This window comes from Narcine bancroftii, chromosome 2, assembly GCF_036971445.1.
Source record: "Narcine bancroftii isolate sNarBan1 chromosome 2, sNarBan1.hap1, whole genome shotgun sequence".
In the NCBI taxonomy this organism is placed as follows: Eukaryota; Metazoa; Chordata; class Chondrichthyes; order Torpediniformes; family Narcinidae; genus Narcine; species Narcine bancroftii.
In genome coordinates this window covers 57,599,029-57,725,825 of record NC_091470.1, presented here as the reverse complement: position 1 = coordinate 57,725,825, position 126,797 = coordinate 57,599,029, and the positions used below count along the sequence as shown (strand labels likewise).

Here is a 126,797-nt window from a genome sequence, read left to right as displayed (position 1 = left end):
TTGTCTAGAAACTCCACTTTGCCTGGGAGATGGCTTTCCAAAGGTCACACCTGCTCCTTCTGTAGTGATCTGGCTCTCATCAGGTTCATTGTTCAACCAGGGCTTCTGGCTGGGGAAAACCCTATGTGACCTTTCAATTTCGCTCAATAGCAAGAATTATCAAATGAACTAATTCTGGAGATTTCATATACAAGGATGATCATGTGCTCAACAAATATTCATGCCTTTCCATTTTTCAGCAGGGATCCTTATTTAGTAAGGCTGCCATTGAAGAAATTCATTCTGTAGACTAGACATCAAGGAATAAAGACTTTTATTAAAAACATGATATCATGGAGAGTCTGCAATGATGTACAGAACTCTCTCCTAAAACAACAGTCATCATATATTTATACCCAGCAGTGAACAGGTATACGTGACCAAACTCGCATAAGAACATTAGTTACACAAAAGCTTGTGACAGATAAGAAGTGGCAGACCCTCAAACTTAAAATCACCCATCTAGCACCTGTATCCTATTTAAAAAAGGTTATCTATTAACAGCAGAGAGGCAGCTAATGCTTCAAGCTGACCAATTAGTCTACAAGCTGAGAAAGACAAATACAGACCAAACAATTAATTAACCCTTTGGATATTTTTTCTTCCACAACTGCTGAGTAAGAACCCTCCTTCCCTCGACCAAATTGTTTACACCAATGCTGGTATGAGATCATATAAGTATAAAACTATTAAATAACAATTAAAATGGAACTGTGCTTATTTTTACAGTTTATTAGTAAAATTGATGCCCCAATTATCTAAAGAACTATTGGGAAGCTGTCATTAAAATATTTATCCAACCACAGAATTTTATCTCTAAAGTAGCAATCTAATCAAATTGGACTTGTAGATGAGATACTGCAGGATCTGGAACTCCCTATTTAGCATCCTTTTGAAATACAAATTATCTTTGCAATACTGTTCCTAACATTGTTGTTCTGTATTTTTTTCTATATATTTGTGTTGTACACCTATGACAGATCTTGTTGGGTGTTTTATATAATTTGAAGATGCAGAAAAGGTGGTTCTGGTGGAGGCAGTGTTGGTGTTGATGGTAGTCAATTGTTGTTCTTATGCAATTCACAAGATTGCAAGGTTGGCTGGCTTTAAAGTAAATTGGGCAGGGGATAGGATAGTTAGAGTGCTCACAGAGGATAAGGATTCTTTGTAGTAGAGCACATTTCCAAGGCAACAAAAATAATGTTTGATTTTTTCGTGTCTCTGGACGTGGCCATGCAAATAGCCTAGGTAGATGTAGGTTGGAAGAGTTCTCTGTGAGGATTGATTAAAAGGATGATTTTGAGCTAAAAACAAAAGAAAGATGGGTAAGAAATGTAAGACCCCCCCCAAAAAATCAAAGAAGCTCAAAAGTCGGCAAGATCATTGGCACAAGAGAGTGGTGAAGAAGGTGTCACCATGATGTCAGAAGAAACTCAGAGACTGGGGGTTGACACAAGATCTTCAAAAAGTGCTGGAAAATATGGAGATTTTGAGTGGATGATTCTCTAGTGGAAAATGTACTGAGAGAGAAAAAAATAGTTATGAAGTCGACAGCAATCTAACACCTAATAAGTTGGGTAGACCAGGTCGAAAATGACCTGATAACAACCCATGACAAACTAAAGACCCTGGAGGAAAATGCAAAGAAATGGAGATTGGATAAACAACTGCTGCTAGACAAAATCGACCATATGGAAAACTTCAGTAGAAGAAATAATGCCTGAATCATCAGATTCATTGGAAAGCCAATGAGGCTGTCTGGTGGTGGGGGGGCAGACTTGCAGCCAGGTCACGCGGGCAGGAATACTAGCAGGTGCGTGGGACCAAACAGAAGGGACTGAAGAAAATGATCCAGTTAGCTTCTTTAAGGAATGGCTCCCACGAATGCTGGGAGCAGGAAGATTCAAAGAAAGCCTGCTTGTGGAGAGATCTCACTGGGCCCTCAGCCCCAGAAGACAGGAGGATCAAAGACCACGAATGGTCCTGGTAAGATTTTTAAGTTACTGAGATCAGTACGCAACATTAAAAGTAGTAGCAGAATATGCCAGGGAAAATAATGGCCCAATCGATTCGGAATGCGAAAAAGTACTACTCTTTCAAGATTTAAGTGCAAACATGATTAAACAAAGAAAATAATTTGATTGCATTAAAAGACAATTGAGAATGCAGTATATAAAGAACTCGATGCTAAACCCAGTGATGCTGAGGATTGATGTGTCAGAGGGACCCCAAAGATTTTAGAAAAACCAAAGGAAGTAGAGAAGTTTCCATAAGAACTATAAGGGGGACCCAAGAATGGACTCCAGAAAGAAGAACAGGAAAAAGTCAAAGTGAACTGTAAATGTTGAAGTCTGGATAAAAGTAGTTATATTTTTAATTGTTTTGAGTGGTTAACTAAAGTAATATGGAAATTTATACTGGCAAGCTGAAAAGAGGATTAATATTTAGGAAAATAATAGTAAGGCAGATACTCCGATTTAATAATAGTAAGGCACCAGAGAAGGAGAGTTTTTACAAAATGGCATTGAAGTTAACAGGAATGGTTCTTTCTCAGATGGCACCACAGGCTTTATTTGCAAGTTTATATCAGCATGATGCTGAACCAAGCCATGAAAGACCCCAACAATGAAGACGCTGTTTACATCCGGTACCGCACGGATGGCAGTCTCTTCAATCTGAGGCGCCTGCAAGCTCACACCAAGACACAAGAGAAACTTGTCCGTGAACTACTCTTTGCAGACGATGCCGCTTTAGTTGCCCATTCAGAGCCAGCTCTTCAGCGCTTGACGTCCTGTTTTGCGGAAACTGCCAAAATGTTTGGCCTGGAAGTCAGCCTGAAGATAACTGAGGTCCTCCATCAGCCAGCTCCCCACCATGACTACCAGCCCCCCCACATCTCCATCGGGCACACAAAACTCAAAACGGTCAACCAGTTTACCTATCTCGGCTGCACCATTTCATCAGATGCAAGGATCGACAATGAGATAGACAACAGACTCGCCAAGGCAAATAGCGCCTTTGGAAGACTACACAAAAGTGTCTGGAAAAACAACCAACTGAAAAACCTCACAAAGATAAGCGTATACAGAACCGTTGTCATACCCACACTCCTGTTCGGCTCCGAATCATGGGTCCTCTACCGGCATCACCTACGGCTCCTAGAACGCTTCCACCAGCGTTGTCTCCGCTCCATCCTCAACATCCATTGGAGCGCTTTCATCCCTAACGTCGAAGTACTCGTGATGGCAGAGGTCGACAGCATCAAGTCCACGCTGCTGAAGATCCAGCTGCGCTGGGTGGGTCACGTCTCCAGAATGGAGGACCATCGCCTTCCCAAGATCGTGTTATATGGCGAGCTCTCCACTGGCCACCGTGACAGAGGTGCACCAAAGAAAAGGTACAAGGACTGCCTAAAGAAATCTCTTGGTGCCTGCCACATTGACCACCGCCAGTGGGCTGATATCGCCTCAAACCGTGCATCTTGGCGCCTCACAGTTTGGCGGGCAGCAACCTCCTTTGAAGAAGACCGCAGAGCCCACCTCACTGACAAAAGGCAAAGGAGGAAAAACCCAACACCCAACCCCAACCAACCAATTTTCCCCTGCAACCGCTGCAACCGTCTCTGCCTGTCCCGCATCGGACTTGTCAGCCACAAACGAGCCTGCAGCTGACGTGGACTTTTACCCCCTCCATAAATCTTCGTCCGCGAAGCCAAGCCAAAGAGAGAGAAGAAAGAAAAAGATGATATATGTCACTGTCAGAGCAGGGGCATTGCACATTGTTTTTTAAAAGAGAAAACCAATATACTATATGGATAATCAAAAGGGTCATATTAAAGAGCTGGATATATGTAAATATGAATATGGGTAAAATGTAAATATTTATTAGCTATAATATTAACAGTTTAAATAGGGCCATAAAAAGGAAAAGTCTTGGAATACTTAAAAAAATTAAAGGCAGATATAGTTTTCCTACCGGAAACTCATCTTACAAAACTGGAACATAATAAATTACAAAGGGATTGGATGGGTCAAGTATTAATTTCAAAGTGAGGGGATAGTATTTTTAATTAATAAAAATATACCGGAGTTCATTGAAGATACTTCCATTGATCCAGCTGGAAGGTTTGTAATGGTACATTGTCAAATATATGCAGAATCTGCATACTTATGAATATTTATGCTCTGAATTTTTGATGATGAATCCTTTATACAAAATGCCTTTTTAAAAACAGTCGCAGGAAGACAAAATGAACTGGTTAGGGGAGATCCCATCCATGATAAAACAGCAAAGATAGTGATAATGGCAAAAGCTGCAAAAGTTACCTTATCTTTTATGAAGGATTTAAACCTGATAGCTGTATGAAGACAGTCACACCCCAGGGCAAGAGATTATTCATTCAACTCAAAAGTTCATGATTCTTATAAGAGTATTAATCTTTTTCTAGCGAATGCATAATTGAAAAACAGAGTGGTTGAAACAGAATACCTAGGCAGCCTATTATCTGACCATAGTCCGCTGACTTTAATGACAACGATGTCAGAAAGGCAAGAAAGTGTTTTATAGGTGGCCTCTGCTGAGAAGGTAATATTAATGTAATTTTATTAGGGACAAATAGAATTCTTTGGTGAAATGAATCGACCCTCTACAAATGATATTTTATTTAATATGGGATGCTCTCAAGATTTATTTAAGAGGTCAATTAATTTCATATACCAAAAAACTAAAAAAGGAACATATATATGAGGTCAATGGTCTGGAGAATGATATCACAGAGTTGGAAAAAGAATACCAGAGAACAGATTTGAAAGATAAATACAAACTTTCTGAAAATAAAAAATAGGAATATAATACAAAATAGAAAAAAATCAAAGCAGAAGGATTATTAATTGAGAGATATAGCACATAAAGTTTTGTCATGGCAATTAAAGGTGGAGGAGACATCAATGATGATCAATGCAATTCAACAGTGACTGACAAATTAACATACAATCAGAACAAAATCAATGAAACATAAAAAAATTATACAAAACTGTATAAATCAGAATTTCTGGGGGATTCTAAAGAGATAGATGTATTTCTCTCGGCAATTGAGCTGCCAAAATTGGAAAATAAGAGATCAGATGGAATTGGATGCCCCCTTTACTAGAGAGGAGATTGAAAAAAAAAACCTGAATATATTGCAGGTAAATAAATCATTGAGAGAAGATGGTTTCCCGCCCAAATTTTACAGACAATTTAAATATCTTTTGATTCCTCTTATGAAAGTGTTAGTCTGGGCAGCAGAGACTCAGACTCTCCCAGAATCCTTCTCAACAACTATTATTACGGTGATACCGAAAAAGAATAGAGACCCATTAAAATTATCCTCTTATAGACCTCTTATAGACTTCCTTGTTAAATGTGAATTACAAGGTTTTGGCCAAAGCACTAGCTAATAGACTAGGGAGTTACCTACCTAAATTGATAAATCCAGATCAGGTAGACTTTGATTATAAAAGACACTCTGCAGACAATTTGGGTAAACTACTTAATATAATTTATTTGGGTAAGTCCAAAGTGAACCCAGGTATAACTGTATCTCTAGATGCAGAAAAGGCATTTGACTAGCTAAAGTGGCTGTTCTTTTGTAAAGGATTAGAAAAGTTTAGAATAGGCCAAGTATTTATTGATGGATAAAAACTCTTTACCATAAGCCACAGGCCAAAATTATAACTAATGGACAGATGTCATCAATATTTCCTTTGAGTAGATCTAGCAGGCAGGGGTGCTCACTGTCTCCAGGTCTCTTTTTTTTTCTGGCGATTGAACCACAAGCAGAAATTATAAGAGGGACTCAGACATAAAGGGATTCAGAGTTGGCCAGGAAGAGCATAAAATTAATTTATTTGCAGATGATGTGCTGTTATATTTATCTGACCCAGTCGAGTCTTTGGCCAAACTACAGGCCACACTGGAGAAATGTGGGAGATTTTCAGGTTACAAAATTAATTTGGAAACATTAACAAATTTTGGTCATGAAAGATATCAAAAAAGATGCTGGTTGAAATGGAAACTGGAAGGAATTAAATATTTAGGAATAACGGTTGATAATAATCTACAAAACATATAATCTTAGCTATCTCCCTTTGCTTGGAAAGATTGAGGAGGATTTACAAAGATGAAAAGATCTGCCTATCACTTTTAATTGGGAGGGTTAACTGTGTGAAAATGAAAGTGATGCCGAGACTGCAATACCTTTTCCAGTTGTTGCCTATTTCTTTGCCTAAGAATTTTTAAAAGATACTTAATGGTCATATAAGACAATTTCTTTGGAAAAATAATGTATCTAGGATCTCCATGGAAAAATTGATGTGGGAATATAAATTGAGAGGATTAAGATAGACTCAAAGCACCAGCACCATCTTGCATCCCTGAACACTAGGAAGGCATTGGTGTAATACTCAACTTGCTCTGTAGGATCCTCTGCTGCTTCAGATTATCTCCAATCGACTTCCGAGGATCTTTCTGGAAAGTAGGCCTTCATTCTTCTGCACTTTCTGCACGTTTAAAAGTCAGTTTCTTCACTAGTTGACCTTTTGTTTACTTCACTCGCCTCCATGCATCGGGTGAGCTGGGCATGTGCGAAGACTCACGCATGCAAACTACCCTCAACCGGGTCTGGGCTGCGGGTGGGATCAGCCTCCGCTGAGCCAATGAGGCCGTCTGGTGTGGGGTGGTGGGCAGACTTGCAGCCAGGTCATTTGGGCAGGAATACTAGCAGGTGAAGAGGAGGAAGAAAATCCTGCAATGTTGGAAGAAGAAGAAGAGGCAATCCTTATGGAAGCAGCTAGAATTATGGAAGGTAGGCCTCAAACGTTTAAAACTATGCCTTTACAAACTTTTAAAATTACTTATGCTGGAGCTGAAGCTGTTAACCTTTTATTGGAAGATATTGCTAAGCAAATGGAAAATATGGTTTTTCAAATGAATCAAGGGTTTCTTTTGGTGACAATGCCCAATTTGATGATATTAAAGAAAAAATGAACAAGATATGTGAAGAAATTTCAACTGTAAAGATGGTTGTTTCCACAGTAAAAATTGATATCAGTAAATGTTCGAAAGCAGTTGACACTGTACAAGATAAGTTTAAGAAGATTGAACAGGCTTTTACTGACTGTAATGATAAAGTGGAGCGATATACAAAAATGATGGATTATATTGAGCATTCTATTTATTTTTTGAAGAAAATTGATTCGTTGGAAAATCAAAGTCAATGTAATAATATTAAGATAGTAGGTCTTCCAGAAAATATTGAAGGAACGGATCTGGTAAACTTTTTTGGAAATGGATTCTGGAAATGTTGGGCGAAGAGTCTTTCCCAGATGGATTGGAATTAGATTGAGTGCATAGAGCGATAAGGAAAAAAAACCTTTTCCAGTCAACTTCCATGGGCAATTCTTGTTCGTTGTTTGCGGTACCAGGATCGAGAGATGATCTTGTGTCTTGTGGTATAAAATGCTCATCAAAATCAGAGCACTTTGGGAGGAGTCACGCGATGGAGTAGTGGCCGGACGGTGAACTCCAGCCCTCTCCAGAAAAGTCGGGAAAAACAAGAGAAAACACAAAGGCACAGAAATAAAAGTTACAGAAAAGTGAGTATAAAGGTGGAAAGAAGATGGCGACAAAAAAAGAAAAGTCGAAAGCAACGGTAAGAAGAGAGGAAGAGAAGACAAAGGAGGAAAAAGGTGAAGGCCTTACCTGTCCGAAGAGGCCCGCTGCGGAGAGAGAAACCCGCTCCCTCAGGTCGGTAAATAATGGACTACAAAAATGGCTCGCAGAGCCGAACAAAAGTGCGCAACCGCGCATGCGCGAAGTTTCGCGCATGCGCGATGCGAATGAAAAAAAACACACCGACGGGAGGGGGGACCAGCTGGGGAGTCGATCTCCACAGCCGGCAACGACAGCTGCAGAACACCTGCAGCAAGAAGAGACCACAGAAGACAATAGAAACAAGATAGAAGAGGAGGAAAGGGCAGCAAAGAAACAACAGATGGCCAACCCAGAGGAAGAAGAAGAGGAAGAGTATGGTGAAATAGAAGAAGAAAAGAGAGGCAAGGTAAAGGATATACTTGCTCTTATTAGAGGATACATGGAATCATTTAGAGAATGGCAAACACAGGAATTTAAGGATTTAAGAAAAAGAATAAACAACACAGAAGAGAAAATAAATAAAATGGAGATGACCTTAACAGAAATGGGAAAGAAAATGGACAAGATGGAAGAGCGGGCAGTAGCAGCAGAAATGGAGGTAGAAGACTTAAAAAAGAAATTGGAGGAATCTAATAAAAAAACTAAAGAGACACAAGAACTACTAGCTCAAAAAATAGATACAATGGAAAACCATAACAGAAGAAATAACATAAAGATAGTGGGCCTTAAGGAAGATGAAGAAGGCAAGAATATGAGGGAGTTTATAAAAGAGTGGATCCCTAAGACCCTAGGATGTCCAGAACTACAGCATGAAATGGAAATAGAAAGGGCACATAGAGTATTGGCCTCTAAACCACAACCACAACAAAAACCAAGATCTATTGTAGTAAAATTCCTAAGATATACTACAAGAGAAAAGGTACTGGAGAAGACAATGGAAAAAGTAAGAGAGGGCAACAAACCACTGGAGTATAAAGGGCAAAAAATCTTCATTTATCCAGATATAAGTTTTGAACTCCTAAAGAAGAGAAAAGAGTTCAATACAGCAAAGGCGATTTTATGGAAGAAAGGGTATAAATTTATACTAAAGCATCCAGCGGTATTGAAAATATTTATTCCAGGACAACAAAACAGACTATTCGCGGATCCAGAAGAAGCACGAAAATTTGCAGAACAATTACAAAAATAGACTGAGGGAGGAAGACGGGTAATGAGAGTTAAAATGATCACGACTGATATGTATGTGGGTAAAGACAAAAATAGACTGAGGGATGAAGACGGGTAATGAGAGTAAAAATGATCACGATTGATATGTATGCAGGTAAAGAGGTATAAGAGTGAATAGAGACAATGAGCATACATGAATGTATCTGTACTTAGAGGAAAATATGGATAGTATAGACAAGAATTAATAAGGGAAGGTAATGGAATAGAGAGAATAAGGAGGGAATTAAAAGAGGGACCTTTGTGACATATGAAAAGTGAAATCTTTTCTGGGGGAGGCGGGGTGGGGGGAAATAGCGGTCACTGCAAAATCAGTTGACGCTTGCGAGTGGATTCGCAAATCCAAATGGAGAGGGGAGATGTGGTTGTCCGACAAGGGATAAAGGACAACTCAGGAGGTGAAGGGGAGATTGGGGATAAATAAGATAGAAATAGGAGAATAAGGAAAATGTTAGATGTTGTAGGAATGTTGTCTTATAAAGAGTTGAAAATAAGAAAACAGAAATGGAAAAGGAGGAAAGGTAATGATGGAAAAACGGAAAGAGAAGATAAACAAAATATAAAAGGGCTACGCTGAACTATATGTCTTTAAATATTAATGGAATACATAACCAAATTAAAAGGAAGAAACTACCAAATTTAAATGAATAAATGTATTCCATTAGAAAAAATAACATATAGGTTAAGAAATAACATTGAAATATTCGAACAAGTATAGGAGCCTTACATTAAATACAATAGCAAAAACCTACCGGGGACAAACATTACCTAAGTTGATGGAAGGAGAAGGAAAGAAAAGAATGGACTCAGTAGAATTTCTGGTGTAATTTGGTTGAATGACAACATTGTCTGACTGGCTTAATGCAACCTAGATTGTATACCTAAAATGGATGAGAGGGGGGGGTGGGGGGGTGGTTTGGGAGGAAAGGGGGGGGGGGAGAAAAAGTCACTGTATATGTGTGAAAAGAAATAGTGTATATCATGGCTAATGTGATTTATGGTGTGAAAAATAAAAAAATTTATTAAAAAAAAAAAAAAAAAAAAAAAAAAAATCAGAGCACTTTAATGATTCAGGGGAATAGGGTTTTCTTCTATGCTGATTTAAGCCAAGATATTATTAGGAGGCGTAAAGAATTTAATCCTGCAAAAGCAGTACTGTGGAAGAAGGGGTATAGATTTGCTTTTCAATATTGCCCGGCAATATTGAAGGTGTTCTATGGGAATTTTCAGGCTCAATTTTTTGAGAATGATTGTGATGCTTTAACTTTTGCCAATTCTCTGCCAGATAATGTCAAGTTATGAATTGCAGAAGCAATCAATGGTGAAGGTTTTTCAAAAGAATGAAATGGGAATGGGAAGAAGGTGCCAAAAACTCAACGATTGATTGACATAGAAGGAGAGGACCAAGTTGATCGTGGACTGGAATCTGTGGGCTAAATGTCACAAATTGCATATTTTTCATGGAGATCAGTTGGCGGGGGGGGGGGGGGGGGGTGGGGGGTGCAGGTGGATGACTCTGAAACTTCCAAAGTCATCCGCCACTAGTGGTATTGACCACACCTGGAGGGGGGCACCACTAAGGTGGTAGTGTTTTTAATTTTTTTTCCTTTTTTAATTTGTTGAGTTTAATTTTTTGATGATTATTTTAGTTGTTAGTGTTTTAAAGGGGTTTTTTTGAAGGAGTTGTTTTATTTATATTAGGCTTGACTGTGCAAGGTGCCATTCTTAGGGGATAAAATGAATAATATGAATTTTGCAACTTTTAATGTTAAAGGCCTTAACCACCTGATTAAAATGAAATGAGTATTGAATTACATCAAAAAGATGAAAGCTGATATTGTTTTTTTACAAGAGACACATTTGACTGAGAAAGAAAATTCAAAGTTGAAGAGAGATTGGGTAGGACATGTTATTGCATCGTCTTTCAATTCTAAGGCTAGAGGGGTAGTTATTTTAGTACATAAAAAGTTACCTTTTATGTTGGAATCATTCTATGCTAATGCTGGTAGAGTATTTATTGTTAATTGTAAAAATATTTTAGAAGTTTGGACTTTGATGAATGTGTATGCTCCAAATGTAGATGATGAAGAATTTGTAGTGGAAACATTTTTGAAATTGAATCAGGCAAATGAAAATATATTAGAAGATGGAGATTTCAATTGTTTGGATCCTTTATTGAATAAATCTTCAAAAACTTTGAAGAAAATAAAAATGGCTAAACGATTGACTGTATTAATGAAAGATTTGAATTTGGTTGAAATTTGGAGATGATTGAATCCGACTGAGAAAGATTTTTCATTTCATTCCTCAAGACTTGATTCCTTTTCTAGAATTGATTTATTTCTAGTATCGGCACAATTACAAGATAGAATTATGCATATGAATATAAGAGTAGGATTTTGTCCAATCATTCTTTATTATTAATTTCTTGCACGGGTTATGAGGTGGTAGAAACTCCTTATCATTGGAGATTTAATGAGATGCTACTATAAAAACCTGAGTTAATTGACTATGTTAGGGACCATATTACATTCTTTTTACAATCAAATTAGGGATTAGTACAAAGTAAGTTTATTTTATGGGATGCATTGAAAACGTATTTATTCATTGAAAGTTAAGAAGCAATATTTGGCAGAGAGTCAAAATTTGGAAAAGGAGATAGAGGTTTTAGAGAAGAGATTACAAAGGAATTTGACAGAAGATAAGAAGGCACAGTTATCTAGATTGAAATTACGTTATAATACTTTGCAAACCTATAAATATGAGAAAATGATATAAAGATCTAAACAATGTTATTATTAGGAGAAAGAGCCCCATAAAGTTTTTGCCTGGCAGTTAAAGACTGAACAAACATCTAGGACAATAAATGCAGTAAGGAGAAATTTGACAGTTACCTATAAGCCCCAGGAGATTAATGATGAATTTCATTCATTTTATCAAGAATTATACACCTAGGTTGTTTCAGGATAATGATCGAATTGAATCCTTTTTAGCTAATTTAGATTTACCTTTTTTGTATGATAAAGATGTAAATGAATTAGATAGTTTTATTTTACCAATCTAAAGCTTAAGGAGGTATTACAAACTATGCCTAGTGGGAAATCTCCAGGAGAAGATGGATTTACAATAGAGTTTTATAAAGAATTTTATGATTTATTACTTCCGGTATTCATGGATGTGTTGAAGTAAACTACAGAAACAAGTTTGTTCTCAGAGTCTTTTTCTAGTGTGTTAATTACAGTTATTCCAAAGAAAGACCGAGATCCTTTGAAAATGGCCTCATATAGACTGATTTCTTTATTGAGTGTGGACTACAAAATTGAAGCTAAGGTATTAGCCAATAGACTTGCCAAATATTTACCACAATTAGTACATGTAGAACAAGCGGGTTTTATTAAGAATAGATATTCAGCCAATAATATTGCTAAATTGATTACAATAATTAATGCATCAAGAAAGCAACTCAACCAACCAATGATAGTAACACTAGATGCTGAAAAGGCTTTTGATCATGTTGAGTGGATTTTTTAATTTATTTAATACTTAATAGATGGTATAATGAGATGAAAACTTGTTTGGTAATGGAAAAAATTATGTATGTTTTACATGATAATTATTCATTTTTTCTTAATAAGTGGTCTTTATATTTAGAATATTTACACTTAGATTTACCTTGATGAGATTTTAGTTAATATATTTCGGTTTTCTTTTCTCTTTCTTTGGCTCTCCTAAAGAGAGCTGGCTGAGAGAGGGGAGGGGGGGGGGGTTCTTTTCTTTTTTTTTCTTCTCTTTTTTTATTGTTCATAATATGTATTTTTCTTATTGTATGTAATAACTTTGTTGAATGAATAAATAAAGTTATTAAAAAAAAGGAAAAGTAAATTATCGAGAGTTTACAAAAATTGACATGGAGATTTGAGGACTTCAATTATCAAATTTTCAGAATTATTACGAAGCAGCACAATTAAAATTTATTAATAGGATGTTTGATATTGACCAACCTCCAATATGGGCTAAAGTGGAATTAGTTCAGATTTCTGAAACTAACGTACATCAATTCATATGTATATATGGAATCCTTATCTTTTACAAAAGTATAAATTGCCAGTATTGAGACACTTAATGGAGATCTAGTATAAAAGGGATCAAAATATAGGAACCAAAGGTAAAATTTCAGCTAAGACACCATTATATCAGAATAAAATAATTCCTTTTACAATGAATAACCCCTATTTGAAAGTTTGGGAACTGAAGGTATTAAATTGGTAGAGGATTGTTTTGAACCTGCTATGTTTCTTTCTTTCACTAGATTTAGAGAAAAATTTGCGATATTACCAAGTTCTTCATTTGCTTATTATCAAATTCGTGCATAATTTTATTTATTTATTTTTCACACTATGAACCACATCAATCAAAATACATACAAACATTTCCCTCTTAAATATACACAGTGGCATTTTCTCCTCTTTTTATCCCCCCTATCTTCCCTCCCTCCTTCCCACCCCCCTCCAAACCCATTAAACGTTCAACATATACAATACAATAAAACCATTAAACAATGTCATCACACAATGAAAATAAACAAGAAAATTGTGTCATCTACTTTTACACTCTGGATCAGGTCATTTCGTCTTCTTCTCATTTTATCATTTTAGGGGGTGGAGGTCCACGGTAAGTCCTTTCTGTTGTGTTCCACGTACAGTTCCCAAATTTGTTCAAATAATGTGACTTTATTTTTTAAATTATATGTTATTTTTTCCAATGGAATACATTTATTCATTTCCAGGTACCATTGCTGTACTCTCAGGCTCTCTTCCGATTTCCAGGTTGACATTATACATTTTTTTGCTACAGCTAAGGCTATCATAATAAATATTTTTTGTGCTTCATCCAGTTTGAGGCCTAATTCTTTACTTCTTGTATTACTTAGAAGAAAGATCTCTGGATTTTTTGGTATGTTGCTTTTTTGTGAATTTATTTAATACCTGATTTAGATCTTCCCAAAACTTTTCACTTTCTCACATGCCCAAATTGCATGTCCTGTTGTTCCTGTTTCCTTCTTACAGCAAAAACATCTATCTGATAATGTTGGATCCCATTTATTTAACTTTTGGGGCATGATATATAGCCTGTGTAACCAATTATATTGTACCATGCGTAACCTCATGTTTATTATATTTCTCATAGTTCCAGAGCATAACTTTTCCCATGTTTCATTTTTTATCCTTATGTTTAAATCTTTTTCTAATCTTTTTCCAACCTTTGTTTGGGTTTATAGGTTATTTCATCATTTTCCTTCTCTTGCAGCTATAAATCTTTTTATTATCGTTGTTTTTGTAATCACATATTCAAAGCTACTTCCTTCTGGTAATCTCAGTCTGCTTCCCAATTTGTCCTTTAAGTAGATTTTCAGTTGGTGGTATGCAAACATTGTACCATGAGTTATTCCATATTTGTACTTCATTTGTTCAAATGTTAATAAATTATTTTCCAAAAAACAATTTTCTATTCTTTTAATTCCTTTTCTCTCCCATTCTCTAAAGGAAAGGTTATCTATTGTGAAAGGGAACAGTTGATTTTGTGTCAATAATAATTTTGGTAGTTGGTAATTTGTTTTTTTCCTTTCCACATGAATCTTCTTCCATATGTTGAGTAAATGGTGCAGTACTGGTGAACTTCTATAATGCACCAGTTTTTCGTCCAACTTATAAAGTATATGTTCTGGTACCTTCTCCCCTATTTTATCTAGCTCTATTTTGGTTCAATCTGGTTTTCCCCTTGTTTGATAAAAATCTGATAGATATCTTAATTGTGCTGCTCTATAATAATTCTTAAAGTTTGGTAGCTGTAAGCCCCCTTGTTTGTACCATTCTGTTAATTTATCTAGCACTATCCTCCGTTTTCCCCCCTTTTCATAAAAATTTCCTTATTATTCTCTTTAGTTCATTGAAGAATTTCTCTGTTAAGGGAACGATTGAAATAGGTATTGTATTCTTGGGAAGATATTCATTTTAATGCAATTTACCCTTCCTATCAATGTTAGTGGCAATTCTTTCCAATGTTCTAAGTCATCCTGTAATTTCTTCATTAATGACTGATAATTTAATTTGTATAGGTAGCCTAAATTATTATCTAATCTAATACCTAGGTATCGGATTGCTTATGTTTGCCATTTAAATGGTGATTCTCTTTTAAACTCTGTGTAATCCACATTATTCATTGGCATCGCTTCACTTTTATTTGCTTTGATCTTGTACCCCGATATTTCTCCATATTCCTTCAATTTCTTATGTAGTTCTTTTATTGATATTTCTGGTTCTGTTAAGTATACTATGATGTCATCTGCAAAAAGACTGATTTTATATTCCTTCTCCTTTATTTTTATCCCTTTTATTTTATTTTCTGTTCTTATCAGTTCTGCCAATAGTTCTATTGCTAAAATGAACTGTGAGGGAGATAGTGGACATTCCTGCCTAGTTTTTTTAAAAACTTTATTTATTCGTTCAAAATACAGATAATAAGTTACATACATAACAATAAACTTAAACATGAATGATATATTTTATATATATATAAAAGAAAAAAGAAAGAACAAAAAAGAAAAAAAAATAAGAAAAAAAAGAGAACCCCCTCTTTCAGCCAACTCTCCTAAGGAGAGCCATAAAAAGAGAAGAAAAAAATAAAGAAAAATTAAGCATACATATTAAGATCTAATCAATGTAAATCAAAATGTAAATATTCTGAATATAACAACCACTTATTAATAAAAAAACTATAATTATCACATAAAACATATGTGATTTTTTTTCATTATTAAATAATATTTCATCTCATTATGCCATCTATTAATATCAATCATATTCGTATCTTTCCATGTACTAGCAATACATTTTTTTGCTACAGATAATGCTAAATATACAAAACCAAGTTGAAATTTATATCCTGTAATATTTAATACATAACTGAAATATAACCCTTCAGGTAAAATCATATCTCTACAAAACACATGCTTTACCAAAGATCAAATTTGATAATAAAGAAACAAAGAATTCTTTTCAATACCATAACTGTCCCTCATCTGATCAAAAGATAAAAAAATTACCTTCTTTAACACAATCTCCCAAATTTTCCACATCTTTAAATCTCCAATGTAATAAACTTTGATTATGTATTGAGAAAGAAATAAGTTGATTATTATACAATGGAGTCAAGGCTGACAATTCACCACTAATATCTATCATTTTCTTTTTCTTTGTCCATAACTTCATTAAATGTTTTAATATAGGCACATTATATTGCTGTAACAAATTTACATTCCATCTAAACAAAAATTGATGTATTTAAACCTCGAACTTTGACATAACTACTAATATTACTAAGAACTAATAATATATATATATATATATATATATAAACTCAAAACAACATAAATAGGCCCTCCAATAGGAGAAAAAGAAAACACAAATTAAAGGCTAAATAAAATAAAAATGAAAAAAAAATAGAAAAAAAGATAAAGTAAAAAAAAAAACCCAAAAAAACTAGGCAGAGGCCTTCTTCTTAAGGCTCTATGAGCTCTTTCCAATATCAAGCTTCCAGAGAAAAATTCTTGCCCCAATATTTGTGGGATCCATTCTGTAAAAAAACGAAGAGGATCTTGTTCTTCCATACCTTCCGGCAAACCAATAATCTTCACATTGTTCCTTCTACTTTGATTCTCCAAATAATCTATTTTCCTCTCTAACTCCTTCTCACGTTCTCGCAATTCTTTAACAGATTTTTCCACTTCCATCACTTTTTTGGTTTTAGAGGCCACTTGCTGTTTACATTCCAAAAAACAGACTGAAATTTTTTAAAATCTTCAGAAAATACTTCTACATGTGAATTAATCGTATTGAATTCTGACCTCATACTCTCTTTCATTTGAGTCAATTCTTGCATAATCAGCTGAGTAACAGTTCTTAACAGGTTAAGTTGTAATTCAGAAAGACTCAACCCTGTTTTCTTTAACGTAGTGTCAGAACCAGATAACTGTAGCTCCTGCTGTAGCTCAACAGCAGGCATTCCAACAGATTTTTTAACAGATTTACTGCGAGTTTGAACTCCGAGCAATGGCACCCCGGCCTCCTCAGGAGGTTGATGCTGATCTCCCCTCACAAATCGCTGTTGTTTCAAGAACTCACGGACAAATTTAAGGTCTTCAGGTTGGAGTACTGCCTGAGTGGTTTCAAACAATGGAGTTATTTTCCTATGAGTTCTCTCTATTAAAGTTGACAGGCTGCCAGAATCAGAATCCACTTCTTGGGAACACGCACCTGCCTCTTGAGAACGAGTAATTCCAGCGATATCCTTCTCCTGGTGAGTAGTAGTCATTTTTTTTCCAAGTCCCATAGGCAATAAATCTGAAGCTGTAGCAGATTTTTTAGGCTTTAAATTTTCAACACTCCGAAAATGTAATTTCTTCTGCACTTGAAGTTTAATCTTTTTACCATTAATGGCCATAACAGTTCCTTGATACTTTAAACTAAGTTTTAAAAAAGTTTAAACTTAAAAACAAATAGTTAAAAACGGGTTCTTAAAAGTCTGGCCAGAGAGGACGAGATTACACGTCTAGACTCTATGCCATCTTGCCACGCCCCTCGACATCCCTGCCTAGTTGACCTGCTTAATTTAAATTGGTTCGATATATATCCATTTACTGTCACCTTTGCCACTGGTCCCTTATATAATGCTTTAGTCCAATTAATATATTTTTTCTGGTAGGTTGAACCTCTGTAATACTTTGAATAAATAATTCCATTCTACCCTGTCAAAGGCTTTCTCTGCATCTAAAGCAACAGCCACTGTTGGTATCTTATTTTGTTGTACTGCATGGATTAAATTAATGAACTTACAAACATTGTCCGTTGTTCGTCTTTTCTTAATAAATCCAGTTTGATCTTGCTTTACTATTTTTGGTACACAGTTGGCCAATCTGTTTGCTAATAGTTTATCTATTATCTTATAATCTGAGTTAAGTAGAGATATTGGTCTATACGATGCTGGTGTTAGTGGATCTTTCCCTGTCTTTGGTATTTCTGTAATTATTGCTGTTTTACATGAATTTGGCATGTTTTGTGTTTCTTCAATCTGGTTCATTACTTCCAAGAGAGGAGGAATTAATAAGTCTTTAAATGTTTTATAGAATTCTATTGGGAGTCCATCCTCTCCAGGCGTTTTATTCTTCAGCAGCTTTTTTAATATATCCTGTATTTCCTCTATTTCAAATGGTTTTATCAATTTGTTTTGCTCCTCTTCTTGCAATTTCGGTAGTTCAATTTTAGCTAAAAACTCATCTATTTTGTCTTCTTTTCCTTCATTCTCAATTTGGTATAATTGATCATAGAATTCCTTAAAGTTTTCGTTGATCTCTGTTGGGTTATATGTAATTTGTTTTCCTTTTTCCATGATGCCAATACAGTTCTTTTAACTTGTTCCGTTTTAAGTTGCCAGGCTAACATTTGTGTGTTTTTTTTTCTCCTAGCTCATAGTACTTCTGCTTTATTTTCATTATATTCTTCTCCATCTTATACATTTGTAATGTTTCATATTTTATTTTTTTGTCTGCCAATTTGGGTGTTGCCTCCTCCATATATCCAAAAGTTGCATTTCCTGCATTGATTTAACCATAAATTTGGCCACTTTATTCATTTTGCTAGTCTTTTGTCCAGTTTTATTCCCTACTATCAATATATTCCCCTGCATATCTACAATCTTCAAAAAAATATCTTTCATAAACTTTTAATCCTCTTCATTAGGTGCATATATATTTACCAAATTCCAGAATTCTTAATATATCTGACACTTTATCATTACATATCTCCCTGCTGGATCTATTATTTCCTCCTCTATTTTGATTGGTACAATTTTATTGATTAATATAGCTACACCTCTGGCTTTTGAATTATATGATGCTGCCGTTACGTGCCCTATCCAGTCTCTCCTTAATTTATTATGTTCCACTTCAGTTAGATGCATTTCCTGCACGAATGCTATATCTATTTTTTCTTTTTTCAATAAATTTAATAGCCTCTTCCCTTTGATTTGGTTATGTATTGCATTAATATTTATAGTCATATAGTTCAACATGGCCATCTCATACTCAGTTTACACCTCATTTCTTCTTCCTCACCACCACCTTTCCCCTTTTCCCCATTTTCATCTCTCAGTTTTCCCTTTTTGAACTCAATGTATGACAACACTTCTAAAACATAAAATATTTCAAGAACTCCCACATCTAAAATTCCCTTAACCCCAAGTGTTCTCCCCCCTCTCTGAACTGCCCCTTGTCCCTTGCCGGGCAACCACAACTCCCCTCTCCATTCGGATTGTGAACCCGCTCGCAAGCGTCAACTGATTTCGCAGTGACTGTTATTCTCTCCCACCCAACCCCCTCCAGAAAAGACTTTTATCATCACATTTAACAAAGCTCACCCTTCTTTAGTTCTTACTTATACATTATTTTTACATCTTTATATGTAGTTTGTCATCATTCTTCTTTCTTGTTACATCTCTTCATCTCTCTTTCTGTCCTGCAGGCATTCTGCAAATTCTCGTGCTTTCTCTGGAACCGAGAACAGTCTGTTTTGCTCCCCCGGGATAACTATTTTAAGCACAGCTGGATATCTTAACATAAATTTATAGCCTTTTTTCCATAAGATCGATTTTGCTGTGTTAAACTCCTTCCTCTTCTTTAGGAGCTCAAAACTTATGTCTGGGTAAAATATATTTTTTGACCCTTGTATTCCAATGGTTTTTTGTCTTCTCTAATTTTCTTCCTTGCCTTCTCCAATATATTTTCTCTTGTCGTGTATCCCATAAATTCTACTAAAATGGATCTTGGTTTTTGTTGTGACTGTGGTTTCGGGGCTAGTGTTCTGTGTGCCCTTTCTATTTCCATTCCTTCTTGTATTTCTGGCATTCCCAGGACCTTTGTGATCCATTCCTTTATAAATTCTTTCATATTTTTGCCTTCATCTTCCTTTAGGCCCACTATCTTTATATTGTTTTGCCTACTATACTTTTCCATTATATCCATCTTCTGAGCTAACAACTCTTGTGACTCTAACTTTTTTGTCACTGTCTTCCAATTTTCTTCTTGAGTCATTCACTTCCATTTCTATAGCCATTTCTCATTCTTCCACATTTTCTAATCTTTTCCCTATTTCTGTCATGACCAGCTCTATTCTACTCACTTTTTCTTCTGTACTTTTCATTTTTCTTTTCATTTCACTAAATTCTAATGAAATGTTTTCATTTGTTCTTGAAATTTTTAAAAAATCAATATACTGTCCATCTATTTTACCTTCTATTCCTCTGTGCAGAGCTTGGTCTTCTTCTTCTGTGTCTGCACCTGTGTTTGTGTCTTCTACTTCTCTTCCTTGTATCTGTGTCTCTTCTGACTTTCTTGTTGAGCTGCTTGCCTCAGTTTGTTGGGTGTTTTTTTGCATAGCTTCTTGTTGTTGGTCCTCTTCTTCTGGGCTAGTTATCTGTTGGGCTTCCTGTTGCTGTTTTTCTTTCTTATCACTCCCTTTCCCGTTGCTTTCCTTTTCTTCCAGCTGAGAGCCCTGCTGTTGGGCATCTCTCAGCTGGTCATGTTGTGTAAGTTCATTCCACAGCTGGGCCCCCCACACATTGGTGTTATCCTTTTCCTTGGTGTGCGCATTGCGCACTTCTGTTTGGGTCAGAGAGCCATTTTTGCAGTCCCGTGGTCAGGAGGTCGCGTCCCTGCGGGGTCGCCACTAACTTTGGGGAGCAGGCTCCTCTCTCCACAGTGTCTCCCTGCCTCTTCATGCAGGTAAGGCCTTCTCCTTTCTCTTCCGGTAACTTTCCTTCTTTTTTCCCCATTGTTTTTGCTTTTTCTTTTTGGGTGCCATTTTCTTTCTTTTCTCCAACTTTTATCTTTTATTTGTTGTGTTTTGTGTTTCTTGAGCTTTATGTTTTCTTCACTTTATTTCTTCTTTTCTGAAGGGCTGGTATTCTCCTATCGGCCACTACTCCATCACGTGACACCCCACCCCCCAAATTCGTGCATTATTGATGGAAAATTTTGGATGGGATTTGGTATTACCTGGACAATCTAAGGTTGAGATTTTAATTGTTGATAGTGGGAAAAAGTGTTTATTTCTGAAATGTATGCTTTGTTACAAGAGAAGACGGTTAAGGTTGATTTATATAAAATGAAGAATAAGTGGGAGAAGGATTTATCTATTTTACTATCTCAGGAGGAATGGATGACTATGTGTGCAGATAGTGTTATGAAATTAATTAATGTGAGATATAGTTTAGTTAATTATAACTTTTTACATCAGTTGTATTTAACTCCTGAGAAGTTGAAAAAATACAGTTTTAGTTCTTCAGATTTGTGTTTTCATTGTGGAACACAGGTACTTTCTTACACTCAGTATGAAATTGTGAAAAAGTTAAACCTTTTTGGGAAAAATTTATGAAGTTTTTGGAAGATTTATTTAAGATCAAATTAACACTGGATCCATTAATTTTTTTAAGGGTTATACTGTAACATTAACAACTGGTTTATGGTTGGATAAATTTCAAATTGCATTCGTTTGGCATTAGCTGTAGCTAGAAATGTATTGCTGTTATGTGGAAGAATCATGTTGAATTGAATATACAAAGATGGCATAATGAACTAAAATCGTGTCTTTATTTAGAGAAGATAACATATAATTTACAGAATAACTATTCTTTTTTGTTAAAATCTGGACTCATATTTAAAATATATGTGTTTGGATATATTTTAAGTGTTTTTTTTTAAGATGTAAAAGGTTGGCACACTCCACAGCAACTGATAACTACCCGAAATATGTATTTGGCTCCTGCATGGGGGGGAGGGATGTAGGGGGAGGGGTGGGAGGGGAGGGGGGGTTATAAGGGGTATAGTTTTTTGTATGTATTTTAAAAATCTATAAATAAAGATTAAAAAAACATTAAAAGTAGCACAATTTAAACTAGCCATAAAATATCTCTATAACCATCCCACCATAAATGGCGAAGCCCCTCCCTAAGGGATCAATACAAAAAAAAACTAAAGATCTCATTCAAGAAAAGAAAGAAACAAAAAGAATCCGCATTAAAAAAACACACCAAAAAAAAACTCAATAGTATTACCTCCTTCAATTATACGGGAGTGACAAATGCCACAAAATGGCTGATGACTTCGGAAGAATCAGCAGTTGAACTACACCCCCTGAACAGAACAATCAAAATTAAAACAGAAGATCATCTCAAGTATGAAACGCCTCTTCCAAATCTCGGTTAACTTGATCATCATCAATCCCAATATCAATCAACTATTGAGATTCCATCTCTCATTTACCATTCTTCCCTTTCTGAATTACAACAAGCTGCTGAGGAAGCTTATCTGGATTTTGACCCCTCTTATTATCGGGAAAAGAATGAGCAAAAACGAGCTTCAGCATCATCAGAAAAAAATTGAGACTTTCCATAAAAAACTAAGTACATCAGGGTAATGAAAGGCAAATTTATAACTCTTTTTCCACAGGAAAGCTTTAAATGAATTAAATTCTTTACAATGTTTAATCACTGCTTGACTCAAATCAGCATTAAAAAATACCCTGTTATTATTAACAAGCAATGGACCCTGATTATTTCTCACATTCTGTACCACAAGTCTCAAAATCAGTTCTCTGTCCTGATAATGCAAACAATGGATCAAGATAGAACGTGTGCTTGACCAGGAAGTGGCTTCCTTCATATTGCTCAATGAGCCCTGTCCAACTCCAGACTGTTCAGAAAATGCATTATTCCCAAAACCTTGGGAATCCACTTTTGAAAAAACTGGATTGGGTCTGGACCTTCAAAATCTTCCAGAAGGCCAACTATCTTAACACTATTCCTCCAACTTTGGTTCTTCAAAGCATCAATTTTCTTCAACAAATCAGTCTCTGAATTTCCCAACTGCTAAATGAATCCTCCATCTGTCCCACCTTCACTTTGCAATGATCAACATAATCTTTACAGCCAATAAATTCTTCTTAAATTTGTCCTGAACCTCATCCACAGCCTTCAAACATTTGGCCACATCCATTTTAAATGAAGCTATTTCCCCCTTCACAGTTTGAGTCTTAGTTTTTCTCAAAGTTGCTAGTAAAATACTTCAGCAATACAATCAACAGTTCTTAAGATAATTTTAAAATGTTTATATGGGTTTTAAAAGTTCTGCCAGGGGGAGGTATTTTCCCATGTCTTATTCCTATGCCATCACGCCTCGCCCACCCCCCCCCCCCAATTGATGGGGTTAAGGAAATTTTTAAACCATTTGTGACCGAAGGATCAGTGTCAATCTGAGAAGGGTCAAAGCCAGTGCCTATGAAGATCTTAAGGGATACGATGGCAGCTCAGTCACTCGTGCTATATAGCATCTTAGATTTTGATAAGGAAACTGACACAGGGGAGATCAACTTAATTTGAGGTATCAGAAGCTATATGGAACCTATTCCTTTACACCGAATAGTGCAAAGATCGGACTTAGTCAATTATCATAAGGGAAAGAACAACCTCGGAGTGGCCTTCTCCTATGCAGGTTTCTTACTCGGGCTGGAGGGGTCTGCCTCCCCTCCTAGGTCGGTCCATACTGCCCGGACAGTGGCCGAGGCCGCCTCTGCCCGGACCGGGGCCGCCGCTGCTTTCCCTGTGCCCAGACTGGGGCCGCCGCCTCCTACTTTCTTCCCGGACCGGGGCCTCCGCCAGCCTCACTCGACCGAGGCCAGGACCACCGCCTCCCCATAGCTCTTGCCCGGATCGGGGCCGCCGCCGTCTACCCTCTGCCCGGACCGGGGCTGGGGCCGCCGCTGCTTTCCCTGTGCCCGGACTGGGGCCGCCGCCTCCTACTTTCTGCCCAGACCGGGGCCTCCACCAGCCTCACTCGACCGAGGCCGGGGCCGCCGCCTCCCCTTTGCTCTTGCCTGGATCGGGGCTGCCGCCGCCTATCCTCTGCCCGGACCGGGGCCGGGGCCGCCGCCGCTTTCCCTGTGCCCGGACCGGGGCCGCCGCCTCCTACGACCTCGCTGCCACGTCCCAGCTTGCTTGGCCACGGCACATGAACCATGGGTGTAAAGGGTGGGGTCAGTACTGCGCGCACTGCACTCCACCTAAAAGCTCCTTTGCACAGGCCCGAGGACAGGTCCACATCCTCCCCCTCCACGTCCTCCCCCTCCACGTCCTCCCCCACCACGTCCTCCCCCACCACGTCCTCCCCCGCCACGTCCTCCCCCTCAAAAGTTGCTCACAAACTCAAACTAGCATGCTGGAACATCAGAACCATGCTAGACAAGGCTGACCGACCTGAACGTTGGTCTGCCCTCATTGCACATGAACTCCTCAGACTTGACATCGACATAGCCGCTCTCAGTGAAGTCCGCCTTGCAAATGTAGGCAGCCTCCAAGAACGCGGCACAGGCTACACACTCTACTGGTCTGGCAAGCCTATGGATGAACGACGCCTATCTGGTGTAGGCTTCATGGTCAAGAACTCCATTGCCTCCAAATTCGAAAACCTCCCGACAGGCCACTCAGACCGGATCATGTCCATGCGACTCCCCCTTCAAAACAAGCGTCGCATTACCCTCATCAGTGTCTATGCTCCAACCCTCCAGGCGGAACCAGCAGAAAAGGACAAGTTCTACACTGACCTGCGCAACCTCATTCAACGCACCCCTACAGCCGACAAGGTTGTCATCCTTGGCGACTTCAACGCTCGCGTCGGCAAAGACTCAGAAACCTGGCCAGGAATCCTGGGCAAGCATGGTGTCGGCAAGTGCAACGACAATGGGTGCCTCCTGTTGGAGCTCTGCGCAGAACAGTGGTTTGTCATTACAAACACCCTTTTTCAGCAGAGGGCCAGCCTGAAGACTACCTGGATGCATCCCTGATCCAAACACTGGCACCTCCTGGACTACGTCCTGGTGCGAGAAAGAGACAAACGAGATGTGCTCCACACCAGGGTCATGCCCAGCGCGGAATGCCACACTGACCACCGGCTGGTTCGCTGCAAGCTCAACCTTCACTTCAAGCCAAAGCCCAGGAACAGTAAAGCCCCCAGAAAGAGGTTCAATGTTGGAAACCTGCAGTCAGACGAAGTGAGAGGAAACTTCCAGGCAAACCTCAAAGCAAAGCTCGACGATGCAATCCGCCTCACGGACTCGTCCCCTGAAACCCATTGGGATCAGCTGAAGACTACCATACTGCAATCCACTGAAGAGGTACTGGGCTTATCCTCCAGGAAAAACAAGGACTGGTTCGACGAAAACAGCCAGGAAATCCAGGAGCTGCTGGCAAAGAAGCGAGCTGCCCACCAGGCTCACCTTACAAAGCCGTCCTGGCCAGAGAAGAAACAAGCCTTCCGTTGCGCATGCAGCCATCTTCAGCGCAAACTCCGGGAGATCCAAAATGAGTGGTGGACTAGCCTTGCCAAGCGAACCCAGCTCAGCGCGGACAGTGGCTACTTCAGGGGTTTTTACGAGGCTCTAAAGGATGTGTACGGCCCCTCATCCCAAGTCCAAAGCCCACTGCGCAGCTCAGACGGCAAAGTCCTCCTCAGCGACAAGATCTCCATCCTCAACCGATGGTCAGAACACTTCCAATCTCTTTTCAGTGCCAACCGCTCAGTCCAAGATTCCGCCCTGCTCCAGCTCCCTCAACAGCCCCTAAGGATAGAGCTGGATGAGGTCCTCACCCAGGAAGAGACATATAAGGCAATTGAACAACTGAAAAGTGGCAAAGCAGCAGGTATGGATGGAATCCCCCCAGAGGTCTGGAAGGCTGGCGGAAAAACTCTGCATGTCAAACTGCATGAGTTTTTCAAGCTTTGTTGGGACCAAGGAAAACTGCCTCAGGACCTTCGTGATCCATCATCATCACCCTGTACAAAAACAAAGGCGAGAAATCAGACTGCTCAAACTACAGGGGAATCACGCTGCTCTCCATTGCAGGTAAAATCTTCGCTAAGATTCTCCTAAATAGAATAATACCTAGTGTCGCCGAGAATGTTCTCCCAGAATCTCAGTGCGGCTTTCGCGCAAACAGAGGAACTACTGACATGGTCTTTGCCCTCAGACAGCTCCAAGAAAAGTGCAGGGAACAAAACAAAGGACTCTACATCACCTTTGTTGACCTCACCAAAGCCTTCGACACCATGAGCAGGAAAGGGCTTTGGCAAATACTAGAGCGCATCGGATGCCCCCAAAGTTCCTCAACATGGTTATCCAACTGCACGAAAACCAACAAGGTCGGGTCAGATACAGCAATGAGCTCTCTGAACCCTTCTCCATTAACAATGGCGTGAAGCAAGGCTGCGTTCTCGCACCAACCCTCTTTTCAATCTTCTTCAGCATGATGCTGAACCAAGCCATGAAAGACCTCAACAATGAAGACGCTGTTTACATCCGGTACCGCACGGATGGCAGTCTCTTCAATCTGAGGCGCCTGCAAGCTCACACCAAGACACAAGAGCAACTTGTCCGTGAACTACTCTTTGCAGACAATGCTGCTTTAGTTGCCCATTCAGAGCCAGCTCTTCAGCGCTTGACGTCCTGTTTTGCGTAAACTGCCAAAATGTTTGGCCTGGAAGTCAGCCTGAAGAAAACTGAGGTCCTCCATCAGCCAGCCCCCCTCCATGACTACCAGCCCCCCCACATCTCCATCGGGCACACAAAACTCAAAACAGTCAACCAGTTTACCTATCTCGGCTGCACCATTTTATCGGATGCAAGGATCGACAACGAGATAGACAACAGACTCGCCAAGGCAAATAGCACCTTTGGAAGACTACACAAAAGAGTCTGGAAAAACAACCAACTGAAAAACCTCAGAAAGATAAGCGTTTACAGAGCCGTTGTCATACCCACACTCCTGTTCGGCTCCGAATCATGGGTCCTCTACCGGCTCCTAGAACGCTTCCACCAGCGTTGTCTCCGCTCCATCCTCAACATTCATTGGAGCGACTTCATCCCTAACATTGAAGTACTCGAGATGGCAGAGGCCGACAGCATCGAATCCACGCTGCTGAAGATTCAACTGCGCTGGGTAGGTCACATCTCCAGAATGGAGGACCATCGCCTTCCCAAGATCGTGTTATATGGCGAGCTCTACACTGGCCACCATGACGGAGGTGCACCAAAGAAGAGGTACAAGAACTGCCTAAAGAAATCTCTTGGTGCCTGCCACATTGACCACCGCCAGTAGGCTGATATCGCCTCAAACCGTGCATCTTGGCGCCTCACAGTTCGGCGGGCAGCAACCTCCTTTGAAGAAGTCTGCAGAGCCCACCTCACTGACAAAAGACAAAGGAGGAAAAATCCAACACCCAACCCCAACCAACCAATTTTCCCCTGCAACCGCTGCAACCGTGTCTGCCTGTCCCGCATCGGACTTGTTAGCCACAAACGAGCCTGCAGCTGACGTGGACATTTTACCTCCTCCATAAATCTTCCTCCGCGAAGCCAAGCCAAAGAAAGAAAGAACAACCTTAACAGTGGACAGACTTTCACTATTACTGGGGAATAACTTGGTGGAAGGAAAGGTTGTTTCTGCAGTACAATTGCTAGCTAAGCCAGTAAATAAGGTGTCCAATAAGGATTTAGATATTTACCCCACCTGGGTGATATCTAGGAAGATAGTGAACCTAGAAAAGGCAGTGGAAAAGAATGTGGACCAAAACAAAAAAGGTAATGGGTTAGAACTAGTTTTGAGTAAAATAGACCTGGTTCAAACTGAGAAATCATCATTAGCCAATCCCAGTCCTGATAGTGGTGTGAAGGATCTGGAACTGTCATTATCTACACAAGAATTGATCATATAACAAAAGGAGGATCCAGAACTTGCAGAGGTAAGGGGGAAGGCCTTCTCCGAGGAAGAACTGAAAAATGTGCTATTAGGATGATGTGCTCATGAGAAAATGGAGATCACCTGATATTCCTGCCAGTGAAGACTGGGCAGTGGTGCAGCAGGTCATGGTACCTAGAGCTTACAGAAACAAAATCATGACTTTCGCTCATAACACCCCTTTTGGAGGTCATCTTGGGGTAAATAAAACTGTCAATATGATCACCAAACAATTTTATTGGATGACTATAAGGAAAGATGTTGTGCATTTTTATAGAGTCTGTCACATCTGTCAGATGGGTGGTAAATCCAACCAAGGCCCTCTAGTGGCACCATAACAGCCAATCCCAGCTTTTAGAGAACCATTTTCCAAGGTAATTGTGGACTCTGTGGGCCCATTACCTAGAACAAAGGCAGGAAATCAATACTTACTGACAATTATGTGAGCTGCTACAAGGTTTCCAGAGGCCATTGCTCTGAGGAATATTAAAGCCAAGAGTGGAAAAAGCTTTGTTAAGGGTTTTCACTCTAGTGGGCCAGCCCAAGGAGATACAGTCAAACCAGGGGAGCAATTTCATTTCAGGCTTATTTCAACAAGTAATTTATGAGTTGAGGGTTAAACAGATCGTGCCATCTGCCTACAACCCAGAGAGCAGGGAGCATCAGAAAAGTTCCATTTAACCTTAAAGAATATTATGAGAACTTACTGCTTCGAACGTGATAAGATTGGGGTGAAGGAGTTCATTTACTTTTATTTGCCGTAAGATAATCAGTCCAGGAATCACAGTTTTAGTCCATTAGGGCTAGTTTTCAGACATGAGGTGAGAGGTCCTTTAATGTTACTAAAAGAGCTACGGACTAATCAGGATATACAGTTGAACTTATTGGATTATGTCTCTAAATTTAAAGAAAGATTACAGAAAGCCTGTGAAATGGCAAAAGAAAATCTGAAAGCCACTCAACAGAGAATTAAAGTCTGGTATGATCGTAAGGCAAAGGTAAGGAGTTTCAAGCCTGGTAACAGGGTATTAGTATTGTTCCCTACCCAATCGAATCCCCTTATGGCTAAGTTTTCTGGACCATATGAGATTCAATCTAAAATAAATGAGGTTACATGTGTAATTAAAACACCTGATCACAGACAGGAGAGTCAAGTCTGCCATGTAAATATGATCAAGTCACATTTCAAACAGGTGCCTCCTAATGAGATTAAGGCCTCACTATAGGTGTGTAGAGCTCGTCGAAAGAATCAAAGACTTGTTGATCCAAACCAAGGCTTTTATTAGCAAAAGACAGGAGCTCTTCACAGGTGGCCGACCAGTCCGGAATGATCTGACCTGGCTAGGGACACAACCCTTTAAGGCCCAGATAGTAGGCGTGGCTTAGCTCTCAGCCAATCGCTGTAAGCACAGTTTAGATACTGTAACTATATACACTATATACATTGGTGATAGATCTGTACTATCACATTCACCCCTTCTTGGAGAACTGACCCTGGAAAAAAAAACAAAAAAAAAACGAGGGAGAGAATGAAAGGAAGGGGTAGGTTAAGGACTGTAGCGGTCAGGGGGTCTGACCATCCAGCGTGACCGCCGTGGTGCCGGGATTGGGGTCGCTGGAGTGGTGTTGCCAGTGGGCTCATCAGGTGCGACTGCTCCTTCGCTTAATTCCCCAGTCATGTTGTCGGCAGGGTGGCCCGGGTCGTTGGGGTGCTGTTGGTACTTCTGTTGCGGCACGGGGCCTGGGGAATAAAGAGTTGGGGAAGGTTGGGTTGGGGGGTTTGCTGGGTCTACCGCGTCCTGAGCTAAGTCCCGCACCGAAACAGCCAGGGGTGAGGTTTGCGAAGAGTGCTGGCGGGGCAATCCGGAGTGTGGAAAGGCCGCAGGATTGGCCTCGGGGCACGAGGGTGGGTTGCTCGGGTGCTTCGGGGGTGGCAGACCGAGAGGGGGGCATGGGGTCCCCCAAAGTGTAGGGACACCGTTCGGAACCGACACTGAAAGTCTAATCCCAGCAACACAAGGGCGCACAATTGGGGAAGGACGAATAATTTGAAGTGGGTGACCTTTACGCCCTGTACTTCCAGCGTGGCGATGCAATACCCCTTTATCCTGGTTGAGTGCAACCTCATCGCTAATAAGATCCTCTGGGTAGTGGGGATAATGTCAAGTCCCCAACGGAGGGCCAGATCTGGCTGGATAAAACTGTCAGTTGACCCAGAGTCAAATAAGCAATTGGTGTAGTGTCCATGCACTTTAATCAGTTCCATTGCTCTGGTGAGAGGATGAGAGCATTGCTGGTTTAGTGTTATTAAAGCAGCCACTGATCCAGTTGACAGGGGAGTTCCGCAACGGGATGTCGTCACGCATCGGGATGACGTAATAGACTTAGTCAATGCTGGAGGAGCAGGTTGGAGGACCTCCCGGAAATGCTGTTGTGGCAGCGTCGGCGGATGAAAGGTAAATAGTGGGGTTTGTAGTTGCTCGCGGTTGGTGGTGGGTAGGTCGTCGGTCGCGGTGGTCGGACCCTGACGGTCGTCAGCGATGGACGCTAGGGTGAGTACCTGGTTAGCCGTGGCGGATCCCAAGTCGGTCATGGTGGCCGCATCGGCGGCGGCGTAGGCAGCGGCAGAGGGGGAGCGGGCAGCAGCAGCAGTAGTGTTGGCCACGGGGGCGGTTGTGGCGGCGGCAGCAGCAGCGGTAGCGTCGGCCCCCGGGGTGGCTGTGGCGGCGGCAGCAGCAGCGGTAGCGTCGGCCCTGTGGGTGGCTGTGGCGGCGGCAGCAGCAGCGGTAGCGTCGGCCCCGGGGGTGTCTGTGGCGGCGGCAGCAGCAGCGGTAGCGTCGGCCCTGTGGGTGGCTGTGGCGGCGGCAGCAGCAGCGGTAGCGTCGGCCCCGGGGGTGTCTGTGGTGGCGGCAGCAGCAGCGGTAGCGTCGGCCCCGGGGGTGGCTGTGGTGGCGGCAGCAGCAGCGGTTGCCACAGTCAGGACCAAGGCTGGGTCAAGTGTTCCGCACGGGGGTGAGAGGCGGGCCAACACCATGGTTGCAAGGGTGGGCTGCCCCTTCCGGGTTCGGCGTCTCCGTGACGTCAGGCGTTGCCGTGCAGGGGAGCCCTCGCTCTCAATGGACGAGAGCTCTGGGGAAGAAGAGTTTGAATGGGATAGTTGCGGTTGGGCTTCACACGAGGCACTGTGTTTGCCGGTGGCCATTTTAGACCTACAGACTGCAGCAAAGTGGCCGTTTTTAAGGCACTTCTGGCACCTGGTTTTTCTTGCTGGGCACTGGGACCTGCTGTGCTTGTCCCTCCCGCAGAAATAACATTTTGGGTTTGCAGGGGGCAGTGTAGCAGCAGCCGACAGGCCGTCAGTATCTCGGGGGGTGGTAGGGTAGAAGGGCACTTTACTCACATCAGAACGAGGGGTCCAGTCCCTAGAGAACTCGTTGGACTTTAAGGCTGCATCCTCCATTGTGATCGCAATCCGGGCCACGTCCTCTAGTTTTTCTACCCCTTGTTCGAGCAAGCGCAGCCTCACTTCGTTCGATCGGAGCCCGGCCACATAGGCATCCCGGACGAGATCGTTTGTGATCTCGGCAGCAGTTTTGTCCACACAGTTACAGTCCTTGCCCAATGCCTTTAATACTTGTAAATGTGCCCTGCTGGATTCGCCGGGCTGTTGCTTCCTCGACGCAAGCACGTGCCGGGCATGAACTCTGTTCATATAGTTCTTTCAGTACCTTTATGGCTGCGGTGTAAGTGGTCTCATCCTGGATGTTCTCGTAGACTCTCAAGGACACCATAGACAGCAATGCTGTTAGACGCTGGTTATCCTCCTCTACCTGAATGAATCTCAGGAAGTTTTCAAAGTTCAGCAGCCAGAACTTAAAGGCTTTGAAGGCTGTAGCTGACTGTGGGTCGATATCAAGTTTTTCTGGCCGAGTTAAACGCTCCATCCCTTTCAAAAAATTTCTTTTTTCTTTTTGCTAATAAAATTGTAGAGCTCGTCGAAAGAATCAAAGACTTGTTGATCCAAACCAAGGCTTTTATTAGCAAAAGACAGGAGCTCTTCACAGGTGGCCGACCAGTCCGGAATGATCTGACCTGGCTAGGGACACAACCCTTTAAGGCCCAGACAGTAGGCGTGGCTTAGCTCTCAGCCAATCGCTGTAAGCACAGTCTAGATACTGTAACTATATACATTGGTGATAGATCTGTACTATCACAAGGTGTCAGTGATTAACCCGGAAGAAGCAGATAAATTTAATTTCAAGGAAGATCGCGGGACACTGAAAATGATAAGTCTGAGATTGGACAATTCTCTGGTTTTACGGAACCTGGAAATAAAATTGGTTCATCTTGAAATTGTGGAAATTGAAGAAATGAAACAATTGTTTCTAAAATTCAAGAATTTGTTTCCAGGTGTAATTCAACTAACTTCCACAGCATGCCATGATACTAAGCCCATTAAGGAATATCCTTACCAGATGAATGTGGAAAAGAGTAAGTTAATGAATTATAAACTTGATTATTTGCTAAAAAATGAAATCATCTGTAAATCAACTTCAGATTGGAGTTCACCTTGTGTGTTTGTACCTAAGGCAGATGGCGCAGTTAGATTTTATACTGATTACGGAAAGGTTAATGCGATGACAAAAACAGATGCCTATCCGATTCCTAGAATCAATGACTGTATTGACAAAGTTGGAGGACCTAAGTTTGTGAGAAGATATTTGCTAAAGGGATATTGGTGTGTGCCATTAAGAGAAAGAGGCAGAGAGGTTTCAGCATTTGTAACCCCAACAAGTATAATGTGATGCCCTATGGGGTGAAAAATTGTCCAGGGACTTTCCAGAGAATGATGAATTTGGTAATTCAGGCATTGAGGTACACGGATGTTTTCCTTGATGATTTGATTATAGGAACTCACACCTGGAAGGAGCATATGGTGGATTGAAAGAATTATTTACTTGTTTGTCAGAAGCTAATCTCACTGTTAATTTGAGCAAGAGCAAGTTTGGGCATGTGACAGTCATGTACCTGGGTTATATCGTAGGACAGGGACAATTCGCGCCAGTGGAGGTGAAAGTTGCAATAATTTCTAAGTTCTCTGCCCAAACTAATAGGAAAAGCCTGCGAAGAATTTTAGGAATGATAGGCTATTATTGAAAATTTTGTAAAAATTGGAGCTATTGCACTTCCTCTCATAAAATTGTTAAGGGAGAGTAATATATTTGGTCGGAGGATTGCCAAGAGGCATTTATAAAATTAAAAGCCATCTTATGCCACTTAAGTCCCCAGACTTGGGGAAACCTTTTTCTCTAGCTGTGGATGCCAGTGACAAAGCTGTGGGTGCCGTGTTGCTGCAGAAGAAGGAAGGTGACGAGGTTGACCATCTTGTGGCATACTTTTCAAAGTTCAATGAACACTAGAAGAACAACTTGGCAGTTGAAAAAGAACTGTTGGCTCTTGTGTTGGTTTTGCAACATTTTGATGTCTAAATTGGTACAGCACAATGACCAATGATTGTATATATGGATCACAATCCTTTAGTTTTTCTATGTAGAAGGAAGAATAAGATTGGACGGTTATTGAATTGGAGTTTGATTTTACAGGAAATATGACCTAATGATAACCCATATTAAGGGAAAAGATAATGTAGTTGCTGATTGTCTCTCGTTATTAAATTTTGTAAATGAAGAAATTCTTGTGTGTGCTTAGAATGGAAAATTGTACTTGCCTTGTATTATAGCTTTGTAGTTTCACTAACTGTTAAAATTTTGTTCCTGCAGACCAAAGCTTTTTTTATTGGTGGGAGGTGTTATGGACCTTGGACAATTTTATTTTTGACTGAGGACAGGATAAACCTACAGTGGGCCATTTGACAGCTGCTAGGAGCTATAATAGCACTGGGCTGCCACTAGGGAACTTTGACAGCTGTCAAAAGCATGGAAACCAAGTGATGGATGTCCGTGGGCTCACAGGAGAGTGAGCCTGCAGCTGTTAACCTCTCTCCACCAATGGGGAGAGCTGGAGGCACACACTAGGTGGTTTAAAATGCCCAGAGCACTTGTTTTCAATAGGTTAGTCAGTGGATTGGACTGCAGGCAGTCAGCCTGACTGTGTGTGCTCACCCAGGAGCTTCAGCAAGCCACATGCTGAGTTGCTTTGTTCACAGGTGCTAGCACTGCTGTCTGGAGCTGTATGTCAGTGTGCTCACCCAGTAGTTTCAGTGGAAAAAGGAAGACTGAGCTACTTTGTCCATGAGTGCCAGCACTGTTCTGACAGCAGTTTTGCGAACTCTGATACTCTGAGTGCGTGTGGGACTGACCAGTGCCTCTCCTGTCCCCTTTCAAGAGGAGGACTTCAAGTGGCAGGAGTCACTCAAACCAGGGTGTCCAAAGGAGACGGCTCGCTTGACAGAAGATCACTTGTTAACCCTAAAGAGGGCTTTGAAAGACTCGTGTGACAGAAGGTAATTTGATATCCCTAATGAAGGCTTTGGAAGCTCATGGTGGCCAGGATATCACTGTGAAAATTTGCTGGGTGAAAGAAGTAAAGGTAGTTGTTGCCACATTTGAAAATCAAGCAAGTTTTGTGTTCCCCTACAGCCTCAAACTAAAAAGGCAGTGGGCAAGGAAACAAATAATCCCAACCCTGGAGGCTAGGTCAGACTTGATGTGACTGACCTGGGGGTTTTGTTTTGTGAATTTTATAGATTTTTTTCGGACTATTTGAGCTTGGACTGTAATGGTCTGGATTTTTCCCACATATGCCATATAATAATCTGTTGTTCGTATAGAGTTGCCATTAAGGCTGGTGTTCGGATGCTAAGTTTAGCGTGTTATTTCTATTATTGTTAGTTTGTTAATAAATATTGTGTTAAAATTAACCCATTTTCTTTTTATGTCTCTTAATTGCTGCTGGGGAGTGTAACAGTATGTAAAGATGTGATATCCCAGAAAGAGAGTTCTGATGGTGTGTGAAGTTATATTTTTGTATTTGTGGGAGGGGAGGGGGAGGAAAAAGGGGTGATTTTTTGTTTTGCTTTGAAAACATTTAATATATTTGATGTGTATAAAAGTTTAAAGATTGTATGTATATATTTATGGAAAATGGAAAAATAAAATATTTTAAAGTAGGAGCACCTCCAGAGGTGATTCTTCAAGTTGTTTATTGTCACCTGATTGTATAAGTACAAGCTGATGAAACAGCGTTCTCAGATCCTTGGTGCAAAAACATGGACACACAAAACAGACATACAGAGAAATAATACATGTGCAGGACAAGTATTGTATCTATAAAGATAAATAAATAAATAAATTCTGTTTTGTACAAATTAGCGCCTCAGATGTTTAGTGTGGGCATTCAGCATTCTCACTGCCTGTGGGAAGAAACTGTTCCTCAGCCTGGTGGAGCTGGCTCTGATACTCCTGTATCTCTTCCCGATGGGAGCAGCTGAAATATGCTATGTGCAGGGAGGAAGAGGTCCTTGATGATTTTGCGGCCTTCTTCAGACAACAATCCCAGTAGATCACGTCGATGGATAGGGGAGGGAAACTCCAGTGATCCTCTCTGTCACTCTTATGGTCCTGTGGATTGACCTCCGATCCATTTCTCTGCAGCATCCGTACCACATGCAGTCAGCCAGAACGCTCTCAATAGAGCTCCTATAGAAAGTTGACGTTCTAGTAGTTGGTAGCCTTATCCACATCAGTCTTCTCAAGGAGTGCAGTTGCTGTTGTGTACAGTTGACCCACGCTGCAATTAAAAAATAAACAGCAGAACCAATGAATATACAACTAACTTTATTGTATTACGCTAGCGGGAGTAAAGGGTACAAAGAATGAGTAGACAGTGCCACTCGTTCTCTGCACTTACAGCATTTTATTTAATCTTATATTGTCCTTTATATGAGTGCTATGTGCAATTTTACATATTTCTTTTAGCTGATTTGTTCCTGTTTATATTACCATCAATCCTTGTGGTGTCTTGAGACATACAATCTCAACAATTTTAGATAGGATAATCTTGCACAGCTCCAGTTATACTATAATTGTCCTCGTGGATTTGTTTTCAGACTTAACATGAGACCTTGGGTTTATGCAACCTTGCTTGTATATGACCTAATTGTGTTCTTTATCTGCAAGGCTATTAAGTCTTCACTAGCCTACACACACATTCTTTTACAGTTGTGCCTTCCTGACAAGTGAATTCACCTATGGTGAATGACCACCATAGGTCACTAGTTGTGAACTCCAAAGAACTTTGTACTTCCACTCTCTCCACTACAGAGTTGTTGTTGTGTAGTGGAGGGTGGTCATTCCTGGCCCTCCTGACATCCACAATCATCTCCTTCATCTTGTCCACGTTGAGACACAGGTTGTTATTCTCGCAACATTTTACAAAGTTTTTCACCTCTTCTCTGTAGTGCAACTCAATGTTGTTGCTGATGAGGCCAACTTCTGTTATGTCATCTGCAAACTTGATGACACAGTTGGAGCTGGATCTGGCGAAGTAGTCATGGACCAGTAGCATGAACAGGAGCAAAATGAGCACACAGCCCTGAGGTGTGCCAGTCCTCAGTGCGACAGTGCTCGATATTCTGCTATTGACCTGGACAGACTGTGGTCTTTCTGTTAGGAAGTCCTGGATCCAGTTCCAGAGAGGGGTATTAATTCCCAGCGAGGTCAGCTTCTTTACCTGCTCTGGGGAATGATCGTATTAAATGCTGAGCTGAAGTCAATGAGGCATAGTTATCCAGGTGAGCTAGGATGAAATGGTTTCTTCTATAGGCAAATTGATATGGATCCAGTGTCCCTAGGAGGTGTGCTTTGATGGGTTCCATCACCAGATGCTCAAAGCATTTCATAATGGTGGAGGTCAGTGCCACAGGTTGGTAGTCATTGAGGATGTTATTGTTGCCCTCTTGGGTACTGGGATGATGGTGGCTGACTTGAATCCTACAGGAGTGATGGACTGCTGCTGTGAGGTGTTGAAGGTGTCTGTGAAGACCTCTGCCAATTGGTCTGCACCATCCTTCAGTTCCTGACCAGGTATGTTGTCTGGTCCCATCACCTTCTCCTCACCTCGGCTGCGGCTATTTGGGGCTGGGGGCCCGGTTCATCATGGTGACGTGGAGTTTTCTTTGGCATTATCCTGTTCTTCTCATCAAACCATGCGTAGAAGGTGTTCAGTCTGTCCAGAAGGGAGGTGTCATTGTCCTTAATTCATAAGGTTGATTTGTGATCCAAAATAGACTTGATCCCTTGCCACATGTGCCTCATGTCGCTGGTGTCACACAGCTGTCTGTGAATCTTCTGTGCGTACCCTCACTTTGCCTTCTGTATTGCATGGGAGTATTCAGCCCTGGCTGATCTTAGTGCCATCCTATCCCTTGAAGGCAGCTCTGAGAAGGGCCTGGACCTCTGCATCCAACCATGGTTTCTAGTTAACACTAGTTGTGAAGCATTTGATCTCAGTGACATCTTCAATGCACTTACTAATGTAGCCAGTCACTGAGCTCCTTCACTCCTCTATGCTTACAGGACTACTGTAGGTGGCCGCCTCCCTGAAACAGCTCCAGTCTATGGTCTCAAAGCAGTCTTGATGTGCTGCTATGGCCCCCTACACACCCCCCTCCCCGTCATATCCTGATCTTCCTGCGAACTGATCTAGTTTGCTTTGCCAGTGGTCTGTACGCTGGGGTTAGCAGGACAGATATGTGATACAAGTAACCAAGATGGGGGTGAGTTACAGCTTTGTACGCACCAGGGATGTGGGTGTACACCCGATCCAGGTATTCTCTCCTCTGATGTGATGTTCACATGCTGTTAAAATTGTGGTAAGACCGTTTTCAGGGTTGGCATGATTGAAGTTACCACAAAAAATCATGGTACCATCAGGGTGGGAAGTCTGGGCTTCGCAGATGGCACCATAAAGCTCCATTGTGGCTTCCCCCTCATTAACCGAAGGCAGAACGAAGACTGCAGCAATCAGAGTGGCCATGAATTTCCTGGGCAGGTAGAAGGGTCTGCATTTCACCAGGAGGTACTCAATCTCTGCTGAGTAGAAGGTTTTCAAACAGCAACATTGGTGCACCAGTTCTCATTGATGTAAAAGCACAGAACCCCTCCTCGAATCTTTTCAGAAGCAGCAATGTGTGCCCTGAAGGAGATAAGGCCATTGTACAAACTTTGATTGTAGCAATGTCAAAGTTGAGGTTCTATTTATACCTTATAATCCAAAACATTGCATTACCAGTATTAGTGGGACAGTCTATCAGCCAACTTCTATTTTAAGGCTAGTGTAGTCACATTAATAACAGTAAAATACAACAAAAATCAACCTAAATTAATCCCAAGAAAAATATTTATAAAACAAATAAGATGCAATTGCCAAAATATTTGACTTGGGATTAATTTAGGTTGATTTTTGTTGTATTTTACTGTTGTTAATGTGACTACACTGGCCTTAAAATAGAAGTTGGGGAATGATCGTATTAAATGCTGAGCTGAAGTCAATGAGGCATAGTTATCCAGGTGAGCTAGGATGAAATGGTTTCTTCTATAGGCAAATTGATATGGATCCAGTGTCCCTAGGAGGTGTGCTTTGATGGGCTCCATCATCAGATGCTCAAAGCATTTCATAATATATCTGCTTTCAAAATATTCTACTTATTTTTACTTATGTTACTTATTTCCTAAAATTCACCTTCATAGTCATTATTTAATGGCAGAGATTATATTAATGGAATGAAGTTTGAAACCAAATACGAATTCTGTTTATAATTCCAAAAAATATTGGTATTTGCATATTTTTAATATGCAGATTATACTTTCATTTTTGTATTTTAAATGTGCCCTCTAATTATTAATCCTCTTCCATATTAATTGATAGTTCAACCTGAAACCTAGAACTGAATGTGTAACAAGCTATCCTTCTATTTCCTTGCTTCTTAGTTTTCTCCTGCTTACTCAGATTATGTTTCAAAGTAAAAATGGACCAACTTAAAGTTGGAACAACCAGTACTTCAAATTTTAATTCTTTGTAAATGCCAACATTCAAATTAATCACCAGTCAGAAGGTATTCCAGGTTAGAAATATAAAGGAATTGCAAAGGAATATTATGGATGAATTCCATGCAAACTATTTGGCTATAATTAATATGAAGGCACAGAGAGATGGAGTTATTTATTAACCTAATATTGACAAGGAAGTAGACGATATAGCCAGTAGATTTAGTGATTAAGAGTGAAGAACACAAACTCCTAAACCATTACCTTAAAAGTTGAAGTGATCTACAGGACAGTTCTAGTGCTCTATACTGAGTGTAGTAAAAAGGGAGTTAGCAATCTCTTGTCAGAAAATATTCAGAGTAACAAATAGTAAAGCATGTGGGATGTTGTACTTCTGCGAAACCCATGATAGGGGAGTAGTGATCTATTTTTTCCATATGTGTCTTTACAAAGAAGTCATATCAAACAAAATTCTACCTATATTTATAATATAGACGTTTTTCAGAATAAGAAACTGATTTTATTATATAAAAATTGTCAATCTTGTAACTTTTTCTGACTTCCCAGTTATCTATAGTTTAAAAGAAGAAAATAGATCAATATAATAGGGAAATGTTTGTGTGTATTTTGGTTAATATGGTTCATAGTGTGAAAAATAAAAATTTTTAAAAAAAGTAGTATGTCATCCTGATTGTACAAAGCCATATCCCTTGCAAATCTTTTCTATTGTTGCTTGGTGTGATGATTTTCCCCCATATGGCAGCCTGCTATCAGGTTAAGCCTTTGTTCATTTCAATTGTCAAAAATCATTGAGTTTTTTCTTCAACATCTCGTTGGGAATAAGTGTGCAATGGAATCAGTTTAGTGAAGCCTTTTGATCTCACTAAACCAGTAAATTTTAATACTTAGCAAAGCATATTGCTCATTGGTACAACCGTACTAAAGGTAATTATACAATCCATACAGAGCCAGTTTTATTGTCCTTAGATACTATGCATATCAATTACTCATTCTGTTCCACTATCATCAATATTTTTTGTCAATTATGTTTAGTTCTTTTCCAGAATCTGAATTTATTGTCGTGATCAAGTCATGAAATTCTGTGTTTTGCCACAGCATCTTTGTGCAAACATTAATATTATAACCATCTTACAACATTACAATAAATTAAAGGGGGCGTGGCAAGATGGCGTAGAGTCTAGACGTGTAATCTCGACCTCTCTGGCCAGATACATTTTCGAAGTGCTGAAGATTTGGGCCTAGACAACTTGATACAGCCCCAGGCTTAATCTCTTCAGTGTCTAAACCTCAAAGATTGCCTGTGGGAGCTGAATAAAAAAGTCTATTACTCACCAAGTGCTGGAATTACCCGTTCTCTGGAAGAAGGTGCGTGTTCCCAAGAAGTGGATCCCGATTTGGAAAGTCTTTCGATTTCAATGGAGGGAGCACGCAGGAAGACGACTCCATTGTTGGAAATGCATCAGGAAGCACTTCAACCTGAAGAAATTGCTTTTCTTCGTGATTTCATGAAAAAACGAGATGTGGGGGGAGATTAGCGGCGACCCCCTGAGGAAGTCGGGGTGCCGTCGCTGGGAGTCCAGACCCACAGTAAAACTTTTAAAATGCCTTCTGTTGAGTTGCAGCAGGAGCTGCAGTTACCTTGTTCTGCCACTATGTCAGAGAGAGCAGGGCTGAGCTTTTCTGATCTACAGTGTATGCAACTAAATGATATTGTTCAAGCTGTTATAAAACCTTTGACATATCAAATGAATGAAATGGCTCAAATGAATGCTGGTATAAGTTCAGAATTAAATATGGTTAAGACACATGTGGATGCATCTTACGAAGAATTTAAAAAAATTCAGACTGCTTTTTTGGACTGTAAACAACAAGTGGATTCTATCACAGAAAAAGTGTTGAAGGTTGAAAAATCAGTAATAGAATTGGGAGAACACGAGAAGGAGCTAGAGAGGAAAATAGACTACTTGGAGAATCAAAGCAGAAGGAATAATGTGAAAATTGTTGGTTTGCCAGAAGGTATAGGACAAGATCCTCTTCGTTTCTTTAAAGACTGGATCCCGCAAGTATTAGGGTAAGATTTTTTTTTCTGGGGGATTGGTACTGGAAAGAGCCCATAGAGCTCTAAGAAGAACACCCTCAGCTGGTCAACCACCGAGACCGGTAATAATTCGATGTTTGAATTATTTGGACAGAGAAGCAATACTTCGACTAGCAGTGCAGTATGTGAGACAACGACAAACTCCGTTATTGATTCAGAATAGCAGAGTTCTTTTTTACCCTGATTTGAGTAAAAAAGGTCATTCAACATCGACATTGATTTAATCCAGTTAAAGAAGTCTTGTGGCGTAAAGGATACAAGTCTACTTTTCGCTACCCTGCAGTGTTGAAGGTGTTTTATGGAGACTATCAATTTTGGTTTTTTGAAAATGATCGCGAAGCAATGATTTTTGCTGATTCATTGCCAGATATAAGAGGACAAAGACGTAGTCCACCATTATCTCCTAAAGAAAAATCTGGTTGTTCTGGAAACGGAAGAAATGGCAGAAATGGGAAAAACGGGAATGGAAAGACTCCAACTTCTTCTGAAATGCGATCTTCGAGATTGGAATCTCTTGGATGAAAAGAAGAATTTTCTTATTTTAATTCTTTTTTTTGTTATTATGATATTTTGATGTCATTGATTGTTTGGCTGGGGAGGGAGAGATTTGCTCTAAGTTCTTCACTAGTCATCAGCCACTGGTGGGTGACCCACACCCAATTTTTGCTTAGGGGATTACTACCTTTTGGTAGTTTTTTTGGGGGGGTTTTCTTTTTTTCCTTTATTTTTTTATTTTCATTTGTTAATTTTTAATTTGTGATTTTTTTTCCTATTGGAGGGCCTATATACGTTGATTTGAGTTTTTATATAAAGATATTATTGGTATTTAGTAATAATAGTAGATATGTCAAAAGTTGAGGTTTGCTACTTTTAATGTTCGAGGATTAAACAGTACGATTAAGTGTAAGCGAGTTTTGGCGTATATTAAGAAAATGAAAATTCATATTGCTTTTTTACAAGAAACACATTTGAATGTGAAGGAAAGTATGAAATTAAAGAGGGACTGGGTTGGGCATGTATATTCTTCATTTAATTCTAGGGCTAAAGGTGTAGCAATTTGATACATAAAAATTTATCCTTTGAATTACAATCAATGGAGGAAAAGGCAGGATGTATTCTTAAATTGAATTGTAAGATTTTTAGTGAATTTTGGACTTTACTTAACATTTATGCCCCAAATGCAGATGATGAAATATTTATTTCAGATGCATTTTTATGTTTGGGTCAGGCTAATGATAATATTTTAGTTGGTGGTGATTTTAATTGTGTTTTGGAACCTTTATTAGATAAATCTCTGAAGAAAGTTAAGAAATCCAAGATGGCAGGTCAGGTTCAAGCGTTAATGAAAGATCTTAGTTTAGTAGATATTTAGAGACGTCTTAATCTGACAGAGAAAGATTTCTCCTTTTATTCATCTAGACATGAATCGTTTTCAAGGATTGACTTCTTTTTAGTATCGGCACATTTGCAAGGGAAAATACAGCAAGCGGAATGTAAAAGTAGGGTGATTTCAGATCATTCTTTGTTATATTTTACATATGCAACTTCTGAGAAAATCCAAGTGGCCTATCGTTGGAGGTTTAATACAATGTTGTTAAAAATATGGAATTTATTCATTTTTTGAAAAAACAAATTAATTTTTTTGAAAGAAAATTCTAATTCTGTTCAAAGTAAGTTTGTATTATGGGATGCTATGAAAGCCTATTTGAGCCTAATTAGTTATACTTCTAAAATAAAAAAAAGATTCGATTAAATCAGAGTTTTGAATTAGAGAAACAGATTGATGAGTTAGAAAAGGAATTTCAGAAAGATGCTACAGAAGATCAGAAAATAGAATTATCTAGGTTGAAATTGGAATACAATACTTTGCAATCAATGTTTTAGTCATGTATATCAGGTCCAATTTGGTGAAAGACACTAAATCTTTTTAAGATCTTTCGGATACATAAATTGCACTCCAGCAACTTACCAATTTATTTGCAGTTCATGGACTCAAATTTTCTATCACCTACAAAGATAAAGATAGTATATGCATTGAAATACTACCAGAGTCACAAGGCCCCAACTCAAAACGTTAACTGTGTATTTCTCTCCATGGATGCTGACCTGCTGAGATCCTCCAGCTTTTTATTGTTTGCATTTCATTATTGTTTTTGTTTCCTGTCAACAGCCATTTTTCTATCATGCTACTAAATTATATTGCATATTATTACTGTAAATGCCTTTTAAGAATCCATATATATATATATATATATTATATCAACCTCCATGTTACCTCATTAAACTCAAATTTCCTTTTAACAAATTCATGCTGCAGTCCCCTATAATCAGTCAATTGATTGATCAATCTAATCTTGAATTTAATTTCTAAAAGTTAAATTGACACTCATTTGAGTTGGATTTATCCTTAGCACTTTGTCATCTGTGCAATTTTCATGACTTCAAGCTCCAATCTCCCCTCCCTCTTTTAACAGATGTTTACGAAATGATGGCCAATTTCACTACAATTTCAATCCTTTTTGCTCTCACCAACCTTGGATGCATCCCATCTGGGCAGGGCAATTTAGAACCTCCATTTTATTAATCGATATATTTTCATAAACTATTTGCTTAATATATTTTCCATTCTCTTCCTACTGCTTATACATCTATGGAAGAAAATGGCAGAGAGACAGAGAAAAGTGAAAACAAAAATCTTCCATAGCAGGAGGAAAGGATGAGCTGATTAGTCCTCAGTAAGCAGGAGGAAAGGATGAGCTGATTAGTCCTCAGTAATACTTTCAGTACCCTTTCTTTCTACCCTCCTAATGTTTCTGGAACATTTGTATTCTAGAACATTTAGAATCACTATTTTTAGCCTGGTGTCTATTATTGTCATGTCATCATGTCTTCTGACTAATTGCACAATTGGTTAACATTGTTTTGTACTGTTTGTATGTTTACATGCACGCATAATAACCCAATCATGGCCTAGACTGAAACAGGATACAAGGTCTTATCTGAAACATAATCATCTTTGTTCTCCTTTTGGTTCCCAATCCTATTTGCATCATTTTTCTCCTACAGTTGATAACCATCCAGTTCCAACTGCACCGGTGAACCTCTGCAAGAGAACTATGGTCCCAGCTCAGTTAACGAAGTACAAACAAGACCTCTCTCCAACTTCAGTGAATTCCCTTGTTGACCCAAGTTGGTACACAAGCTATGACACTTGGTAGAAACTATAATCTGTGATTTTCTCCAAGTCATATGCCATCCAGACATGTCAATACCTATCACCAGGCTCTGATGGTCTAAATTCAGGAGATCTCACCCTAATAACACTTGGGGAGTAGCTGGATCCTACAATTTTGATTGCTCCTCACCTTTTCAAGAGAGTCAGATATGGAGGTGGGGGTGGGCGTGGGGGGGGGGGGGGGTCCTGATAGGTGACGCTCATACCCAGTACACCTCTTTCAAAAAGTGAACGATTCATTTCGCCAAGGAGAAAAAGTTGGTCCAAACCCGGCCAATAATGCATGTCTTTCCGCAGTCAGTTGGAGAACTTCGTGAACTCGTTTCCTATCGTTCGGGCAATGGGAAACGGAGAGAAAGTGTTTCAGGAGGCGAAGGTTGGGTCAGCTAATCGGCGGAACTTTCCAGCCGGTGCCGGGGAAGAGCTGAACACGATGACACGGTGCGGGCGGGGTGTGGACAAAGCAACACAGCCGCGGCTGGGACCCGAACGGCACCTCGGTTGCTCCGCGCCAGAGACGGCTGCGTGCACGCGCACCAGGTTCGAGGAAGAGAAAGCAGCGCAGGATCGCGAGGGATTGAAGAGCAGCGCCAATACACTTCACTTTGGTGGCTCGAACTCGACCAGGGAAACGGAACGACACAATGCAAACAAGGGAGGGCGAGCAAGTTTATCCGCGACTTGTTAACATGCTCCAGAATTGAAAGCGGAGAGAGAGAGAGAAAACGCACCATGGAAAACGTATCCGAGCCCGGAGTTCACGAAGCTGGCACCACGCGCCGACGGAGGCAGGTCGCGGCAGGACCCGCCAGCGGGGCGACTGGGCTTCCACAGCGTGGGCAAAGTGACAGCGCAGCCGGCCTGGGTCGGGAAGCTGAGCGCGCGGCTGGGCTCGAACGGCCGTTGGTGCGACCTGACAGCTCGAGCGGGCCGGGGGCTCCTGGCAGCTCGTGCGCGAAAGCGTCGGGGGAGCAGGACCAATGCGAAGGTTGGCGCGCACCCCCGGCGAACTGGGACTGCGCGGAACCACCCCGCAAACGCCTCTGTTCCCAAGCAGTCAAGAAACACGCGGACATGTCGTTCGACACGTACAACACGAGCTCGCAACATGCCAGCACGGTTCGCAGTGTTCCACTGGTGCCAAGCCAAATGCCAGCACTGCACGGAGATCCTTCTTTGGACCCCTTGAACCAAGGGGTCGCACAGTATTCAAATAGTTTCGAAAGCGACAAACCGAGAAGAGATTCCGAGGATGAATCGCCAAAAAGCTCCAAGGAAATGGCTAATAATCAAGGAAAATATGATTCGTGGATGGTATCTGATACTCGCAATAAACATCGTTGTCCCAAAACTACAAACAATAAGAGAATCAATTTATCGAGGCTGGTGTTAGAGCATATAGCACCTTGCATGAATCAATACGGCTTATGTTTTGTGGATGACTTCTTGGGGCATAAAATCGGGGACAAAATATTGCAAGAAGTCGTTGCCCTTCATGAAAGTGGCATTTTTGAGGATGGAGCACTGGCAGGTCAGAGTACCAACTCAGATAAAGAATTAACGGTTTCAACCAATAAAACTATTCGTGGAGACAAAATAATGTGGGTGCAGGGGACCGAGCCCGGCTGTGTATCTATCGGGCAACTTCTGCAGAGAATGGATAAACTCATATTGCATGCAGATGGGAAACTTGGCCACTACAAAATTAGAGGAAGACACAAGGTTAGTAGTTAAAATCATGTCATTCATTGTGAAAACATTTTTAGTTTCAATTATGCTGCGAAAAATTCTTTTGCTCTTTTGATTGCATTAGAACGCTTCAAGTCCATGTCTGCTTATTCAAAGGCCCAATTGAATTGAATAAAACTATTTATTTGGGCCAAAAGAGAGTAAGTGTTAAAAACAGGATGTAAGCTATTAAGTTATGAAATAAGTAGACCCAAATCAGACATAGCAGAAGAACACTTGTTCTTCTCATCATGCAGAAGGTCAAACTGATATTGACAGGTGCTCATTTGGTTTGAGCTCCTACAACATTTATGATGTTTCCATGTGCATGGCCCTATGTGCATTAAAAAGGATGACAATCTGTATGCTCATTTTATCTCTTATATTTTGATCAAGGGGAAAAAAAAACATGGTGGGAATTCCACAATAATAATTAAAGAAAAAGAAATCCCAGCACAGCAAAATTATTGTATGAATCCCACATATGCAGAGTTTCAAGAATCAAGAGCAGAATTATGAGGGTAAAAGTGGAAGAGTTCCGTATTGAACAGTAACCATGCAAAAACAAAATACTGTGAATACTGGAAATCTGAAATAAAATCAACAAACAATGGAAGTACTCAGAGACGTTGGAGAGAGAAATCAAATCAAGGTTTCAATCATCCTTCATTAGATGAAAAGTGATGAAAGATTTTAGTGAAGACTAAAAGAAACAGGGTGAAAAGTCTTAGTAGGAACAGAAATTGAGGATGTAAACTCCCACCATGAACTCAAGAAAGAATAAATAAGTAGATGGGATCCACCATGAGATGGTGAGGGAAGAGTGCAATCATAAATTCAACGAGAGGAAAATTAGAGGAATACTTTTTTATCTTGCTAGCCATCACAGGAACATAACACTGGACAACATTTTTTCAAAAGGTTTATTTCCTGAAAAAAATGGGAATTATGATAAACAACTTCAAGTTTAACACAAAGATAATTTCAGATTTTTTACTATGTCACGTAGGAAGTTGGAGAAACATTAAATTAACTGTTCTTGAATTTAGTATGTTTTATCACATAATGATAACTGACATATTGTGTTAGTTCAACGGACCTAAAAATTTTTGTTTGTACTCAGCATCTGATGCCTCTTGTGACAGTGTCCAACAATAATGGTCAGCATTAATGGATTCCAGTTACCTTGATACTGCTTTCCCATGGTCACAATGTCCTGGTGAAACCTTTCACCATGTGCATCACTGACTGCACCAAGGTCAGCAAGGAAGATGTACAAGGGTGAATGTAGAAAATTAATTTTCAATCCACTTCATGGTTTTTAAAGCTTGAAATAGACAGAATATGACAGGAAATAACAAAAATATGTTATATCTAAAAAACAGTAAGCGATAGGAAAAAGTTAAGGTGATTTTCATGATAATCAGCCCAAAATCCATAAAGTAAACTCAAAAGTGGTTCAGGAAGCAAAATTTTCATTGTCCAATGTAATCAGTGCAAGTTTGATATTGGGTTGTGCACTGGTCAAACTTTTCAAGGAGTGTTGTAAAAGAAGAGATAAAGATGAGAGAGAAAGTGGTTAAGGAAAAAGGAATAACAGAGTTTAGGTAGTTGAAGGTAAGTTTTGAATAGTGGGTGAAGCAAATCAAAGACACAAGAAGCTATGTCATGGAGGAACCATAATTCTCAGAGCATTATCTGAGTTGAAGATACTACACAATTTTTACAGCACAGAAAGAGGTTATTCAGAATGTTTGGTCCATGTCGGCTGCTAGAGGAGCAATCCCATCATAACCCCTATGTGTAAATCTGTGTCTGATGCTCTCCCATCAAGGATCCTTATATTTATTTGCCTTTAAGCTGTATCAAAGGGTAAATTACTATGGCTAATTTACCCAACAACCCACAGATCTTTTGGTCATAGGAGAAAACCAGAAATAACACCTGCTCACAGGAAGAACGTAAAAATGACACATAGGTAGTACCTGAGGTTGAAATCAAACCCAAGTCACTGAAGCTGTGCGGCAGTAGTGCTAATATTTGTGGCACAGCATTCCCCAAATGCAAGCTTGGGGGAGTGATGTGGATGTAACACATTAGCCACTTTCAGGTGGCCAGAATATCCCAACGTAAAGCTGCCTAAAATACCTGAATGCGGCTGTTGGGAGGCCACCTGAAAGTGGAGAACCCTGAACCAAGGAGTACTTACCCAACCCTCCTTGGGTAGGTGTATTCTCCGCTTCTGAGCGCTCCTCCTAGGCACCTGAAAGCGTGCAGGACTACAGCCACCGTCGACAGGAGCTGGCATTTACTCTGCAGCACCTCTTCCCGCTGCGGACCTTTCAGGTGCCAGAAGAGCACCTCGCTGCCACCTGAATGTCGCTTCGCACACACCCGCAGCCGGCTCCAGAGCCTCATTCTCCTAGCTATTCCACCTGAAAGCAGCTCTAAGGAAAAGATTTAAATATAAAAGTGAAAGATGAAATGTGAGGTCCTGCTGAATGGGAACCAATGTAAGTAAAGCAAAGAAGAATGGATAAGCAACAATGTCAGAGGAGCTTTGGATGAGCTGATGTTTTATGGAAATTTTAAGATGAGAAGGGTAAGGAGCTATTAGAGGCATAGGTGAAGATGGCGAGATTAGAGGGTAGGAGTTATGTGTTCTTATAGTGGAGGAGTCAAACAACTATGTATCTATCTTCACAGAAGACACAAAAATTCTGTCTGAAATATTGAAAAACCAAGTATGTATCAAGAATATCAGGGCAGAGGTATGCAGGATGTTATCCTATAACTAAGGGTTGTGTCACAGAATAAGGATTAGACAATTTAGGATTGTAATGAAGAAAAAGTTCTTCACTCAAAAAGGGTAGTGAATATTTGAAAAAAATTCTCCCATGGAGCAATGTTGTTCAGTTCATTTTCAAAATAGAGATTGATAGATTTCTGTATTTGAGGGAATCAAGGGATATGGAAATTGGCAGTCTGATCCTGATGAAGAGTGAAATAGGTTTGAAGGACCAGATGGAGAACTCCTCCTCTTCCTATGTTCTCATGTGAGTGTAACATAAGAATGTGGTTTCCTCTATATTTGGGGAGACTGGACAAGGATTGGGAGATAGCCTGTCTGCTGCAACAGCAAGCTCATCCTAATGGCCAACTACTTCAATTCTACACCCTACTGCCACACTGACATGTCCATCCATTGCCTCATGTTCTGCCAAGTTCTTCCCAAATTGGAGGAACAACACCTTGTATTGCCAGTCTCCAACAATAAAGCATCAATATCAACTTCTCCAATTTCTGTTAACCCCCTCCCTTGGTCTATCCCTCTGTCTCCCTTCCTCCAGTTTCACACCACCTTCTCCTACCAGATAATTATTTTTCTTAGCCTCCTGCAGCTCCCCCTATCACTTCTCAGCTTCTTTCTCTACTACCCTCCCACCTGTATCTCTTTGGCTTGGCTTTGCGGACGAAGATTTATGGAGGGGGTAAAAGTCCACGTCAGCTTCAGGCTCGTTTGTGGCTGACAAGTCCGATGCGGGACAGGCAGACACGGTTGCAGCGGCTGCAGGGGAAAATTGGTTGGTTGGGGTTGGGTGTTGGGTTTTTCCTCCTTTGCCTTTTGTCAGTGAGGTGGGCTTTGCGGTCTTCTTCAAAGGAGGTTGCTGCCCGCCAAACTGTGAGGCGCCAAGATGCACGGTTTGAGGCGATATCAGCCCACTGGCGGTGGTCAATGTGGCAGGCACCAAGAGATTTCTTTAGGCAGTCCTTGTACCTCTTCTTTGGTGCACCTCTGTCACGGTGGCCAGTGGAGAGCTCGCCATATAACACGATCTTGGGAAGGCGATGGTCCTCCACTCTGGAGACGTGACCCACCCAGCGCAGCTGGATCTTCAGCAGCGTGGACTCAATGCTGTCGACCTCTGCCATCTCGAGTACTTCGACGTTAGGGATGAAAGCGCTCCAATGGATGTTGAGGATGGAGCGGAGACAACGCTGGTGGAAGCGTTCTAGGAGCCGTAGGTGATGCCGGTAGAGGACCCATGATTCGGAGCCGAACAGGAGTGTGGGTATGACAACGGCTCTGTATACGCTTATCTTTGTGAGGTTTTTCAGTTGGTTGTTTTTCCAGACTCTTTTGTGTAGTCTTCCAAAGGCGCTATTTGCCTTGGCGAGTCTGTTGTCTATCTCATTGTCGATCCTTGCATCTGATGAAATGGTGCAGCCGAGATAGGTAAACTGGTTGACCGTTTTGAGTTTTGTGTGCCTGATGGAGATGTGGGGGGGCTGGTAGTCATGGTGGGGAGCTGGCTGATGGAATTGTTAGTCTATGTTCCTTCCCCTCACATTTTTCTTCAGGAATCTACTTGATTTTCAACATTGCAGAAGAAGGGCTCAGTTTCTATGGATGCTGTGTAACCTTCTGAATTTCTCCAGCACTTTTGTGCACTGCACTGCTCCACAATGCAATTATCTTGGGAGCTTTGTACTTTATTTACACCAAACAAAAACTGGAGCAACAAATGATATGATATGTTAAGGAGTTCCATAGGAATATCTTCTTTCTTCTTTGGCTTGGCTTCGCGGAGAAGATTTATGGAGGGGTAATGTCCACGTCAGCTGCAGGCTCGTTTGTGGCTCACAACTCCGATGCGGGACAGGCAGACACGGTTGCAGTGGTTGCAAGGGAAAATTGGTTGGTTGGGGTTGGGTGTTGGGTTTTTCCTCCTTTGTCTTTTGACAGTGAGGAATATAATTAAATAGAGATATGATGCCCAAGCCAAAGATAGCTGACTAAAAGCATAGACTTCTGGATTATTTGAAGGAAGCTAGATGGATAAGAAGTGAGGCATAAACATGGACGAGTTAATGCTGGTGCTAAAAATAGGGCTTAAAAGCACAGCCAAATAATGATAATGTACCTATAATATTGTGCCTATATTGTTGCACCACACAGACTTTGAAAAACATGAAAGGACTCCTTTGACACATAAGCACCTAATTTTACCAAAAAAATGCACATTACTGTTCATAAAGTAAGGTGATCTTTGACTAATATTCTACACATTGCTACTTTTTAAGTCAATGATAGCCATTGTTTTCCAGATGTTCCATATTTGTTGCTTGTTACCTTATTGCCCAAAAGTCTGTTACTTTTTGAATGCCATTTTATAGAAGAAAACTTGGTCCCATAAGCCTGCACTGTAATATAAAGGCTGTTTTTTTAAATCTCAAAATTAATTTTCCTGTGCTATCCCACTATCTAATAACTTGCTTATGTTCAAAAAACTATCATTCGCTATTCGGAATGCAGTCAATGAATTAACCTTTAAAGTTCTCCACAGTAGTCATTCACCAATCTGAGTGAAGAAATTTCTCCTTACTTCAACCACGCATGGCCTACCGCTTACTTTGAGACTTGTGAGGCTGGTGGAGAAGCTGTTCTCATTGAGACACAATACCCCTCTCTATAACTGCATTCTGGACTACCTAATGGAAAGACCACAGACTGTCCGCAGAATGTTGAGCACTGCCTCAGCTCAGTGCTGAGTGCTTAGCCTACTCCTGTTCACACTACTGACCCACAACTGCATCCCAGATCCAGCTCAAACGATGTCATCAAGTTTGCAGATGACACACCTCATCAGCAACTTCGATGAGTCACACTACAGAGAAGAAGTGGAAAATTTCGTGAGATGGTATGAGAGTAACAACCTGAGTCTCAACTTGGACAAGATAAAGGAGATGATTGTGAACTTCAGGAGGACCAGGATCAACCCTCCACTACACATCAGCAACTCTAGTGGAGACAGTGGAGAGAACTAAGTTCCTTGGAATTCACTTAACTAATGACCTATCGTGGATGGCTGCATCACAGTGTTGTATGGTTGCTGCAGAGAAGTGGCTCAGAGGTCAATCCACAGGATCATAAGTGGCAAAATCACCCCGCACACAGCATCTTTCAGCTGTTTCCAACTGGAAAGAGATACAAGAGTATCAGAGCCAGCATCACCAGGCTTCTTCCCATGGGCAGTGAGAATGCTGAATGACCAAAGGAACTGCTCACACTAACCATATGAGTCTCAGATAGAGATGGGAGGGGGAAGAAATAGAAAAAATTGAGTCAGGAGGTGATAGGAGGAAGAGGCTGAGGAAGATGTATTCTGATAGAAGGATAGGAAAGGGTGTGGGGAGCTGGAGGTAGGAACATGTGAATGACAGGCGGGCAGGGGAAAGAGGAAAAGAGAAGGTGAAATTGGGCCACAGAGATGAGGGGAAGCAAAAGTGGGGGGTGTCAGAATGGGAGAGGTTACCAAAAATTAGAGAATTCCATGATGATGCTGTCTAGTTGGAAACTGCCAAGATGGAATATAACGTGCTGTTCCAAATATTTGCGTGTCCTATCCATGTCTCTTCATCCTATCACCTCCTAAATTCTTAATTTTTCTCCCATTTCTTCCCCCCTATCTGTACTCACATATCACCTGCCTGCCTATGCTCCTCCCCCTCACCCCACCATTTTATTCAGGCTTCTGCTCCTTTCTTGCTATTCCCAATGAAGGATAATGGCTCGAAACATTGACCATCTATTGCCTTCCATGGATGCTGCCTTATCCACTGAGTTCTTCCAGCATTTTGTGTGTTGCTCCAGTTTTCTTGAATTTATGCATCTCCATTCTGATGTTTAATTCTATTACATCAAATTATAATTTGCTTTCACTATACACCAAGACCTAGTTTATCATTTAATTTCTTTTGCTTTGCACAGCATCATGAAACTTTCCTTTTATATTTTCCTCCCTTCATAGAAACATAGGAAGTAGGAACAGGAGTAGGCCAAAAATGGCCCATCGACCCTGCTCCACCATTCAATACGATCATGACCTAACTCCACCTACCTGCCTTCTCCCATATCCCCTAATTCCTCTATCATGCAAAAATTTATCTAACCGAATTTTAAATATGTTTAATGAGGCAGCCTCAACCACTTCCCTGGTTAGAGAATTCCAAACATTCACTACTCTCTGGGAAAAACTATTTTTCCTCATCTCTATCCTAAATCTACTCCCCCGAATCTTGAGACTGTGTCCTCTCGTTTTATTTTCTCCGGCCAGCTCAAAAAACCTTCCTATATCTATCCTATCCATACCCTTCATAATCCTATATGTTCCTATAAGATCTCCTCTCATTCTTCTGAACTCGAGTGAATACAATCCAGGAAAGTTTCATGATACCTTTGATCTATATGTGAATTTAATTTATTATTTAAAGTTCCATAGACTTTCAAATCTGACCTCTTGAATATGAATAAGCTTGATTATCAAATTATTTTATTACTTCATGCTATTTAACCTATCATTCAATCTGTTATATTTTAAATGGTACTAAATGCAGATTTGTTTTACACCTTACTGTAGCAGCAGCTACACTGCTACAGAAAGAACACATAACCAGACAGGTTGAGCTCAGTGAGCAGAAAACTGGTTTATTGCTGGCTGCTGGGCTGGACTTATACTCCCAGCACAGAAATGGTTGAGAACCGCGCTGGGGGGCGCCGACGTCACTCAGGCGTCACCTAGTCCCCCAGCGCGGGCTTCTGAGCCCGGTGCTGAGAAGAAGGGGAAACCCCCAATGACACCATTTTGGCCGTCTGCCCCGCCGCGTGGATTACAAGTGGGGCCGGTTCGCCTGCCTACTGGCATGCCGCCATACAGCACCACCCCCCCCCCCCCAGAACTGGTGCCAATGTCCTTTTTAGCTGGGCGACCTCGCTTCTTGGGCTGGGCCACAATCACTGATTCGGTGGGGACTAGGTGAGCTGGCTTCAGCCTGTCCACAGTAAACAGCTCCTGCCTGCCGCCAATGTCCAGCGTGAACGTAGACCCTGAACGCTGGACAACCCTGTACGGCCCCTCGTAAGGTCTCTGTGGAGTGCAGCTCGCTGGGGATGTAAGATGGCTGTGTGCCGTGTCTGGATGGCGGAGGGGGTGCTAAGGAGTCCAAGTGGGCCCGGGCCCAGAGCGCAGAGGTGAACTGGGTGCCCTGATCGCTGGAGAGGTGATTCGGAACGCCGAACCGGGCGACCCAACCGTGCAACAGCCCTCGGGAGCAGGAGTCCATGGAGGCGTCCTGCATCGGGATCGCCTCGGGCCAAGTGGTGGTGCGGTCTACCACCATGAACAGGTAACGGTTGCCCTGGGAAACTGGTAAGGGCCTGACTATTTCCACGTGAATGTGGCTGAACTGTTACCGGATGTGCTCAAACTCTTGCACGGGCGCCCTGGTTTGCCTATGTACCTTGGACATCTGGCAATGGATGCATGTTCTGGCCCAGCCCGTGATCTGCTTCCGCAGCTCATGCCAGACGAACCACTCTGCCACCATACGGACCGTGGACCTGATCGATGGGTACGAAAGATTGTGGATGTGATGGAAGACTTGCCTGCGCCACTGCTGGGGAACCACTGGCCGTGGGGTGCCCATGGAGACATCACACAGGACGGAGCCTTTGCCACTAGGAATCGGGAGGTCTCGGAACCACAGGCCCATGATGGCAGTCCTGAAGGCTCGCGTCTCCTCGTCGGACTTCTGGTCCCAGGCAAGCTGGTTGAAGTTGAGGCCGGTGTCAGCGCGCAGATGGCCGGTCATGAGAATGCATCGGCGACCATGTTGTCCTTCCCCGCCTTGTGCTGAATGTCGGTGGTAAACTCCGACACGAAGGAGAGGTGACGCTGCTGGCGGGCCGACCAGGGATCCTTTGATATCGCGAGCACCTGAGTAAGGGGTTTATGGTCAGTGAAGATGGTAAAAGTCCTCCCCTGAAAGAAAGAGCGGAAATGCCGCACCGCCAGGTACATGCCCAGTAACTCACGGTCGAAGGCGCTATACTTGCACTCTGGTAGGCTGAGAAGCTGGCTGAAGAATGCCAGCGGCTTCCATTGTCCATTCATCTGATGCTCCAGGACGGCGCCGACGGCTGTGGCAGAGGCATCGATAGAGAGTGCCATATGCAGGTCGGTGTGCGGGTGGGCAAGCATGGTAGCCTTCGCGAGGGCATCCTTGGTGGCCTCAAATGCACTGCAGGCCTCTGGGGTCCAGGTGAGTGTTTTGTGTTTGGCTGTGATGAGGGCGAATAGCGACTGCATGATGCGCGCAGCTCCTGGGATGAATCAGTTATAGAAGTTGACCATACCTGCGAACTCCTGCAGCCCCTTGAGGTTGTCCGGGGTGGGAACTCCTTGATAGCGGCGACCTTCGTAGCAACGGGTGTGGCTCCTTCGGCTGTGATGGTATGGTCCAGGAACTGCATGGACTCTTTCCCGAACTGGCCCTTGGCTGGGTTGATGGTGAGGCCGAAGTCGGCCAGCCGGTAGAAGAGGGTGCGCAGGTGGGCCTTGTGTTGCGCCCGATACCTGCTGTCAACGAGGATGTTGTCCAAGTAACTGAAGACGAAATCCAGGTCCATGCCCACTGAGTCCATGAGGTTCTGGAAGGTCTGCGCGGCGTTCTTTAGCCCGAACGGCATGCAAAGAAATTCGAACAAGCCAAAAGGGGTGATAATGGCCATCTTGGGTATGTCCTCAGGGTGCACCGGGATTTGGTGATACCTGCTCACCACGTCAATCTTGGAGAAAACCCTTGTACCATGCAGGTTATCCGTAAAGTCCTGGATGTGAGGGATGGGGTAATGGTCAGGAACTGTAGCCTCGTTAAGCCATCGATAGTCTCCGCAGGGGCGCCAGCCACTGGAGGCTTTCGGGACCATGTGGAGCGGCAAGGCCCATGGGCTGTCGGATCGCCGAATGATTCCCCAGCTCCAGTAGATGCGAAAACTCTTCCTTCACCACCTGGAGCTTGTCAGGCAGGAGCCGGCGTGCCTTGGCGTGAACTGGCGGACCCTGGGTGGGGATGTGGTGGAACACCCAGTGGCACGGTGAGGCAGCAGAGAAATGTGGCCTGAGGAGGGCCGGGAACTCGTCCAGGATTCACTGGAACTCATCTCTGGGTGTGCTGATCGTGGCCATCTGAAGCTGCTCTGTGCGTGAGGCGTCAAGGCGAATGGCCTGGAAAGTCTGGGCGTCTACCAGGCGCCTACCTCGAATGTCCACCAGAAGGCCGTGGGTGAGGAGGAAGTTGGCACCCAGGATGGCGTTTGGAAGGGATGAGACGGTGAACCTCCACGAGAACTTTTGCCGGCCGATCTGGAAATGGAATGTCTTGTTCCCATACATCCAGATCTCTGTTGCGTTGGCCGCATGGAGGGGAGGTTCTCGAGGTCGGTTCCTGGACTCGATGGCTGTGGCCGGGATGACACTGATCTGGGCACCAGTGTTGACGAGGAAGCGCCGGTCGAAGACTGAGTCCTTGGCCAGCCGCCACAGCCGGTAACAGCGGCCAGCCTGCTCATTTCCCTGGAACGAGCAGGGCTGACGACACTTCCGAACCTTGGCTCCCCAGCGCTGGTGATAGAAGCAGAGGCCTAGAGCGGATGCCGTGACCCTGATTATGCTCTTGGTGGCCCCTGCAGGGGCCGGGTGTTCTACCGCAGTGCTAGGGGCAGGCTTGGCATGGTCATGCCCGTGCCGCATGACCTGTTGGACCGCCGAGCCCTCCGGGAATCACTCGAGGCATAGCACTTGGCCCTTCTAAGCAACCTTCCTCGGGTCAGTAAAGCTCTCTTGGGCCAGTAACAGCCGGATGTCGTCGGGCAGATGGTCAAGGAAAATTCGCTCAAAGAGTGGGAAGTTGGTTGATTACTCATGAACGCGTGCATCTCGTCCATCAGCTCCACCAGGGACCTGTCCCTCAAGGGTTCGAGGTGCAGCATCTGAGCGGCTCACTGATGCCTGGATAGTTCAAGGGATCCGGTGAGCACTTGCTTGATGATCCCGTATTTGTCTTCAGCGGGTGGGTACCGAACAAGGTGCAGCACACGTTTGGCAGTGGCCTGGTCCAAGGCGGCGACCACATGGTAGAATTTGGTTGTGTCGGACGAAGTCTGGCGGAGGTGAAACTGGACCTCTGCGTGGCCAAACCAGGTCTCCAGCTCCTGAACCCAGAAGTCAGGCAGCTTGACGGCTATAGCACTGATCCCAGGTTCGCTCATGTTGGGTTCAAAGATGTTTGAACCAGCCAGGGTCACCAATTGTAGTGGCAGCTGCGCTGCTACTGAAAGAACACACACCCAGATGGGTTGAGCTCAGTGAGCAGAAAACTGATTTATTGCTGGCTGCCAGGCTGGACTTATACTCCCAGGCCGGACCTGGCTGAGAACCGCACTAGGGTGTGCTGACGTCACTCGAACATCATGTGGTCCCCCAACGCGGCCTTCTGAGCCCGGTGCTGAGAAGAAGGGGAAACCCCTGATGGCGCCACTTTGGCCGGCTGCCCCGCCACGTGGATTACAAACGGGGCCGGTTTGCCTACCTAGTGGGATGCTGCCACATTACATTGTTTTACTCTTACCTAAATTTTTTCTCATTAGCAATTCATCCCAAAACCATCTCTGCTTTAACTCACTTAAAACATATCATTTTGAATAATGATGTTCCAATCAAATGGAAAGTCAAAGCAGCATCACAATCTATGATCATAAAAACAGAAAAAGGAGCAGAAGTAGGATGTACAGCCACTCTGAAACATGGTGATTTTCACCTTAGCTCCATTTCCCCACTCTATCAGAACATCCCCTGATTCCTTTAATCTAGAAATTTATCAATCTCTATTTTGAAAAAGAACAACAGAGCCCTGAATATTTCAGGGGAGAAATGTATTTAGATTCATCTTTCTCATGTAAATTAATTTGCCAAGTACATCTTTTCTTATATAAGGAAAGCCAAATTCCTGGTATATTCTGAATAAAGGCTCATATATTTCGTTTTTGTAACTTTATATTGCAGCCACAGAAACATTATATGACAACTTCTCTAACATCAGATAGCTTACAGCCCAAACATTCACTCCTGATGTTCATAATTACATTAATATTTCAAATTTCCATCACCCATCTAAAATTACTCAGGTAAATTTAGATAATTATTTTGCATTTATGTATCTCCATTCTGATCTTTAGTTCTATTACATCAAATTATAAGTTGCTTTCTCTTTACAGCAATACCTAGTTTATCATTTAATTTCTTCTGCCTTGCACATCATGAAACTTTCCTTTTATATTTTCCTACCTTCAGGAGTGTAGGAAAAATATAAAAGGAAAGTTTCATGATACAATGCAAGTTGCTTTTCAAGTCCTGGTGAACTGTCATTGATTTGAAACGTTAAATCTGCTGCCCTCTCCAGAGATTAATTATTTATTGTCACTTGTACTGTTGTGCATGCCATCTGGGGAATGGAACCTATTATTAAGTAAAGCACAGTATGCAATAATAAAACAAAAGTGCAGGGTATATTGTTACTGTTATGAGCCCAGAGGACCCCAAAACCCAGCAGCAATAGATATTCACCAAGATAAATGGTTTCTTAAACAAAAGTTGCTTTTAATGATCTTAAAACATGCAAACAGAATCACACTTATCACTATTGACTTAACTAATCTAACTTAACCCCTTCTAATTCTAAGCGCACATGTATGTAATATATGTGTAAGTTCATAAAAGTTCTTTGATTCACAGTCCAATTTCACTTCTCATTCATCCAAGTTCATTGGTTGCAGGCAATTCATATCCTGGGCACAGAATTTAACATGTATAAAGTTCACCAGGCTTTGGTGCTTGAAAGGTAAATGGTTACCGCTCAGGAAAATTCTTGTGGGTTTTCAGAGAGAGATTTGTTGTATGCTGGACACCCATAAATAATTCCTTTTTAATCAGCCACTTCAGTGTCTTGCTGAAGAAACTTGGCCCCTCAGGGTTCTCCAGATGATAATCTCTTTCTTTCAGGTCTCCATAGAGTTCCTTTTTGTTTCCCTGATTTCAAGTGAAATATTAGGCAGTCAGTCCTCTCCTCTCGCATGAATCACAAGGAATTTGACCACACTGAACCAAGTACTCACAACCTGTCTTCCAAATGGGGTTTTTCTACAAGCTTTCCAGCTTGTCCTGATCCAGTCCCAGCTGCTGCTGCTGACTGTAGCACTGCAAAACTGATCTTTCTCTCTCTGAAAAAAACCTGTTTGACTCTCTCTGCTTGCAAAACCACATGATCCTCCTAGAACAGCACGTTCTACTCCAGACAATCTGCTTCTCTGACAAGTTCTTTCATCTGTTACCTTTTTGTAAAGAACAATCCATGAGTGAAGCCTCTTGGGCACTCTCCAAGATTCTGCAAAGGCTCTGGAGCCGATATGTCTAGCACTAGCAGTGCTCCAGTATTTTAAATAAGATCTGTTTTAAAGTGTTTGTATGTGACCTACACTAAAAAACCTGCCCCAATTTATCTCCCAAAAACATATCTATATACAATACAAACACAACATAATCTGTCACATTACAATCAATCAAATATACTTTTTACACTGAAAATGTGCATTATTGCCGTGTACACGACCCGTCTCAAGAAGCCGGCTTGTCTGTTCACATAGAACAGAAGAAGCCAGGTCAGTGATTCTTTTACACAGCAAGCTGGCTCCCTGAAGCAAAAGAGGCAAGACATGTAGCATAGCAGTATGACACTTCGCCCCGTTTTGCCTCTGACACTACTTATCCTGATAGATAAAAGCTGGGTAAGTTCAGACCCTCCCAATCTGCCTTCAATGCATTCTCACAGCTAGATGAAGCATTCGAAAGGTGGATAATACTGGGCTTGAATCCTGTGTAAAGGGGTAAAAGACTGCACATACAGTGTTACAAAGGCATACGGAGAAACATACAATTAAAACAATGCAGAGGTATCACCTTTTACCAATGGGAGATCCATTTAAGAGTCTGATGCTGCAAGGAAGAAACCGTCTTTGAATCTGGAGTTTCGTGTTTTCAAACTCATGTATCTTCTGTTCTACAGACTACAGAAGGAAGAGAGGGTTACTGGGGTGGAATGGGTCCTTTAACATATTGGTACAGATGGAGCAGAGGTTGATTTGGATGATGGCCTGAGCTGCGGTCACAACTCATTGTGGTTTCTTGAACCGACAGTTCCATACCAAACTGATACTAAGCAACATTTGTCGACTGGCAAGAGACCTCGGGAGATGCTGCCTGACTAACTGAATAATTTCAACAATTTTGTTTTATAGTTTTAATTAATTTGAAACCTAATTATTAATTTTATGCAAGTTAAAACACAATGCTGGATAAACTCAGCCATTCAAACAGTGTGCTTTATCTGCAGACTTTCGTGTTTTACTTCTATTAATTTAACGACGCCTTTTCCTAATTACTCAGGGAGGAATATTGCACCTTGAATCATATTTCTGCTTAGAGAACTTAGATGATGTTTCCTTTACCTTTCAATGCCAGTCAGAATAACCAATAATTCCTTTATTTTGATCTCAGAAAAATGACAGACGCGGGAATTCTGGCGTCACGTGGTTGTTGGGTGGCGCGATATTGTTTTCATTCCCCCGTTCATTTACATTGATGTCCTGCTCCACAAGATATTGCCTACATGTTATGCTGGGATTCCTCAATGGCGGCGAGGGCTGGGCCTACCCACAAATTGCTCTCGGCTCCTCCTATTCGCATACTCGGCACGTCGCCTCTAGTGAGTAATGGCACGTCGTTTGTTCTCTATAGTTGGAAGCAGCGAAAGTAAAAAAGTGGGCCGGCACGCTGGGGCGGAGAAGCCCGCATTGAGGTGCGTGGTGGAGGGTTTCTGCAACTTGCTTATTTGAGTAAGTGGTTTACGAGTTCAGATATTAAACAGAATCCTTGGTCAAAAATTTCTTCAGTGGTGCCACATCGTAAAATTGCATCTGGTGAGAGTCAATTTATGCTTTGGTAAGATGCTCTCAGACCTTGAAAAATTAGCGAGAGAGTACGTAGTGCCTTGTTTAAATGAACATGGTTATTATTATGTTGACAATTTTTTGGGAACTGTTAACGGCGATTGTATCTTTGAAGAAGTTCGTAATTTGCATTTTGTTGGAGAGTTACGGGATGGACAGTTAGCTGGTCAGAGAACTGGTTACTCCAAAAGACACCTTCGGGGTGACCAGATCGCTTGGATCAGAGGCATCAATGACAATTGCAAAGCAATAGACTTCCTTCTTTCATCACTTGATAAACTTGTAAGGTTTTGTGGAAGAAAGTTGGGACATTACAACATAAAAGACAGATCCCAGGTAAGTTGTCATTTAGCATTTTCAGTCTTCCACTTTGTGTAAATTAATAAGTATGGGTCATATTATTGAGTTCTAAGAAGTGGTTCAAATACCATCAGTAGATCTGTTGGCTCCAGGTTCTGAAGTTGTACAAGTTCAAATTTAGTGTCAGAGTTCATACAACCCTGAGATTATTTTTCCTGCAGGCCAGGCAGAATTTTTCTTGTCAGTAATGCAAAAAGCTACTTGAGAAAAGATGCATATACAAAAGAGAGAAATGTAAACAAAGTACAATGCAAAATAAATATTCAGTAATAAATAATGTGCAAAGTAAAAGTTGTTAAATGAGTCTCTATGTATTGTTTTAATTTAGAGTCTGATCGTGCAGGGATAGCAACTGTTCCTGAACCTGGTAGTACAAGTCTTGTCATACCTATAATGTATCTCTTTTTTGATGGCAGCAGCAAGAACAGAGCATGTCCTGGGTGGTGTGGAACATTGATGATTGCTGGTGCTCTCCAATTGCAAAATTATATGTAAATTTTCAGGATGGTGGGAAGAGTTTTGCCTGAGATGTCAGAACGATGTCTACTACCTTTTGCAGGGCTTTCTGCCTCCATACTAGGATGTGATGAATTAAGATATTTTGTGTAGATAATTGACTACTATCATACTATTTTTCTAAGAATTGCCAGTGTTCTCATTCATGAATACAGTTTACTTTGAAGTCACTTGATTGCTGGTTTTGGTTAAGTAGAATTAATGTTCTGTTTATATCACAGCATTACTTACAAAGTTAGTATTAACATGAGGCACAAAAATCTTCAGTTAACATTTCTATATCAATGTACTGCCAACTATTTTAGAACTACTGCTGGGTTCAATGATTGTTGTATTCCAGATTGCTGTCGGATTTTTTTTAAATAGTAGGGTGAGTTCTAGGAAAGAGATACTGCTATTTATGAATCGATCCCAAGTAGCTTAAAGGAAGTAAGGATAGTGAGCCAAATATCGTAGTAAACAGTCTAGGAAAGGAATAATCTGAAAGAATAAAAATATAGTGTGCGAGTATCAGAATTGCCAATCAGAATTTTATTTTGAACAAGATAAAATATTCATGTATGTAGTTGCAGAAAGATAATACTTGAATATCTGAAGTATTCAGTGATATTGGTTGTTGTACCATGCAAATATGGAGTAAAGAAAGAGAGTAGGGAAACCCAGTTTGTAGTGAAGTGCATTACAATACTAAGAGATATTGTATTACTTGAGAATAAGTCAGCTTGTGTTGAAATGAAATTAGACAGCAGAATAGAACACACAGCAAAATATCACTTTAAAGCATACAGATCTTCATTTTAATAATAATCAATTTGTATATGGGTAGTGAGTAAGACTAATTAGGAGAGGTCAATTTCTGACTCCTGTCTGAAGCCTTTAGCTCTCACTCCAAAGATAGAGATTTCATTCTATATTTATACAATTCCCCCCGACCACCTTTGCATTACATCATTTTATCATTAAAAAACGTTTCCAGCTTGAATAGCCTGTTTTCTGGTGCTTATCATACACAAAAGAATGGTATGTTTTTTTGTTTGGTAAATAATCAACATTGCATTGAAGGATACAGTTTTAATGATGTTTATTCCAGCTTTATTTCAATTTTAATGATGTTTATGCAAGCCATCTCTTATCTCTGTCTTAGCAAGGTCTACAACCTGTTTTTTGCAGAGTTTGCAAAATGAGTTCAGCCATTTTATGGCACATAATATGATTTCAGCCATTTTACAATTATAAGCTAGCTTCTAAAGCTTTAGGCATTGAGATATAAACAATACTTACAACATTGGAGAACTTTTGAACCAGAAATCTGTGGTCAGTTAAACTGCAGCAATGGGACAAATTTCTGTATTTGTTTTGTGACTTCTCTCTTTCCTCCTCCCCCCCGCCACCCCCAGATTTAAGCAAATGGTTCATCCATTAGGAAAGCTTTACATTCTTTATGAATGCATTTTTGTAAATTTGTACCAAATCTTACTTACCTATTGCTTTGTATGTAATTTTAAAAAAAAAATAGACATACAGGCCAATTCTGCCCTGTAAGTCCGTGTCACCCAATTTAGACCCCATTAATCTCCACCCCGATACGTTTTTGAAGGGTGGGAAGAAACTGGAACCCCTGGAGAAAAACCAGGCAGACACAGGAGAACGTACAAACTCGTCACAGACTGTGGGATTTGAACTCCGGTCCGGTCCCAATTGCTGATCATTACACCAACCTTGTAGTTGCTGATTTTTAAATTTAAGATATTCCTTGCTCTTCTAGTTGAGTGCCTTAATTTTAAAAAATCTTGTTCTCAATTTCAATACTATTCATAACCTTTATGCCCCCCGCCGTCACTACACTAATTTGTACTACATTAACTCATGACTCATTTTGATTGAGTTGTGCTTTTTTAAATTCTTGTTTCTTGCAGACTTGTATTAGTTGCTCAACCATTTTGGCCTTCAGCTACATTGAGCCTACAGATTTAGTGATCCTTTCCACCAATCTCTCAACTACATTTGCCTCATTTTGGTGTTTAACATCTTCCCACCTGACCAAGCCTTTTTAGTCTTCCATCTGAATAGCTCATTTTGTAACCTGATGTCAGATTTTGCTTGTGCCTTGATCTGTTTGCAGCCTTAATTGTAGAAGGTAAACAATCCTTATTGGTTGTTCTTGGATGGGTTAAGATTGCAGAAAGCTGTTAGATCAGTTTTGTGTTTTATTTTAGGTTGGGGAAGTTGGATTTTTATGAAACTAATTTTTGGTTTGATACATAGCCAAAAAGGGTCGCAAAGCAAAATGTTCACTGTCCAATTCTCTTCATGTTTGTTGTCTTGCTTATTGAGTTCATCCAGCTTGCTGAGTGAAACACAAGTCTGCAGATGCTTTGATTGTAGTAAAAACATACTGAAATGGTGGAGGAACTCAGCTGGTCTTGTAATGTCTATAGATGTTTGCTCACTTGCTTAGATTGTCTTTTAAAAATAATCTTGGATACCGAGTGACTGAATTCAACTACAGGTATATGTAGAATCTTGAGAGTTGAGTACAGTAGGTGGTTTTTTTTGTGAATGGCTGCTCAAGAATCCTTTCTCATCAGATATGTTGACATAATTTTGGCATTGTTGAGTTCAGGGTGCAAAATTACATACAATTATCAATTTTCGTTCATTTTTTTTCAAGGTGAAGGAATATTTTAGGCACTCAATTTTTTTAAGATCCCTTTCCTACTGTTGTGATCACCTTGGTAAGTTATCAATTGTTCTATGTGTGTGTTATCCAAAATATTTGTGCAACTCTTTGTAAGTCACTTAAATCAGGTTTTGCATTTTGCTGGCCTTGTTCTTTGTGATGATGTTTTCAGGGTATGTCAGATCAGTTTCTGTGGGTCATGTTTGTTCATTTCTGTGTTGGGGTGAAATTTGGATTATCATTGCCATCTAGAAATCCACTTGTTTGATGCTGTAAGTGCATCATATATGCTCATGTAATGTTTTCAGTGGCTCATTTAAATCATGCTGAATGGCATTTAAGGTGGCATAACTGTAATTCCAGAATTCCTGTGTTGGCCTCTGGATACTCTCATAGCACAAAAATGAAATTTCTTCCTGGTTGTGGCTGTAGTGATCAGACAGATTTGTATTGTATATGAGATCCATACTTTGGAAAGTGGCAGCATGAATTTATTAAGGTAAAAACGTGATGCTGGAGAAAATCAGAAGGTCAAGCAGCATTCTTTATTTTCTCTTTGGCTTGGCTTCGCGGACGAAGATTTATGGAGGGGTAATGTCCACGTCAGCTGCAGGCTCGTTTGTGGCTGACAAGTCCAATGCGGGACAGGCAGACACGGTTGCAGCGGTTGCAGGGGAAAATTGGTTGGTTGGGGTTGGGTGTTGGGTTTTTCCTCCTTTGCCTTTTGTCAGTGAGGTGGGCTCTGCGGTCTTCTTCAAAGGAGGTTGCTGCCCGCCGAACTGTGAGGCGCCAAGATGCACGGTTTGAGGTGATATCAGCCCACTGGCGGTGGTTAATGTGGTAGGCACCGAGATATCTTTAGGCAGTCCTTGTACTTCTTCTTGGTGGCCAGAGGAGAGCTCGCCATATTACACGGTCTTGGGAAGGCGATGGTCCTCCATTCTGGAGACGTGACCTACCCAGCGTAGTTGGATCTTCAGCAGCGAGAATTCGATGCTGTCGGCCTCTGCCATCAATACATAAGTGACATTTCAGGCTTGAACCCTTCATCAAGGTATGGAAAAATGAATTTACAGGATTTTATCTATAAATGGAACTCTAAATTGTTGGTAAGAAGTAGGGAAACACCTATTTTGAAACACTTGAGTTATGGAATAAGATTGATTTATGAAATAAATATGAAAGGTTTACTTCCAGGAAAAAATACCCCTTTGTCAAAATAGACATTCCATTTTCTATAGATCATCAAATTTTGATGACTTGGATGTGGATGGGCATTGAGAGGATAGAGGATTGTTTTGAAGCTGGAAGATTTATAACATTTGAGTGAATGAAGAATAAATTTATTGTGCTTAATAATACTTTGCTATTATCAAGTTAAGGCATTTTTGAATGATAAAATAGGTCCGAGTTTGATGATACCTAGCTGGAGCAAATTGGAATTATTGATTCAAAATAGTAATATAAGTAAATTTGTTTCTGTAGTATATAATTTACTTCAAAGGAAAACCCCCAAAATAGGGTGTGTAGCACTGCTAAAGGCAGAGCTGTTGAAATAAATGCTGTCCACATCAAGCAAGTAAACCAGTAAGTAACTGCCTTTTAAACAAACCACGCATGTTCCTTTTAAGGGAATGATGCCATAATGCTGCTGTGAAGCCTGGCCGATTTCCCCTGACAACGTGCTCCTGCAGCTGGAAATTCTGCACAGTGGGCGAAAGACCCTGTGTCCTGCCAGGCTGGCTGTTCGCTACGTGTACGGGGTTGACCTGGCCTGCTACAGGTGTATAAATTGAGATTAAGATGGGAAGTGGATTAAACAGACAAATAAATGAGAAGGATTGGATGGAATTATGTAAGGATAATATGACAAAAATTATAAATGTTAGGTATAGGTTAGTTCAATATAATTTTTGTATCAGTTATATTTGACTCCACAAAAAGCAAACAGATTGAGTCCTGCATTATCAGATTTATGTTTTAGGTGTGGAAGTGAGGTTGGATTTATTTTATTTGCATTCTTCTTGGCAGTGTCCTAAAGTTAAATGTCTGGTTGGAAGTTGGCAACTTGTTGAAATGAATTACTGAAGTTAATTTCCCACAGGATCAGATGTTATTCTTATTGAGTAATATCAAGTTTGTAAGACCTACATTAAAATTAACTATATTTCAAATTGAATTTGTACAAATTGCCATAGCAATTTCTAGGAAATGTATAGCAATATCATGGAAGTCGGATACAGCTTTAGGCATGAAAGGATAACATGCAGAACTCTGTAGCTGTGTACCACTTGAGAAAATTACTTACAGTTTATGAAATGCATATCATGTATTTTGAAAAATATGGTGCCCATATTTACAAAATGCTGGTTTATATGTTTAATAGACTCTCTGAAGACCTCCTTTCTTGGTAACCTCCATTATTAGACTTTATGATACCCATTATTAGACTCTATTCCCTTGGCATTCTCCGGTCCTTTTTTTTATTATCTTTCTCTTTTTCTTTCGAGAGGTTTTGGGGTGGGAAGGGAGGGTGGGGTTTATATACTGCATGTATAACTTTTAGAAATATTTTTTGAATTGTATATAATGTAATTATTGTGGTTTAAAATTTGTAAATAAAATATTTTCAAAGTATGGAAAAATGTCAGCAGGCATCTGAATAAGAATGGAGAAGAAGGCATGGTCGCAAAGGCAGGAGGGAGGGGACTGCAGCAAGCAAAGGAAGGAGGGATGCCTGGGTGAATAGAGAGGGAAGGAGAGCTGGAAGGGAAGGGGGGAAAGAAGAGCAGGTTAGCAGAAGTGGTTACCTACTGGGAGGTGACTGTCACTGGTGTGGACGGAGCAAAGGTGCTCAGTGAAGCAATCTCTCAGTCTGCACCCTGGCTCTCTGATGTAGAGAAGGCCACAAAGGGAGCACCGGATGCAGTAAATTAATCCTGCGGATACACAAGTGTTGCTTTACTTGAAATCCCTGTTTAGGGCTCCGGGTGAGGGAGGAGGTGTGGGTACAAGTGTGACACCTCTTGTGGCCACAGGAGAAGATGCTGGGGTGGGGGAAGGGATGAGTGCACAAGGGAAGGGAATCACAGAGGGAGTGGTTCCTATGGAAGGCAGAAAGGGGAAGATATGTCTGCTAGTGGTAAGTTTTGGAAATTCCAAAAGATAATGTGTTGGATGCAGAGGCTGGTGGGGTGGTAGGTTAGGATAAGGGGATTTTGTGTTTGTTGTATCTGAGGGCAGATGGTGTCAATGCAGATGAGAGGGAAATGGAGGAGGTGCCGGTGAGGGCTGAATTGATGGAAGTGGTGGGGAGCCATGTTTGTGGAAGAAGGCAGACTTTTCGAAAGATCTGGACTGGAAGACCTCATCAACAGATGTGGTGGAGATGGAGAAACTGAGAGAAGGGAATAGAATTTTGTCAGGGGACAGGGTGTGAGGCAGGGTAGTCAAGGTAGTTGTGGGAGTTAGTGGGTTTGTAATATACAGTACGTCAGTGAAAAGCTTGTCTCCCGATATCGAGACAGAGATCCAGAAAGGGAGAGTGTTGTCGGAGATGGACCAGGTGAGTTTGAGATCAGGGTGGAGGTTGACAACGAAGTGAATGAAGTTGAGCAGCTCATTGCAAGTACATGAGACAACCCCAATGTAGTCCTCAATATAAACAGAGGAAGAGTTAAGGGGTCTAGCCTGTGTAGGCTTGCAACATGGATTGTTCCACAAAACTCACAAATAGGCAGGTGTAGCTGGGACCATGCAGGTACCCATGGCTACTCCTTTGATTTGGAGGAAGTGAGAAGTTGCATTAATTTAATTGCTTGTTATATGGATCAAAGAACTGTCTAAGGTAGTTCCACATTCACACTCACTCCCAGGCAGGAACGGGACCCTTGGTCTCCTGACACCAGTGGGGCCTTGGTGGGGAAATGTTGGTGATTGGCAGTGCCCAGCATTTTTTTTTGGTGAAAATTAAACATTATTTCAATGCTTAAAAAGCCTTGCCTTGTTGTTTATTGTTGCTTAAACACTGTTACAAGTGATATGCTGTTGTTACTGGGCTGCTTCTCCTATGTTTGTCTTTGTGATGATGATGATGACTGGTCATGTGTTTTCCCAAAAATTTTGTATGAAAGTTTATATGTTAATAAAAATTTTAAAAAAAAAATGAAAGGGAGAAGTTGTTTAGAATGAGGACAAGTTCTGTCAGGTGGTAGAAGGTGGCTGGTCGGGACTGTGATTCAGAAAGAAGCAAAGTGTTTTAAGGCCTTCTTTATGGGGGATAGAGGTATAAAGGGATTGGACATCCATCGTGAAGATGAGGTGGTCTAGTTTGGGGAATCTGAAGTAATTGAAGAGATCAAGGGCATATGAAGTATTGCAGATGTAGGTAGGGAGGGACCAGGGGCAAAAGGATAGAGTCAAGGTAAAATGAAACTAGTTCAGAGGGGCAAGAGCAGCAGAAACTGGGTCCACCCAGATGGTTGGGTTTGTGTATCTTGGGTAGAAGGTAGAAACAAGCAGTACAGAGATGGGAGACAATGACATTGGCAGTTGTGGGAGAGAGGTTGAGTTGGAAATGGTGTTGGAGACAGTGACTTGATGAGATGTGGTGGGGTGCTGTGGGAGGGCAGGTAGCATGAATTATTGTTGTTTTGCTGCCTAAATCTTGCTAAGTGTCTGTAAAGGCACATTAGTGGTTGATCAAAAGACATTTTGTTTTAAGGACAAAGTTTAAACATAAACTGCAAAGGCATGGATAAAGTATAAAAGATTAGGAAAGTCTGGTGAGATTTGCTTGTGTGGGGAAGGGTCCCTCCAAAAGATGTTTTTGAATTTAGACATGCTGTATGGTAACAGGCCCTTTGGCCCATGAACCTGTGCCACCAAAAAACCTACAAACCCTATATATTTTGGAGGGTGGGAGGAAACTGGAGCACCTGTAGGAAATGCATGGGGAGAACGTACAAACTCCTTGTAAGCAGAGCTGGATGTGAACCCAGATTGCTGGCACTGTAATAGCATTGTGCTGTGCTGCCCTTCAATTGTATTAGATTTTTCATTGCAGTTAAGTTGCAGAATCATGCTAATGTATAGCATTGTATTTTGCATTGTATTTTGCATTGTGATACAGTGGAAAACTTGTTTTATATGCTTTAGCCACCTATATAAAGTATAGGTTTCCAGCACATGAGAACTAGAGCAAGAATGCAAGAGATTGGGACAATTTAATAAGGTGAGAGGTATTAGCAGAACAGCCATTGTGTGAGTGGGCTAGAGTTAGTGATAAGTTGGGGCTTTGACTTGGGGCTTCGGTGGAAAGATGCAGGTGAGATTTTATTGTCATTTATTCTTTGATCTTCTATTACTGCCAAGGTAGAATAATCAGACTAGCAACAGGGTTAATAGAGTATTCATCTTGTGAGATGTGTGGATTCTAGAATAATTGCTGATAACTACAACTGCATGAGGTGCATTAAGTTGTGCTCCTTACAGTTTTAGGGAACTGGAGTTACAGTTTGATAATCTTCAGCTCGTATGGCAGAATGACGAGATGATAGACAAGAGCTACAGGGAGGCAGACACCCCAGAGTTGCAGGAGGCAGGTAGCTGGATGACTGGAGATGAAAGCAAAAGCATGCAAGTAGTATAAGGAACTCCTGCGACTGTTCCCCTCAATTTTAGCATATCACTTTAGATACTGTTGGGGTGGTTTCTGGTACTGAGTGTGGCCCAGTGGCTCAGAAGGAAAGGAGGGTGAAAAAGAAATCAGCAGTGATAGAGGATTTAATAGAGGAGGATATAGGAGGATCTAGGACACAAAAGAGACACCTGGAGGGTTTGTTGCCTCCCATGTTCCAAGGACAGGGACATCTATGATGAGATCCATGACATTCTGAAAAGGATGAGGAGCCAGAAGTTGTATGTGTTGGTATCAATGATGTAGGTCAGAAAAAGGATGAGGTTCTAAATAGATAATTCAGGGAGCTAGGTAGAGAGCTGAAAGATAGGCAATAATTTCAGGATTGCTATGAAACATTAAAATCTCTAGATTCTGTGATTGTAGTAAAAACAGACATACTGGAGGAACTCAGCAGGTCTTGCAGTGTCCCATAGGATATAAAGATGCATTACTGACGTTTCATGCCTGAGCCCTTAGCTTGGGTTATGTCTGAAAATGAGGGGCATGGGCAATGGTCTTTGTGTCCTCCCTGGCCACAGGGGAGGTACCAGAGAATTGTAAAATGGCAAATGTAGTCCTCTTGCTGAAAAGGTAATAGGGAGAATCCAGAGAATTGCAGAGCAGCAAGTCTTGCATCAGTGGTGGACAAACTATTGGAGAGGATTCTTAGGGACAGGATTTACAAGCATGGAGAGAAGTATAGTCTTTTCTGATAGCATGGTTTTGTGAGGAATGGGTTGTGCCTCACAAACCTAAGTGAGTTTTTTTTTTTGGAGAAAAAAATAAATTAAAGATAGGGCAGTAGATATGGTGCATATGCAGTTTTAGTGAGGCATTTGACAAGGTCCCCCATGGTAGATTCATTCAGAAAGATATGAGGCTTGGGATCCATGGAACTAAGCTGTGTAGATTCAGAATTGGCTTGCCTGTAGAAAGCCGAGGGTAGTAGTAGATGGAATGTATTCTGCCTGGTGGTCAGTGGCTAGTGAAGATCTGAAAGGATCTGTTCTTGGACCTCTTGTCTTTATGAATTTTATAAATGACCTGGACAAAGAAGTGGAATGACAAGTCAATACATTTGGGGATGACATGAAGTTTGGAGGTGTTGTGGATAGCGTAGGTTGTTGCTCATTATAGCAGGATATAGACAAGTTCCAGAGTTGGGTAGAGAAGTGGCAGATGGAGTACAATTCAGATAAGTGGGGATTTTGCATTTTGGAAGGTTGAAGTTGGGGTACATGGTTAATGGTAGGATTCTTAACTGTGTGGAAGATCTTGGGGACCAAATCCATAGATTTCTCAAAGTTAGTGTACAGGTTGATGGGGTAGTTTAGAAGGCTTGTGGTATGCTGGCCTTCATTAGTCAGAAGATGGAGTTCAAGAGCCATGAGGTAATGTGTAGCTCTATCAAACTGGAATATTTGGAATATTTTGTTCAGTTCTGGTTGCCTAATTACAGAAAGGATGTGGAAGTTTTAGAGAGGGAGCAGTGGATATTTTCCAGGGCTTTTCTCTTTGGAGAGATGAAGTTATGAAAGGTGACTTAATAGAAGTTTACAGATTATGAGAGGCATAGATAGGGTGGACAGGTGGCACCTTTTTTCCAGGGCAACAATAGCAAATACATTACTTGCCACTCTTTTTGGGAAAAAGGTCTCTCTCAGTTCCTCTCCAGATCTATTATCAGGGGTCCCAAAACTTTTTAGACCATCAACCCCTTTGTGGAATCCTTGAGCCCCCAAGGTATGGAATCCCAAAGGTGGTGGCAGTGCTAGAAGGAGGGTGAGGGATGGTGGCACCACTGGACAGTGGGGTGGGGGTGAAGGTGGCAGCACTGTATACATACCTCCTCTGCCAGTCCTTTGCTCTCTACTTATTAAGAGGCTGAAGCCAAATGTAACATGGCGGCCACTAAGGCCAACTCTCGCAAGAGGTTGGCCACCCCTGCCATAGATGCTCTTTTCCATGGACACCCCTACTTTCAACCATAAGAATTCAATTGACCCTCCTCCCCCCCCCCAACATTTATCAACCCTCTTCCACCCCCCACCACCTTGGATTGTCCCATCGACCCCTTTGGAGACCCCTGTCCTAAATCCAGTTTTCTCTCCCCTTCCTAAACCCTTCAAAATGTTCTCAATTATAACCCCATTTGCTCCAGAGAAAACAGATGTAATTTCATATCATTAAAACATTTGTTCACAGACAACATCCTTATGAATCTCCTCTGTACTGTCCATCTCTATCACCTCTTTCATACAGTGTGGTGATTAGAACTGCATTCGTAATGGCAGTGGAAGTCTGATCTAACTTTTATAAAGTTGGAGAATAACCTCCCTGCTCTTGTGTTCAGTACTCTGGCCAATGAAGTATTGCCATATGCCTTCTTAACCATGTTATCCACCTGCACTTCCACCTTTAAGGCTATTTAGACTGGCACACCAGTTCCCCCTGGAAATGATCACCATCAAGTTAAAGGTTCTTGTGGGCTTCTGATGAGCAATATCTTCATTTGCCATTATCAGGCGCTTCACACTAAGGATACTGTATTTGCTACAGGGTAATAGACACATTGTCTAATTATAATATGCTCTATATTACAATTTGGGAAGGATCAAGTGAGTAAAGTCCATGTCATACAAGGTTCCAGTATCATCATTTGTCTTCTGCAGAAATTTTAGCAAGGAAGAAGAGCAAGAGAACTTGGAGTGAATTGATGTCGCTGAATAGAAAGTAAAGGAGAAATTAATGTTGACAGATCTTTGAATAGTATATGGCCTTTTTTTTCCAGATCCAATGCACTAAATCATTGTGATTGGAAAATATATGATATTCTTCTCTTGGGAATAAACATGAGCTTTATTGGTCCATTTGCAATCTCCTGATGACTTATTTCCTCCTTTGGGGGAAATAAAAGGTTTAAAAATAAACAAGCAGGTGTGAAACATCCATGTAGTAAAAGAATAAATAGATAGATTTTGTATAAGTAGTTATTTTGGAAGTACTGGTAATTGTGAGTAGCACATTTACTAAATAGGTGCACTTCAAAGCATGGTTCTCTCTTTATCTTGATAAGAAACTAAAGGCTAAAATTATTTCTTGTGTGCAAGATGATTGGGATTGTACTTTCACATCATCTTCTTTGGCTTGGCTTCGCGGACGAAGATTTATGGAGGGGGTAAAAAGTCCACGTCAGCTGCAGGCTCGTTTGTGGCTGACAAGTCCGATGCGGGACAGGCAGACACGATTGCAGCGGTTGCAGGGGAAAATTGGTGGGTTGGGGTTGGGTGTTGGGTTTTTCCTCCTTTGCCTTTTGTCAGTGAGGTAGGCTCTGCGGTCTTCTTCAAAGGAGGTTGCTGCCCGCCAAACTGTGAGGCGCCAAGATGCACGGTTTGAGGCGATATCAGCCCACTGGCGGTGGTCAATGTGGCAGGCACCAAGAGATTTCTTTAGGCAGTCCTTGTACCTTTTCTTTGGTGCACCTCTGTCACGGTGGCCAGTGGAGAGCTCGCCATATAACACGATCTTGGGAAGGCGATGGTCCTCCATTCTGGAGACGTGACCCATCCAGCGCAGCTGGATCTTCAGCAGCGTGGACTCGATGCTGTCGACCTCTGCCATCTCGAGTACTTCGACGTTAGGGATGTAAGCGCTCCAATGGATGTTGAGGATGGAGCGGAGACAACGCTGGTGGAAGCGTTCTAGGAGCCGTAGGTGGTGCCGGTAGAGAACCCATGATTCGGAGCCGAACAGGAGTGTGGGTATGACAACGGCTCTGTATACGCTTATCTTTGTGAGGTTTTTCAGTTGGTTGTTTTTCCAGACTCTTTTGTGTAGTCTTCCAAAGGCGCTATTTGCCTTGGCGAGTCTGTTGTCTATCTCATTGTCGATCCTTGCATCTGATGAAATGGTGCAGCCGAGATAGGTAAACTGGTTGACCGTTTTGAGTTTTGTGTGCCCGATGGAGATGTGGGGGGGCTGGTAATCATGGTGGGGAGCTGGCTGATGGAGGACCTCAGTTTTCTTCAGGCTGACTTCCAGGCCAAACATTTTGGCAGTTTCCGCAAAGCAGGACGTCAAGCGCTGAAGAGCTGGCTCTGAATGGGCAACTAAAGCGGCATCGTCTGCAAAGAGTAGTTCACGGACAAGTTTCTCTTGTGTCTTGGTGTGAGCTTGCAGGCGCCTCAGATTGAAGAGACTGCCATCTGTGCGGTACCGGATGTAAACAGCGTCTTCATTGTTGGGGTCTTTCATGGCTTGGTTCAGCATCATGCTGAAGAAGATTGAAAAGAGGGTTGGTGCCAGAACACAGCCTTGCTTCACGCCATTGTTAATGGAGAAGGGTTCAGAGAGCTCATTGCTGTATCTGACCCGACCTTGTTGGTTTTCGTGCAGTTGGATAATCATGTTGAGGAACTTTGGGGGACATCCGATGCGCTCTAGTATTTGCCAAAGCCCTTTCCTGCTCACAGTGTCGAAGGCTTTGGTGAGGTCAACAAAGGTGATGTAGAGTCCTTTGTTTTGTTCTCTGCATTTTTCTTGGAGCTGTCTGAGGGCAAAGACCATGTCAGTAGTTCCTCTGTTTGCGCGAAAGCCGCACGGTGATTCTGGGAGAATATTCTCGGCGACACTAGGTATTATTCTATTTAGTAGAATCCTAGCGAAGATTTTGCCTGCAATGGAGAGCAATGTGATTCCCCTGTAGTTTGAGCAGTCTGATTTCTCGCCTTTGTTTTTGTACAGGGTGATGATGGTGGCATCACGAAGATCCTGAGGCAGTTTACCTTGGTCCCAACAAAGCTTGAAAAACTCATGCAGTTTGGCATGCAGAGTTTTGCCGCCAGCTTTCCAGACTTCTGGGGGGGATTCCATCCATACCTGCTGCTTTGCCACTTTTCAGTTGTTCGATTGCCTTATATGTCTCATCCAGGGTTGGAACCTCATCCAGCTCTAGCCTTAGGGGCTGTTGAGGGAGCTGGAGCAGGGCGGAATCTTGGACTGAGCGGTTGGCACTGAAAAGAGATTGGAAGTGTTCTGACCATCGGTTGAGGATGGAGATCTTGTCGCTGAGGAGGACTTTGCCGTCTGAGCTGCGCAGCGGGCTTTGGACTTGGGGTGAGGGGCCGTACACAGCCTTTAGAGCCTCGTAGAAACCCCTGAAGTCGCCAATGTCCGCGCTGAGCTGGGTTCGTTTGGTGAGGCTAGTCCACCACTCATTTTGGATCTCCTGGAGTTTGCGCTGAAGATGGCTGCATGCGCGACGGAAGGCTTGTTTCTTCTCTGGACAGGACGGCTTTGTAAGGTGAGCCTGGTGGGCAGCTCGCTTCTTTGCCAGCAGCTCCTGGATTTCCTGGCTGTTTTCGTCAAACCAGTCCTTGTTTTTCCTGGAGGAGAAGCCCAGTACCTCTTCAGTGGATTGCAGTATGGTAGTCTTCAACTGATCCCAGAGGGTTTCAGGGGACGGGTCCGTGAGGCGGATTGCATCGTCGAGCTTTGCTTTGAGGTTTGCCTGGAAGTTTCTTCTCGCTTCGTCTGACTGCAGGTTTCCAACATTGAACCTCTTTCTGGGGGCTTTATTGTTCCTGGGCTTTGGTGTAGGCAGCCTCCAAGAACGCGGCGCGGGCTACACACTCTACTGGTCTGGCAAGCCTTCGGATGAACGACGCCTATCTGGTGTAGGCTTCATGGTCAAGAGCTTCATTGCCTCCAAACTCGAAAACCTTCCGACAGGCCTCTCGGACCGAATCATGTCCATGCGACTCCCCCTTCAGAACAAGCATCACATCACCCTCATCAGTGTCTATGCTCCAACCCTCCAGGCGGAACCAGCAGAAAAGGACAAGTTCTACACCGACCTGCGCAACCTCATCCAACGCACCCCTACAGCCGACAAGGTTGTCATCCTGGGCGACTTCAACGCTCGTGTCGGCAAAGACTCAGAAACCTGGCCAGGAATCCTGGGCAAGCATGGCGTCGGCAAGTGCAACGACAATGGGCGCCTCCTGTTGGAGCTCTGCGCAGAACAGCGGCTTGTCATTACAAACACCCTTTTTCAGCAGAGGGACAGCCTTAAGACCACCTGGATGCATCCCCGATCCAAACACTGGCACCTCCTGGACTACATCCTGGTGCGAGAAAGTGACAAACGAGATGTGCTCCACATCAGGGTCATGCCTAGCGCGGAATGCCACACTGACCACCGGCTGGTTCGCTGCAAGCTCAACCTTCACTTTCACATCATAATTCACCCTGAATTACCTTCCTCGGTACCTTCATTTCATAGCAATAAATACTGTACCTCCACCTATTCCTGTCTTTCTATTGAAATATTTCTACACCTGCATAATATAACCCAAGTATTAATGCTATGTAGTAGATGTTTTGGCAAGCCAATGCAGTGGAATTTTATGATGCTAGTAAATGCATATGAGGGATGGTGTTTAAATCCTTATAAAATAGTTTTTTTGCCTTTGAATGAGCTTTTATTCATTCAGAAATATTCCCCATAGTAATTTTGTTTAAATTATAAAAATCATACTGCCGGTGGAATGCAAGGGTAGTTAATAATTGTATTGCACAAATGTGGATGATCTTTTTGTGACTTGCTTATCATGTTCACACCATTGTTATATTGAAAACCTGAAAAATCAGCCCAGGGCAGATGTTGATTTCTTCCCCCTTTAGCAACAAAATATGACTCTCAAAAGAAGCATTCTGTGTTTTCTAATCACAGGGCTCCAGGGTATAGTTATAGAATTGTGCAGCACAAAAGCAGATCCTTCAGCTCATCATGTCCTTGTCAATCATCATGTACCCATGCATACAAATCACATTTGCCAGTATTCGGTCCTTTGGAAAATCAAGTGCTCAATTAGATATAGTTAAATATTGTTAGAACAGTTGCCTCCACCATCCATTCAGGCACTGTATTTTAGATTCCATCTACCCTCTGGATGAAAAAGCATTTTGTCAGATTCCCTTAATTCTTTGCTCGTTATGCAGTCTAGTTTTAAAAATCCAGTCTCTTCTGGAAAACAAATGCTGCTCATCGAGTCTCTAAAGAGGATCGTGTTAATTTTGGCTGGACCCCTTTCTGTGCCAGTAACATTCCATTGAGAACAGGCTTCCCTTCTGTAATGGTACACAGTGTTAATTCTGAACTGGTATTTTGATATTCAGTTGAAATACACTCCACAGGCACAAGGTACCTCAGTCCAATGTGCACTTTCTGATGTACTCCAATCAGAGACAATGTGAATGAGTTTATTGTCATATACATTATACAGTGTACATGCATTCCATAATTTTTGCTGCAGCTGAACAGGCACTTAGTTGTTTTTGTAGTTTAAATAAAACTACAAAAACAACTACAATAGCATACTTTATGAATTAAAAATAATAAATACAAAAATAGATAGATAATACATAATCACATATATACTAATGCAAAAATATGACAGCCATAGTACAGACAATTCTTTTGTGGTATTAGTGCGACAGGGGAGGTTCAAGAGCACTGATTGCTGTTAGAAAGAAATTGTTCTTTGTTAACCTAGGCTCCCCTAACCACCTTTTATATTTCAGTGTCTGTCTGATATTTGCCCTCCGAAGGGCATAGGCCTTAAACAGAACTCCTATGGATGTTGTGTGGCCTACAGGGTTTCTCCAGCACTTTTGTGGCCTGTTCTTGAACCTAGAGGGATGGAGACTTTTGTGTTTTTTATCTTCAACCTGAAGTTGGCAGTGAGATAGGTTGTGACTAGGGTGATGTTGGCTGTCTTAAGGTAGTGCCTCACATCGATGCATTCAGTGAATAGGAGGTCAGAACATATGACGGACTTGGTTTAGTTTGTTACCTTCCGGATCCTTCTGCGATTTTAGGCAGACGCACTCCCACATCAGGCAGTCAGTATATTTACACAGTGCACCTTGGAGGTTTGATAGTATTCAACAACATGTCGTATCTCCTCAGATGCCTTGGGAAAGTAGGGGTGTTGCCTTGATGTGCTGGTTTCAGGAGACATCTGAAGTATGGATTCCCAGGAACTCATCACGTCCATCCCATGAATGCGGACAGGTGTGGGTTCCTTGGCCTCTCCATTCTTTAAAAAAAAATCAACAAGTTTCTTGGTCATGTGATATTGAGAGCAAGATTGTTATATGTACACCTCCCAATTAGGTTTTCAAACTCCATTCTGTATCCTGATTCATTATTTCTAATTATTTGACTATCAACTGTGGTGATGTTAGTGGAATTGTGGATCAAATTGGAGTTGAATTTGGCTGCGCAGTCATGAATGTACAGAGTTTGAAATTCCAGAAAAACTAAAATCCCAAATGTATTGGGTATTCCTTGCTGATTGCACTTTGAGATTGTACTCCAGTGGTGGTGTACAAACTTATTGCAGTTCTTAAGTATTTATGTTTTGGAATCTGTAAGCTGAAAATGTACCAGATTAGACCTTTGCATCATCAGTAAGGCCATTCTTTTCCATGGAGTGAAACAAGTACAGGAATAACTGTTAGTTCATTTACATTTTTATTTTTTAATTAATTTTTAAATATATCTCATACTTTTGATTTTTAAAAACTTTATTTAAATGATAACAGAAACATAACATGCAATATATAAAGTCAAAGAAAAATTTCATTAATACCCATCCCCCTCCCACCCCTACAGCCAGCAAAAAAAAATTGATTATATTGTGTTAACATTTCTAAATCTAAATGGATATATTTCAAATACGGAGACCACTTACTAACAAAAGAAGAATAATTATCATGTAAATTATAAGTAATTTTTTCCATAACAATACATACTTTCAATTCATTATGCCAACGTGCTATATTAATCTCAGTATCATCTTTCCAAGTAATAGCAACACATTTACGCGCTACTGGTAACACCAAACATACAAAAGCAATTTGAATTTTATCCAATCCCATTCCCCTTAACAAATATAAATTTCCCAACAAGAAAATCGTTGGATCTAACGGTAGTATAAAATTATATAATTTCTCCAAAACTACTTTAATTCCTTGTCAAAATGATTGAACTTTAACACAATTCCATACAGCATGTAAAAAAAAGTTCCAATACATGAACCACATCTAAAACAAGAATCCGAATTACTAAACCCATATTTTTTTTAACTTTTCCATGGTCAAATATAATTGATGTAAAAAATTATAATTAACCATTCCATATCGCACATTAGTCAATTTAATTACATTGTCTTGACACATATTCGCCCAATCTTCTTCAGGGAAAATAAATACTAAATCACTCTCCCATTTAAGTTTAGATTTCTCCCAATCTGGTTTATCCATACTATCTTGTAATAAATTATACAAAACTGAAATATAACTCTTTTTTTGTATAGAGAAAATCAAAGATTCAAATCTCGACAAAGTAGGTACCATAATTATCTACCATAATTATCTTTTATCAAAGCCCTAAGTTGATAATACACAAACAAAGAATTTATAGGTATATCAAATCTTTCTCTCAATTGGTTAAAAGAAAGAAATTGCCCCTCTACAAAACAATCTTGTATTGTCTTTATACCCTTAGAATCCCAAATCTTTAAATGATTGTTAAACATTGAAAAAGGAATAAGCTGAGGTACAATGGGGTTAAAATAGATAATTTCTCTTTCGACCCTAACACCCTATTTTTTTAAACCAGATCTTTAATCAATGCTTCATATCTGCATATCATATTGCTGTAACAAATTCAAATTTCAACAAAATATAAATTCATGTATTTCAACCTAGGAATGCATGCCATCTCCACTTTAGCCCAGCAAGGAGGCTGATCTAACTCCATCAATCTACTAATGAACTTCAACTGGGCCGCTTCATAATAATTTTGAAAATGTTGTAGTCTGCCCAATGTATACTTCCATGTAAGTCTATGCAACGCCATTTGAGCCAATCTACCTTTCCATAAAAACTCTCACACTGCTTTATTCAAAATTCGAGGGAAAAAAATTCATTTTAATACAATTAACCCGACCAATCAAAGTTGAGGAAGATCTTTCCATTTAATCAAATCTGCTTTAATCTGTCTTAATATAGGTACATAATTTAATTGATATAAATGATTGATAATTCATATCCATAAACCCCCCCCAAATATTTAATTTTACTTGTCTACCTTAATTTTGTAATTGTTTTAAATTCAGACTGGTAAAATTTCACTTTTATCCCAATTAACTTTATATCCCGATAATTCTCCAAATTTCAACAGACACTCTTGCAATTGTTTCAACGACCGTTCCTGTTCCGTCAAATATACCAACACATCATCCACAAACAAATTAATTTTATATTCTTCATTCTTAACCGTCATCCCTCTAATTTCATCATTTTATCTAATAACTTGAGCCAACGGTTCAATAACCAACGCAAGTAAGGCTGGTGACAATGGGCAGCCCTGTCGAGTTGAACGAATCAATTTAAATGGTAAAGAAATCTGTCTATTTGTCACCACCTAAGCAATCGGGTTCGTATATAAAGCCTTAACCCAACCAATAAAAAAAGGGCTGAATTCCCTCTCAACCTTATCATAAGCTTTTTCTGCATCTAATGTTGCTTTCGATATGCGTTGACCAAAGTAAGTAATTGAAATATATTGTCTGATGAATTTCTATCCTTAATAAAACCAGTTTGATCAATATGTACCAATTTAGGCAGATATTTAGCAAGTCTATTAGCTAATACTTTCACTATAATTTTATAATCCACATTTAATAAAGACATAGGTCTATATGAAAACACTTTTAATGGATCTCTATCTTATTTTGGAATTACAGCTATTAAAGCACTAGAACATGACTCTGGTAACTTCTGATCTTCAATAACTTGATTCAACATTTCTCCAAAATCATTAGAAAAATCATCATAAAGTTTATAAAATTCCACAGGGAATCCATTGTCCCCTTGGGACTTTTCATTTGGCATTTTCTGAATATCTTCCTTAATTTCAAAATCCGTCAATGGAGATTCCAATTCATGAACATCATTTCCATCTAATACCGGTAACTTTAATTTAGATAAGTAAGAATCAATAGAACCATTATCCTGTTTCCCCTCAGAAGTATATAATTTTTGATAAAATGAATAAAACTGGTCATTAATTTCCTGAGGCTTATAAGTTATTATTTGAATTCTTAACAGCATTAATGGTCTGAGACACCTGTTCAGCTTTCAATTGCCAAGCAAGTACCTTATGATTTCTTTCCCCCAACTCATAATAACATTGTTTAGTTTGATTAATTAAGCACTCAAATTGATAAGTTTGTAAAGTATTATAATGCAATTTCAACCTCTAATGCAACTTTTTTTATCTTATGTTACACCTTTCTGAAAATCCTTCTCTAACTCAGCAATCTTATTTTCTAACTCTAAACTTTCTGCCATATATTGTTTAACTTTTGTAGAATAACTAATGATCTGCCCTCTCAAATAAGCTTTTAAAGCATCCCATGTTACAAAATGACTATCCACAGAATTAATATTTTCAGTCAAAAATAAAGAAATCTGCTCTTTAACAAAAGTAACAAACTCTTGTTTCTTAAATAACATTACATTAAACCTCCATCTAAATGACGAACGTACTACCTCCGAACTTTCACAAGAAAAAAGTAATAGTGAATGATCTGATATAACTCTACTTTTATATTCAGCTCGTAATACTCTACCTTGTAAATGTGCTGATACCAAAAATGAGACATGATTAGTTTTCTAGAATTGATTTAAAGAATAAAAAGAAAAATCTTTCTCTGTAGGGTTAAATTTTTTCCAAATATCCACCAAATTTAAATCTTTCATTAACGCATTAATTTGTGTTGCCATCTTTGATTTCCTTATACTTTTTGGATTTCTATCCAATAAAGGGTTGAGAACACAGTTAAAATCACCACCAACTAAAACATTTTCATTAGCTTGAGTTAACAATAAAAAAGCTTCTGAAATAAACTGCTCATCATCTATATTAGGGGCATAAAGATTCAACAAAGTCCACAATTCAGCAAAAATTTTACAATTCACTCTTAATACTCTACCAGCATACCCCTCTGAAGATTCCACTTCAAAGGGTAATTTTTTATGAATCAAAATCGCTACTCCTTTTGCCTTAGAATTAAAAGAAGAAGAAAAGGCATGACCAACCCAATTCCTTTTCAATTTCAAATATTTTTTCTCAGTCAAATGTGTTTCTTGTAAAAGAGCAATATCAATTTTCTTTTTTTTTTAAAAAAATAAGCCAATATTCTTTCTCTTAATTGGATTATTTAACCCCTGCACATTAAAAGTTGCAAAATTCAATTGAGCTATCTTTTTTAACTACTAATATATTTACACACTATAAAATAATGCTCCCCTCTACAATTCTTCCAATGAAGAAAAACCCCCTCAAAAAAGAAAAATTTAAAAAAAAACACCCGAAGATAGTAATACCCTAAAAAAACTGGGTGTGGTGAACCCACAAGTGGCAGATGACTGTCAAAGTCATTATATTCAGCCCAATGATTCCAAGCCCAGCGACTGCTCTGGATCTTAAACATCAAGAAGACTTTGTATCATCTCTTCTTTCTTTCCATTTCCATTCCCATTTCCGTTTACTCTCCTCTTAGGAGATAACGGAGGAGAAGATCAATTTCTTCGCAATTCCGGCAAAAAATTAGCAAAAACCAAAGCATCATGATCATTCTCAAAATATTGAGATTGAAAATTTAAAAACCTTCAAAATTGTAGTATAACGAAAAGCAATCGTAACCTTTTCGCCACAAAATGTCTTTAGCCGTATTAAATTCTCATTGTCTTCTAATAACCTCTTGACTCAAATCAGCATTAAAAAACACCCTATTATGTTGAACCATTAATGGTCTTGCGTTCTGCACTGCCATGCGTAAAATAATTTCATGATCTTGATATTTTAAACAACGAATCAAGACTGCCCTCAGTGCTTATCCTGGAAGTGGTGGTCTTCTCAGATCTCTGAGCCCTATCCAATTCCAAATCTTCAGGGAAAAGCTCTTTACCCAGCACCTCTGGGATCCAGTGCTTAAAATTTTTTATAGGGTCAGCACCTTCAATATCCTCTGGGAGACCAACTATTTTCACATTACTCCTCCGACTGATTTTCCAACGAATCAATCTTCTTCATTAAATCTCTTTTCTGAATCCCCCCAATCTACAAAGAACCTTCCATTTTTTCTCTATTAGGTTCTACCTGAGTTTGACACTCAGAGAAAGCTGTTTCAATTTTCTTAAAATTATCTTGCACAATATCAACTGATTTTATACATTTATTAATGTCACTTTTAACTACAGTCATTTCCTGTTTCACAGTTGATAGTTCATCACACAAAGTATTCATTTTTATTTTCATCTCCATAAATCCTTGATTCATTTGAATTGATATTTGTTTTGACGTAATATGCATTTGTTGTATTTGACAAGCAATCCCTTCCAAAACAGTGAACACTGAATCCAGTCCAGATTCCATTTCCTTTTTGAGATTCACCTTCTTTAACTGCAAGCTCTTCATCCTGGATGAATTCCAATAAGGTAAGTTCCTCTTCTTCCTCAGTCATCGTAGGTCCTTTGACTGAACGGCTGCGGGTCTGGGACGCCGGCCTTCGGGCTCCCCCACAGCACCGATTTTCTCCAACAGCTCTCGGGCCCGCGATGCCACATGCAGGCCAGGCAAAGCCTGACGTGCAGAGGTGTCTTCCGACGCAACCCTGCGCGCCACTGGGCCGCCTAACGGTTTCACGGGTCCCCTTATCGGCCATGCCACCCATGTGCACGACTTCATGTGAACGCGGGTCGGCAACGGCCAAACTCACCGATATGTCAGCGCCATCTTGCGGATGCAGGATCGGCACCGGAGTCAAACTTGAATGGGCTGGAGTCCTCTGAGGCTTGGAGACTCCCAGCAACGACTCCGTGGATTCAGCTATGTAGGTAGGCCTCAATTCTTCTGCACTTTTATATGGTAGTTTTTTCTGAAGCTGAGGTTTAAACTTTTTCACATTAGATGCCATCATAAAGCACTGTTATTTAAATAACTGTAAATTTTATCTTTAATCACTTTTATACTATTGAAAAACCAGGTATTTAATGATCCAGCTGGGGAGAGGTGGAACACACGTCTTTCTTCTACGCCATCTTGCCACGCCCCCCCACTTTTGATTGTTTCTGAACATAAGTGGCTTGACTGACTGTCAAAGTTCATTCAGCTGGCATTAGGCTTGTACTAGCCTGCTCCTGGACAGTGCTATATCGTGCAAGGCTTAGAGCCAGGATAGTGCATAACAGAAAATTGGTAGTAGTAGTTCTGCAGAAGATAAATAACTAATTGCAGTACCATGGACAACAGTGTTGCATGTGAATGGTTCAGAGGTAGAAGCAAGTTCTGGCCATTTTATTTTGTCAAATTGTTAAAGTTTGGTACAGTGTTCTAATTAGTGCATTGGTTCAATGATCATAGAACTTTTGGTATGGCATTGCTCTTGTGTGAGGCATTGGGAAATTATAAGTCCATAGTTTTTGACCCTAAATTTTTCTTTACATTTAAAAACTGAACAAAAGGCTGCTAATTTTTTTTAAAGCTGTGGTCATTTTGCAGTATGTATACTGTGATTTTAAGATTAGAAGTGGGGGGGGGGTCGGTAAGATGTTTGGCTGATTTCACTGCTAAGGCTTTAAAAAATACTGTTAACTCGTTTCAGAATAAACATTTATTTGCAGGACTGCAGTATAAGGTTCTGCTTGGATTGTGTGTTTACTTGTACAATAACTAACTTCACGAGAGTTTCACTATTAGTGAGTGTTTCCACGTTCTGCACGTAGCAATGTCATTAAACCATCAAGCAGTTGGTTAGGAGCCAAACCTTGCTGGAGCAGCCATCCTGCTCCAAAACATTTCTGTTCATGATTACCTTGTAGATTATAATTGTTTTTTGTCAGCAAACAACTGCACTATATTAATACTTCCATGTACTTTTATTTTTTATTTAATTGACTGATTATATATTTTTAGGTTTGTACCCAAGCTAACTGGGCAACTGCTCCAAGCAGTCTCAAATCTAATGCTGATTATGTTTAATTCTTTTTTTTGAATATTTTATTTAAAATTTTTTAGACCATAAATATAATCAAATACAAAATTAAAAAATACGAATACATAAGTAGACAAATTTATGCTGTATGATGGTTGTAACCCAATCCCCCACCCGCCCAAAAGACCCTGAAGGAAAATGTGTGAGAAGAGAAAAAGAAAGAAGGAAGAAAGATGGAGTGGAAAAATAGGAAAGGTTGCTGGAAAGCGCCATTCTCTCCATGGATTTCAATTCGTTATTTAACTAGATTTGGTTTAATTCTTGAGCTTGTTTGTGGTATTTATAGTGAGAAGTTGTTTGTTGATAAGAATTTCTGTGATAAGAAGTAGAAGTGCATTTCAGGCCTCCTATTGGAATCAAGGCCTTGCAATTGGTTCCTATCGTGGCATAAGTATGTGTTGTTTGTCATAGATCTGTGGAGAACTATTGAATACTGAATGTTAGGTGATTTGCCGCTGACCAACACAAGATGCAGAGAACACTTTTGCAACCATACCAGGTGAGTTTATTTGCCTCAGCACCAAACTGAAAATTTTGCAAACTTTTTATTTTGTATTAAATATTTTTGCTTTTTCCATCCCACTTTACACGCTCACTATAAATTGATTAGTTGAGAGTGTTGAAGTGAGTGAGATAGATCATCTGTATGTCATTGACTGTAAATTCTGTTTACCCTCAGAGACTTGTGTCTTCCTTACCCCCTTCATACTAGCATCCAACACTTTCAAAAAGGAAATCTAAACGTTCGTATCAACTGAAGTAATGATCTACATTGATCAACAATGGGCAACCAGGCTAATTTTTCCAGATCATTAACTAAATTAGAATTATGAGAGAAAAATATATTTATTTTAATTAGGGTTTTAAATGGATTGTCCTTTTGTCGATCGGTTTTTAAATGCAAGTCATAAAAAGTTTCTTGGGGAGATGAGAGGTGCATTTGGCATGCCAATGAATAGTGAGTGATCAGCCAAATTCATAATAATCACATTTTGTAAAATGGGTTGTGGACGGATGAAAAAAAAACTCCTACATGGATGTTCCACAGGCAACCACAGAGGAATCTTTGGTAAAATGCTGCTGAATGAGCATTCAAAAGCTTTCTGTTAAGTTCGATATTATGCCCAGTTCTAAAACTTTGATGCAGTACTCATCCTAAAATAGTTTCCAATAAAGTGAAACAAATAGCTCTGAGTAGGTGGTTAGCATGTTTTGTGATAGTCATAATGCCACAGGAAGAGGTCCTTCAGTCTATTAAACCCATATTGATTCTCTGTAGAGTAATCCAGTTAGTCCCATGCTATCCTTAAGGCTAGCATTTATTCCCATCATTTGCTATATTCTCTCCACCACTTTCCCCTCTCTGTACTTTTGACATGGCTGTTTTCTCACCTTTGCAGCCTGATGCAGGGTCTTTGATCTCAAACATTGAATCTGTTTCTTTCCCTATTAAAGACAATAACTTCACTGATTTATCCAAATGTAATAATAAAAGTAAATTACATATATTAATCGCCCCTTAGTATAATCTAAAATCTGGAAATGATAATCCTCCATTTAATGTTGTATTTTGAAGATAGGCTTTGTTTTTATGTGTTTTTTTTCCCTTGCCAAATATATGGAGAAATAGCTGAATCCACTGAGCTGAAAAAAATTTGGGGATAAAAATTGGTAACGCTTGAAAAAGATTTATCTAATGCAATAGCCACAGTTATATCATCCTACGAAATAGGTTTCTCCAAACTAGACCGTTTCTCTTGAGAAAGTACAGGTAAATTCAACTGATCCAAGAAATCCAACATTGAAACATAATAATTCTTAAATTCAGAGTATAAAGGTCTCATTTATTTTGGAATTGTCTGATGTCATATTGCCATTGCTCATACAAATCTTATTCATTTGGCTTTTTTTTTTAGCAATAATTCCTTTTAATTGTCCAGTTAGTAACTTGCTAGACCTCTCCCCATGACTATAAAAATGACTTCTATATCTTAACAATTGCTGTTCAATTTGATAAGTAGAAAGTAGATCAAATTTGGTTTTAAGTTCAACTCTTATAAAAATTAGAATTTTTGTTTTGAGCAAATTGTAGATCAATTTGTTTAATTATATCTAGTGTTTTCTTATTTTTTAAATGTTGGCCATATATGATATGATTTTCCCTCTTTAAATATGCTTTCATTGTATCCCAAACAATCAAGTTAGGACATCATTGGGGAAGAATTAGGAGCAAAAAAAGAACTGAATTTGTTACTCCATAAAATCTAAACATTCTGACAGCAAGAATGGTATTAAAACTCCATTGTTTTTAATCGAGGAATTATCATATTTATTCCAAGATATAGTAACTGGGACATGATCGGAAATAACTATTCCATGATATTTGCATGATTCAGTCAGAGAGATTAATTGATTATCAATTACAAAAATAATCAATCCTTGAATATGAATGATGTGGATAAGATTTTAAAAAGTACTCTTTTTAAAAAAAATTTAAAATTTTTCACACTATGAACCATACTGACCAAAATACAAACATTTCCCTCTTGAATATACACAGTGTCATTTTCTCCCCTTTTCCCCCCCTCCATTCCCTCCCTCCTTCACCCCCCTCCCCACTCACTCAACGTTCAACATATATGATACATTAAACCCATTAAACAATGTCGTCACACAATGAAAATAAACAAGAAATTTGTGTCTTCTACTTTTACATTCTGGGTCAGTTCATTTCGTCTTCTTCTGTCATTTTAGGCGGTGGAGGTCCGCGGTAGGACTTCTCTATTGTGTTCCATGTATGGTTCCCAAATTTGTTCGAATACTGTGAAGTTGTTTCTTAAATTGTATGTTATTTTTTCCAATGGAATACATTTATTCATTAAGAGTACTCTTCAAGTAGGATTTACAACGATGCCATCAATCAGACCTGTAAGAATTAATAAAATGAATCTAAACACAATTAAGCCGTTATCGCTATAAATAATATTAGCATGCACAGTCAAAATTTTATATCCACCAATGGCCATTTTCTACACATGAGCATAAAGAAAAGCATTCTTTTTAAAAAAAAAAGTGTCAGCTGCCATTATCCCGATTATCCAATACTAGTCTCAAATGTTCTTCTAAATGCCATATTTGATATTTTTTAGACAAAAAAACCTAACAAAAACTTAGCAAATCGCCATTTTATCAGATTATTTTGTTCAAAAAAGAACAGCAACATTACCTCAGATCACCATATTGTATTATGTCTATTTTGGCCAGCCCAAAGTAAAACATCTTTTCAAATAGCCTTATTTAATTTGTTTGAACTATTCTAAAGCTTTCTAATTTAAACTAATACAATCCATTATTAATTCATGTTTTCAATTCCAAACTATTCAATACTATTTGCAAATTTCTTAATTCATCAAAAACAAAGCTTTGAGTTGAAACCTCAAAATACCATCAGTTAGACAGCTCTTAACAAAAAGAAAAGAGGGGTTTTCCCCATCAATTTCAACAAAACCATTTAAGATCCAAGCCCCTTGGTTATCAGTTCCATAAAATATGGGGGGGGGGGGGGACTTGAGAGAAAAAATTGTCCCCTAACGATCTATACTTGAATTACAAACATATAGCCCTCTTGAAACTCAGATCAACAGAGAGGAAAAATAACAACAAACCCCTGGTAATCCGCAATGGTACCAGTTCCATAAAAATAGAAAAATGTTAACTCATTCATGACAAAGACAGACCAGAAGTGGCTGAAATCAGCTTTGGAATTGCTGTTTATGCTTGATTATCAGTATTAAAATACATTTTTTGGCCATCATTCTGAACGATTCTCAGGCGTGCTGGATACTGCATAAATGGTCTGAATCCTTCTTTGAAGAAAATATCCATAACTTCTTTCTCATCACAACCACTTTGTAGCACTACTCTTCAACCAACTTGATAGGTTTGCCCTGCTAATTCAAGTCCTTCTTTTTACGAGCCACTTGAATAATTTGTTCTTTTTGCTGGAAATAATGACAACATAAGATTACCACTCTTGGCCTATCTCCAATCTGCCGTTTTAGAAAGGGAATTTGATGAGCGTGATCCAGCAGAAGATCTTCAGTAAAAACTTTGTCATCAAATAATTCTGTAAGTATCTCGATGAAAACTTGTACTGGAGATTTCCTTTCTAGACATCTTTAAGTCCCAAAATACAAAGGTTGTTTCTTCTGTTCTAACCTTCAAGGTTGACCAGATGAGATCCTGCTCCTTTACAGTAGCTTTGAGCTTTTCCATTTTTTCTTCTAGCATACTTGTGTTGCCTTGAAGAGCTTCTTTCAAATCCTTTAAATGGCTTACAAACAGGGAAAGCTGCCATAGATCTGTCAAGTTTGTCCTCTAATTTCTGCGTAACATCTTGAGTTGTGCCATAATCATTCCAGCAACCACTACCAAGATGATAGATCCCTCAGCTTCAAATTTGGTAATATCCTTTATTTTAGGAACTTTTTGTGCCATTTTCTTGATGTAGTTGTTAATATCTTCAATAATAAACAATTCTTCCAAACTTTGAACACCTTCGTCCAAAAAAAAGAATCTGAAAGTGGAAGGGGTTAAGTGTTGGCAGGAGCTAATGCAAGTCCTGAAAAGGGAGATTACGATGCACAGAAAATCTGCCTGAGTTCTAAGATTGCTTGAACAGATCTCCACTAGTGTTCATTCCTGCTCCTTAGTTGTCATTTTTTTGTAAAATGGGTGCTTTCATTTCCTGGTGTGCATGATCCACATCACGGTGGTGGTGGGGGGGGGGAGCGGGGGGCGCTACTGCACTACATGCTCTGCCTCCTTCCCCTTCGGAAGCTGGCTCGGGAATCTCTTCTGCGTAAAAGGACCGCGTGATCTATGGCTCATGGCCTGAAAAGGCAGGGGAATGGTCACACCCTCTGACACCCCCCAAGCTTCGCCCCTGCTCAGGCTCCCTGGCAGGAGTGGGGACTTGGGGCTCCTGGGCAGGAGCACGACCTCAGTGGGGATGTCTGGGATCAGCAGTGGGATTTTTGGTGAGGATTAAACATTATTTTAATGCTTAAAAAGCCTTCACTTGTTTGTTGTTGTTTAAACATTGGTACAAGTGACTTGCTGTGGCTACTGGGCTGTTTTTTAAAACAAAAATGATCATTTATCCAAAAAATTCTGTCATCCAAAATTGGTCTGGTCCTCAATGTACACATGTACACATGTACACATGTAAACAAATAAACAAATGTAAACAACTGGGCAGTACAGAGAAGAAAAACAATAAAGTGCAAAATTAAGAAACCTTAAATGAGTCCCTGATTGAGTTGTAGTTGAGGAGTTTGATGGTGTAGGGGTAGCAGCTGTTCCTAAACCTGGTGGTGCAAGTCATGTGGCACCTATATCTTATTCCTGATAATAGCAGCGAGAACAGAGCATGTGCTGAGTGATGTAGATCCTTGATGATTGCTGCTGTTGAGATTTACAAGGACATTGCCTGAATAAGTTGTAAGGAGAGATTGGACAACTTTTTTTGTTTTTCTTGGAATGACACAACATGAGGGGGAGATCTGACAGAAGTTATGTTAAAGAGGTATTGATAGGATAGATAGGTGGTTGGAATTCCTTTCACAGGGTAAAAATGCTACATACTAAAGGAAGGGCTGGGGGGTGGGGGAGAGAAGTTGTGCAGGGCAGAGAGCAGTAGGTGCCTGCATTGGGATTCTAGTAGTCTAGTGGAAGTAGATGCAATAGTTTTTAAGAGGCTTTTCGATAGACTCATTAATATGTGGGGAATAGAGGGATATGTGCGAGCAGCAAATTTTAGTTTAATTTGGATCTTTTGTTTCGCATACACTTTTGTTCCTGATCTAATGCTTTATTCTTCTATGTACTAAGGAAGATTAGAAGATCTCCTGCTCCATTTCCCACTGGCATCAGAGATTCACTCATAAGCACAGCCAGCTTTTCCAGGACATTTTGCAATGATGCAACCCGTCCATTGCCTCTACTTTGTGTTGCATTGCTATTTTGTCCTCTTTCTTATTAAATTTTCTCACTTGCCCTGTACGCAAAGTACAAATCACCTTTTTCCTCTCCCATTTGTTCTAGCCTATCTCTTCCTATCTGTTTACAGCATACATTGCCTGAAAAATGATTTTTAGCTTCTTTTTGTGTAAGCTGCCATTTATTCCTTTTTGTTTTAAAGCAACCTTATTTTCAACTTCCTCTCTCAAATTTTTTCCCAATGTATTTACAAAATAATGATTTTTTAAAAATTCTTGATCAAGAGTGATTACATTTGATCTGGTTCTTAGTAATTCATCTGATATGCATCATACAGCCTTTTTCTTGTTTTATCATTTTCTTAATCTCTCTTGTCCGTGTTATACTCAGTTCTGGGATGAATCACTTAAAAGAAAATTTATGTAGTTTTATGTGAGATTTCCTTGTTACGTTAATGCACCATGAAAGGTGGTATCTGCATTGACTCCCTGATTCATTAAATCATTCCTAGGCTTCTTACTTCAGTGGTAAAATGTTGTTCTTGTTTAATATGGTGATATTAGATTCTTTGGTAGAACATTAATAGAATTGTAACTTTTTTATTCATGAAATTGGGATCTATGGCTCACTGGCAAGCCAGTGACAATTGTCTCAAAGTTGCTTGTGAATGGCTACGTAATTCATTTCAGACAGTTATTCTAGGAACCGTCACTGATGAAGCACTTGACAGAGTATGCCCATATTGTTCGAGCTAGATGCTCCCCTGACTCAAACAGCTAAAACCCAACAAAGCATCAGGGCCTGATGGTATTGCAGCCGAGATCTACCAGTATAGTGGTAGCACCCTGACATGCCTACACCAGCTGTTCACAAAGTTGTGTGGAATTGCAGAACTACTACAAAACTTCAAGGACGCATCAATCGTGACCATCTACAAAAACAAAGAACATTGCAACAATTATCTCTCTTCCGTCAGTTGTGGGAAAATGCCCCGCAAAGATTATCCTTGGATGTTTGGTGTCCAACATCAATGACCGCATCCTTCCAGAAAGTCAGTGTGGTTTTCGAACAGGCCATAGTACAGTGGATATGATCTTCTCACTGAGGCAGCTCCAAGAGAAATGCATTCAGCAGCAGCGAAGTCTCTGTCACATTTGTTGATCTAACCAAAGTGCTTGACAGTTGGCCTGTGAAAACTCTTACCGAGATTCGTTTGCCCCATGCATAACCAACATCATTCATCAGTTCCACTAAAGTATGGAAGGCCCCATCAACATGTGTGGTGAATTGTCAGACCCATTTCCCATCAGCATTGGAGTAAAGCAGGGTTGTGCTTTGGCTCCTACTCTGTACTATTCTTGGCTGTTCTTCAGGATGCCACATCAGACCCGAAGTTGGGGGTCTTCCTCCAATCTCGCAAGACTGAGAGCAAAAACAAAAGTGAAGGACATTGTGGTGCATGACCTACAGTTTGCTGATGACTGTGCACTGGTTGTCCACTTTCTCGAAGACTTACAGGAGAACACCATTTGCTTTGCCAGTGCTTCTAAGAGCTACAAATTGACAATCAGCCTGAAAAAGATAGGTTTTGTACCAACTAGCCCCTGGCTCAAGCTACGAAGAGTCAGTTGTCCTCGTTGATGACACTTGTCTCAATGCTGCCAATGGGTTTTGCTACCTGGGCAGCACAATAACATCTTAAGCTTCTCTAGATGAAGGGATTGAGTCAAGAACCAGAAAGGCCTGTTTTCCCTTCGGTCAGCTGAAAGAATGGATTTGGTCACAAAGTGTCAGGTTGGCCACTAAGGGCAAGGTGTCACATCAGGCTTGCAATATGGGTATGAGACATAGTCCCCATTATCAGATTCACTTACATCAGCTTGACCAACTACGTTCTCTGATGAAGGCCACCTGGCGAGATAAGGTCTCCAATATCGAGGTCCTTTCTTGAGCTGGATTGCCAGCAGTCTCAACCTTGGTGATATCCGTTCAACTGCACTGGGCAGGTCATGTTGGCAGAATGCCTGATCGAAGACTGCCACCCAAGAGCATCTTTTATGGCCAACTGTCCAGTGCTACCTGAAAATGAGAAAGCCAGTGACTACAGTTCCAAGATATTCTGCACAGGAGCCTCAAGAAAGCTGACATTGCCCCATCAACATGGGAGGATCTGGCTCAAGATTACTCGCAGGAGAGAGATGCCATCAGAAAAGGTGTGGACATTGCTGAGATAAAGCTCGGAGGTAACAGAGGAAAGCCACAGGAAGCGCCACAAGAGAGCTTCTGTCACTGTTGTCCCTCCAGACCTCACTTGCCAAGTATGTGGCAAGCAGAGCCTGTCAAGGATTGGCCTGTACAGCCACTCCAGGATGCACTTATCAAACCCCACAAATGGACAGATACCCAGAAGAAGAAATTCTTTGTAGGAAGTTTATAAAATTGCAACTTTTTTTATTCATGGTTGGCATCCATGGCTCACTGGCAAGCCAGTGATAATTGCCCCAAAGTTGCTTGTGAATGTCTACATAATTCATTTCAGACAATTGTTCATCAAGACTTTAATGTTGGGATGGAGTTGGATCTGATCGCAAAAGATCAATAATTAATTGTTTTGTTTTATTTAAACAATAGGATTGCCAAATTTTTAACTTTTTAAAAATTGGTAGATTATTTACTAACGCAATTAACGGTTGGCGTAGTGGTTTGCACAAAGCCAATGATTGGGACCTGGGTTCGAATCCCGTGTTGTCTGTAAGGAGTTGGTACACTCTTCCCATGTCTGCATGGGTTTTCCCTGAGGGCTCTGATTTTCTTCCACCATTGGAAGTTTGCTGGGGTTGTAGGTTAATTGGGTGGCATGGACTCATGGGCTGGATGGCCTGTTACCATGCAGTATGTCTAAATTTAAATGTAAAAGTTAGTTTTCAGTGATATTAGTAATGCACAGATAATAGTACATATGTATTGGGCATTACAAATATAGGTACACGATCCTTTATCCAAAACCCTTGGGGACAGTGTGTTCTGAATTTCGGATTTTTCTGGATTTTGGAAAGCCAGATTTAAGCCCACCCGAATTGTGCTGCCATCTCCCCCCACCTCCCTCGTCTGCCTGACTCGGGCTGCCGCCTCTCTCCCCACTTGCCGGATTTTGGAGCTTTCTGGATTTTAGATGTCCGGATAAAGGATCGTGTACCTGTATTATGAGAGATAACACGTACTTAAATATACACTTCTGGCATTAAATATTTGCAGGTCTGTGAAGTTGCTCTTTTTGTTTACAGACGATTTGATTGGAGCATTTGAGCTGTATCTAAATACTGCTTTTTTTTTGTGTGGAATAAATTATTTACAAGAAATGGTCAGTTTTTTCAATGATAGAGCAGTGCAGATCAGGAACCAGCCCTTCAGCTCACGTCTTTGATATAATCTGACAATGTCAAACTAAATCTCTGTTCCTTGCATCTGATAGCTATCCTTTCATCCCCTTTATATTCATGTATAGTATCCACAATCCTCTTAAATACTACTGTTGTATCTGCTTCCACCACCATGCCTGCTAACTAACCCATTCCAGACACCGAACACATTTGTGTAAAATATTTGCCACACATGTCTTACTTTAAATTTCCTCTTTAAATGCATATACTTTATTGTGTAATGCTTTTGCTCTGGGGAAAAAGAGTTTGCCTATCCACCATATAAATGCCTTGCATGATTTTATGCATCTCTATCAGGGCTTCGCTTAGTCTCCTGTGCTCTAGAAAAAACAACAGAAGTTGGTCACATCCCTATTACTCATACCTTCTAAACCAGGCAACATCCCGGAAAACCTCATCTGTATCTACAGAGCAATATAGCAGAAACAGGCCCTTCTAGTCCATGCCAAACTATTATTCTCACTTGTCCCACTGACCTGTACCCCCACCATGTCCCTCCGGTATTGGGAAGGGTTGTGGCTGTCATGTGACAGCACTGCCCCCTACCTAGTCGGAGGACACACCAGCTGCCAAACAAGGTTTGGCTCCGCCCCACCATTAGTGCACACCTTGCAGTGGTACTATGTTAATTACCTGGACTGCACTCTGCACCCTGCCTGTGCATGGTCTTGGGCCATTGGCTGTTGTAACTACATATACCCTCCTGGCACTGAGCCATTTAACCCTGTGAATGATCTGGGCTGGACCCTCCAGCACTATAAAGGTGCCATGTGCTCTTTGTTCTCTCTCTCTCGCTCTCTCTCGCTCTTTGTCAGCTTGGGACCACCCTGTTTTACTCCAGGTCTTAGAAATGTGGAAGGGTGCTGGAAAAACTATTGGTAAGATGTGCACTGTTAAAAGGGTTGGGAGCATTTAATTAGTTTCCCCTGTAGCATAGAGCTGTGCCTGCACTGAGTCAAGGGGGGGTGGGCCATCGTAGTGATTTTTCCTTCATCATTGTATGTACCAGTTCAGTGTGTGTGTGTGTTGTTCCCATGCTATTTTCCCCACGTTCATTATCAATTGCTACTATTTCTTTCCCAAGGCTGCTGTAAAGTGTGTGTGTATGCTGCATAGTTATACTTCTGTAAATAAAATCCTTCCCCATCAAAACTGTGTTCATAATCCTTGCCTTTGAGACCTTCCAAACCTGTTTCCTCACTCACAACACCTCCATGCCCCTCCAATCCATGTACCTGTCCAAATTCTTAAAAATTAAAATTGAACCCAAATTCACCACTTCACTTGGTAGCTCATTTCATACTTCCACCACTCTCTTTGTGAAGAGGTTCCCCCTCATTTTCCTTCTAAATCTTTCCCCTTTCACTCTTAATCCATGTCCTCTGGTTTGTATTTCACCTACCCTCAGTGGAAAAGCCTACCTATATTTACTCTGAGCCCTTCATAGTTTTAAATACCTCTATCAAATCTCCCCTTATTCTTCTATGCTCCAGGGAATAAAGTTCTAACCTGTTTAACCTTTCCCTGTAACTCGATTCCTAAAATCCAGGCAACATCCTAGTAAATCTTCTCTGCACTCTTTCAATCTTATTGTTATTTTTAAATTTAGACATAGTAACAGGTTATTTTGGCCCTCTAGTCCATGCTGCCCAATTTATACCCAATTAACATATTATCTCTGCTAAGTTTTGAACAGTGGAAGGAATCTGAAGCCCTCTGGGAAAACCCACGCAGGCATGGGAAAAACATACTGCGGGGGATTCAAATACTGGTCCCAATTGCTTGCACTATAACTGCTAAACCAACTGTGCTGCCCCAATATCTTTCCTGTAGTTATTCTTTTACAGAGCTATCACATTCTTCTTGTTGCAGGTTGATCAGAATTGCATACAGTATTCCAAGTGAAGCCTAACCAAAATTTTGTATAGCTACACTTTTGTATTCCCTGCTGAATGAAGCCAAGCATACCACATGCCTTTTTTTTAAACTGTCCTATCTACTTGCGAGGACAATTTGAATGAGTTGTGGACCTGGACCCTCCGATCTCTCTGCACATTAAAACTTCTAAGAGCCTTAACATTAACTATACATTCCCATTATATTTGACTCCCAAAGTGGAACATCTGACACTCCATCTACCATATTGTTGACTATAGCTGTAAATGATGTACAGTATATCCTGATGCATTCTTCATAACCCTCTCCACAATGCCACCAATATTTGTTTCATCTGCAACTTTCAACCACCTACTTTTTCATCAAAGGTTACTGCCTTGCCCTTATTAACCATCTTTGTCATCTCAAAAAAGCTCAAATAAATTGGTATTGGTATTACCTGCTCCTCACAAAGCCTATTGACTGTCCCCAATCTGACCTTGACTTTCCAAATGTGCATGTATCCTTTCTAATAGTTGCCCTGCCACTGATGAGAGTCTTGGTGCCCCCTAATTTCGTAGATTATTCTTTTTTCCCCTTGAATGAAATCCTCTGTGTGAGGATGCAAAGATCTTTGTCCAGGCCCCAACAATCTCTTCACTTGCTTCTTTCAAAAACTGGGGATCTATCCTGTTGGGTCCAGGGGACTCCACATTATTTTCCATTCACTGTCCATGTCCTTCTCCTTGTAAACACTGATGCAAAATACTTGTTTATACCTTGATCACTTCCTCTGACTCCAAGCATAAATTTCCTCCTTTGTTCTTGAGTGGTCCTATCCTCTCCCTAGTCATCCTCTTGCTTTTAATGCAAGCATAAAGTTCCTTGGAATTCTCTTTAATCTGCTTGCCAAGGATATTTCATATACTGTTTTAGCCTTCCTAATGCCCTGCATGGTATCTTTGTATTCCTCCAGGGTCCTGTCTAATCGTAGTTCCCTGAACCTTGCATGCTCCTCTTTATTGACTAATTTCTTGACTTCTCTCATCATCCAATGTTGACTTGCCTTGCCATCCTTGTCCTTCTTTTGCATTGAAACCTGGTGGTCCTTGTGTTGTTAGACTTAAACAACTGCTATATTTCAGTTGTGGGTTTGCCCAATAATGGCTGATTATAATTAATTCTCCCTAGCTCCACTCTAATTGTGTCACAATTTTGCCTCTCCCAATTCAGTACATGGCCCAAGCTTGTCCTTGCCTATAACACTCTTGACAGTTAAGGAAGAGTGATTTTGCTATTCCCAAAATATCTCCCACTGAAACTATGATCACTTGCCCAGGCTTATTTGCCAATACAAGGTTTAGTATGGCTACTCTCAGGGTTGGTCTATGTTTCAAGAAACTCTCCTGGACTGCTCCATCTAAACCTCTGGCACTAAGGATATCCCAGTCAAAATTGGGGAAATTGAAATTCCCTAATGCAGCAACACAAACTTTCCATTATTTAAAAAAAAATTATCTGTCTACATCAGGGCTTCCCAAACTTTTTTGCTTGTAGAATCCTTCTGGGGAGCACTCGGAAATCTCAGAACTCTGTAGTTATGAACCAGAAGCAGAATGGTGTCAACTTCCGGTACGAGCGTGGTGGAGTCTAATTTAAATTATTTTTTCTTAAACAGTAAGCAATATGAGGCAGTGTTTGCAAATGGCAAATACAAATATCACCAACCTTCCAGACTACAAATGCCCACCATCACCGACCTTTTGGAAGCGGGTTTCCAACTCGACCCCAGCTGCCTACAGACTGGATTTCCCAATGCCTCTGATGCCAATACCCACCTTGGTCCTGGCCACCTGGCCTGCCCACAGTTAAAGTTCCTGATGCCTCCCACATGGGTTTGCATCCTGGTCTCTGCTGCCGAAAGACCCGAGCTTCCAACGTCTCCATCGCTAACCCTTGTCGCCACTGACCCCTCTATCAACGCCAGTCCCAACCAGTCACTTCATCTCATTGTGATCATTCACCTGTCCCTTCTTGTTCTTGCTTGTCTGAGCATTCCTTCAACTCCTGCTCTTGCTTCAAGTTTTGAGATATTTTTCAACCCCCTTGGAACAACGAGCAAACCCATCTTGGAGAGTAGTTAAAGAGATTTAATATGACTTTCAAAACCTTGGTCTGAGTTACCAAATAAGATTTTAAAATTTTCCGAAGTTTGTCACTGACTTCTAACCGAAATGCTTTGGTAATATGAATACTTCTGATTAACAAATATTGATGGGCATCCAAACATAACCATGTGCAGATTGACATTCAGATTAAAAGATTTTTTAAATTATATACAATATGTATTAAAATTAAATGCTACAATTTGATTTTACCAGAATGTATGATCTACTAGGTAGAATTTGTCTCTGCTTAGTAATGAAAAACAAAAGTATAATCTAAATATTGACTAGTCAGTTTTTTAGGATGAAAGTTCTTAATTGTTGCATTTTTCAGATCATTACAATCTCACTTGAGGTTGTTGACATAGACTCGTAGTTTTTTTTAGTGAAGGTAGAAAATACCTAAACAAGTTATTTCTTCTTTGGTCTACAAATAGTGGAAGAAAAGCTAACCATTTGCAACTCTGACATTCATCTAGGAATACAAGAATGAATTGGGTAGAGCAATACATGACTGCACATCTTGCATATAAGCAATTATTGAAAACAACTGTGCGTAGGATCCTATTTCAATTCAAATTTCTGAAGGTCTCCTTTTTAAAATTATATTTCTTGAAATTCATTTTCTTCAATTCAAAAATGAATTATTTGTTTCTCAAAGTTTATAAATGTTTCACCCACCTATAAGCTATTAACTCAAAGCATCCAAGATGTGTGAATTTTTAAAAATATTTGCATCAAAACAATAGTTTTGTAGCATTGAACAGATTGTGCCTTTAGGGATTGCTACTGTTGGGTACGTTCTGTTTAAATCTTAGAAACTGAAGCAGATGTTCAATGACTTGCCACTTCCTAGTATACATTTTTCTTGCATCCCATTTGAATGCTCCTGTTTTCCTGTGTACAGAGGCAGGAAACAAGCAGATGGAACTTAGTAGTTGCTGGAAATGAGGATTATGTTTCAAGTTGTCTTTGAAGTCACTTGTTGCAAACTACATTATTACTAAGTGGCAGCAAAAATATTTGAACAACTGCTGGTTTGTCATAACTATTCTGAAGTAGGTTATTTGAATGAGGCAGAACTGATTGTGATGACTTTAGTCTTATCAATGGTGGATAAAAAATATTTTTATTATTATGTTACTGAGGTTAGTAAAAAATGAGATTTCAGCATCAATTACAGGAAACCTCTAAATAGTATTTTAATACAAGGAAATTCAGTTCTTTAATTATCATTAGTTTGACTCAGTTGTTTCATGATTTAATTTCTGTTGCTGAGGACACAATACTGCAGATCTCTTCCAGGATTATCTTGTTCCTTAAAGAGAAATGATTTGTATTGTTCGAAAACAAGCAGAGCAAAAGTAATCAATTCAATGTGTATATAACAATTAAACCATAAAGCAATTGTTTTTGTGATACTGTAGCAGTAGCTACTAACTCTGAAACATACCACAAGGGGTTTCAGTTGAGCTCCGCCCCGTGCTGGTGGTGATGTCATCATGTTTGCCTGAGGCGTGCGCTTTGGCCTAAGCCACAAGGCACTGAAGTCCCCCGACAGCGCCATCTTCCTGCGGCTGCCCTGACGATAGAAGTAGGGCCAGTTCACCACGAGAGAGATGTGTGCCACCACAATACACTATTTACATAAAGTGTAAAATTATTGGCACTTTCTACCATTCATTCTATTAAAGCAACTTTGAATTGGATATTCCATTGGAGATGATTTGCATATATATAGATGACTGGGCGCTGTGCAATTGATACTTGGGTTTTAATTTGCATCAAGAATGAAGTTGCAACCTAGGGAGGTGGGGGTGGGGGGTGGCTTGGGAGGAGGGGGGGGGAGAAAAAGTCACTGTATATGGATGAGAGGGGGGTGGGGGGGTGGCTTGGGAGGAGGGAGGGGGGGAGAAAAAGTCACTGTATATGTGTGAAAAAGAAAAAGTGTATATCATGGCTAATGTGATTTATGGTGTGAAAAAAAAAATAAAAAAAAAAGAATGAAGTTGCAACCAGGAAGCATACTTAATGGAAGAAAGAATTTCCATGAGCACTCCTGAAGAGAACTGAGGTTCCTGCGTCATTGTGGTTGGAATATAGTGGGAAAGTTAACTTACTGAACTATTTGGTACTCTTAACCTTGGCTTTTGGAAAGCGAGTGGCAGTTTGAGGTAAAGGATGCCAGGGCAGGTGCAACTATCTTTGTAAAGAGTGCTGGAATAAGACTTGAGCACCACCCCCCACTTTTTTTTTAAAATTTATTAACTTCTAACTGGACATTGTGGCAGCAAAGATGAATACTAGAGAGAGAACTAGAAGTATTTGAGGCCTGCCTCTCTTAAAAATACTGAAAAATGTGTGTGTTGGTAAAGAATGTATTTTCTTTAATCTGTATTTACAATGCCAGTATTCATTGCCAATCGCAAAACTGAGCTCATTTGAGAGAGCAGTACAGTCAAACAGGAATCCTTGGGTCAGAAAATACATAGGCCATATTTAAAAATGTCTATAAAAGACATCACTAAATTCAATGGCTATTTAGGGCTATCTGGGAGTTTCATGGTGCCAACTATATATTCTAGATTTAGTTAATTAAATTTGGCTTCCTATCATGTCTCTGATTATTGGTTCAGCAGCAATGGGATGTTATTATCTGTTAAGTTAAAACTGATAATGGAAATTGTTGTAACTGTTGTTTTCCTCTTTTTAGGCAATGGTGGCCTGTTACCCAGGCAATGGAACACGGTATGTTCGACATGTTGATAACCCAACTGGTGATGGGCGTTGTGTGACGTGTATTTATTATCTGAATAAAAACTGGGATGCAAAGGTATGAACTTATTTAGACCCACTTTAATGACAGCATAGTTGTGGAATTACTTTGTTTCCCATCACTAAATGCAAAACATTTTCAATTCTACTGATTTCATCACCTATATCAATATCATGCAAGTACAGTACAACTCCAATTATTCAAAATCCTCAGTTATCCGAATTTTTTTGGACCCAGAAATGACATCACAAGTTGAAAAAAAAATTAATCTGACATGAAAATAGAATGACGGTTTTCTTAGGTTCAGGTAACTCCCTCCCCTCTCTCCATTTCTTTTACCTACCCCAATTGACTTTTCTCTCCAACTTCCCTCTCAAACTGCGTGCCACTATCTCCCAGCCGCAAGTGATCGGAAGAATCCCTTATCCTGATGGGCAACATGCAAGGGGAATCATATTTGATAAAACTGTTGGAGATTTTTAAGGTTGAAGCTAACAGAATAAATAAGCAAGACCTGATGGATTTAATTATTTGTCCTTTTACCTTTTAAAAAGATGCATCTTGGTGTTATAAGAATTCATAGGATTGGATGGGTGATTTGGTTAACATGATTGACAGATAGGAAATGCTGTTACACCTCTGTCAACTTTGAGGAGGATCTCAGCCTGGATGTGAACAAGCACCTGACAGGGTATGAGCTCCATGATGGCTACATCATCACGCTAGGCAAGGAGAGGTTCCACTGCCCGAAGGCGCTCAGTCAGAACCCTCTCCTTGGCCTCCACAGGAGCTCTGATGCTGACTCTGAACCCCCCCTTGGCTTAACACATGTTGGGAGCTCCGGTGCAGGTCGAGGGGAGGGTTTTGAGTCAGGATTCCCAACATCGGAAGCTCTGGTCACTGGACCTCCTAAGTCTGAACCTTCCTCTCGGTCTACCACACACGCACTGGCCGGGTGGCAGGAAATCTGGTGTAGGCAGATGGTGCAGATGTGGTTGTCTCACTCTTACACAGTTCAAATATATGCAATGTGAGAGGGCTATAGGGTTTTGGGTGCTGCTTAGCTGAAAATGGTTGCTCTCCTTTCCTCGCCCCCCCCCAACATTGAGAATTAATATGCGAAGCTGGATCAGCCCCTGCTGGAATGAGCCCACGGGGTGATAGGAGCCTGCCGACTTTCCATTGAGTGTCTAGCTGGCCTGGGAAGCCTCCCTGGGGATCAGTGGCAGAGGTGGGGACATGTTGGGGATTGATAGCGGCAGTTGAATGGCCTTGGTGATCGATGGCAGCATTGGGGATGTGTCGGGGATTGGCAGTGCCCAGCATTTTTTTTGGTGAGAATTAATGCTTAAAAACCCTTCCCTTTGTTGTTGTTTAAACATCGATAGGAGTAATTTGCTGTTGGTACTGGGCTGTTTTTTTTTAAATGACCAGTTATCCAACCATTTTGGATAATCAGAGTTGTACAGTAGCTGTTTTTTGAAGAAAAGCTTGAAAGCTGTGGAAACTTCATTTGGATATATTTTTAATTTGCATTATTTGATGAAATAATTTTAAGGTGATGACGTATTGGAATACCAACACGTAGTCATGGATTAATAAGATTTGGTTAAACCCCATTAATTTCCTCTAATATTTTCTGTTTAACTTCTGGTTTCCATCATGGTGCTATAAACCTTGCGGTGCAATCACTCCTTTACATCACATTGTAGGTACTTTCAGACTAGTGTAAATGAAGATCAAGGAATACACAGCTTCCTGAATAATACAAAGAGGGATAGCACAACATTATGAAAATCTATAGCTTCTGTTTATTAGCCCATAGGTTCATTTCAGAAGATGAGTTTTGATAAATGAAATACAGGTTTATACCTCTCTTACCTGGTGCTCTGTGGTCTGATAGCTCCCATGGTCCGGCAAGTTTGAACCTCTTACAGACAGCACAGGACTCGAACTCTGGCCCAGATCGTTGGTGCTGTAAAGGCGTTGTGCTAACCATATTGCCCCACTGTATTATTTCCTTTTTTAAGCTTTGTTCTACCTTTTGATCTGTTTACATAGGGGGTTCCCTTGGAGTTCTGCATTTTCTGTGGTTATGGCCAGGTCCCAACATCATTGGATTAAAGAGGTGCAATCTTTAGTTCATTGTGGGAGACTTTCAAGTGCTGGCCTCTCATCTCTGCTAATTGGTTACTGAACAGTTGAAAAAATTATGTTAAGCATTTGCACTCATTTGCTGACCTGAATCGACTTTCATAATGACTTCTTCATGGGTGGCCAGAATAACTGGACTTTTTAAAAAGTCTGTAAAGTAATACTTGTGGCTCTATACAATTGCAACTTTCAAAGTGAAACGTATGAACCATGCATGTTGGGCATTCTCCAACTTTTCTATGAACCCAGGAAACATTTTCACAGAATTCTTCTCAGTAGCTGCTTATTTCACACTCACTGCTTTTGTTCCAGATTCCAGCATCTGCAGTGTCTTCTCTCTGCTGAATACTTTGACCATCTGATTTAATGAAGTGGTCTTGCCAGTCTGCAGCTCACTTAGCAAATAATGAGTTCTGAACCTGTAAATGTTTTGAACTTTGTAATTTGTGTTGTCCAGGCACCATGACATGTATTATGCTTGACCCAAAAATCATCATATTTTAATAATCAAAAGAGATTTTTGAAAAACATAAAAACCTGCATATTGGCACTGTTTTAATTACCACACTATTGGTGCTGGATACTTCTGCTGGAAGAAGCTATTCAATGTCATTTTATGCTTTGAGGACATCTTTAGTCCTAATATATACTGTATTGAACAAGTGTTCTGCTCAACAGCATCTGTTATAAGTTTGTTTCACATTGACTTGATCTTTGACTTTAGACTGTTTATTGATATTGGATCAGTAGTCCTAAAAGTTCACACAAATTATATTTAGGTATTATTTTCTATCCAGATCATATGACTCTTATAAAGTTTGTTCTTTGCACTTTTTAGGTTGATGGTGGTATTCTTCGAATAGCTCCAGAAGGAAAGTCTTATGTGGTTGATGTGGAGCCTGTATTTGATAGATTATTGATGTTCTGGTCCGATCGAAGAAATCCCCATGAAGTACAACCAACATATTCTGTCAGGTATGTCCCTGGTTGCAATTCTTTGTAGCTAACTGTAATGAGCATACAAAGTTTCTTTGTATCCAAAAATACTATTTATCCAATTGTTGTCATTGTGGAGAACTTTAATCTTGAAGTAGAGTTTAAATGAGCAGCATTAGTCTTAATTTATATCTGGCAATCTAGTTTGCATGTAATGACATTAAATCTGTTATAAAAGAGATTCTTCATTGTTTGTGAAAGCAAAAATGTATACACACTGAAAAGATACCAAACCTGTTGAAATCAAATGTAATCAGGGTCCTGTTACAATATTGGTCACAATTTCAGGCTTTTCACTAAAAAAAATGTGTAGATCATTAACAATTGAAGAATGCCTTTGGTTTTTTACGTAATTCATGGGTAAGACATTTATTTGAAAGTACAGACACTTGTATTAGCAAACTTTGCATAAACAGCATGAAGTAAGTTGATATTGGAGAGATTCTATCCAGAACACTTGGAGAACTCTGTCTTTTGTTTAAAGTGATGAAAAAAAAATCGCATGTAATATTTTAGTGCTACCTCACTGAGCATCTCACCTTCCAGATGATGTGTTTGAGATCTGGAATCCCAAATTCAACTCTGAGGTAAGAGTGCTTGCAGTAGCAAATTCTAGAGTGTGTCTATGATTGTATCGTTTATTCAACAACAGAAAAACTGGCAGAGTTCCTCTTTCAAACGTGTACTAGAATTCAGCAGTACATGTTCCAGGGCAATGAAAGTTCATCATCTGAATCATAAAGTTTGTTCCCTATACAAAGAAATCTCAGTGGTTTCGTGCAAGCTGATATTTACTTGCAAAGAATTTGGGTTCTAGATAGGAAAGGAAATGTCACACAATGATAATACTGCTCTTGATATTATGTAATTTCATGATTTGTGGGGGGGTTTTTTTGGAAAAATTTGAAGTTTTACAAAATACAAGTATGTAAAAGCTAAAACTACCCCCAACCCCACCTCTTACAACCACCCCCCCTTGAAGCTTATTTAAAAAAAATACATAAAATCATAACAGGCTGTTGTGTGGTATGTCAACTGTTTACATTTTTAACCACAGGTAAAGATTTTACTTAACATCGAGACCAATACATTCCAGATGTATAATTATTTCGCAAACTATGCGTTATCTTTTCTAAATACATATATGATTGAATTTCATTATGCCATCTTTGTATACTCAATTCAACATTATTTTTCCAAGTTACAGCAATACATTTTCTAGCTACAGCCAATCTTAATCGTATAAGTGCAATTTGAGGTTTTTCCAATTGCAAATTAATCATAATATTCTTCATATAACCCACAGATCCAGATATAAATCTATTTGGAATGTCCCACAAAAATTTAATTACTTTTTCCCAAAAGGGCTTAACCTTTGTACAGTCCTACATCGGAAGCACATATCTGACTCACTAAAACCATATCTTTACAATTTTTCAGGAGTTATAATTAACTAAATTATAATGTATATGAATTAATTTTGTGACACCATCCAGACCATTCTTCCACAGATATAGGAATAAATAAATCCTTCTCCCATTTATCTCTTTTTCTGTAATAACAAATACATTTCAGAAATAATCCCTTTTTTCCCCTCATCAGCAATTAATTTCTCAAATTTCGTTTGACCCAGTAGTATTAAATCTCGACCAAAACTTTTTAATAACAAATCACATACTTGATAATAAGCAAATAAAGTGTTTTTTAATATGCCAAACTTCTCTCTAAATCTATTAAATGAAAGAAATGAACCTACTTCAAAACAATCTTCCACCAATATCAATCCTTTTGAATCCTAATCCCTCAAATAAGGGTTATGCATAGAAAATGGAATGAACTGATTCTGATATAATGGAGTTTTAGCTGAAATCACCTCTCAATCCTATAAGTTGATTCCACTTATGCCATATCCCTATCAAATGTTTCAATACAGGCAATTTATATTGTTGCAAAAGCAAAGGATTCCATTTGCATATAAAGTGATATTTTGATCCTTCCTGTATCTGATCCACCTCCACTTTTGCCCACAACAGAGACTGGTCAATATCAAACAGTCTATTAATAAGCTTTAATTACACTGCTTGATAATAATTTTGAAAATGTGGTAGCTGAAGATCTCCTAAGTCATATCTGTGTCAATTTTTGCATAGATACTCTGGATAGCTTACCTTTCCATAAAAACCAACGTACTACTTTATTTAATTCCTTAAAAAACATCCTGGTATAGCACTCGGAATAGATTGAAACAAATATTGAATACGAGGATATATATTCATTTTAATACAATTTACCCATCCAATCAATGTTAATGGTAGAGCCTTCCATCTATTTAAATCAAACTTAAACTATACAAATTTTGGTAGTCCTTATGCACAATTATACCCAAATACTTAATTTTATTTGTCCATTTAAACTTTGTAAGATGCTTACAATCTGAATAATCTCCATCTGATATTGGTAATATCTCAATTTTATCTCAATTTACTTTATAACCTGACATTACTCCATGTTGTTTCAACAAATCCTGTAATGGTTCTAAACAGTTTTTAGGTTGAGACAAATATATCAAACACATCATCAGCAAATAAATTGATTTTTATACTCATGCCAACCAATTGTAATTCCTTTAATATTCAATTCTTGCCTAATAATTTGGACTAATGGTTCTATAACTAATGCAAATAAGGCTGCCTGCCCATTCATCACCATCCGAGCAGAAGGATTAGTATATAATGCCCTACCAATAAAGAGTGGTCCAAATTTAAATCTTTCTAACATTTTGAATAAAAAATTCTACTCTACACGGTTGAAGGCCTTTTCCGCGAGTAGCGCTAGTACCATTGTTTGGTCGAGTTGCTGTCTTGAAGCATTAATTATAATAATTAATTTAGTAATATTATCCTCTGAATACCTGTTTTTAATACATCATGCTTGATCCACATGTACTAATTTTGGCAAAAAATTAGCCAAAATTTTATAGTTTACATTCAGTAAAGATATAGGTCTATACAATGCAACTTTTAATGGATCTCTGTCTTTTTTTTGGTATAACCGTTATCAATGCTCTTGGGAATGACTCTGGAAATAAACCTGTATCAGTGGCTTGTTTAAGTACTTCCGTATACACTGGAAATAACAACTCATGAAATTTTTTATAAAATTCTGTTGTACAACCATCTTCTCCAGGTGATTTTCCACTTGGCATAGATTTTAATGCCTCCTTAAGTTCCAAATCAGTAAATTAACCCTCTAACATCTTAATATCCCCTTCCTCCAATAAAGGTAAATCCAAATTTTACAAAAAAGAATCAATCTGCTCATCAGCAGTCCCTTCAGATGTATAGAAATCCCGATTTATTTTTTGTTAAGTATGAAATTCATCATTAATCTTCTGTGGTTTATAAGTAATTCCTGAACTTCTCCAAACTGCATTAATCGTTCTAGAAACTTGTTCAGTCTTCAACTGCCACGCTAAAACTTTGTGCTCTTTCACCCAACTCATAATAACGCTGTTTCGATCTTGATCATTCTTTCATAATTATAAGTTTGCTTTGTATTATAACAGCTTCAATTTAGTTAACTATATCTTATTTTCTTCTGTTGCATTTTTATGACATGTCTTCTCCAATACTTAATTTCTTTTTCTAAATCTTGAAGTTCTGCTTTATATCGCTTCTTCACTTTTGCTGTGTAACTAATAATTTGACTCTGTAAATATGCTTTTAAAGCATCCCATAATGTAAATTTACTTTGGACTGATCCTACATTTGTTTCTAAAAAGAACCTAATCTGATCTCTTGCATACAAAATAAATTCAGGCCTTTTTAACAACATCTCCAAAGATAATGAATACCTGAAGATTTGTGCTCTGAAATGGTAATGACTGCTACACGAGTGTAGCTGAAAGAGTGTAAGGCTATTTCTGATCCTGACCCATAATAAATTTAAAAATTGATAGGAAAACCAAGCAGCTATTTTAAAGGTCTCCTGAATCATCACCTGGTAAGAATTTCAATGTTTTCTTTAAACTCTGCCAGAAACACAGAGGATTTTTTTTTTAAATAAATTTTGAATCTAAATTAATTGTATTATAGATATGCCATAACAGTCTGGTACTTCGATGCAGAGGAGAGGGCTGAAGCAAGATCCAGGTACCAGAATCGAGCAGGTACAATCAACTTTATTAAGAAGTGACGCATTGTTGTTTTCTAAAAACCTTTATATATTATTAATGAAGAATTTTTGTACTTCAGCTTCTGAACAAGCCACGACTTTTTCTTCATGACAGTAACCAAGGAGAAACTTGACCAGTTATCCAAGCACCTGAATGTTGATAATTCATCTGATGTTTTCAGCATCTCTAAAGACATTTTTCCTGCACAATAACCCCATTTGTGGCTTTGCTTTTGAATGATCTTGACTTCCATTTGCATCTACAATGGAAATGGTACTGGCTGCTGTTTAACTTATTTTTAGCTGAATTAATCTGCAAAGTTGAATTGCACAAAATCAAATTCTGTATCAATTTTCTTAAACTTAACAACATGTATTCCATGTTTCTTGCAAGATTGACTGTGTTTAAATATTATGATTTAGTATAATATTGCACCTTATTCCAGATTGAAATGGTATTGATTAATGCAGTTGAATGAATTTTTCCTGTTTTAACATTTGACATTATCTACTGATTAGTTCCACATTTTTTGGGCTATATAAATAAATCTGGTGCCCTCAGCTTGATTTGAATGTTCTCTATTTGTATGGAAGCAAAATATGACTGTGCAAAACTCCGTAAAGTTGCAGTTTATTAAATCTTATTTCGATGCTCAAAACGTTCAGAATGTCGTGGTTAACTAAATTGAACACAATGACAGCAGCATGATTTTTTTTTCCCTCTCTGATGCTGTTGTTAATAGTAAAGCATAGTTCCATGGGAATTTACAAAATAAATTGAATATGATCATCAAAATTACTGTATTTATGCTACCTTGTTTGCTGGTCAACAATTTGATAATCTAGTAGAAGCAGTAAACAAGTGTGGGGGGTGGGGGTGGTGTATATCTGTTTAGTCTCCAGACAATAAACAGGTCTGTGCAGTTAAGACAAAGCATTTTAGGGTGTGGCCATGCAAAGGAGCTGGACAGATGCATCTAGTAAAACTAGATCAAACAGGATTTATTAAGAAAAGACTAACAACGGACAATATCTGTAAGTTCATTAACTTAATCCATGCAGTACAAGGAAATAAGACGCAGAGAAAGCCTTTGACAGGGTAGAATGGAATTATTTATTCAAAGTATTAGAGGTTCAACCTACCAGAAAAAAATATATTAATTGGACTAAAGCATTATATAAGGGACCATTGGCGAAGGTGACAGTAAATGGATATGTATCGAACCAATTTAAATTAAACAGGTCAACTAGGCAGGGATGTCCACTATCTCCCTCTAGCTATAGAATCCTTGGCAGAACTGATAAGAACAGAAAATAAAATAAAAGGGGAATATAAAATCAGTCTATTTGCAGATGACGTCATGGTATACTTAACAGAACCAGAATTATCAATAAAAATTACATAAGAAATTGAAGGAAATATGGAGAAGTATTGGGTACAAGATCAACGCAAATAAAAGTGAAGCGATGCCAATGAATAATGCGGATTTCAAAGTTTAAGAAAGAATCACCATTTAAATGGCAAACACAAGCAATTTGATACCTAGGTATTAGACTAGATAATAATCTAGGCCATCTATACAAATTAAATTATCAGCCATTAATGAAGAAATTACAAGATGACTTGGAAAGATTTACCACTGATAGGAAGGGTAAATTGCATTAAAATGAATACCTTCCCAAAGATACAATACCTATTTCAGAGAAATTCTTCAATGAGCTAAAGAAAATAATAAGGAAATTCTTATGGAAAGGGGGGGAAACCGAGGATAGTGCTAGATAAATTAACAGAATGGTACAAACAAGGGGGCTTACAGATACCAAACTTTAAGAATTATTATAGAGCAGCACAATTAAGATATCTATCAGATTTTTATCAAACAAGGGAAAAACCAGATTAGACCGGGTTAGAGCTAGATAAAATAGGGGAGAAGGTACCAGAACATATATTTTATAAGTTGGATGAAAAACTGGTGCAACATAGAAGTTCACCAGTACTGCACCATCTGCTTAACATTTGGAAGAAGATTCACGTAGAAAGGAAAAAAACAAATTACCAACTAATCCCTTTCACAATAGATAACCTTACCTTTAGAGAATGGGAGAGAAAAGAGATCAAATGAAGTACAAATATGGTATAACTCATGGCACAATGTTTGCATACCACCAACTGAAAACCTACTTAAAGGACAAATTGGGAAGCAGGCTGAGATTACCAGAAGGAAGTAGATTTGAATATGTGATTCCAGACAGAATGATAATTAAAAGATTTATAACAAACATGTACATCAAGCTGCAAGAGAAAGAGAACGATGAAATAAGCTGTAAACCCAAACAAAAGTGGGAACAAGATCTAAACATAAAGATAAAAAATGAAATATGGGAAAAGCTATGCTCCGGAACTATGAGAAATACAAAAGCATGATACAATATAATTGGTTTCATAGGCTATATATCATGCCCCAAAAGTTAGATGTTTTCTCTGTAAGAAGGAAATGGGAACAACAGTACATGCCATCTGAGTGTGTGAGAAAGTGGAAAAATCCTTCTTCTAAGTAATATAAGAAGTAAAGAATTAGGCCTCAAACTGGATGAAGCGCAAAAAAGATTTATTATGATGGAACACAACAGAGAGGGCCTACTGCGGACCTCCACCCCCTAAAATGACAGAATGAGAAGAAGACGAAATGAACTGACCCAGTGTGTAAAAGTAGATGACACAATTTTCTTGTTTATTTTCATTGTGTGATGACATTGTTTAATGGTTCTATTGTATATGTTGAACGTTTAGTGGGTAGGGAGGGAGGGAAGGTAGGGGGAAAAGGGGAGAAAATGACACTGTATATTGAAGAGGGAAATGTTTGTGTGTATTTTGGTTAATATGGTTCATAGTGTGAAAAATAAAAAAAATTAATAAAATACATTTTTTTTAAAAGAAAGAAAGAAAGAAAAAGGTTTAGAACCACTGGTTTCACAAAAAATATATCTCAGATTCTCTAAGCGTCTTTAACACATTACAAACATTTTAAAAACTAAACAAAAATATTATAGGAGAGCAAGCACATAGGATCTTGACCTGGCAAGTGAAATCATCAAGGATGATAAATGCAATTAAAACAGAAGCTGATATTTTAACATACAACCAAAAAGAGATTAGTGATATTTTTAGACAATACTATATCATTTCCTAATAATTCTGATTTATATAGTTTTGTAATGAGATGGACAAGCTCCTAGTGAGCATTGAGCTTCCAAACTTAGAGGTGAGGGAACAGAGTTAGATGACCCTTTTACAAGAGAAGACATTGAAAAGGCTCTGAGCATTCTGCAGGCTATTAGGTCTCTGGGGGAGGATGGGTTTCTGGCTGAGTCCGAAAGATATTTTAAAGATTTGTTGATACCTCTTATAATGGAAGTATTAAACCGGGCAGTGGAGACTCAGTGTTGCCTAAAAAAAATCAAGGACCCATTAAAAATCTCATCATATTGACCTATCTTGCTTTTAAATTATAAAATATTGGTGAAGGCATTAGCTGGTAGACTGGGACAATATGTACCTAAATTGATATTACATAGCAGGTAGGATTTGTTAAAGGAGGACACTTCAAATAACCTGGGTAGGCTATTCAATATAGAACATATGGCTAAATCAAAATTGAATTCCAGTATAATAGTCTCCATCGACGCAAAAAAAGTATCCAACCTCTTAGAATGGCCTTTCTTATATTGGAACCTTACATCATAAAATACAAGCCAAAATTATAACTAAATCAAATGTCCGCAGTTTTCCCTCTGAGTAGGGGTGTCCCAAGCACTTTTCATTCTTGTGATTGAACCACTGGCAGAGATTATAAGGAGAAATCTGGATATGAAAGGCTTCAAAGTTGGACAAGAAGAACATAAAATAAGTTTATTTGCTGATGATGGGCTGTTATATCTGATCTGGCTGAATCTTTTGAGAAATTCCAAACACTAGAAAAATATGGAATAGTTTCAGATTATAAAATTAATATGGATAAAAGTGAAATAATGCCATTGATTAATTTTGATAATGAAAGATATCAAAAAGGAAGTTGATTTAAGTGGAAAGTAGATGGAATTTGTGTAATATTACATCTTTGAACTATTACATGAAAATAAAGTAATCTTGAATAAATGCGAAAGTTGTGGTCAGTGCTCAGACATTGACTAACAAGCATTAGTATCATTCAAGTGCCAGGCAAAAGAGTCTTACCTTTTGGCATTAAATTTGTATTACTGTGTCTATTTATCACGCCAACATCATCTTGAGAGTCATTTCTGATCAAAAATTGGACTAGACTAACACACAAGGGTAGGTAAGAAATTTATGCTCTTGAGGACATCTCTCAAATCCTTCTCACCATTAACAAGGCATACATTAGGAGCATAATGGAATTATTTTGGTTGTTTCAATTAGTACCCCTCCAACAAAAGTATTTTGACACCATTCCAGACAAAACAATCTGCTTGATTTGCATCACCCTTCCACATACTTATTCAATTTATACAGTCTAAGTCTTGTGTATCAGTTTCCTACTAAGATTATTTTGACTGCACTTTGTAAAACCACCATCATTTTCATCGGAATTCCACACCTGCAGATTTCCTTTCAAGTTACAAATCATTCCACAACTTTTGGGCCAGAATCACCATAAAGACTTGCAAGTAGTAAACAAGATGGCACAATACCATCTTCTCAACATAATAACAATAGAAATAGGAGCAGGAATGGGTCATCTAGCTAATTAAGACTTCTGTTATTCAATAAGATCGTGACTGACGAAGTCATGGACAGCTCCACTTACCTGCCTTATCCCAATGATCTTTAATTTCTCTAATCTTCAAAAATTTATTAGTTGTGGCAGCTCACCCACACAACAGGCGAACTGCCTCATGGAGTCACAGGCAAGTCGGGCAGATCTGACTGCGAGAGCTCTGGATGCAGGACAAGCCCACAGCCTGGCAGTTGATATAAAGATCCCGGGAGTCACAAGCGCCATCAGGTTCCGAGGGATTTAAGCACGTGTGAGAGTTCTATTAAAGTCAGTTGGTTCAATTCACTTTAGACTCTGCATGGTTCTTTCGCTCACTGTGTGCCTAGTGTGACTACATTGGTGACCCCGACAGTCCAGATGGCATTTGGATGCAACGATGACCAACCCAAGCATGGAGAATGCAGTTTCACAGATCTGGTTTGAACAGGCTGAAGCCCAATTCCAGGTTAGGCAAATCATCTCGGACACCACAAACTACTACTACGTGGACGGTTCACTCGACCAGGAAACAGCAAGCTGCATTGTTGACTTCCAAAACCAGCCACTGGTTGTGGACAGGTATGAAACAATCAAGCCTCTCCAGCCATGAGCACATGGCATGATCGCTCCACACGGACAGTCTAGTCAACTGCTTGCCATTGGCCTTAACGAATGAGATGCTAGCACTAGCAGATGGCTATAAGCCATGTTTACTGTTCGAACAAGTCTTTCTTGAGCAGAGCCAGAGATAGCCACCTCCTCATAGCTGATGACTATTTTGGTGACACATGCAAAGTAGCGGTCTGTGCAAATATCCTGTGGCACACCAAGCAGCATGACAGGGCCTCCATCCTCCCAAGTTACTGTGTCCCGGGCCTTCTCCCACCAATGAAGCCAGTGATGCCCGCAGCAGGGAACGACCCAGTTCGGACCTTGGTGTTTTTACCACCAAAAGTGAGGTTCAGGAGCCCACCATTGCCTCCCATCTTGTTCTTTTCCGGGGAACACCAGGGCTGGCCTTCACTAATGGCGACTGGCCATCATGATGGCCTCCTTTTCTTATGGGACAAACGCTCCTGCCGAAGGTTAGCATCTTGCCCCCTCGAGCCATGACACTGCGCTGGAAAGTCAGGACTGGTGCTCACTGCTGCCAACAACAGCAGTATTCGCATATACAGCATGCGAACCATCCCATTAAAGTTTGGTTCCAGCCGTTGTACCTGCTCCTTTATGCTGGTTGCAGCCTTTTTTGGGTGCAGATTTCCTCCAGGCACACTGCATCCTAGGGGACCAAGGGATGGCGCCTAGTAAATGCCAAGACCTTCTCGCTTGGCGAAGCCCAGTTACCAGCCCCACATCCGGACTCTGACTTTGTCAGGCAACGAATTTGCCAAAGTACTAGTCAAGTTCCAGAGCATTATTGCGCTGCAGTTCTCCACAGATGCCCCTAAGCATGGTGTATAGCACCACATTCCCACCCAAGGACTACCACTACACACCTCGGCACGCAGGCGACCGCCTGACAAACTCCACCTCGCCAAAGAGGAGTTCAGGAAAATGGAGGAGATGGTCCGACACTCAGATATTCAAGGCAGAGATGGACAATCTCTTCTGCCTTTGAAAGAGATGCCCAGATTCCATAAAAATTGACAAAACTAAAACATTTTCTTGAATCAAAGATTGAGAACTCCGTTATCACTCGTTTCTCCCAACAGAATTCCCAATAATTGCCCTGAGGTTTGCATGCCCTGTTTAAACATGTGATTTTAATGTATTTATTCATCATTTTGAAACACATTAAACTCAGAATGGTGTTAAGTTAAGATTCAGTAATCCACCTGTTTATTTTCAGAGAAATGATTAAAGAATCATGGACCAAACAGAAATAGACTGAGCACTGAGTTATAGGACTTGTTTGAGCAATTGGTTCCAGAACTCAAGATATAAAGGAGAAAAATCAAATGCACCTTCAAGCATGGAATGGAACTGCCAACTTGAATAGTGAATATTTCAATTTATGCCCTTCGAATAAGACAAAACATTCCAGCTCTACGAATTACAGTATTTTGTAGGTTTAAACTTACAGATGAAAACTGTTGAGTTCCTTATGAAGAACAAAGGAACAATTCTGATATCTGCAAGATAATGTTTATTATTTTATAAAAACTGAATAAAACATTCCCCTTTAGTCTATCAGACTTTCATCACTCTGACCTCCTACCTGTATGCCCCCTTAACTTTCTCGCTTTAAGTTTGATAATTGCCTCAACATTTTCTTTTGCCTCAGTACTGCTTTGGGACCACAACCCCAGTCTGCGGATGATGTGGTCTAAAGCACAGAAATGCTGGAGAAACAGCAGATCATATCGCATCCATAGAAAGCAAAAGACAGTTGATGTTTCAAGCCTGTGCCCTTATTCATGAGTGCCGAAAATCAGACTCCCGAATAAGAAGGTGGGGGAGGAACACAGGTTAGCAGGAGATAGGTAGGAGGGAAAGGAGTTATGTTGGACAGAGGGCCAAGGAAGATAGCTCTCTGATAGAAGGGTTGGAGAGCTGAAGAAAGATCAGAAGGATGAGGAAAAGAGGGGTTTAATGGAAATTGGAGAGTGATATGGTTGGAGGCTGCCCAGATGGAATGTAAGATGGTGTTCAATTTTTGGGTGGACTCAACTTGGCTGTACATGAGACAATGGACAGACATTTTAGTGTGGCAATGGGGTGTGGAAATTGAAATGGTAGCCACTAAGAGGTCCTTGCTGTTGCAGCAGAGAAAGTAAAGGTGCTCGATGAAGTGATCGATATCAACCTCCAATCTCCTTTAACTCTTCCCCAGTCTCTCTTTCTCACATCCCTCTATCTCCTTTCTTCCTGCTCTCCAGGTTTTGTGCTTAGGTTCCTGAAAAGAATCAATGAGGTAATTTATAAAAGAAAAATGCTCATTTCAAGTAGTCAAATAACCATTTAGAAGCAAGATCTAAACACATACCTATGTGAGTCATTGCAGTCCAAAAATAAGTGGAACATTGAAGCTAAGAATATGGTTTCCGATAGCGACATGGCACTTGCACGATTCTAGCAATGCCAAATCTCAATATTCTACTTGTATTGCAGCCTCTGTAGGAAAAGAAATTAACAATTAATGTCTATACTGGTTCTACACAAGAACAATTTAAAAAAAATTAGACATACAGCATGATAACAGGCCATTTCGGACCACGTCAGGGCTGCCCATTTTCACCCAATTAACCTACACCCTTGGTATGTTTTGAACCCATGGTAAGTCTTCTACCTCCTATACCCCGCATTTTTTTTCCTTTGGCTATCCAGCTCCCTTTTAAGTGTCAAGATTGAATCTGCCTCCACTGTTGCCAGTACTTTCCAGACCGTAACATTTTCTGTAAAAAAAAATTACTTTCTTAATCTGTCCTCCACTTTCAATGATTTCTGCATTTATATCCACAGACATCTACCATTATAGAAATGTGTTCTTTAGTTATTTTTGCCACTTGTTCTTCCTACTGAAATATATCAATAACCATTTTCCTTTCTTAAATTTAGTCTACAATTCTTCCTGCTACCTGTACAGCCTCCTCAACTTTCAGATTTATTGTCAGAGTACATACATCATATACAAACCTGAAATTCTTTTTTCTGCAGGAAAGGCAGAATTGCCACTTATTGAAAGTGCAAAATAAAAAAAACACAGCATATACATGTAAAGAAATAGAGAATTGTAAACAGATAACAAATGTAAGCAAACTGACTGCAATAGAGAGAATTTTTTTTAAAAATCAATGAAGTGCACATGTTAAAATCCTTAAATGAGTCCCTGATTGAGTTTGCTGTTGAGGTGTCTGATGGGGGAGGGATAGCAATGGTATACCTATATTTGACCGCACTCACACACTATAAACAGGGACTCTTACACATGCTCCCAGATCCTGATCAACGGAGGTGCAGCTCCGCTGAAAGTATTGATCTATCGCAACATGACGGCTCAGCTTCAGTTTAGTGCACACCTTACCCGTGACCTGCCAGCCTGGCATGGAGTGGCGTTCGGGGCTTGGACCATGAGGCAGAGAGTGAGAATGTGCTCTGCATTGGTGCTAAATACAGTGCTAATCGGTGTTTAGCCAATAGTGACGCTGAGTGATTTTAATTAGCCAAGGCAGGGTGTGCACTAATTAGCAGCTGAGATCCAACCTTGATTGACAGGTAATGTGACTTCTGAATAAGTTCCAGATGGGGAGGATACGTGACCACCCACAATATACACATTCCAGACAGGCAGGGAGGCCATGCTACCTCCACACACAACAGCTACCATTGAGATAAAGGTACAGGAGCTTGAAGATGAGCACTCAGCGGTGCAAGGGCAACTTCTTCTCTGCCATCAGATTCCAGAATAAACAATGAACCATAGACATGGCCTTACTTTTTTCTTCCATTATTTTTATTTGTTTTGTAAAATGGTTTATCTAAATGTTTGGATTGTGACACGCTGCTGCAAAACAATGAACTTTGTGTCATGTTATGACAATAAATTCTGATTCTGATAATGCATTTGGATAAGTTAAATCAAGGCATGACTTGCACAGTAAATGGCAGAGACCTGGAGAGTGTTGTAGAACAGAGAGACATAGGGGTGTACGAACTTAGTACCCTGACTGATTTAGGTAAATATCTATCTCTACCTGTTTTGCCACTTTCAGAAAACGAAGTAGAAAAGTAGGGATATCTTGTTACAATTGTACAAGGTATTGGTGCGACCTCACAGGGCAGTATTTGCAGTTCTGGTTGCCTGGCTGAGGGAAGGATGCCATTAAGCTGAAAAGGGTGCAACAAAGATTTACAAGGATGTTAAGAGAAACAGAAAGCTTGAGTTATCGAGAGAGACTGTTGCTTTTTTTCCCCAGACAGGAGACTGAAGGATGAACCCACATGGGCTGCTGGAAACTGATTCATGGGAACCAGGAATCGAAGCTGGGACTGAGGGTGCTGAGGGCAAGAAGGGCCACAGGTGCTGAAGGCTTCATGATTGTATTGGAGGTTTGGACCTGGAGCTCGAACTGACGATAAATTGAACAGTCATCTGTGTGGCTACAGAGGCTTTTGGAATGCTGAAGGCGAATCCACAGGCATTCAGTGACTCTGAAGGGACACTTTTGCTTCTTATTGTCTCATACTGTAAGAGGCACTGGCCAATACTAATGATGACTGGCTTACAGCAGGCAAAATCTAAAGTATATCAGGAATGCTACATTTTTAATGTATTACATGATAATAAAATGAACCATGAAAATCATAAGCGACATAGATAAAATGAAGTCATTTTTTTTCCCCAGTAAAGTGCAGGTGAGTCTAAAACTAGAGAGCATATATTTAAAGTGAGAGGGGAAAGATTTTAAAGCTGATCTGAGGAGCAACTTTTTCCACTCAGAAGGTGGTTGTAATAATAATGTTCAAAAGACATTTAGACAGATCCATGGATATGAAAGGTTTAGAGGGATTTTGGGCCAAACAAAGGAAAATAGGAAAGTAGGTATCTTGGTTGGCATGGACTAGTTGTACAGAAGGTGCCTATTTCCCTGCTGCATTTCTTGGACTTAATTTCATCTGTGATATGTCTGGCTATTTCACTAATCTATCCATATTCTCAAGAGGTCGGTAACTACACCTCACAGATCAACATACTTACATGTTTTACATTGCAAATTATGGCTTATACATCCAAGAAGGCCACGAATGTACACAAATAAGCCATAGGTACACACATGGGCCCCAGCTATGCCTGACTTTTAGTTGGCTATATGGACCAATTCATGCTACAAGCTTACACAGACAAGGCCCCTCATCTTTTCCTCTGCTACATCGATGACTACTTTGGTGTTGCCTCATGTACCCATGATGAACTTATGGACTTTGCTGCCAACTTCCACTCTGATCTCATATTCATTTGGTCCATCTTGAGCAACTCTCCCTTTCCTCGATCTCTCTGCCTCCATCTTGAGAGACAAACACTTGACAGACATCTACAAATCTACTAACTCCCACAGCAACTTTGACTACACCTCTTCCCAGAGATGTCATCCTTCTTCAAACAACATGGCTTTCCCACTACCACCATCAACTCAGCGCTCACCCACATAATCTCTATTACCCACATATCTGCCCTGGCTCCTGCCCCCGCATACAAGGACAGGATTCCTCTTGTGCTCACCCACCAGCCTCCACATCCAACACATCCTCTTCCGCCATTTCTGCCACCTACTATGTGATTCCCACCTTTAAACATATATTCCCCTCTCTGCCAACCACTTCCTCCTCCCTCTCCACCAATGTCTCCTTGGGACCTACCCTGTGACGGGAAGATCGCTTTGGTGAGCAACTCAGTTCTGTCTGCCTTAATACTGTGGGTCTCCCAGTGGGCACCCATTTCAATTCTCCATCCCATTCCCTTCCTGACACAACTGACCATAGTCTCATGTACTGCTCTACTGAGACTACCCACAAATTGGAGAAACAACATCTTCTGACTGTGCACCCTCCAACCGGATGGCATTAATATCGACTTCTCTGGCTTTCATTAAAACCCCCACCCATCCCACTTCTTTCCTCATCACCTTCCCCCAGCTCTTTCTTCCTTTTCCCTGTCTCCTTTTGCACAAACATGACAAATTCTTACCTTGGCCTTTATCATAGCCAATTAACACCTTTTGTTGGACTTGATTCCTCCCCCAGCCAGCATGGTCTGAATTTTGAGACTTCCTGCTTCTGGCTCATTCTTCCTATTCCTTGAAGAAGGGCTTTGAAATGTTAGCAATAAATCTTTGCTTTTTTGGATACTGAAAAGACAGGCTGAGTTCCTCCAGCATTTTTTTTTACAAATAAAAAGAGTACCACTCCATGAGGAACACTTTGCTACCCTCTGCTTCTTGTCACCTTGCCAATTTTCTATCCTTGCTGCTACTGTCCATTTTATCACATGGGCTTTGATCTTGATCTCACGATCTCATGGTATTTTAAAGCACATTTCTGAAAATCATTCACATCATATCAACCAGATTTCATTTTCCTAAATTTGCCCTTTCCTAAATCAATCCATACTTTTTAAAAAGACTGCTCCTTCTCTCTCTGAACATTTCTTGACCATAAGTTTAAACTGACTGATGTTGAAAGCACACAATAGATAAAATTTGTAATTCTCAGCACATATCTATTTACATAAATGTATAAGATTATGATTAATGCCACCTTAATTTCCACTCAGCCACGTTAAATGCATTCCATCAGAAACAGACGATTTAGTCAGATGGCTTACTGTAGGAGGTGCTATTCTCATGTTCCCTTTTCAAAGACTTATATGCTGTGTTCTGCATCCTTCAGTAGTTAAATTTGGAACTGTCAAGTAGTTTCCCTTTCAGGTTCCCAAACTGTTACCAGGACCATCCTTTTCTCATTCTAATACATCAGTTATGTCATAAAATAAGGAATTAAATAATGTACTTTAAATACATAGTGGACTAGCAGGTTGTACTGCTACATCTCAGCTGTAATGATCCTAGTTTGATCCTGATATCCATGTGATTTGTGTGGAATTAGCATGTTCTCCCTGTGCCCACACGAGTTTCCCAACCCCCCACTTACCCCCAGTTTCCATGGCTTCCTCCCACATCATAAAGTTGTGTGGGTTTGCAGGCTACATGACTGTTGTAAGCTATCCCTAGTATAGTTGTTTGGAGAATTTGAGTGCAGTATGCAAGTCAGAATAGGTTCCAAGAAAGCAAATGGGATTGGTCTATGTGATCTGAATGGCCTTCCTCCATGTCATAAGAAAATATGAAATCAAGTTTCAAGGCAAAAAAAGAAATAAGAGTTGGAAAGGATCCCATCTCCTGCTAGCTTTGCCCTTCATTGAAGCACCTGATGCCACGATGGCAGACTTGCCTAGCCCCAGCTGCCAACCCACCTATCTGAGCTCCTGATGCCAACTGTAGACTCTCGTCTAGTCTCTGACTGCCCACCCATCTGAGCTCCTAATGCCTTGACTACTGTCTCTCACCCACCCACTGGAGCTTCATGACCGTGAACTCTTGTCTAACCCCTGGACACCCACACATTTATGGTCCCGATTCCCCAACTGTGAATCCTCGCCTGGCCCTGGCTGCCAAGCTCAACCATGCCCTGAACTCGGACTTGATACCTGGTCCCGGCCGCTCGCCCAACCATCTGAGCTTCCGACATCCTGAATGATGCAGGTAATTACCATAGTCAAAAGTAGGATGTGTGTAATAGTCGACCCCCTAAATTTTACCCTCAAAATTGGTGCACAAAATTTGATTATTACATGTACGGTAAATAAATGCAGCTGAGTCTGTCATATCTTATTTGCTCCCTGTCCTGATGCTGCCTTTGTTGTTCACTGAACCTTTGTGCTTTAACTTCACATTTGTTAAATCTTCTCATCATTCTATCATGTAAAGATATCCAATTATGTTCTGTACCTAGAATCTACACAACAGTGTTGAATACTTTGCCAATTGCTTTCAGTCTTAAATCAAGGCACAATTCAGTGTTACAGAGTCTCCACCAAGTGGTTTAAAAAGAAATTGGTACATAGGAGCAAGAAGAAAATTGTAAAACAATGTATTGGAATTATATCTGCAGCATCTGCAGTATTTAGTTTAACGGGGTATAAAATTGCATTTTTTGCACATTAAATAAACTGGCATTAGACCATGAAATAAATGGGAAGTAGTGTTCCTGATATGATATTAGCTATAATTTGTTGACAAAATAAGATGATTTCAATTAAAAATATACTAAATTGAATACTGTGTACAAAATAACACAAAGGATGGTAATTTTAATTGTGTAATTTTTCAATGAATATTTTTAAAATTTTGGACAGAGAAATCAGTGTTTGCGAACATAAGTTTCCTGCATGATAAGTGTGAGTGATAATATTTTCAAGTACTTGTATCACCCTCTTTCTTCATTTCTTTCCATGACATTTTCATGAAAATAATAACAGTAAAATAAATGGAATCAAAGAGAAAATAAAAGAAATTGACTAAAATAATTAACTATTGAGATATAGAGAGAAATTGGGTAACAGGGAGAACAAAAGGAAAAAGTATTTGAAGTAAATGGAAAAAAGAACTATTGGGAAGGCTATGTGGTGGTGGGGCTTGAAACTCAACATAGCTGTTTGTGCAGGTACTGTATGTAGTGAACTGGGAATTCACTATTGGTGTGATGTTCTAAGGATTGGCTCTGGCCCCACTTATCCCGATATAAACCCTGGATCCCTGCCAAAACCCCAGTTCAGTCCAAAGACTATTGTGTGCTAAATGAATAAAAGTGTGTTGTTCTCTCTCAGTCACACTGCAATTTTATTCAGTAAGAATAGGATGGAAGCTCTGTTGAAGCCCATGATGGTCCTAATCAACCCTTTGAATTTGCATACTGGCTGGAGTGCTTCCAAATGTACCTGACGGCCACACAAACGGTCTACTCAGTGGATGAGCTCAAGAGGTCGGGATTCCTCTCTCGTGTTGGACCGAAAGGATTCCCAATCATCAGGGACTGCGCAACTTGTGAGTCGGTAGTTGAAAGGCTGAAGGCTCGCAACATGAGGCCTCAGAATATCATCCTAGTGAGGCATCAGCTCTTGCAATGGAAACAAGCTCTTGCTCAATGAGAACATTATCGAGCACAGTACCATGGTGAGCACAGGTGGTTGTCATAAATGGGGAAGAAAAGTCCAGGCTAATAATTGACTATAACCAAACTATTAATGGTTTTACACTCCTGGATGCATACCCTCATATTTTGGACATGGTGAACAAAATTGCGCAGCATAAAATTTATTCGACCATTGACCTTAAGGCTGCTTACCACCAGTTGCCAATCTGTTCTGAGGATTGTCCCTGCACTGCTTTTGAGGCTAATGGGAGGGTTCCCTTTGGTATCACAAATGGGGTCTCAATCATCAAAGACAGATGGACTGAATGGTGGGTGAATTTAAGTTGAAGGCCACCTTCCCCTTCATTGACAACATTACCATTTGTGGCCACTCTCTGGAGGACCTTGACACCAACCTCCAGAATTTCCTCCATGCAGCTGAGGCTTGGAATTGCACTTACAACACCAGTAAGTGTGTGTTCAGGGCTAAATGACAAGCCATCTTGGTGGAGAATAGCATCATTGACCCTGACCCTGACAGGATGCGCCGCCTGTTAGAACTCCAATCCTGAGCACCATGAAAGCTTTGTGGAGGTGCCTGGGATTCTCATATTATGCCCAGTGGGTCCCTCAATATGCAGACAAGGTTTGTCCCCTCTTAAAAACTACTTCCTTCCCACTGACAGCTGAGACTCAAACTGCTTTCAACTATGTCAGAAGCCACATTGTAAAGGCCACCATGCATGCAGTGGACGAGAATGTACCTTTCCAGGTGGAAAGTGACGCTTCAGACATAGCCCTGGCTGCGACTCTTAATCAGGTGGGTAGGCCGGTTGCATTTTTTAAAAACGGGACCCCACAAGGTCACGAACTTCGGAATCCATCAGTGGAGAAAGAAGCTCAAGCCATTGTAGACGCCATCAGGCACTGGAGGCACTACCTGCTGGGCAGTAAATTCACACTTCTCATAGACCAGTGATCGGTGGGATTTATGTTCAACAATACAAAACGTAAAATTAAAAATGATAAAATCGCTCGGTGGAGGATTAAACTCTCCACCTACAACTACGATATAGTCTACCGACCTGGTTCCCTCAATGATTTTCCAGATGCCCTGTCCAGAGGAAGCAGTGCCTCTGCACACACTGGCCAGTTGCGGTCACTGCACAATGAGCTCTGCAATCCAGGCATCACTCGAATGGCTCATTTCGTCAAAGCACGCAATTTACTCTACTCATTTGAGTATGTCAGGGAAATGACCAGGTCCTGCCAGGTCTGCGCAGAGTACAAGCCACACTTCTACTGCCCCATCAAAGTGCACCTGATAAAGGCATCAGTGTCAATTTCAAGGGACCCCTCCATTCCACAAACGGGAATGTGTACTTTCTCACAGTCATTGATGTTTCCCATTTGCCATTCCCTGCCCGGACATGTCCACGCCATCTGTTATCAGGGCCCTAAAGTCCATTTTCACCCTGTTTGGGTATCTTGGGTATATCCACAGTGACCGGGGCTCATCATTTATGAGTGAGGAGCTACGTCAGTTCCTGCTGGTAAGGGTCATTGCATCTAGCAGGACAACCAGCTACAATCCCCGGGGGAATGGACAGGTTGAGAGAGAGAATGCTACAGTTTGGAAGGCTGTAAAATTGGCTCTCTGGTCCAAAGGAATTCCAGACTCATGCTGGCAGGATATCCCACCCATGGTGCTCCACTCCATTAGGTCGCTGCTCTGCACTGAGAACAATACAACTCCTCATGAGCTGATGTTTTCATTTGAGACAAAGTCAATGTCAGGGACCACCCTCCCAGCTTGTCTTACAGCATCAGGTCCAGTGCTGCTTCAAAAGCACATGAGGAGGAGCAAAAACCGACCCCTGTCAAGAAAGTTCACCTACTCCATGCCAACCCCACTTATGCCTACGTGGCATACCCAGATGGCAGGGAGGTCACTGTCTCGATCAGGGACCTGGCTCCCGCTGAAACTGAGGGTCCATCACCTCAAGGGAGCCAGGACCTACCCAGGGTTCCCTGAGGAACACCAAGGGGCTCAGGTGAGATGTCTCAGGAAGTGGCTTCAGCCACCCTCAACCAGAGCCAGATCACTCAAGCCCCGAGCCACAGGAGGAACCACAGGAGAATCAGGAAGTCCAGAGCCCACCTGCACTACGCACAGACCTCCTGACAGGTTGACTATAAACCCTGGATCCCCACCAAAACCCCAGTTCTTACTGAATAAAAGCATATTGTACTCTCGCTGGACTGTATGATATATAGGCATACTGTGAGATCTGGAGTACTGTGACTCAGGTCAGGTACTCAACAACACTGATTGACCAGTGCAGGAGTAATAACTTCATCCCAATAACTAGGCCATGGCACTAATATAGAAATCCAACAACATAAACCCAATGACAAGAGAAACAGTGAGTTCCCAATGTCAAATGTTTCCACATCTACTGTAAATTTGAAGCTTTTTTCTAACTGAAGCTTGACAGCAGGTTTTTTTGAACTTCAGCCAGCAGAAACAAGACTAAAAATACTTAAGATGCTGAAAGTCTAAATAATAAAATACAGTTGAGAGTCAGAAATAGAATTCCTTGGAAGGAGTTGGGGAGTCAGTGTTTTTGTTTAACAAATGCAGGAAAAAGAAAGGTAACCAAGCAGGAAATGGGAAGTATATGGTGGGTGGATGTCAGGTCTCATTAACTGACCAAAGGAACCACAGTGTAAAATAATAGGAGAGTAATGAGATAAATTCCAGCGAAGATCTGGAGATCAATGATCTGCAATTGGTGAGCTCAATTTTGAATACAAAGATTGCGAAGTACCAAACCAAAAATGGAAGTATTGTTCCTGAAACTTAGAACATAGGACAGTACAGAACAATACCAGGACCTTTGATCTACATTCCTGCGCTGGCAGGGCAGGATTAAGGCCAACTGATACCTTAAGCGCAGTCCAACAATGGACACTTTCAATTTTAACTGACAAGACATTAAGACTCAATAAGTGCTGAATGTGAAATAATAGATTAAAAATTCAGTTTTCTTCCAGGCCAGACCCCACAACTACATTAAATATAACCTGTATTTTTTTTTCAATTATTGTGGGGATTCCCTTTTTGTGGGGCCCAAGTTCAGCTGCACCATGGTAAATCCAGCACTGGAAAAAACTCTGTGGTGATCCCATCCTTGGTGTCCTAAGCACGTGCTTATTTTGCTTAATGGTTAATCCAGGCTTGTGTGCTGAACATGATGTCCAAATCAAATGAAAATTTCCATTGCATCTTATTGGTATTGTGGGAGGTTGAGGCTAGAAAACTCTGTGTGAAAGTGAGGCAGAGAATTAAAATGAGCCAGTAAGCTTAGTATTATGCTGGCATTCAATGAATCATCCTTCATTGAATCTGTCTTTGTTCTCTGCAGTGTAGAGGAAGCCATATCATGAATAGCAAACTGTAGCCCCTTTCACACTTGCGTTCCACTGAATACTTTCACACTTGCAAGGAGCCATCCCCAGGGTTAGGACTGTTCTACCTTCT

General features: G+C 40.3%; 1 protein-coding gene and 2 long non-coding RNA genes across 3 annotated transcripts; 1 reads left to right on the top strand and 2 right to left on the bottom strand.

Annotated features, from left to right (window-relative positions):
- Nucleotides 1-34,997: 34,997 nt before the first annotated feature.
- On the bottom strand, nt 34,998-41,712 carry LOC138753581 (uncharacterized). Its single transcript, XR_011351274.1, has 2 exons — nt 40,212-41,712; nt 34,998-35,601 (listed from the first exon to the last, which is right to left on the bottom strand). It is a non-coding gene; the product is annotated as an uncharacterized lncRNA (long non-coding RNA).
- Nucleotides 41,713-44,639: 2,927 nt separating this feature from the next.
- On the top strand, nt 44,640-109,584 carry egln3 (egl-9 family hypoxia-inducible factor 3). The gene is made up of 5 exons (XM_069916749.1): nt 44,640-45,934; nt 101,403-101,522; nt 104,458-104,594; nt 108,710-108,783; nt 108,869-109,584. Exons 1-5 carry the CDS (start codon nt 44,945-44,947, stop codon nt 108,898-108,900), a joined length of 1,353 nt encoding a protein of 450 aa, XP_069772850.1. The 5' UTR covers nt 44,640-44,944; the 3' UTR covers nt 108,901-109,584.
- On the bottom strand, nt 58,473-60,602 carry LOC138753582 (uncharacterized). Its single transcript, XR_011351275.1, has 3 exons — nt 60,342-60,602; nt 59,794-59,900; nt 58,473-58,866 (listed from the first exon to the last, which is right to left on the bottom strand). It is a non-coding gene; the product is annotated as an uncharacterized lncRNA (long non-coding RNA).
- Nucleotides 109,585-126,797: the final 17,213 nt, after the last annotated feature.

Coding starts and splice junctions, on each gene's coding strand:
- egln3 (XM_069916749.1), top strand. CDS start 44,945: ATGGAAAACGTATCCGAGCCCGGAGTTCACGAAGCTGGCACCACGCGC. Junction 45,935..101,402: donor AAATTAGAGGAAGACACAAG/GTTAGTAGTTAA, acceptor TCCTCTTTTTAG/GCAATGGTGGCCTGTTACCC. Junction 101,523..104,457: donor ATAAAAACTGGGATGCAAAG/GTATGAACTTAT, acceptor TGCACTTTTTAG/GTTGATGGTGGTATTCTTCG.